The sequence below is a fragment of the Eretmochelys imbricata genome, chromosome 9, assembly GCF_965152235.1.
Source record: "Eretmochelys imbricata isolate rEreImb1 chromosome 9, rEreImb1.hap1, whole genome shotgun sequence".
Classification (NCBI taxonomy): Eukaryota; Metazoa; Chordata; order Testudines; family Cheloniidae; genus Eretmochelys; species Eretmochelys imbricata.
In genome coordinates this window covers 61,636,437-61,779,691 of record NC_135580.1, presented here as the reverse complement: position 1 = coordinate 61,779,691, position 143,255 = coordinate 61,636,437, and the positions used below count along the sequence as shown (strand labels likewise).

Below are 143,255 nucleotides of genomic sequence, written 5' to 3'. Positions count from 1 at the left end.
GCAATCTTGCTGAGGGTGCAATCCACACCATCCTCCAGATCATTTATGAAGATATTGAACAAAACCGGCCCCAGGACCGACCCTTCGGGCACTCCATTTGATACCAGCTGCCAACTAGAGTCTGGCTGTACAGTGTATTTTTGCTATGAAGTTTGTAAATAAGCATAGCAGAAATCCATGAGCCATATTCGGCTTTTAGTTACACTGTCAAACAGGATTAACTCATTTACTTCCATGGAGTTACTCTAGACACACAGCTGTGTACTGAGAGCAGAATCTAGTAATCTAAGAGCTGCTTCACTCTAGTTTATCTGGTAAACAGCGATGGGCCCAAAACTAATATCTGAATCCAAATAGCCCTGAAACTTGTGACATCTGGGTCCAAATCTGAATTCATCCTCTTCCTCTATAAAGGGCTGAGCCAGAATCCCAGTTCTGAACATTCCCAAATTTTGGAAAAATTCAATACACTGAATCCAGATCCCAACTTTGAAGCTTAAGCCCATCTCTACTAGGGTTTGCCTCCCCGTCTGTTCTCCATTAGGCACTTTCTTGCTATCCCAGAAAAACAGGAGTTATAGCCTCTCTGACCAGACATCTAGAATAAGTGTCAATAACAGAGGCTCTCTTTATATTTCCTCATTCAGTGCCAAGTCTAAGCTCTTGCAGTCTGTGGGGTAGTATAAATAGAATGTAAATACATTCCTGCTGGGTTAGTCACCTGGCTTCACCAAAAGTGATGTAACTCAAGAACTGAGCGTTCCAAAGTGTGTTGTCTTTCTTTTCTCCACCACTATAGCCTGATCTAGGATATACATCAAGGCAGGTTGTGAAGACTGAGAGATGTAACTAGTACTTGCTAATGCCACAGGTTCTCTCACATGTGTAGGTCAGAGCAGCAGGGAATTGAACAAAACAGGTTTTCAGGTACAGATCAGTTTATGAGAACCAGTGGGACTCAGTGTCATTATAGTTGATTTACACCAGTGTAAGTGAGAAGAAAATCATGGTCCTGGATACAAACTATTAAGAACTTGCTTAATGACTACAGGAAGGTTATTTTATACTATGCTAGTTGGGTCTAGAGCAGGGGGACTTCCCATCTTTATCCAACTCAGGGCTGTGAAGGTAACTCATCAAGCGTCTGAAATCTGCACCTAATAGGACAGGTTACACCTCTCCCTCCTCTTTAATATCCATGTATTAAACCCAGCAATGACACAAGTCCCAGCATGCAATTGTCCCTCATGCTCTGAGTATTAAGATAGTACATTGCATGCTGGAACCCACTGTCCCTGGGAAGTGTGGTGGCTGCAATGCAAGACTCAGCAGGTTGTGTTTGACTGCAGGGGTACCCTTTGCAGAGATTTTCACTCTTTACATTTTTCTTAAAACATCTTCCTCCTCTTGGTTTTCACAGGACAGGCCTCAAGAGAAGCCCATCTGCATCTTCATTTCAAACCTGGACCAGTTGCGAGCTGCTGCTCCCCCCTTCAGCCCTCTGCTTTGGGACTTTATGGAGAACGTTTACCCTGGAGGCATTGGCTGCATCATCAAGAAAGGAGAATGGCTGAAGAAGTTAGGTGAGTAAACTGGGCATCTTCTCTCTTATTGCTTCTTTCCTTTTCCAGGTCTCTGGCTTTGCATCTTCAAAGTTCAAATCTCTCCCTGGGCAATGACTTGAGAGCATTTCATCCAATGCAGCCCCTGGCAAAGTTAAGGCATTTCCAGCGCTGCTTTTATCCCTCTCCCTAAAAAGTTTAGCTGGAGCTTCACCACATGTAGGCAGAGTGGGCTGATGAGGGTCACGACATCAGGAGCCAAACCAGCCTCAGCATTGAGCTTTTTAGTAAGGTTCAGTGTACCTGCAGCTCTCACCCCACTGCTGTTGCTTACAGCTACTGACTGGTGTACTGCTTACAGCTACAAGACAATGGTTCCAATGTGTGGTTTGGAAATATAGAAGGACCAAGTGGACACTTATGGGGCATTTCATACTCCTGTTTTCCAACCCAACTCCTTTAGAGTTCCCAACGAGGTGCAACACTGAAGAGATTTTAAATCACATTTCTGTCAGCAGCATGATTCACAGTCTGAACTTGTTTAAAAGTGTTTCAGGGGATTATTTGAAATAAAGAATAACTATTTGGGGCCAGCTCCTCAGCTGCTGGAAGTTAGAACTACTGTGCTCAGTTCAGCTGAGCCACGCTAGCTTACAGCTGCTGAACATCTGGCTTTTTGTCTTATTTTTTATTTCACAAATTCTTTCCTCTTATTTACAAAGTCACCATTGGGCATTTCTTCTCTGTGTTGCTACTAATCCTCAGCAATCCACACTTGTTAACTTGAACAAAGATACCTGTAGTACTGGGGACTTGCAAACTTTGAGGAAGTAGATATGATGCATTGCATGATGATGCACAATGTACGGCACGAAACTCTTATTTGCAAACTCGGTCTGTTTCTCGGACAAGGGGTTGGAGCAGGCTATGACCGAGTGGGGACCAAAGACAGCATAATGATCAGAGTGCCTGACCAAACCATCACCGTCCATCTGATAGACATGACAGGCCCCTTGGCCATCACCTCTGCTAATCCCAGTGGAGAGACTGACAGCACCCACCACGACATGGTCATCTCGTGAGTATCCTGTCAATTAATCAAGTGCTACAATAGTAGCTGACATTTCAGGCAGCAAAGATGTAGGAAGTGCTTATAGCCATAGGCCTTAAGTGATGACTAGACCTTGAGTTGGCCCTGTGCAGAGGGGTGAATCTCACCCTAAGATGGTATGAATTTGTTTGTATTTTCTCTCTTTTCCCACCAGGCGTCTTGGCCACAAGCTAGAGGGGGTTCTCTGTGATGGGGAATCCAACGAGGTGGTGGCATCCACAGTGGTCAACTGCACAAAGATCGATGAAGGTGAGTTTTAGAGCCATCTCTTTTTTAATTCAGCTGCTGCCATTAGCCTCAACCACTCAGAAGAGTGTGCAGAGAGCAATGGCTCTCAAGCTCTGTACTTTCACCAGCCCGTCAAAGAGGGGAATGTCCTCTGGGATCACAGAGCAGGAGATGGAAAGTAGAAGCAATGGGCCACATGAAACTTAAGGCTTATAAAAGGAACAGTGTTTCAAGTATAGAGGTAGTTTTTCTGGGGCCGAGGAACACATCCCTTTCCAGGCCATTGGAGTAATGGCAGAACTTATAAGAGCTTCAGGCCACAAGGACATAGCACTCTGCTAGCTCTTAGAAGAGCTGGGCTGTGACAGTGCTAATGAAAAACTGAAGTCTAGATTGAAGGGGTGGTTCAGTGGGAGGTGCTGTGTCCCCTGACTAAAGGTTGACCCAATGTGTTTGTACGGTGTGAGGGGTTGCTGGTTTTCTAGAGGAGCCATCTTGCTCCTGGGTCAGCTTCAGATCCTCATAGGCTTTTCAATTATTTGACCTATTGGGGGGTCTTTGAGAAAACTTGGCCCTAATTGACCCTTGTGGTGCTGTCTCAAGCATGCTTTCCTGCATGGCCCATTTCCTTTCCCTGCTTCAGGGATCAGCAACTCGCCTAATTTTCTGGTGCTTCCTCCCCAGGTGGCATCACCATCCTGAGAGAAGGCTGCGTGCCAGCAGCCAAGGTGCGGCAGATATTTGAAAGGGTAAAGAATGGAGCAGTATGAAATTGAAAGAAAATCTCACTGAACAAAGGGCAAGATGCACTCTCCTAACTCCAAGGCTAAGGGGGCCAATCCTTGTTTGAAAGATCAGATTCAATTAGCCCACATTTGCTCCTACAATGTACAAGTGCATTGCATTGCTTCCAGATCCCACATTGAATCACTGACGGACCTTGGGAAAGTCACAGCTACTCTAATCATCCATTTACCTACTTGTGAAATAACAAATCTCATCCCCAGCATCTCACACAGATTACATGAGGTCTAATTCATAAAGTGGTTAAGCAACAAGAACAGCCCAATAGGACTTGCAGAGGTGAACGTACTGAAGCAGAGAGTCTTATCTGAGGAATTCAGGTGCAATTATGGTGCAATAGAGATCTGTTTAATTCACAAACGTAGGAGCCTTCATTGTATCTTTGTTTCTAGAGGTGATTATTTTCTACGGCCGCATGCCTTAGAGCTGGTTGGAAACCAAAGTTTCCATCCCACAGGAAATTCTGATATTTCAACATTTGTTTGATCCCAAAATGGGACAAAGTGTCGAAAATTTCCACAGAATGAAACATTCCAAGAAGAAATTCAGTTTCCAACTGTTGAAACACAAAAATAAAATTGACATTTCCAATAGGAATTATATGTTTCATTTATATATGTTACATAGGGACACTCTGAAAAGTTAATGCAAATTAACTAGAAGTATGAATTTAACATGTATAATTAACTACATTAAACACCTGTGTGGACATTCTTATTGGAATAAAAGTGGCCTTAATTCAGCTGAGCTTAATTCACTGGTTCTCTATTGCCCTGCACCTTGTGAGAGTAGTGACAATGGGGGGCAGGGATAGCTCAGTGGTTTGAGCATTGGCCTGCTAAACCTAGGGTTATGAGTTTAATCCTTAAAAAGAAAAGGAGTACTTGTGGCACCTTAGAGACTAACCAATTTATTTGAGCATAAGCTTTCGTGAGCTACAGCTCACTTCATCGGATGCATACTGTGGAAAGTGTAGATCTTTTTATATACACACAAAGCACAAAAAAATACCTCCTCCCACCCCACTCTCCTGCTGGTAATAGCTTATCTAAAGTGACCACTCTCCTTACAATGTGTATGATGGAAATGGCCCACCTTGATTATCATACACATTGTAAGGAGAGTGGTCACTTTAGATAAGCTATTACCAGCAGGAGACTGGGTTTGTGTGTGTGTGGGGTGGGGGGTGAGAAAACCTGGATTTGTGCTGGAAATGGCCGAACTTGATTATCATACACATTGTAAGGAGAGTGATCACTTTAGATAAGCTATTACCAGCAGGAGAGTGAGGTGGGAGGAGGTATTTTTTCATGCTTTGTGTGTATATAAAAAGATCTTCTACACTTTCCACAGTATGCATCCGATGAAGTGAGCTGTAGCTCACAAAAGCTTATGCTCAAATAAATTGGTTAGTCTCTAAGGTGCCACAAGTCCTCCTTTTCTTTTTGCAAATACAGACTAACACGGCTGTTACTCTGAAACCTGAGTTTAATCCTTGAGGGGGCCATTTAGGGCAAAAGTTGCAGATTGGTCCTGCTTTGAGCAGGGGGTTGGACCAGATGACCTTCTCCCTTCCAACCCTGATCTTCTATGAACGCAAAGCAGATATAAAATGCTACCAGATCAGAAAAGTAGTGTTTTGGACCCATTTTGCACTAGTGTAATTGATTGCAAATGTGCAATGGAGAATCAGGTTCTAGGTACAGTCCTTAAATGACAACACCTCCATCTCATAAGTATATTGGGTGCTTAGTTCAGATTTGCCTCCCTTGTTTTTAAGCCATCCATATTTTTATTCCAGTTTGTGCCATGGACTCTCTCTGCTCACCAGCTTGTCTTCATAGCGAAGGCTTCCTCTCTGCTCCATCACACAGTTTCCTTGCTGGTGGGATGAGAGCGTCGCCTTCTCTACAACTGTTGCCATCTAGAACAGGCCCCTGTTAGCTCTCTGACCCATCCCCTTTATTATTGCTATGACAATCGCACCTAGAGCCCCATTCAGGATCAGGGCCTCATTGGGGCAGACTCTGTATGAAGAAAGACAGTCACTGCCCAAAGAGCAGGCCATCAAAACTTCCCACCTGCCTTCACATTGATAGTGGGGTACCAGCTAGAGTCTTAAACAGATTAGAGCCCCCCTGCAATAGGCACTGCATACGTTTATTCTAATCTCACTTGGAAGCTTCTCTGTCTGCTACGCTCCTTAATGTCTCTCTTCCCCTGCTGTTATTTATTATTTTAACCTTTCAGTACCTGAAGGTGATGGGAATTCACATGCAGAGTGCCTGCAGGATCAGGCTCTATAGTTTTATTGTGTGCATTCCCAATACTGCCTGTATTGTGTATACCTTAGACTGTGTATTTCATGTATACTGCTGTACTTGTTTCCATAGCATTTTAAGCCTGTATTAAGACAACCAGATTCTGTTCAATAAAATCTATTGGAAATCTAAATCTAAATACAAATCTAAAGGAAATGTTATTTCAGTTTAATTGATCTTTACGGTGGGTTTTCATCTTTTAAAAGTCATATGATTCCCATGGCTAAAACTGGGAGCCAAGACAAGGAACAAGCAAATACATTCCTTGAAAAGGACTTATAGCAGATGATGTATTTGCACCCTGGGAAATTGAACAATGATTCCAGAAGGAGGTGAATTAATACCCAGAAGTGATCAAAGCCCTTGGCTTCAGGAACCTGATCCAAAGCCCACTGAAATGAATGGAAAGACATTGCCAAGCAGAGAGAGTATGGGAAGAACAGGTTCCACAGGGCTGCTACTCCTACTCTGTGCAGATTGTTGGGGAGTGGGAAGAGCGGAGTGGGGGACAGGGTCAGCCCCAAACCTCACCCCCAAGCACTGGCCAGCAAAGCTGATGCACCATTGAGCAGGATGTAATCTGTTCCTGGTTTGGGGTGACAGCCAATTAATTTCCACTGGAGCAAATGGCAACCAGGGAAGAGAATGGGACTCAGAGTCAAAAACTGCAGTATTGCCAACCCCCAAGCTTAAAAAAAAAAAAAAAGTCAGGTCTCCCCCAAAATCAAAATATTGGCTTAAAAATCTTTTTTCTATTTCCCTTCTGGCTTCTGAGCCTTCAGGGGTCCTTGTGTTCAAGCATTTTTCTGCATGCACAAAAGCTAGAAATGTACTTGTTAAAAAATAAACATTGAAATTCTCATCTCGTGACTCCAAGAACTGGGGCTTTTAGAAACCACTAAATATCACAAGACTCACAATAAATTTGCAAAACCTGATAGTGTGATTCCTTCCCTGTGGCTGGTCTTGGGATAATGGAGCTTATGCACTGCCATTAGCCTTCAGTAAAGGACTGGTGGCCAGGACCATTCTTGTACTTCTCTGTACAAACAAACATGAATGCAGAAACAAGCACCATTAAAAAAAAAAGTTTCTTTCCCCTGAAATAAGGCCCTAGATGGGCAATATTCCAACCTGGAGCAAAGCAACAGCTCATAAATCGAGTGCTGGAAATACAGTCTTTCCACAATGCAGGAGTTAGGAATCACACCTTTCTGAAGGGATATGCAGCCCTTGGTTCAGTTCCTGATATATCATTAGATGTTGGAGTACATGGCCCCATTATTACACAGAGGACTAGGGTGGGGCTGGTCACTTCCCCCACCCCAAGGGCTGGGCCCGTCTGCCCCACTTGTTTTCCTCCTCTTGTTCATTGCCACTCCCTTGAACCAGGGAGGGCTTGTCCATCAGGCACAAGAGCTTGTCCACACTACTTTTTCCTCCATTGGGCTTAGGTTCCTCCCTCATCTGCTGGCTTGAAAACCCCCGGGGGCTCCTTCTTCCCAGACCCTGCTCCCTCCCATTCCCCATCTCCCTTGTAGAGCTCCCGCACTGTAAAAGCTCCTGCATTGATGGGTTGATTTGCATCGTGGATTCCAAATGAAGAATTGGTCCCAGGCTTTGGGATACAAGGTGCTATAAAAATGTAAACACTTATTACTCCAGTTCTATTTGGCTCTAATGTTGTTGTCCAGATGAATTTCCTGTCTGCGATATAAGTATCCCAAGACTTGGCCCACAATTCTGTTTGCCCTTAAAAGGCACCATAAACAACAACATTCCCTCAGGCTCCAGGGGATGAGCCCTGGTTTTACTCAGGCAGCTACAAGACTGCTAGCTAAGATTAAACCTTGGTTTTGGTTTGCTCCTGGTGTTCCCCGCAGTCTGCAGGGAGCTGCTGTCTGCCCCCAGCCAGCCAGCAGCTTCCAGCTCACTTCGTTATTGCCAGCATTCAGAGGTGTTCACTGCTGCCTGGCACCCAAATCAGACATGGCAGGGAACTCCCAGCCACTCTGGGGTTTGCTGGTTCAAGCCAGCTCCAGTGGCTAAAATTAATATTTCCTGTTCATCCTCCCTCACCAGCCACAAGTAGACAAGCCAACCACACCCAAAAGGCCCTTTCCCCTCTCTGTTGCTTGTGTAAACGGGGGAATAGTCCCGCTATTGTGGGGAACTTTCCTGGCTTCTGCACTACCCCGGTGAAGTGGGCTAGCGAAAGGATCTCAGTCCTCGCTCCCACTTCCTTTACCCAGTGGCCTCCCTGCCCTTGAGGGCTCCCCTTCCACTCTCCTGTCTGGCAGAGTCCTCGTAACCCCAGTAAGGCTGGGTCTAAGATCCCTGGCTCGACCCCCAACCCTGCTGCAGTCACCTAGGACAGGGGCTAGAGTGTCTCCACTCCGGGGTACTCTCTCTGCACTGGGCACTTCTCTGACCCACTGACCATTACATACAAGTTAAAGCAAATGCAAGTTATTTAATGAACAATTAATTTTAAAAAGAATAAGGAAAAATGGGAAAAGTTAAAGGAAACACATCACCCCGCTCTGTGGCAGGGAACATCACAAACAGTGTCTCTGCAATGTCAGGGCACTTCACAGTCTGCTCCTTGTAAGCCTCAGGCTGCCTTCTCAGGCCCTGGCTGTGCTGCAGGGATGCTGTGGGTTGGACACTTGCTCTGGTGGTGGCCACACGCTCTCAAGCTCTAAGTGGTAGGACCCTTCTTCCCAGTGTCGCCCCCACCCTGTCGGGGTTACGATCCAAGCCTGGCCTGCAGAGCCTCTTGGCTGAGGCGTCTCCCTAGTGCTGAGCCTGCTGCCTAGGGTCCTCCTCGCTCTCCCTAGCTGCTCACCGCATCCAGCTCTAGACTGCTCCAGCCCGGTCTCCCCAGCTGCACCACTCTGTCTCTGCCCTGCTGCTGCTCTGCCTACAGCTCCCTGGGCTGCTTCTCTGGCCCATCTGGCTCTGGTTGCTACAGCTCTGCTCCCAGGAAGATGTCTGCTCTCTCTGGGCCATGCCTCTGGCTTTGGGGCTGCAGCTCTGCTCCCAGGACAGGTCTGCTCTCTCTGGGCCGTGCCTCTGGCTTTGGGGCTGCAGCTCTGCTGCCAGGACAGGATCTGCTCTCTCTGGATCTGGCACAGCTCTGCTCCCCAGCTCAGCTTGGGCCCCTGCTTTCTCCTTAGCTCAGCCCCACTCTGTCTGACCCCAAGCAAATCCAGCTCACACAGAGGACGGGACCTCCCTGGCCTCCTGACTCCCTGATTAGCCTGCCCACCCCGTCATTCAGGCTGACCTGGAGCATTGGCCTCTCCCCATTGTTCCTGGGGACTGTCAGTCTCAGGGTCCTGATTCCCCATCCACCCTTCCCCCTTTTCAGTACCGGGAGCTAGCAACTAAAACACCCCCACTGAATGTTAGTAAGGGGGCAATAGTCCCCTTACACTTCGGCTTTTCTGTCCACTCTTCTCTCAGGGCAGTGACCTCCTAGGGGATACGTGGGCCCAGCTTCCCTCCTGCTCCCAGGGGATTGTGAGCTGGTGGCTTATAACACAGCAAGTTATGAGCTCTTCTCCCCCATGCTGGTTTAGCTCTGCTAGCTGGCATGGTGGGACACAGTCAAAGAGCCATTCTTTCCCTGCCCACCTTGGCTGGGAGGGGTTCAAGCAGATGTGCACTGCCCCATAGCCCTGTGCACCTGAACCAGGTAGCCCATACAAAGCAGTAAAGGGGTTCCTTACTCCCCTGATCAGGTGCTTAGTCCATGCTCCATCTGTCCTGCTGGAATCAGACAGAAAGCAGAACTAGATTCTATGGAGTTAGGCAGCATAAAACCAGAGGGAGAGCAAGGAGAATCAGGCCCAATAGCAGCAGCATTGCCTCACCAGTTTCTAATCTGTTACCATAGTTCTCTGCCTTCCACATCTCCTCATCGCTCAGCCTGCTCACTTACAGTCTCACCCCGGCCAGGGTAAACCAAGTCCTACACATCTATAGCCCAGCAACAGACTTACATCATTCCCAGGGCTTCTCCACCACCTTTGTCCATGACCAGTGCGGGAGGGAACCCAGACCCTTCCTCTTCTCTGGCTTTCAGCCTAGCAAGCTTGTAATAAATAGCCAAAGCCTGTCTATCCAGACACACTGCTTCCCACCACAGCCAGCCTCTAGGCCTTTCCGGCAGCCCCTTCCCAGGCTCACTGCTCTACAGAACCCGAAAGGAAAAAGCCCATAGTCCTGGGAACAAAGTACCTGTAAGAGTCCCATGCCAAGCTTGGTGGAATTTTTCACACAAAAAAGGTCCTTTTTCAATGGAAATTTTTGTGCGTTCAATGAAAACCTAAAAATATTTGACAAAATAATTTAGCTGAAACTTTTTCACAGGAAAAAGATCATTTCCTGGCCAGCTGTAACTGTGTTGCATCAGGGCACTGAAGTATCATCTATGGAATGTATCTGTGATGCCCACCATCTTGGCTGATAGTAGGGCTTGAACTGGAGGCCTACAGAGCTAAAAGCATGAAATGTTACAGCCTGAGCTAAAGAGGTAGGCTCAAAGATAGTGGTTGGAAAAGACTCACATCCACAAGTTGTTCATGCTCAGCATGGACCAAGTAATATACTTACCAGCAGGGTAGGTTATTTATGCAGTAGGTTATATTTGCAGCATCTACTACAAAAATCATACTGCTTTGCAGGGAATGGTAAAGGAATTATCATTTATCATGTTTACAGTATGCAACAACTGTAATCCAAAATTGCAGCATTTTGCCTTTAACAGATGCGGTCATAAAATTTTTGGTTTAAATGCACAAATAAATTAGATAAATAGATTAGACAGACAAAGAGCCTTAACTATCACTAATAATTAAACAGAGCAGTGTGTCTTTAGTACAGTGAGTTCCTTTCAGAGGACCCAGTTTAGTAAAGCATTTAATCACAGGCTTAAATTCATTACTGTTCAGCAAAGCACTTAAGACCATGCTAAACTTTAAGCACATGTTTAGGTCCCACATGCTTAAACTTAAGCATGGGCTTAAGTACCTTCAAGAATACACCTGGACTGATGAATCAGGGCCGTAATGACTAGATATTCAAAAATTAACTGGGCCTTTCTAAGCATATTGTAACCATGAATTATTGGAGCAAAAGGAGTAACTGATAACATTTCCCTTCTCTGCTGATCACGTTGGTGGCTGTGTTCCTAACCTGGGGGAATTCCAGTCAGTTACACATCCATTCCCAAAGCCTGTTTGCAATGCTCAGTGTGATATAATACCACATAATACAAGTGCTTTGCTTGCTTCAGAACCTGAGGAATTCTACCATGCTTGATATAGCGTGACCTTGTCTCTAATGGGATCGCTGTGCACTGAGTCCAAAGGGGATATAGTAAATATGCAAACCAGCCTTTGGTTTCACACTTTTAATGTATTTATTTAACAAAACTTTTATTATTATTAATTATTGAATCATAGAAGATTAGGGTTGGAAGAGACCTCAGGAGGTCATCTAGTCCAATCCCCTGCTCAAAGCAGGACCAACCTCAACTAAATCATCCCAGCCAGGGCTTTGTCAAGCTTGGCCTTAAAAACCTCTAAGGATGGAGATTTCACCACCTCCCTAGGTAACCCATTCTAGTGCGTCACCACCCTCCTAGTGAAATAGTTTTTCCTAATATCCAACCTAGACCCAGACCTCCCACACTGCACCTTGAGACCATTGCTTCTTGTTCTGCCATCTGCCACCACTGAGAACAGCCTAGCTCATCCTCCTTGGAATCTCCCTTCAGGTAGTTGAAGGATGCTATTAAATCCCCCCCTCACTCTTCTCTTCCACAAACTAAATAAGCCCAGTTCCCTTAGCCTCTCCTCGTAAGTCATGTGCCCTAGTCCCCTAATCATTTTGGTTGCCCTCCGCTGGACTCTCTCCAATTTTCCACATCCTTTCTGTAGTGGGGGGCCCAAAACTGCATGCAATACTCCGGATGTGGCCTCACGAGTGCCAAACAGAGGGGAATAATCACTTCCCTCAATCTGCTGGCAGTGTTCCTACTAATGCAGCCCAATATGCCATTAGCCTTCTTGGCAACAAGGGCACACTCTTGGCTCATATCCAGCTTCTTGTCCACTGTAATCCTCAGGTCCTTTTCTTCAGAACTGCCGCTTAGCCAGTTGGTCCCTAACCTGAAGCAGTGCATAGGATTCTTTCATCCTAAGTGCACGACTCTGCACTTGTCCTTGTTGAACCTCATCAGATTTCCTTTGGCCCAATCCTCCAATTTGTCTAGGTCACTCTGGACCCTATCCCTACCCTCCAGCATATCTACCTCTCCCCACAGCTTAGTGTCATGCGCGAACTTGCTGAGGGTGCAATCCATCCCATCATCCAGATCATTAATGAAGATGTTGAACAAAATCGGCCCCAGGACTGACCCCCTGGGGCACTCCGCTTGATACCGGCTGCCAAGTAGACATCGAGCCATTGATCACTACCCATTGAGCCTATCCAGCTTTCTATCCACCTTATAGTCCATTCATCCAATCCTTTCTTTTTTTAACTTGCTGGCAAGAATATTGTGGGAGACCGTATCAAAAGCTTTGCTAAAGTCAAGATTATATTACGTCCATCGCTTTCACCATAGCCACAGAGCCAGATATCTCATCAAAGAAGGCAATCAGGTTGGTCAGGCATGACTTGCCCTTGGTGAATCCATGCTGACTGTTCCTAATCACCTTCCTCTCCTCCAAGTGCTTCAAAATGGATTCCTTGAGGACCTGCTCCGTGATTTTTCCAGGGACTCAGGTGAGGCTGATTGGTCTGTAGTTCCCCAGATACTCCTTCTTCCCTTTTTTAAAGATGGGCACTATGTTTGCCTTTTTCCAATTGTCTGGGACCTCCCACGATTGCCACGAGTTTTCAAAGATAATGGCCAATGGTTCTGCAATCACATCATCCAACTCCCTCAGCACCCTTGGATGCATTGCATCCAGCCCCATGGACTTGTGCATGTCCAGCTTTTCTAAATAGTCCTTAACCTGTTTTTTCACCACTGAGAGCTGTTCACTTCCTTCCCATATTGTGCTGCCCAGTGCAGCAGTCTGGGAGCTGATCTTCTCTAAGAAGACGGAGGCCAAAGAAGCATTGAGTACTTTAGCTTTTTCCACACCATCTGTCACTAGGTGGCCTACCCCTAGTAAGGGTCCCACACTTTTCCTGACCTTCTTCTTGTTGCTAACGTACCATTAGAAACTATTCTTGTTACCCTTCACATCCCTTGCTAGCTGCAACTCCAGTTGTGCTTTGGCCTTCCTGATTACAGCCCTGCATATTCGAGCAATATTAGTATACTCCTCCCTGGTTATCTATCCAAGTTTCTACTTCTTCTAAGCATCCTTTTTGTGTTTAAGCTCACCAAAGATTTCTCTGTGAAGCCAAGAGCTGGTCGCTTGCCATATTTGCTATTCTTTCTGCACATCAGGATGGTTTGTTCCTGCGCCCTCAATAAGGCTTCTTTAAAATACAGCCAGCTCTCCTGGACTCCTTTCCCCCTCATATTAGCTTCCCAGGAGATCCTGCCCATCAGTTCCCTGAGGGAGTCAAAGTCTGCAATTCTGAAGTCCAGGGTCAGTATTCTGCTGCTCTCGTTTCTTTCTTTTGTCAGGATCCTGAACTCAACCATCTCATGGCCATTGCTGCCCAGATTGCCACTCACTTCTACTTCCCCTACCAATTCTTCCCTGTTAGTGAGCAGCAGTCACGAGGAGCATGGCCCCTCATTAGTTCCTCCAGCACTTGCATCAGGAAGTTGTCTCCAACACTTCTCCAAAAACTTCCTGGATTAAATGAGGGCAGTAATACTTACCTGCCTCACAGAAGGTTTGTTAATTAGTATTTGTACAGTGCTTTTAAGATGCTCAGATGAAAGGCACTAGAGAAGAACACAGTATGCTCATGAATACTGGGACTGGGGAAGATATGCAAGAGGCCAAAGCAGTAGCTTGGCTATCACTAGGCACGTGTAAGACATGTGGTCTGAGCAGTACACTGGGTGGAAGTTGCAGTTTGAGCTATAGTTACAATTTTAAATGCCATAACTTGCCCTTTTCCCTCTGTGCCCTATCACACTGGTTAAGATCTGCAGGGGCTATCCTGCTGTTAACTCTTGGAATTGAATTGCCTGTGACTCGGGGACAAGGTGTTCTCAGTTGAACCCATTCACCAATGAGACTGTTCCATTTGATAGTCCATCAGGGCTGTGTACAAACATCACCTGTTTGTTCATGCCTTTTATTAAATGAGCCAGCCATTGCTAAAACAAGGGCGTTATGTTTAATTTTCCTGACTCATCCATTTGGGTAAGTCACATGTATTTGGTTTATTTTAGTCCTGAATGTGAGGCGTTCAGCTGTCATGTCAATGGGTGCTATACGCAATCAAATACACACAAATACAACTCTACGGAATATCCTCAATTATTCAAGATAAAAACATTTCTGTCCCTTCTATCTATGGTTCTGTGCTTATCATGAATCAAATTCACCCTGTGAGGCCACCCTAGAAGGCCAGGAAGACACCAGGGTATGTCTACATTGCAGTTGGGAGGATGCTTCTGTCACTAGGTTGCCTCCCCCATTCAGTAAGGGTCCCACACTTTCCCTGACCTTTTTCTTGTTACTAACGTACCTGTAGAAATCCTTCTTGTTACCCTTCACATCCGTTGCTAGCTGCAATTCCAGTTGTGTTTTGGCCTTCCTGATTATACCCCTGCATGCTCGAGCAATATTTTTATACTCCTCCCGAGACATCTGACCAAGTTTCTACTTCTTGTAAGCTTCCTTTTTGTGTTTAAGCTCACCAAAGATTTCTCTGTGAAGCCAAGCTGGTCGCCTGCCATATTTGCTATTCTTTCTGCACATCGATCCTTTGAGACCCTCAGCTGGAAAATGCTAGGAGTACAATATATTATAACAGACTCTCTTGATCACCGCTAAAAAGACCTGGCTCTCAGAGTGCAACATTGCACAGCGCGGGCCCATCAGACTTAAAAGGGTGAGGAGGTGTTTGGTTAATGCACTGACTGAGTCTTGGGAAATCAGGATTCAATTTGCCTATGGCCAGTTCTCCCAAGGGCTCTGTGCTGCACAGCTTCCATGGAGGCCCTTGAAAAAGCCTTCCACAATGGAGCACTTAAAAAATAAATAAACTCACCCAAACTTCTTTTGCATCAATAAAACCCTTTTGTTCCACCCTCAATGAAACTTTTAGTTTCTGTTTTATTTTAACCTTTAATTTTTTTTACACGAAATTGAAGTAAAATTCAAAACTAAAAGTTCTGCAAATTGAAAGATTAAAACATTTAGTTTTGATAGTGTAAAAACAAAATGTTTCGGCTTTTTCAGATTTTATTTGCGGGCAGGGGGGAAGAGGAGGAGGGAGAGAAACAATTGGACGAATTTGACATGAATTCGCATGAATCTGCATTTTTGTTGAAACAAAGTTGCATCTGAAAATTTTTTACCCAGTTCTGGAGGCATTCTGGGACAGAGCCTGTCTCTACCTCTTTGTTCATACAGCACCTGTACAACAGGCCCCAATCTCAGTTGGGGCCTTTAAGTGCCATTGTAAATATCAAAAAACAAGGACAATGGGACACCTGCTGCTTTATGCATAGGTGGGGTGGTTGGTGTTGGCATCCACACCCCAGGAGTTTGGAGATCCCTACGTTGCCTCCTTTCCCATCTCACCACACCACACCGGCCTCCAGCTGCTGGCTTTATGCAACAGAGCCATTCATAGAATCATAGAATATCAGGGTTGGAAGGGACCTCAGGAGGTCATCTAGTCCAACCCCCTGCTCAAAGCAGGACCAATCCCCAACTAAATCATCCCAGCCAGGGCTTTGTCAAGCCTGACCTTAAAAACTCTCTACTACCCCTGCATTGAGCGTGAAAGGAAATCAGACCTTGCTTCTCCTAATTTTGCTTTAAGCGGTGCTCAGTCTTTACAAGGGGCCTTCTAGCACCCTGGAAAAGTATTACCACCTTCATTTTACAAATGGGGAAACCGAGGCACGGGGGGAGTAGCAACTTGCCCAAGGTGACCCAGCAAAACTGAGGCAGAACTGAATCATAATGCAATCCTGCAGCTCAGAAATGTGCTCAACCTGCTTAGACTAATGCCGCCACAAGTTCAATGCGTAATATTTTCTAATGATGATCTGGCAAAGTCGGTATGAATGCAAGAGCTTGAACTCCAGCAGACCGTGAATTCCTTACCTGCGTCATCACCACCCAAAAATCCTTTGCTTCCCCTCCCTCCCCATGCCCCCATCCCAGCTTGCTTGGAGGATTCTTGCTTGGGGTGAAGAATTCAAATCAATGAGCTGTCTTGACAAAATGCAAAGAACCATCTGCTATGCAGCACTCCAGTATTGCCTGCCACAAGCTAAACATCAGGGAGATGATACAAAACAGGCCTGGTTCTTGGAAAACTTCAATACTGTAGGAAACTGGGATTGCCCTGGGAGAACTGAACTCCTCTGGCAAAGACCTGTGAGCAGGACAAGACTCAGATTCCAGAGCGATGAGTGCAGTAGAAATATCTCCAGTAAATTACATAAATCAATCTTTTCCTTTTACTCACTTTCTTTTCCCCGGGCAGTAAAGTGCTTTATAATGTTTGCATGGCAACACCTGCAGTAAACAACTTACACTGACACAGAGCCTTTCAGGCTGAAAGGCCAAAAAGGACTTTCCAGGATCACTGAACTGCAGCCACCTCTTGTAGCCTCTGAGCACCTGCCAACAGTTTGGGATGGCCCCTGAAGAATGCCTAGTCAGTTGAGACCACTGGATATAGATCAGTAGAATGCAACTGCCCAACTGGACTGTGACAAGGAGCCTAAGTTCCATTTTCACAGTGACATAGGCTCATAGGTTCATTTGGAACCATCAATGAGTAGCTGAAGTTATTCCCTGCCCTGTGCATCATTCACACTTACCTGCATATTTCACCTGCCCTCATACTGCCCTTTTCCTTAGCTTGGGGAGGTCGTCGAGTTCAAGACCAGAAGGAACAACCAGATCATCCAGGCTGACCTCCCGCATGTCCCAGTAGCCTTGAACTGAGCCCAGGAACCCAAGTGAAACTAAAGCATCCAGCCACGTTCTCCTGGCCCTGATCATTAAACGTTCTTTGTCTGCAGCATGCTGCAATTGCTCCATTGAACAAAATGGCAGCTGCCTGTACGACAGAGAACAAAGTCATCTAGTCCAGTACCCTGCATTCATGGCAGGATTAAGTATTATGTAGACCATCCCTGGCAGGTGTTTGTCTAACCTGCTCTTAAAAATCCCCAATGATGGAGATTCCACAACAGCCCTAAGCAATTTATTCCAGTGCTTAACCACCCTGACAGTTAGGAAGTTTTGTCTAATGTCCAACCTAAACCACCCTTTCTGCAATAAACCCGTTGCTTCTTGTCCTATCCTCAGAGGTTAAGAAGAACAATTTTTCTTTCTCCTTCTTGTAACAATCTTTAAGGTTGTTGTTGTGAGGAGGTGTGGACCATTCTGTTATATGTTTTATGCATGCTTGTTTTGTATGGAGGAGTTGGCCCACCTATCTAAGATTTCACTTCCTTTTACACTGTTTGAAATAAGTGCGTTTGTGCAAACAAAAAAACCCTCTTTTTCTAAAGTTAAGTTTGACCGATTAACTGTTTTATTAATTTATTTTCTCTAGGAGATTGTGTTTAGAAATGGAGTCAAGGAGCAGCTGTTTTTTCTTGTTTACTCTTCGTATGTTAATCAATCTCCTCCTTCAGCTTGGGATCTCAGCACCCTGGTTTCACTGATATATTTTTTTTTTTTGATAGAAGAAAAAATATGGACTAACTCCTTCCCTTTCTTTTGCATTTTCTGATTGCATACTTCCCTGGCTTCAGAACTCTTTCTTATCCTTGTAAACTGTCCCTAGGAGAAGACTGGTTATGGAGGTCTCCTACGAAGGTTGTGGACTTAGAGATAGTTATTTCTACCTCTACTTTTTTCCAAAAAAAGTCATATGATCAATATAATTCTTTTTAATTATTTCAGCTTCCAGGAAGTTAATTGTTAAGTTATGATTGACTAAACAAATTGTCTTTGTGAATATTTGGTGATGATGACACATTTGTTCCAGTTAAGGCAGTCCTCTCATATAACAATATTCATGCTGATATTGTATTTACTGAATGCAGTTTGCTGGGTCAGAGAGCAACCAGGAAGATATCACTAAATAACATTTGTAACTGAAAAGGTTAAATTTGTTTAGGGCTACAGGGAAGTATGGCCAGTTTCATGAACTATTTAGAGAACAATACAATTGATCCTAAGTTAAGCAATGACCATTATACGGGCTTTATTCTTACTTGATAAGATAGTCTTTTATTAATCTCAGACTATTTCTAATAAATGTGTGAACTGTGTCTATTTTCAGTCACTTGGCGTGTCTTAGAAATTGGCATGATATTGGCCAATGGATTCTGCTTTGGCCCAGTGACCTTAATGAGGAATGTACACCTTTACATGGACAAATAAAGCAAAAAGGGGAGCTGTTATTTTTTTCTAATCAAATAATCTTATTATTAGACCTCATTTTTAAGAGAATTTCTATTTGGGAGTGGGGATGAGTATCACACTCCAGGAAATCAGTTCTATTTCTCTGCCCAACTCTAACCCCCCACCTCTCTCCTACTCCCCTTCTCCACCACGGCCATCTCCCTTTCTCTGTCTTTGGCATGGCTGGAAAATTAAGTCAAGTGGAATTTAGGAAAAAATCTCCACCTGGGTGAATCTGTTAAATGTTGCAATCCCACTGTATCTATGACAGTGTCCATGTGTTACAGTGACATAAGCTACAGTATTGTGGGATAAGAGCTATCTGGGGGCGTTATAGCTGGGATTAGCTCTGTGATTCCCCTCCCCCGCCCAATTTGATGAGGAAACTTTTGTTAAATAGCTGTGGGGTTAGCAGTCCAAAAATAACAATGGGGGCCTCTTGTCTTTAACGTCCAGTTCTGTGCATAGGTATTGCCAGATGGGTTCAGACCTGAGGTCCATCTATTCCAGTAATCCTGTCCCCAACAGAAGCCAGTCAAAGTGGAAGCCAGTCAAAGTCAGAGGAAGGTGCAAGAAACAGGGCCGTACTTAGGATTTATGAGGCCCTACGCAGTATTATTAAACTCGTGCCCCTATGCCCAACTTGCTCTTAGCAACACAAACATAACCTTACAGTATTGGAAAACTTGCCACATGCACTTTATTAAAAACAGTTTAAGCAAATTAAGCACACTATAATGCTGATGGACTATACTTCCACTAAAGAAGTAGTGTTACAGGAAAAATTCTGACTTATTGACATAATTATGCAAATAATATAATTTTTTTAATTTGTCAACATTTTATTGGAAATTACTATGAAGAAGTATTGAAACAACACCAACTTTCGTATGCAGCAGACACTGCAGCAGCCTGGGCTCGCAGCCTGTGGGGGGGGGACGAGGCAGCAAAGGATACCAAGCAACCCAGCCCGCCTCACGCCTCACGCCTCACGGTGGCAGAGAGTCACAGTTCCCCACAGAGACCCCCGTAACCTTTTCCCTCACACAGAATATGGCCCCTTCCTAAGGAGACTGCAGTGCACGCTCGGTGTGCCGGAGCAGACCCGTTCTTACCTGTTGTCTCGGTAGTGCCCCAATTTTCGGGTGCCCTACACAGCCACATATGCTTCATATGCCTAAGGACGGCCCTGGCAAGAAACTCTGAAGTAGGCAAATGGGGGATAATCTGCCCACACCCCTTTAAAGTTTAATCCTAATCCCTAATAATTAGAGATGGGCAAAAATCCTGAAGCATGAAATTTTAGAGACTACCAAAATTTGTTAGCATTAACCATTAAAACTCTGGATATTCTTGTTAGCAATATAGATGTCCAATTCCTCACTGAAGCATGCTAAATTCAGGAGCCCGCCATTAAACCAATAGCTAATATTTATCACTCAGTGCTGCATTATGCTCCAGGAAATTCTGTTTATTCACAAAGGTTGAACCCCAGGGTAAACTGGTACAGTCTATGTATGGACGACATGGGTGGCCCTTAGCATGTGACTGAAGTGGAGAAAGCAAGGTGGGACTCGTACCCCATTTGTCCTTTCCTTTCTCCCCTAGGAGCACTTCTCCATGGTCTCTTGATAGCTGCTGCCTTCTCCTCTCTCCTGCGACGTCTCCCTCTATGCTCCCTTCCTCTGTCCTGTTTCAAGTGGCCCTCCCCCTTCTCGGTTGAAGTAATCTAAATCATTGCAATCCCTGCAAATATTAGCAAAGAGTCCTGTGGCACCTTATAGACTAACAGACGTATTGGAGCATGAGCTTTCATGGGTGAATACCCACTTTACGTCTGTTAGTCTATAAGGTGCCACAGGACTCTTTGCCACTTTTACAGATCCAGACTAACACGGCTACCCCTCTGAAGCCTGCAAATAGTGTAACTGGGACAGTTGCTCCAATGGATAGACGAATGTTGATGGAGGAAGCTCACACTTTCCAACAGATACCAGTAACAGTCTCTGACTTCAGAGGCAGCTCTATGTTCCTCGTGGCAGGAGAATGGGGCCTTATGTCAGCCACCCTCTCCATTTTCAGTTATGCAGTCAATGCAATTAGCACCAGGGCTCATTATCACCACCATCCAGCCTGTAGCTTCTTCCTTCCTGCTGCTCTTGGGGCAATGAGCATTTCACCTCACTTGGAGCTACCATCTCCAAGTAGAGTTGCCAGGCATCCAGTTTTTAACTGGAACACCTGGTCGAAAAGGGACCCTGGCGGCTCCCGTCGGCACCGCTGACAGGGCCGTTAAAAGTCCAGTCGGTGGTGCAGCAGGGCTAAGGCAGACTCGCTGCCTGCCCTGGCTCTGCGCAGCTCCCAGAAGCAGCGGCATGTCCTCCCTCAGGCTCCTACATTTAAGGGCAGCCAGGAGGCTCAGCACACTGCCCCTGCCCCAAGCCCTGGCTCTGCAGCTCCAATTGGCCGGGAACCTATGGGAGCTGCGGGGGTGGTGCCCACAGACATGACAGCATGCTGAGCCGCCTGGCTACGCCTCCACATAGGAGCAGTAGGGGGGACATGCCACTGCTTCTGGGAGCTGCTTGAGGTAAGCACCGCCCGGAGCCTGCACTCCTGACCTGCAACCCGCCCCCTGCCCTGATCCCCCTCCCGCTCTTTGAACCCCTCAATACCAGCCCAGAGCACCCTCCTGCACACCAAAACCCTCATCCCCAGCCCCACCCCAGAGTCTGCACCCCCAGCCAGAGACCTCACCCCCTCCCACATCCCAACCTACTGTCTCAGCCCGTAGTCCCCTCATGCACCATGAACTCCTCATTTATGGCCCGACCCTGGAGCCTGCACTCCCAGACGGAGCCCTCACCCCCTCCCACAACCCCAACCCCTGAGCCAGCCCAGTGAAAATGAGCGAGTGAGTGAGGGTGGAGAAAGCGAGCGAAAGAGGGAGGGGGGATGGAGTGAGTGGCAGCAGGGCCTCAGAGAAGGGGCAGGGCAGGGACGGGGCCTCGGAGATGGGGCAGGGCAAGGCAAGGGTGTTTGGTTTTGTGCAAGTAGAAAGTTGGCAACCCTATCTCCAAGACTACATGGTATGGCCGTAATCCTGCAAGTGAGCCTATGTGGGTGACTCCAGAACCCGCTCAGAAGCTAGCAGGGCTCCATGTGGGCACAAGGCCTGCATGGAATAACGCGAAGGATGGGGGCCTAAGCCACTCACAGGTGGAACAATAGTCCTTATGTGAGAGGGCTCATGTGCATTTGAACTTGGCCTTCAGAGAGAGGGGAAAAGCACAACACAGAGGGGGAAACTGGAACGAAGGATGGGAAAGGAAAGGAAATTTTAAACAACGGGAAAGCAAGTTCTTATTCTATGAATGGAAAATTACATGCAAAAAGTAGTGATAAAATTGAGTCTCTGTACAAATGCGACCAAGAAAGTAAACCCCAGACCCAGCTGGGTTTTCCCATTTACTAGCAATACAGTTCGGTTGCTGCTTGAGGAATTTGAGGGTCAAGGGCCTGATCCTAAATCAATGGGAGTCTTTCTGCCAGCTCCAGTGGGCATGGGATACAGCTCTTATTTAAAGAACAGTTTTTCTGTTGTTCTTCTCATGCACTTTTTCACTGAGAAAAGGTTAGTAGCAGTGTAATTACAAGGACATCTTACCACTTCTGGGAATATTTAGAGAATGAGGGTGTTCAAACAAACACTTTGGCAGTTTTTAAGATAAAATCATATCAACAAACATGATCAAAATCCAAAACTTCCTGGTACGTGACTTAATTTGTCTTTTACTACCCTCATACATAAGATATTTCCTTGGCATTGAACTCATCCTTTTACCTCATGACACGATGGGGATTGTGCAACTTACAGGAACCTGGTAGGGTCATATCTGTTTGAATGCACTTGTTATCAGACTGTATGTTTATGAGAATTCCATGTGGGAAAGGCTTGTCTATAGCCAAAAGTGACGTGTCTCTCTCTCTCAACCTACTGAGATTGTCCTCCTCAGTGTAATCTGGGGCGCATCATAGCTCAGTTAAGCCATCTAACTCTATTTTGGGGAGTCTGTTAGTCGAAAGTGTTGCAAAGTATAAAGATGTTATTTTAGGAGTTAAATGCAGTATGGAGGTAGTCTGAGAATCCCCTTTTCAGTTTGATGTGGGAACTGTCAGTAGTTTTCCTTCCAGAAATACCAAAATCTTTTCCTAGGGAAAACCCCCATTTTCTGACAGTAGAATGTTTTGTTTGAAATTTTTCCACCAGACAATTTATTGCAGCTCAGCCTAAGTCAATTAGGAGCCCATTTAAGATGAATTGAAATAAAGTCCTCTTAACCCGTAATAACCACATGCACAAGGGTTTGCATTTGTTTGACTAAACCAGTGCAACTTTCTTAGGTAGCCATGGCCTAAATCAGTTAGGAAGAGGTTAAGCTAAATCAATATAAGCCAGGATATCACACTGAGAGCTAATGGAATGAATGAATGCTATTTCCATTGGTACAACTAAATTGATTTTTCTTGTGATTTAAGTCAAACCTGTACAATTTGTGTATAGCCTGAGATTCCAAAAGACAGGATGGATCAAATAGCCTTCAAGCTGCTTGACATGTCTGTTGGTCTATCCCCAATCCACCCCTTTGAGTCAGGGAGCAGAAGGTTAGTTATACCTTTCCCTTTGATGCAATATTTGCTAGACACCTTCCCAAGACTATGGGTTACAAGACTAGTGCCCTAACAGGGAATGTACATCTTTACGGTGGAGAGTTAGATAAAACAGGAAGCTGTTAGCCTCGTCTCTATTTGGAAAGGTTTGTTATCAATCTGAACTATAGCTTGTCATAAAATGGGTATTTCCTTGCAGAAAATTCTGAGTGTTCATCAAAAAAAAAAAAAATCAAGATCTAGCTGAAAACTGAATTATTGCAGTTCTGAAATGCCACCATTGTGCCTTATAAGACTTGTAATTTGGGTGTCTCCTACTCCCATTTTGCTCAGCTGAGCTACTTATCCCACAGTGCACCATAGTGTCCCCCTTGGTGAGAGGAAGCAGTGCATTATGGAAGCTGCTGGGTCACAGTGCAGCATGGGAAAAAAGTCCAGCTGGGGAGTCCAGATCCTAGAGGAGAATGGGAACATGAGGCATCCAAACGTCAACTCTCATGAGGCACTGCAGTGGTATTTCAGAATCAAAAATATTTCAGATTTTGGCCAATCATTAAAACTTTTCAGGCATTCTGTTTTTCAGGGAAAATCTAAATTTTCCAGAGAAAGCAGACATGTTTTACAAAAGGAAAAAAATTGTTTGGTCAAAAAAATCCAGTTTTCCTTCAAAAGACAGTATAGACAGAAAATATTCGACCAGCCCTAATCTGGACTTTTAAGAGAGTTTGAGTTTGGGAGGTGGATATATATGACTGCAGTTATCAGGACGTGAGTTCTTGGTCTCTCTGTTTTGGCCTTGGGAAAAAGCTGAAACGAATGGAAGTATGTCCTGATTACAATCTGTCAAATATTTTTGTTCAACTCCACTTCTGACTGGGATTCAAAGCATTGCAAAGATATGTAGCAACCCATCACCTGATTTACCAATGCTATTTTTAGAGCTGGTCAAATTATTCATTGAGTAACTGTTATTGCGGACCTAGCCCAGTTCATGCTGAGACTGGTTTTCCGGGATGTCTTCAGCCAACTAAATTCATATGTGACACATAAGGTGGTGTAAGTTACAATGAGCTAATTCCCCCTTATATTTCATTAAACTCCCTTAGGCCTGATTACATCCACTGTTCTGGTGTGCAAGGGAGTCTGCATTGGTATAACTTACGTACTGAAGAGTTGGTAAAGGTCTGAGTTAAAGTAGCCCCAACTACTTTAATTTAAGTAGTTTGTAAGTTACACCAACATTGACTCCCTTCTGCATGGGCAAGGAGAGTATAAGTAGATCTGGGGGGAAGCAAATGGTACTATATTAGTGCACAGACATCTAACTTACTTCACCTTGTACATTACTTCTGAACTTGGCACATGAGCCCAGATCAATGGGAATTAGGTACCTAAATATCTTTGAGGATCTGGACCATTGCTTCTAACATCTCTCTGGATCATTTTTGTGAACAATTGTCATATTACTCTGTGTTCACAAACAGTTCAGTTGAACAAATAGCAATTTATTCATCATCTATGATTGGTCACCTAAATCACATGATCTCTATTGATCTTATTAAAGCTTTTTGAACAGGAGAATAAGAAAGATCTTTGTTGGTGCAGAAAGCCCCTTATCTGTATAAAGATACAGATATGTATGAGAACTTTAATTTCCCCAAGTATTTGTGTGAACAGAAACTTATTTTCACTAATATAGGTGGTCAACATTTTTCACACAAAAAGTTCTTCTATGGCTTTTTTCCCATAAACAAAACTTTTTGCAAAAATTGTCTACATCATAGAAGTTTTCTGCTTTTCAGGACATTTTCTGTATCTTTTTACCTGAAATTTTAATTGAAACTGTTAACAAAATCATTTTTGCAATTGTTCTCAATGTTTTTCATTTTCCAGAAACCTTATTTTTAAAGGCAACTAGGGATTTGTGAAATTAAAAAAGTTACTGTAAGGATTTAAAACAAGTTTGATAAAAAAAATTAAATGTTGATAAATTATTGTGGAAAATATTGTGAAAAGAAACAGAAAATGGGTCCCTTTCAAATGCTGGGAAGTGGAAGCATCTTTGAAATGTCAACATTTTATATTAAATCATTTCCCTGTTTTTCAGCTCCATTTGCAAATACTGAGTAATAAGGGGACATGAGTGAAGTCAGACTGAACTGAATAGTCATTCAGAATTCCAATGAATATTCACAGCGACCATTTCGCAATATTTGACCTGATTTACACATGACCTTCAGATATATGAATGAGTAAAGGAACGTAGATTCCACAAAAACCCAAGGAGGAAAATGTTCAAAGATTCTGCATAGTTATGCAGCAGGTTATCTCTGAATTATTTACAGAACAAAGGTGACACGTATATGCTTTTCCAGGAACTTCAGGATTAAACTCTAATTAAATAGATTGATATTATGCAAATCACCTGTTTTAACTGGACTTCTATTAAGCCCATAAATAAATTCTTTACAATAAATATTTGCTTTGTTACATTTCAGTTGGCTGACTATACACTATGCAGTAGATAGTTGTACATTATCATCTTTTGTTATAAGTGTACTGGCACGTAATTGCAGTAAGTGATGGCATAGAGGAACCATTGTCTAGTGGTTTGTGCACTAGCTGGGACTCAGGAGACTTGTCAATTATCTGCTCTGCCATGGACTCCCTGAGAGACCTTTGGCAGTTATTTAATCTCTCTGTGCCTCCGTTCCCATCTGTAGCTGGGGATAATCACATCTCCCAACACACAAGTGTATTTTGAGGATAAATACATTAAAGACTGTGAAGTGCTCAGCTACCATGGCAATGGGGGACCGATAAAGTACTTTAGGTAAATACTGCAATGGCATTATCAAGGCCAAAGCCCAAAAATTACCAATAGCTAGATCATACAAATCATAAGGTGCACTAGGCTTGCTTAATTCCTTTGTGAAGCTAGTTTCTGGAGGAATTCTCCTATCCTTTGGTAACTATGTCTTCTAATGGGGTCTGGCCAAGCAGGTTGATCTGATTACAGGTGGGGTCATTGCTGACCATGGGTTGACCCTCGAAGCCCTGTTTTCATCTCTTTCCAGGCAGAGGAGGCCCTTACCCCAGTAGTTCACACCTTAGTGACCTCTGGGCTTGAGGACTGTAACATTTGTTATTTGGAGGGCAAGCTGTGAAACCCATCAGACCACAGCTGTCCCAGAATATGGCTGTCTGGCTTGTCAATGTGCCTGTGCTGAAGAATCAGTGACAGCCACATCCAATTTCAGAATTATCTGCAAGCCAGTGTGTAGTGCATGCCAAAGTTTGCTGTAGGAACATAAGCCCACATTAGAGTTGGGTGAATTGTGGTTTTAAGCTGAGCTGGGATAGTAACATCATGAGCAATAGACCCCAGCATGTGACCAAAAGAATGAGATCATGAGAAAGTAGAGTTGTTGTGTTAAACTTGTAGAGGCCCTTCAAATAAGATAATGGTATTTTAAGGTTTGGGCTGAACTAATAGAAATAAAACACGGTTAACTGGGTAGCAGGTGCAGTAAATAATTAGCTACAAAAGAACTTGCTTTGTCTGGCTTTAGCTAAGGTCCAATAATTGGCAATGACATCACTTGTTTATTAAATGGTGTAAAAAAGTGAACTCTTGAAGGGTTCACTGCTAATACCTGCCTGACCAATATGGGGCTAAGCACCCCTGGGTTTAGCCCATTGCTAAGTACCTTGATCAAATGCTTATAAATGTTTTGTTACTCTTTGGATTTAGTAAATTGCTTGTTATTTAGGCATGTTTAGAGCATATAATATAAATACCAAATCGCCTTTGAATTTAATAGAAGAATGTATGGTTAAATTATGTCATGGTAATACCTTGCATAAGTCATAATAATGCCAACATTTGCATAGTATAGTATTTAACAGCCCTGAAATAATATGCTGCCAGACTCCCTGAGGCTGTCTTATGTCTTGTTATGGAAAATGAAAGCCTTAGGGCTGAGATTACTGACTGTCCTGAGATAGAACCATGAATGGCTTTTTTCCCCCACCAAGGGCCCACACTTCTGGAGCTCTCCTTTTGGGTACCTGCCGATGGATGGTCCATCCCAGGTATCCTTCGATAAGAGAGTGAAACATTCCCGTTTCCATGTTTATTCTGAGCTGAGTTGAGAATATTGGTATTACCTGATGTTCTGAGAGAGGGATTGGGGTTTCTTCTCCATCCTTGCACCAGCATCCGGCTGTGCTGTCCTGCTTTTTGTTGTTCTGTTTAGTTTATTGTTCCCACATGGTGCTCAGACATCCTCGTATCAGGGTGGTACTGCATCAGCATTAAGGATTTAACCTATTTTGGTGGTGAAAGACACCTGGGAAGTGTGAGCATTGAGCAACTGTCAGTGGGGATGGCACATTGAATTGTAGGGTGATTAGCAGGTACAGATTTCAAATAAGTTGGACAGCTGGCCTGGAAGGACATGGTCCTTAGCAGGGCTGGAGGTGGAAGAGTGTGGGGTGGGGAATTATGGGAGAATTATGCACCTAGGAGGGGGTCAGTCATTTTTCAGGGCTCTGAGGCATAAGCTGATTGAAAGCAGAAATCCTGCTCTCACTGGAGCCAATCGGAGTCTTGCCCTTCACGGCAAAGAGGACATGACTTGGTGTTGATCAATGAACAGTATTTATGAGTCCTTCAGTAATTTAGCAGATGAAATAGCTAGTGTCTGGAATGAACCAGCACTGAGGTGAAGAGGTGGACAGTTACTGCCTTATCTGGTACCAATCATTTGCATGTGAGAGAAGGAACGTAGGGCTGGCCATTTACTGTAGCTCATGAGAAACCTCTTGTTATGAAAGGCTTGAGTTATTTACTTCAGGGCAGACATTGTGGAGAATAAGGGTTCTGAGCATGAAGGTGCCTGATTTCAGATTTTGCCTCTAAATACAGGATCCAATCCTATAGACTCCATTCACCTGGGACATGTTAGCCATATCACCTTGAAAGAGCCAGTCCAGGTTATATCTCTGCCCAGTCAGCGATTCCATTCCCACTGATTTCAATTCTCATACCAGGATGCAGGACTGTGGGTCATCCTTTGGGGCCTTCTGGGGCTACTCATGTGGATACGTACCATTTCCAGACCACTGTATCATTCAGCAGAATTCTGAATTCTTCTAAACACACAAGATTTTTAGACAGAATCCACAAAGGGGCCAAGATACATAGACCTTCATTTGTCAAGAACAAATCGTGTCCAACCGACTGAATAGCTTTCTTTGACAGGGTGACAAGCCTTGCAGATGGCGGGGGTGGGCGGAGTAGTAGACGTGGTATATCTTGACTTTAGTAAGGCTTTTGATACTGTCTTGTGTGACCTTCTCATAAACAAACTAGGGAAATACAACCTAGATGGAGCTACTATAGGATGGATGCATAACTGGTTGGAAAAACCATTCCCACAGAGTAGTTATCAGTGGTTCACAGTCAAGCTGGAAGAACATATCAAGTGGGGTCCCACAGAGATCAGTTCTGTTGAATGTCTTCATTGATGATTTAGATAATGGCATGGAGAGAACACTTATAAAGTTTGTGGATGATACCAAGCTGGGAGGGGTTGCAAGTGCTTTGGAGGATAGGATTAAAGTTCAAAATGATCTGGAAAAACTAAAGAAATCATATGAAGTAAATAGGATAGAATTCAATAAGGACAAATGCAAAATACTCCACTTAGGAAGGAACAATCAACTGCACACATACAAAATGGGAAATGAAAGCCTAGGAAGGAGAACTGCGGAAAGGGATCTGGGGGTCACGGTGGACCACAAGCTAAATATGAGTCAACAGTGCAACACTGCTGAAAAAAAAAGCAAACGGCATTCTGGGATGTATTAGCAGGAGTGTTGTAAGAAAGACACAAGAAGTAATTCTTCCGCTCTACTCCATGCTGATTAGGCCTCAGCTGGAGTGTTGCATCCAGTTCTAGGCACCACATTTCAGGAAAGATGTGGACAAATTGGAGAAAGTCCAGAGAAGAGCAACAAAAATGATGAAAGGTCTAGAAAACAGACCTATGAGGGAAGATTGAAAAAACTGGCTTTGTTTAGTCTGGAGAAGAGAAGACTGAGAGGGAACATGGCAACAGTTTTCAAGTACATAAAAGGGTGTTACAAGGCGGAGGGAGTTAAATTGTTCTCCTTAACCTCTGAGGATAGGACAAGAAGCAATGGACTTAAATTGCAGCAAGGAATTTAGGTTGGACATTAGGAAAATCTTCCTAATTGTCAGGGTGGTTAAGCACTAGAATAAATGTGGAATCTCTGTCACTGGAAATTTTTAATAGCAGGTTAGACAAACACCTGTCAGGAATGGTCTAGATCAGGGGTCGGCAACCTATGGAACGCATGCCAAAGACGGCCCGCGGCCCGGCCCGCTCTTCTCTGCCCCCCGTCCACCGCTCTCTCCTTACAGAGCAGGCAAGCTTTCCCCTCCCCCCGCCTCTTCCCCCAGCGTGCTGGGTTCCTGCCCCTCCTTCTCTCCCTCCCTGCGGCCAACGGCCCTTGCTAGGGAGCAGGAGAGGGAAAAGCGGAGCCGCAGCGCACTCTCTACTCCGGGGACCTTGGGGAAGGGGGTGGAATCAGGGCATATCCCCTCCAGCCCCCTGCCATGAGCCGCTCAGGGCAGGGGGCTGGGACCACCCCCACGACCCCAGCCCACATCCCCAGCCCTCTGCCCTGACCCCTGCACCCCCCCACACCCCAGCCCTCTGCCCTGACCCCTCCTCACACACACCCAGTTGTCTGCCCTCACCCCTGCACCCCCCACACACCCCAGCCCCATGCCCCGACCCCTGCACCCCCTCCACAACCCCAGCCCTGACTCCGGCACCCCCCACACATACCCAGCCCCCCACACCCCATGCCCTGACTCTTGCAGCCCCCACATCCCCACCCCCACCCTGAGCACCAAACGGGAGCTCCTGCACACACACACCCACATTCCCACCTGCACCCCTCGCACCAAATGGGAGCTGCCCAGGTAAACACTCCACACACAAACCTCCTGCCCCAACCCTGAGCCCCCTCCCTCATTCTAGCTCCTGGCCAGACCCTGCACCCCAACCCCCAGCCTGCTCCTTCACCCCCAGCCCTGTTCTTAGCGCACTCCCATCCTCATCTCAGTGCAGAGAGAGGAAGAGAATGGCTAGAACCAGGGAGAAGGTAGGTACCCACTGTATGTGGACAGACCTAAAAAACATTAAAATGTATTATTGGGACACGAAACCTTAAATTAAAGTGAATAAATGAACACTCGGCACACCACTTCGAAAAGGTTGCCGACCCCTGGTCTAGATAATACTTAGTCCTGCTAGGAGTGCAGGGGACTGGATTAGATGACCTCTCAAGGTCCCTTCCAGTCCTACGGTTCTATGTCATTGCTGATGGCCAGGCTGGGAAACTGCCCAAGAGACTGAATCTATAAACATTTGTTAAGCTAATATTTGATCTAAATTAATTTTGTTCATTAAAAAGTTACTCTAAATGATTTCCTATTGTTCACAGAGCTTCCGCAGTGAATAATTTCAAGAGGTGCGGTGAATTGGAGCTTGGGAGCACACGGCAAAGGACAATTATGACAGTAAGTTATGGGGTTGCTTTTTGCTTTGCACGAGAAAGATACACGTAGGGCTCTAGTGCTATCCTCACCCAAGCATCTCTGTTCCGTTTTCTTCTGTGTGGACTGATCTTATCAGTAAACTCAACACCACAACTGTTCGAAAACCTCAGGGACTCTCAAAGTGCATGCAATGCACTCATTGTGTCAACCAACTCATGGCCAGACCTTGGGATGCACTTAACCCACTTGTGCAATTCCCCAAGCAGCTGATTAAATTGCTACAAGACGTTTACATTTTGTCCATTTCCAGTAGCTCTGTGTCATTGTGTAGGCAGGCGTAATGGAAGGATCCAGTAATGCCTTTCCCCCTGCAGGATAATGCACATCTCTCTAGCAGACAAATTTTGAGAGTTGATAAGATAAGCTTTCCCAGAATGAGGAGTTGGATTGACATTTGGCTCCATGTGGTTTACCCAATCCAGGAATTTGTTCCCCCTACCAGCTCCCTGAACTAGTCTTGAATATATTTTTTGGTCGGTTGGTTTTAACAAAAATTTTAGATGGGACCAAGGACACAAGTTCCATTAACTGCCCCGCTTTGGGTCACCCATGGTCACAAATTACCCTTTAAATGTTTCCCACACACACACCCTCCCATCCTGGAAAAATGAGGGTTAATTAATCTTCTTTCCTGCACCTTCTAAGCTTTGCCTTGGGTCTGCAGTCCAAGACATGAGAGCACCCAAGTTGCATGTCTTGACAAGATGTATGGCCCGTTGGCACAGTTTGACCTTTTGGCTGCCTTCTGTGGGTGTTAATAAAGAACTCCTATTTTAGTCTTCACAGAGCGTGGGTATTCACAGACTTCAAGGAGTGGGAGAGTGGCAGGGTCCATGAGACAGGTAGTTGACAGCACTGAACAATAATCACGTGTAATTATAGAGAGGGTGTTCACAGCAGGTCAGAAAGATAAGCCCAGGCTGCTGGTGCTATCTTCCTCCAAACATCTCTGTTCTCTGAGTCATGGATCATATTGACATTACATTGTCCCATACAAACAACTCACTGAAATTCACATGTGAGCTGGAGGGGCCAGAGCCCTTTATGCCCTGTGATAAGGGTGCCCAGAGCAGACGCAGGCTCAGGAGCTACCCATGCAGAAGGCTACTCCAAGAGTAAAGCACTGGTACCAGCCATATTTTAAATTCACACATCTCACAAATGGCTGGTGCCAAGCACCTCAAACTTTGCAAAATGAATGAATGAAAGAGAACAAATCTCCTCTGATAGGAGACAGTGCATGAAGAATTTCATGGAGCAAAGACCTTTTATTGTGGAACTAAGTAGGTGGCTCAAAAAATCAGCTGGAAAGATTTTCAGCCTTAACTGTGGCATCAGTACCACAGATTCTCATCTGTGATCAGCCTTGTAGTCCTGGCTTTATTCTTGGAGAACATAGGTTAATCAGGGCCATTTCTACTGTGGCCTCCCATCCAAGGACTATAAGCTACTGCAGGTCAGCCATAGACAAACTGATGGAGCACCCCCTTAACTACAATATTGAGCTGATGTAAACTGGAGTAGCTTCAATGGCGCTCTAAGGACCTTATTTTTCAGTGATGTATGTAACTAGACCACTCTGTCTTTTAGTTATCAGAAGTATCCTAGGCATTCAGGGTTCTCAGAGACTGGAGTACCACAAGGCATGCTGCAATTTGGCTTTTACAGTTATAACTAATGCCCTGCCAAGTTCATGGTTAAAGCCTATGTCCTGGCAAAGGCAAATACCCTGAAGGAATCGAGTAGAACTTTCTTCTTAGCTAGACGAGTAACTTGGGAGCATCTCCAGTGAAGTCAATGGAGTTACAACAGTGTAAAGCCGAGGAGAACCAGGATCATTAGGCCGGAATCTGTGTTACTTTGCACCTCGTTGAGTCATTTATGCCAGTCCAAAATGAATGCAAAGTAGGTGTGAAACATCGCCAAATCAGACTAGTGATAGCGTACACCCACTTTACACCAATGTAAGTGATGACATGCAGCACAAGGCAACAGGCAGTCTGGCCCATGCCTCTGATCCTGATCCTTGCCCTGAGGGAGCTTACACTGGCAGCATTCCTAACAAGTGACTTTAAGCCACTTTCTAATTGACAAATCTAACCAGCTAGTCTACCTTCACCCCAAAGTGATCCAACCTCATCTCACATTCTCGTGCCAGACCCCTATAACTGCCCCCCAAATGACTCAACTCTATCCCAGATGCCAAAGCCACCTGCAGTTCTCCCAAGAAAGTGCCCTGAGCTGAGGTCACCTCCTGGATCCGGATCCTGCTTACGATCACAAGCTTGCCAAGCCACAAGGCTACCCACTTCCAGTAAAGCATTAAGTAGTGTCACAGCCACATGTCACGCACTGTGTGTTCTCTCCTCCTCCCCCAAGGGGGAGATGTACATGCAATGGAGTGTTTTCTTCTGTTGCTATGTGGGACAGAGGGGACTCACTACAGGCGCCGCCTTGTGGCCGGGCGTGGCGTAGCAGCTCTTCCCTCATCTAGCCCCCACTGCTGACAGCTGCTCTGAGTCGTTATGGTGGTCTCTCTTCTCATGATTCAGCCCTCTGGCCAGGTCACTTTAAAGTCTCTCCCCTTCAGGGGTATCAATGTCCCCTGTGACACTAGTCATCAGTCTGAGCTCTTCTGCAGGGCCCCTCTTCTGTCCAACTCCTCCGTCAGACCAGGGGCCCCAGGCTTTAAACCAAACTCAAAAGCAAACCACAAACCACAACAAAAGCAACTTATGCCCCTCCCTCAGGGGCTCCTCCCCAGCTCTCTGTGCTTCTGCAGAATGCTGCCTCTTAGGGGTTACTTCCCTGGAGTCTTGCTCTGCTCCAGTCCACCGTTAAGGCCATCTGTCTCTGGGGTGGCTTCTCTCAGGCCCACGCCAGGAGTCTGCTTCACCCCGCCACTGTCCTCTTCCATCAGGGCCCATCCCAGGGTGTAAACTCCCTCCTGAAGCCTCTCTTCACTGGAACATCTCCATGGGTTTCTTCCCCAGTCCTACCCTTCTGTCAGGGCTCACCACTGGAGCATGTGACACCTGGGTGGCATCTCTGTATCTCTCCAGGTTCCCTTCCCTGCTAGTTACAGAGAGACTGGAGGCTTCTGCCATCTCACCCTGCACCCCTTTCTACTCTGAGCTTCCTCTTGTTATAGAAACTGTTAGGGGGCTTATTCCTTCACCCACTTACTTCCCTGGTCCTTCTCGCATGAACAGAGAGCAACAATACCCGAAGTCCAAAGGTGCAAACAATTCAATGTTTATTGGGGTGAACTTCCAACAAGCATAATTCCAGTTTCCTTCCTTAGTGTCCCCCTTCCCAGCTCTGACACCACAGAGCCTTACACCTGTGTCCCTGTTCCCATTCCTGCCCTTAGCCAAACATGATTCCAATTTCCCCACCCCCATTCCCTGTTCCCATTTCCCCCTTTAGCAAAACATGAGTCTAATTTCCCTACCCCCATTCCCTGTTCCCATTCCCCCCACACACACACCCACTTCCTGATTGACTCCAGATTATATAGTAAAACTTGAGTTCTGCTTAGCCATACCTTAACCAATCGTTTTCCTGAAATTTAACTAACCAATCCTAACATATTGTAACATGATTATGTAACCAATTATATCCCACCACCTTAATTAGTTTACACCCAGCAAAATTAATTATACAGCAGACTGGAACAATCACAGAACCAGATGGAGATTATACAGATAAACAATGGCAAAGTGGGAACTATAATGACAAAACAATACAGAAGTGAGGATTTCACATCCCAGCTATTGATAAGTGAGTTCTTGCCAGACAGGATGCTATCAGACTAAGTTTCCTTTTACAACTTCTAGGCACTTCCCTTTCTCTGGAGGTGATAGGCATTATCAGGACAGGATTGTATTCCTAACAGCCCAATAGCACCTTATTTCAATGTGACTAGTTTGGAATGTGAGGATGTGACCGTTCGCTTCCCAGCTTATGGCTGCCTCTGCTGCCTTGCCAAAGATCTTAGCCTAAGAACAGGGCCTCAGACTGTCGCAGTAAGAGAAGGACCTTACACTGGCAGACAGTGATTTTGATTCTTTCTTTTATACCTCTAACTAGCCAAGTGATAAGAATACACCTATATTCTTAGCGTATAGGCCTTTACTGACAGGCCTGAATATCTATATCCTAACAGAAACCAGCCAGCTGCTTCCCCAGCTGGGCTTCATCTTTAATGAGGCCTGGCTCACCCTCCAGATGCAGCCAGGTAGCATAACTGGCTTCTCTAGCTCCTGTTGACCCTTTTAGTGCCAGTATGAGGTACACACCCCATCTTCACACTACGTATTTATATTAGAGAAGGCCAGTCAGAGCCAAGCACCTTGCATTTGGAGCGGAAGGTTTTGAACTCTGTGATGGCCTTTAGTTCCTGGGGCAGTTCATTCCACAGCCTAGGGCCAGCCCCTGAGAAAGCTCTGTCTCTCACACAGATGAGCTTTACACTTACTGTAGAGAGCTCCAAGGTGCCAGAGGAGCTAAATTTTCACCCATGCTCTTCATCTCAGAGCTTTACAGGGTCTTTGAGATATCCTGGGCCCATGCCACAAAGCCCTTTGAAGATGGTGTGTGACAGGGCAGTGTTCTACACCCCCATCTCTTCCACCCACACAGATGACTCTGAGGCCTTGTTTGTGAACACCCCATGTAGGTTATTTAGTGTTTAATCCCTTCATCAGCACATATCAATGTCTCCATACCTTTACACTGTATCTCAGCTTTCTAACACCTTCCCCAAACAAGGGGGGAGGTAAGGTGTCTCTATGCAGAGGACCCCTTTGTCAGGCCCTCCTAGCCTTCTGTCTCCCTGTTTCTCTCCTTCTCTTCCCTGCTCAGCACTCCTTCTGTACAGCTTCTTTGATAATGAACTAATTGGCTCATTGATTCACTAGCCCGCTAATCAAATACATCTCTGTCCTTCTCCAGGAGAACCTAAATAGTATTAATAGTGACCAGATGATAGCTCTCTCCCTGTCACATGAGGACTGAGACCTAGAACTAAGGGAAACCTTCCAACAAATAAAAGAGAGCCCTTTCAAAGCTGGTGTGCTCTGAACTGCACTTCATCTGGGGTGGGTTCACTGGGACACAGAACTGTTCTCTGCTACTAGTCTCTAGCTGTTTGGTTTTTTCCAGGGAGATGAATTTGGGGTGTCTCCTCCGTTGGCTTGATCATTCCCTGAGCTGGAAAAGTCAAAGGCTACTTGCTGCCCTCTACAAGGATTGACAGTATTTGTATTTTGTCAGTGTGACTAGAGACCTTTGGGCTCAGGGATGATTTGATCAAATATGGTTTTGGTATGCAGGACTTCAACTCACCCTGTTCCCTTGCCCCTGTGTCCCTCCCCTCCTAGGACTGGTTCCCTGAAGAAGTGGATCTCATATCATGCTTTCCAGCTGAACTAGTCCATCTGGTACAGTGCTAGACTCAGTTGCAATGCCAACAGGCCCATTTTAAGATCTCATTGCTGTCGCCGGCACAGAGTGTCGAGGCAAGCAACAGCAGGGTTCTTTGCCCGGTGTGCGTCGCCCGGTGTGCGTCGCCCAATAATCACAACGGGGTGGAGAAGTGGAAAAGTTTATTTGAAGCATCAAGTGGTACAGGGAGACATTAATCTCAAATCCTGCACACAGAGAAGGAAGTTACACAGACTTTTATACATTTTTTTTTTAGCATATTTATTTAATAGCAAGCTGCCCTAAGTATCCATATAGCCAGCCAATCCGGTATACCAGCTAGTGCCCTTTTTCTTTGTACCATCTGTTAAACTATATATGGAGTTGTTTTGTTCAGCATTGTTTTGCCATATCTGCCCTGTCTGGCCTTGTTCAGTTTCAGACAGTCTGCGCTTGCAACATATTGTTGCAGAATGCTCAGCATGACTGCTGCGAGTGCCTCCAGGTGGGGGGGCCAAGGTCACTTGGGCCTAGTGCGAGGGGGCTTCATCGACCCTCATGGTCTTTGTCATAAATATAAAGGGAAGGGTAAACCCCTTTGAAATCCCTCCTGGCCAGGGGAAAGCTCCTCTCACCTGTAAAGGGTTAAGAAGCTAAAGGTAACCTCGCTGGCACCTGACCAAAATGACCAATAAGGAGACAAGATACTTTCAAAAGCTGGGAGGAGGGAGAGAAACAAAGGGTCTGTGTGTCTGTCTATAGTTTGTCTTTGTCGGGGATAGACCAGGAATGGAGTCTTAGAACTTTTAGTAAGTAATCTAGCTAGGTATGTGTTAGATTATGATTTCTTTAAATGGCTGAGAAAAGAATTGTGCTGAATAGAATAACTATTTCTGTCTGTGTATCTTTTTTGTAACTTAAGGTTTTGCCTAGAGGGGTTCTCTATGTTTTTGAATCTAATTACCCTGTAAGATATCTACCATCCTGATTTTACAGGGGGGATTTCTTTATTTCTATTTACTTCTATTTTTATTTAAAGTCTTCTTGTAAGAAAACTGAATGCTTTTTCATTGTTCTCAGATCCAAGGGTTTGGGTCTGTGGTCACCTATGCAAATTGGTGAGGCTTTTTATCCAACATTTCCCAGGAAAGGGGGGTGCAAGTGTTGGGAGGATTGTTCATTGTTCTTAAGATCCAAGGGTCTGGGTCTGTAGTCACCTAGGCAAATTGGTGAGGCTTTTTACCAAACCTTGTCCAGGAAGTGGGGTGCAAGGTTTTGGGAAGTATTTTGGGGGGAAGGACGCATCCAAACAGCTCTTCCCCAGTAACCAGTATTAGTTTGGTGGTGGTAGCGGCCAGTCCAAGGACAACGGGTGGAATATTTTGTACCTTGGGGAAGTTTTGACCTAAGCTGGTAAAGATAAGCTTAAGAGGTTTTTCATGCAGGTCCCCACATCTGTACCCTAGAGTTTAGAGTGGGGGAGGAACCTTGACAGTCTTCCATCCCCTCGAGTTACCTAGTGGCCATGCCCAGTGCCCCCAACAACTCCCTTCTCTGAGAACACTCAACAGTGTTAGCTCTGAGTTTTTTCACTTGGGCTACTTATTTTTTTATAATAGGACTTTGCATAAGCACTTTGTGATAGCCCTGAAGAGAATGACTTATTAACTTTTGCAAAAGGGTCTTGACACATGATACTGCACAGCATAATACCATTAATACAAGCAATACAGGAAAGAGACATTTCAATAACAGGCTAAATAAACCAGCAAGCCAAGACGACAAACCCCAGCCTGAAAACAAGATTTGCAACCAATCGCTCTCAGGGGCAGTATAGGCAACCTGTGCTCCCGCTCGGGCATGGGCCTTAGCCTGTACCACCTTGTCATAAATTTTATAACTGCTATTATTTATATATACACAACATAGGGGCCCGACGAGGGCACAAACCCCTCGTTGGGATGCCAAGAGATAGTCCAAAGCCAGCCTGTTTTGGAGGGAAAATATCCTGAGCTGCTGTACCTTTTTATTTAATGTTTTTACTGCTGACCTTAAATTTCTAATTGAGTCCTTTAACTGTAAGCCAACTTTTTAAAGTACCATTTGCAGCCTTACAGTATAGCGGCCTATGCATGCCATGGCTGGTCCTGTAAACAGTGGCGCTATTCCCAGTATAGAGCACCCTACAAGCTTTTCGGTTGTGAAGGGATTTTTTATATTGCCCTTCAGTGCTGCAGTTAGTCGCCGCAGGGTCTCTTCTTGTGACTCAACAGAGGTATCTTGGGCATTTCTAATTATTTTTTTTGGGCAGTGTGGTAGTTATTGACAGATGAGGAACTCCATGAGCTATATAACAGCTACGTGTCCAGTTGGCTGGCAGCACCTTGTAAGCCTTTCGGCCACATATGAAATAGTGACCCTGTAGGGCCCAGTAAGGACTGTTTCTTAAGGGGATTCCTGGGATATTTAAGGCTGCTTTTCCAAACAGTTTATATGCCCCTAAGGGGGCTTTTTATTCTTTGATTGGGTACAAGTGGGGGTGTTTCTAGTTGTGCCGTTTACAGTACACTTGCCATAGGGACCACTGCAAACCCACCATTGGCCTGCTACATTGGAGATATTAACTGAACGGCAAGTTATATTTCCAAACCCTTCTTTTGTGGTACGATTATTCGTAAGAGTTTTCCCAAAAGGGGAGGAACCATTATACCCACACTGCTGACCTCCCCTCTTGGTCTTTATCCAATACCCATCAGCCCACTGTGTAATAACACAGGAGCTCTTTCCCACAGGACGCCCATAGTGATCAGATTGGTTTCGGGTGAAACAAAATACTCCCTCAGTGAGTACTGCAATTGAATACTCCTGGTAGGTGGCTTGCTGTAAAGAGGTCTTGTTCCAGAATGGTGAGTTCGTTTTTTCCTGCTTTTTAGTGGCGGCTAATTCTGCTAGGTTTAAGGGCAGCATGTCAAGGGGCATTCCCGTTTTGGGGGACAGTGGAGTTGGAGCACATACCCAGCAATCAGTCTGGTTTGTTAAAGTAGCAACATGGTGCGCAAGTAAAACAAAGGAGTTATGCTCCCGATATGCACAGTTTGGAAATACCAATACAGAGAATAACAATATTATCCAATTAATTATTACCAGAGTTTTTTTAGACCAGGGTCTCCAGTACCTGGGTGGGCCCATTTTGGCATTAAGGTGCCCACTATTTGTGTCTTTTAAACAGTAGCTTTAGCCCGAGATCGTTACTAGATGAGGAGTCAGCAGGTTGGACGGTCCACTGTTCTGCTGACGAGGGGGCGGGTGCTGCCTTCAGACGACAGTGATGGATCCAGTTTTTGCGTCCCTCGACCTTTGCCGCCTTATGGAAGATGAGCAGGACGGTATAGGGTCCTTTTTACTTTTCCTGGAGAGGCTTGTCTTTCCAGGTACGAACAAGCACGGAGTCGCTGGGCTGTAAGGAGTGGACGGGAGAGTCCAAGGGGAGAGGCTGGGAATCCTTGGTATACCTGTGAAGAGAAAAGAGAACAGCAGACAGGGAACACATATACTGAGACAAAAAACCATTACCCAACTCCCATTCCCCTGACAGAACCAGGGTGCCATTCATAGGCCATGCCCTTTCAAACATAATTTCAAAGGGACTAAGCCCTAATTTACCTTTCGGGAGAGCGCGGACACGGAGCAGGATGAGGGGCAAAGCATCAGGCCACCGCAAGGAGGCCTCTTGGCACACTTTTGAGAGATGTCGTTGAAAGGTCTGATTGGTACGCTCCACTACCCCACTGGCTTGCAGTCTCCAGGGCATATGGAGTTTCCAGGGGATCTGTAAGGCATTTGAGATGCTTTGGATGATTTTTGATGTGAAGTGTGTCCCACTGTCAGATTCCATTCACTGTAGGAGTTCAAAGCGAGGAGTGATCTCCTTAACAAACTTGAGGGCCACTGTTCTGGCAGTGCAATTACAGCATGGGAAGGCTTCTGGCCATCCGGTGAACCGATCCACTAAGACAAGGAGATATTTGAAACCTTGGGTTCGGGGGAACTCATTAAAATCTATTTGCCACACCCGTTCGGGGCCCACAGTGGGTTTTAGGGCAGCTGGTGGCACAGGATGTCCCGATTGGGGGTTATTCTTTTGGCAGACTAAGCAGTCCACTTGTACCTGGGCAGCCAGGGGTCGGAGTCCGGATGTGATAAAGTATTTTCCCATTAGCTGGATAAGTGCTTCCCTGCCAGCGTGAGTGGTTTGATGTAATTTCTGCAACACCGGCCGGATCAGGCCCTTCGGTAGGAGGACCTTCCCTTCCGGGGAATGGAGCCATCCCTCCTTTTCCCAGAAACCGAGTTTGTCAGTTAGCTGTCTTTTCTCCCCAGAGTACTGAGGGGTTGGAAGCTCCCCTACTGATGGGATAAGGGCATGCATATGGGCGTTCTCAGTCTGAGGGGATGGCAGGGTGGCAGCATGCTTAGCCTCTCTATCTGCCCGGGCGTTACCTCTGGCCACATCTTGATTTTCTCTTTGATGGGCTTTACAGTGTACCACCGCCACTTTCGAGGGGAGTTGTACAGCTTCTAGGAGCTGGAGGATTTGGTGCCCGTACTTGACTGGGGAGCCTTGGGCTGTCAGCATTCCCCTTTGCTTCCATAGGCCAGCGTGAGCATGAGCACTCCAAAAGCATACTTTGAATCGGTAAAAATGTTGACCCGCTTTCCTTTTGACAGTTCGAGTGCACGGGTCAGGGCTACTAGTTCGGCCAGCTGGGCAGAGGTCCCTGCGGGCAAACCTTCGGCTTCCACAGTGTCATGGAGGGTCACAAAAGCATAACCTGCCCTGCTTTGCCCATCTATTACAGTACTGCTACCATTAGTGTACCACTCATAATTTGCATTTGGGAGGGGTACATCCTTTAAGTCCGGACGGCTGGAGTATTGGGCATCTATGATCTCTAAACAGTCGTGTTCCTGTTCCTCTGTTTCTGGCAAGAGGGTTAAGGGAGGGGCAAGGCTGACTTCAGGGTTCTCTAACAGCTTAGCCTGACACCGAGCAATCCAAGCCTGGGTGAGCCAGAGCCCACCCTTTGTGTCTAGCAGGGCTCGGACCATATGGGGAGTATAGATTTGCATAACCCCTTCCAATGTTAGCTTCTCGGCTTCCTCAAGCACTAGGGCAGCAGCTGCGACTGCCCGTAAACATGCCGGCCAACCCTTTGCAACCTGATCCAGTTGCTTAGAAAAATAAGCCACAGGACGTTTCCAGGTCCCCAACAACTGGGTTAGCACTCCCAGGGCCACCCCTTTTTGTTCGTGTATATACAATTGAAATGGCTTAGAGAGATCCGGCAGGCCCAGGGCTGGAGCTTTTATCAGCTTTCTTTTTAAGATTTTAAATGCCCTGTCGGCCTCTGGGGTCCAATAGAAGGGGTCATGATCTGCTCCTTTTACACAGTCGTACAGGGGTTTAGCCCATAGTCCAAACTCTGGGATCCATATCCTGCAAAAGTCTGCCATACCCAGTAAAGCTCTGAGCCGTTTACGAGTGCTTGGGGTAGGGACTTAACAGCTTCCTTTCTTTCACTTGAAAGGTGACGCTCCCCTTGCCTTAGCTGTAACCTGATTTCGCTCTACCTCAGACAACAGGGTTCTCAGGAGGATATTACAGTCGTCCCAATCCGGCTTGTGACTACTGAGGCACTCCTCAAAGACTGAAATAAACCAGCTTGGGTTCGTGGAGAATTCTCCAGCCTGTGTTGTAAAAGCTGCTAAGTCTATTGGATTGAATGGCATATGGGTGTAAACTTGCATGGTGGTAGCCTGATGTCCGTCTGCCCCTGGACAAGCCACTACAGTCTCGGTAATCAAAGGATAGAGTCCCACCAAGGGGGCAATCTCTGTAACCCGAGGCATCCTACCCTTATAAGGTGGGGGTGTGGGGGCCAAAGGGGACACTGGATCTGCCATTAGAGTGGGGGTGGGGGTCTGGGGACTAACAGTAGCTGCTACCAAACCAGTCGGAGTCAAATTACATTGCTGTAAAATACCTGTTCAAGTACATAAAGCCAGAAACAAATGTGCATACATATGTTCATTCCATTTTTTTGTTTGCTGACAGAACAGGAGTAACTGGAGGATCGTGTTGTAATTAATTGACCCTCCCTGTGGCCACCTCTCCTGGTCGTCTAGTTGATATTGAGGCCAGTCAACCATACAAAATTGTTTTAATTGACTCTTAGTCATTGGATCCGAACCAAATACCTTCCAGTTTGCTAGGATACACTCTAAGGGCGTACACTGTGCCCTACCTCGCGAGCTCTGTCCCTCTCTCATACCTACAGGGTAACTCTGGGCGTCCCCAGGTTCCCACAGAGCATACAATCCAGATTTCAAGAGGTTCCTACCTTATCCAAGAGACCGGTTCCCCACTGTCACCCGCAGCTGCTTCTCCACTATATGAGTGCGTTGCACCGTTGTGCCCTCCGGGGTCGATCAAATCGCATCTCCTCCGAGGTCCCCGATGAACTCACCGGTGTGCACTGGGCGTCGGTGGTTGCCGTAATCCTCGACCGCCGGGAGGGGTCCGGCCAAGGCTAAATAACAGCCTCGTCGCCCACTCAGGGACGCCAAAAGCTGTTGCTGGCACAGAGCGCCAGAGGCAAGCAACAGCAGGGTTCGTTGCCCAGTGTGAGTCGCCCAATAATCACAACGGGGTGGAGAAGCGGAAAAGTTTATTTGAAGCTTCAAGTGGTACAGGGAGACATTAATCTCAAATCCTGCACCCAGAGCAGGAAGTTACACAGGCTTTTATACATCCTTTTTTTTTAGCATACTTATTTAATAACAAGCTGCCCTAAGTATCCATATAGCCAGCCAATCCGGTATACCAGCTAGTGCCCTTTTTCTTTGTACCATCTGTTAAACTATATATGGAGTTGATTTGTTCAGCATTGTTTTGCCATATCTGCCCTATCTGGCCTTGTTCAGTTTCAGACAGTCTGCGCTTGCAACATATTGTTGCAGAATGCTCAGCATGACTGCTGCGAGTGCCTCCAGGCGGGGGGGCCAAGGTCACTTGGGCCTAGTGCGAGGGGGCTTCATCGACACTCGTGGTCTTCCATCCCCTCGAGTTACCTAGTGGCCATGCCCAGTACCCCCAACATTGCCAACAGATCAGATACGAGGGAGCAGATGGTGAAGCTGATCTTTCCTGAGAATGACAAATACTTGTTTGTGTTGGGATTTTTTTTTTCATTGTCATGGCTGCCTCTGCACTCCTGGGACTGCAAAGGTCAAAGTGCTGCTGGGAAGGCCCTTCTGGAACCCTAGCCAGGAAGAGGAAGTGTTGGAAATCTCATATGTGATTTGCAGCCAAAGTTTTCAGGCCCAAGATATTCAGAGATGGAACCAAAATGAACCTATGGACCTTCTAAACCTATGGACTTATGTGCTCATCACTGATGATGTCATGGTATACTTTAATCACCTCCCTCTGATGGAGTTCTGAGCTCCCTAACCATCCCCTTCATCCCCTACCTGGCCTGTGGCCCTGTGGTACACCGAACACCCTTCCCACTGAGCAGGGCTGGAAGGGAAGCCCTCTGGAGCTCATTAACACTCTTCTCTACAGAGCCAGAAGAGGACACTGTTGAGCAACATGAGGCAATTGTGAGTCTTTCCAGTTGGACTTAAGGGTTTAAAGGAGGCCAAGGACATAATTTAACATCATGGGGGTTGGCCACTTGGCCAATGGGAGCTGTCCTGAAGAGGAGGAAAGGATCCAGACTGCGTTTTTTGAGAGGGGCCAGAGTTTTCAACCCACTTTGAATTCACTGGTATAAATGACTATTCAAGGTGCATAACAACCATGAATCCAGAACCTCTCCATTGGGACTCCCTATTAGATGTCCTTGGGGAAGAGGTCTGTGATACTTAGGTACCTTTCTGGGTTAACCATCTTCAGAAACGCCTCACCTTGGACTTTATCTTCTTCAGAGATGCCTGCTTGTTATGTAACCTGGTGAAGGAATGGGGCCCACTTCATCCCAGGGGCATTATTATTAGCATACTATTAGCATATTATTAGCACCTAGTAGCCCTAGTCCTGGACCTGGACCCCATTGTGCTAGGTGCTGTACAAACACAGAACAAAAGGCCCCAAAGAGTTTACATTCAAAGTGCAATCCTATTGAAACCGTCCCACGGATGAATTTTGATGTTATCTATGACCTCTCTCCTATTTGAGACATGGGCAGCTCTTGTGGAAGGTATGAACAATTCCCTACATTCTTGAGGGGTATCTGGATAACAGATTAGGGCACTGTTGTGGAGGAAAAATTCAGTGGACCCAAGTAGTCCTAAACTTCCCAAGTAGGCCTAAAACTTTGGTCAAGCTAACTGTGTATATGAAGCATAAGAAAAAAGTGTGGAAAATTCCATTGTAAGGCAATTGCAGCAGCACAGCTTAAGAAATGTTAACCGCAAAAGAACACCTGTCAATAACAGGAAAAGCTTGTTTTCCTATATTCCAAATAAGGTAATTAAGTTGAAAGTCTGTGTAATTTGTCTGTGGTTTTAAGCTTTAAAAAGCTGTGTGTGCTTTGCATCGGGGGAGGGGGCAGCTACTTAGAGCTGTTACCCCCCTGCGCTTGTAATCAATAATGGAGCCTCAGGCGTGGTTCTGAGCCAAACACAACGCGTGGTTAATTTTTCCACCACACTGTGAAGTGTTTAAATTCATTTCAGAGCCATGGCTCCTGGTTTGCAGATGGTCTGATATCACCATGCATTGTAATGCTGTTCATTTTATTTATATTTTATTAGAAATGTTTTATTGGTTTTTTGAAAAATCAGTAAAAAAAAACAGTTACAGTGAGAAACTCTGCAAAATAAATTAACTAAGTCAATGATACAAATTCTGTCTTTGCCTCTCCTCAACAAGTCAAGAAGGCCTAATTGTGCTCTCAGTAGTGTAACAAAGTGGGAACTGTTGTAATATTTTTTATGAATCCTATGTGTGTCTCAGTTTCCCCATATGCCACATTGTTATCCAGTCGCAGGGAAGGGATTAAATTTGCTCTCAGAGCAGACTAAGCTACATAGGTGAGTGTCAACTCCCTGCCGGGAGGGGATGGAGAGTTGGAACTGGTTGAACCTGACCCAAATCAACAAGGGGGCCAGAGAGACAATGCAAGCTCCAATGATTCATGGATTTCCCTGTCTCTCAGCAGGGAAGCTGAGCAAAGCCCCCAGGTTAAGAACAAAAGCCTGAGAGGTGTGAGGTGGGGGATATGCGAAAATGGAGCCTCACTACAGCTTGGTTGGGCTCTGGGCTAACCAGAATGGACTCTGTTTTAACCTTTATTTCTCTGTGCTAACCTAAGGACTTCTTATGGTGTGTTCTAGTTTACTGATAAACTCGACTGTTTTGACAACACTGCCTGACTGTCACTGTAAACATTGGGTGAGGTGCACTAATCCCTGAGGCGTGTACAACTCTCTACCAGGAGTCTATTTCAGCAGTTGCACTTGCTGGACAGAGCTTAGGATGTGAAGCAGGAATGCTGGAGCCCCAGAGACTCAGTCTAAGGAGGCGGTGAAGCCACCTGGCCTACCACGATGGAAGAGTGAGACCCCTTGGGGGTCTGGCACATCAGATGTGTTCCTCCAAGAGACTTTTCCAAAGCTGCGGGTGTAGCACCGATCCTCTGGATTTGTGAAATGTATACTACTATAATTCCACAGACCTCACTGAATTTAACACCCAGTTCAAAGACCAATCAAACTCCCACTGAAGTCAGCAAGGTCCTTTCCATTGACATTAGCTGGAGTTTGATCAAGTCTTCACACCGATCAAAGTGAGATCAGAATCAGGCTCAAGAGTTGTTTGGCTGGAAAGAGGAAGGGCAGGTGAAGGCAACAATAACGGCTGAATTTCCATATCCAGCTAGGGTTCATCCTGTGAGCAATTTCTCATGTGAGTTTGAATCTCCTGTTCTCCTTCCCTAGCTCAGCATCCACTACTCCATATAGAACCTGCACCAGAGACATGAAACTTGCTGTACAAATGTGCATCATTACAGTATACAATGAAAGCCACAGATTTGGCTCAACAGAAACGTTTTGTGAATTCATGTTGAAAAAAACTAAAATGCTTGATTCTGACATTTTCAAAGTGAAACGTTTTGATTCTTCAGTTCGAAACAACTTTGCATTTCTAAATTTATCTCAGTTTTATTTTTAAAAGTTGAAACAAAACATTTCATTCTAAAAATTAAAATGTCCGTTTTGACCTGAAACATTTGTTTGGTTCGGCCAGCAAACTGAAAAATCAATACAAGGGTCTGGCTCTGCATTCTCAGGTTTAAGTGCATTTGATCCTTCAAAAATGTGCCTGCAGTGTAGACACTGTCAGCTCCCAGGGCGATATCATTCCCCCAGAAAGGAGAGTCTTTCCTGAAACTCCACTACTTCTGCAATCTTCATTTTGAGCCAAGTAGCTAAACTTTAGGTACCTGTCTTTCTTGGAAGAAGGTGCCAACATCCAGGGACATCTCCTATCAACCTTGATATTTACACTGCACTCATGACCCCTGGATTCAAGCCTCTGAAAAGATCTATTTTGGGGAGGGGGGCAGGGTTCACCACTTGTTTCATGTAGGGTTCCCTCCTAAACAAATCAATATAAGTAACATAAACAGAAAGACTTTCCCAAATCAGAGGCCATATGACCAGTCTTCAAATTGGGGTGAAGAATAAACCCTTGAAGAGGGACCTGGGGCCAGTAAATCACTCCAGTAAGACTGTTTGATCATAGATCGTATTTGGTGAAATCTGGTGGACTCCAAAGATGAAAACTAACAGTGTACGTTCCTGGGTTATAAATCACCCCCAGGCAGGGACAGTTTAGCAATATCCGTAGAAGGGTGGATTCACTGCACCTAAGACCGGGATCTCTCTTCCATCCTCTATTTTTATCTGCATGTCACTTACTGGAAAGCCCTTCCCTGGTGAATGTGTAACTGGGTTGCTCAGAGCTTTGCTCCCTCTTCATCAGCGCTGAACACACTGTTAGTGAATGATGTCAATGTGCTCTCTTCTGGGCTGGCAGCATGTATCCCATTGGAGATGGCATGGGAGAGGTGCTGCTGCTTCTTCTGGCCCGCCATTGCAATGCTGCCATTGGTATGGCCCTGCATGTGTTTCCTCTGCACTTGCTCCAGTATCTGTAGTACCTAGAGTTGACAAACAGGATTGGGACTTGGCTATTGAGTGGCAACAGCACTAACTTCTTTTGCCATCACAAGATACCATAGTGTTTTTAAAGCCACACTGGCTGGCCCCTCTCTCTTGCGAGTTGCACCCAGCCTTCACTTCAGCTCAAAGACTCTTGGATTGGCAGAAATGAAGAACATACACTTCAAAGTCCCAGCGGCTGACTGGCAATGGATTCCCCTCCATCTTTTCATATAATGGAATAAGGAAAACCCTTTGCACTAACGTATGAGGCACCTTTCAACCTTGGATCTCAAAGCACTTTACATAAATGTGCAAGTATCATAACCCCATGCTACAGATGGAGACGCTCTTGCACAGAGAGGGAAAGTGACTTGTCCAGGGTCACATCAGACTCAGGAACAGGACACGGGCATCCTAACTCTCAGTCCCTGGCTCTCCAGCTCTAGAGTGTTGGAGATGTCTTTGCCTCCTTGTGGATCTGGGTGCCTCCCTGTCCTTCCAGTACCCACTCAGTGGAGAAGGGAAAGAGAGAGAGAAGGGGAAGAGAAATACAGAAAAGAGATGGTTTACCTGGGATTTCGGAACAATGCCGACCCTGAAGAACCCTATGTTTCCACTCTCAATCTTGGTGCAGTCCACAACAGTGGAGGCAATGTTCTCTGGAGAAGGCCCATCGCATAGAACTGCATCCACCTTGATAGTAAGCAACACTCATATTACGGGACCCTTCTCAGGCAGTTGGTTAAAGGGGGGAGAGTTCCCCTTTCTCAATGGATTTAGCATTACCTACAGCCATGCTACAGATTCCCATCCCCTCCCTCTCCTTTCTCCACCTTGCATTGGCCAAAGTCACCAGAAATCCCTGGTGATTTCCAGAAGTCACCCAGTGATCTTGGGTGACTTTGACCAATGCAAAGTGGAATTAGTTCACTAATTAAAACTCAAGGGCCAGATCCTCAGCTGGTGTAGATCGGCACCATTCCATTTACTTTAACGGAGCTATGCTGGTTTACATCCGCTGAGCATCTCTAAGGTTGCCTTTGTATGCGTAGGATGTCAGAATGGTCAGATGTGAGAATGGTGAAAGAACAGTGGTCCCCCTTACTCTGAGCCTAAGTCATCCTCACATGAACTTGCCATTAACTTGTTGTCTCAAGTTCTGTATTTTCAGTGGGAAATATCCAGTACATTCATGGGATTACTTAAGGCATTAACTCTGCTTTCAGAGTTTAAAAACTGGAAAATACAAGGATCTGGTAATTTAATTGGCAGTGCTCATGGAAGAGGAGAGTCCCCTAAGATTCAGAACATTTTATAACTCCCAATGGTTCTAGTCTGTACAGCATTGCTCATAGACTTAGAAGTTTAGTTCTGAAAACTAAAACAAAAGACAACAAGGGTTCTAGAATCTTTGACATCCCCAAGGGTTCTGGAACATTAGAATGTCAGGGGCTTTAACACTTCTAGGTCCAGAAATTTCCTGGTGCAATTTCCTGGTGCAAGTGCTGGAGGAGCCAACTAGGAGGAGAGCTTTTCTTGACCTGCTGCTCACAAACCAGGAAGAATTAGTAGGGGAAGCAAAAGTGGATGGGAATCTGGGAGGTAGTGACCATGAGTTGGTCGAGTTCAGGATCCTGACACAGGGAAGAAAGGGAAGCAGCAGAATACGGACCCTGGACTTCAGGAAAGCAGACTTGGACTCCCTCAGGGAACTGATGGGTAGGATCCCCTGGGGGAATAACATGAGGGGGAAAGGAGTCCAGGAGAGCTGGCTGTATTTCAAAGAATCCCTATTGAGGTTACAGGGACAAACCATCCCAATGTGTCGAAAGAATAGTAAATATGGCAGGCGACCAGCTTGGCTTAACAGTGAAATCCTTGCGGATCTTAAACATAAAAAAGAAGCTTACAAGATGTGGAAGATTGGACAAATGACCAGGGAAGAGTATAAAAATGTTGCTCGGGCATGTAGGAATGAAATCAGGAGGGCCAAATCACACCTGGAGCTGCAGCTAGCAAGAGATGTTAAGAGTAACAAGAAGGGTTTCTTCAGGTATGTTGGCAACAAGAAGAAAGCCAAGGAAAGTGTGGGCCCCTTACTGAATGAGGGAGGCAACCTAGTGACGGAGGATGTGGAAAAAGCTAATGTACTCAATGCTTTTTTTGCCTCTGTCTTCACGAACAAGGTTAGCTCCCAGACTGCTGCACTGGGCAACACAGCATGGGGAGTAGGTTGCCAGCCCTCTGTGGAGAAAGAAGTGGTTAGGGACTATTTAGAAAAGCTGGACGTGCATAAGTCCATGGGGCCGGATGCGTTGCATCCGAGAGTGCTAAAGGAGTTGGAGGCTGTGATTGCAGAGCCATTGGCCATTATCTTTGAAAACTCATGGCGATCGGGGGAAGTCCCAGAAGATTGGAAAAAGGCTAATGTAGCGCCCATCTTTAAAAAACGGAAGAGGATGATCCTGGGAACTACAGGCCGGTCAGCCTCACCTCAGTCCCCGGAAAAATCATGGAGCAGGTCCTCAAGGAATCAATTCTGAAGCACTTAGACGAGAGGAAAGTGATCAGGAACAGTCAGCATGGATTCACCAAGGGAAAGTCATGCCTGACTAATCTAATTGCCTTCTATGATGAGATAACTGGTTCTGTGGATGAAGGGAAAGCAGTGGACTTGTTATTCCTCGACTTTAGCAAAGCTTTTGACACGGTCTCCCACAGTATTCTTGTCAGCAAGTTAAAGAAGTATGGGCTGGATGAATGCACTATAAGGTGGGTAGAAAGTTGGCTAGATTGTCGGGCTCAACGGGTAGTGATCAATGGCTCCATGTCTAGATGGCAGCCGGTATCAAGTGGAGTGCCCCAAGGGTCAGTCCTGGAGCCGGTTTTGTTCAATATCTTCATAAATGATCTGGAGGATGGTGTGGATTGCACTCTCAGCAAATTTGCGGATGATACTAAACTAGGAGGAGTGGTAGATACGGTGGCAGGTAGGGATAGGATACAGGGGGACCTAGACAAATTGGAGGATTGGGCCAAAAGAAATCTGATGAGGTTCAACAAGGATAAGTGCAGGGTTCTGCACTTAGGACGGAAGAATCCAATGCACAGCTACAGACTAGGGACCGAATGGCTAGGCAGCAGTTCTGCGGAAAAGGACCTAAGGGTAACAGCGGACGAGAAGCTGGATATGAGTCAACAGTGTGCCCTGGTTGCCAAGAAGGCCAATGGCATTTTGGGATGTATAAGTAGGGGCATAGCCAGCAGATCGAGGGACGTGATCGTTCCACTCTATTCGACATTGGTGAGGCCTCATCTGGAGTACTGTGTCCAGTTTTGGGCCCCACACTACAAGAAGGATGTGGAAAAATTGGAGAGAGTCCAGCAAAGGGCAACAAAAATGATTAGGGGTCTGGAACACATGATTTATGAGGCGAGGCTGAGGGAACTGGGATTGTTTAGTCTGCAGAAGAGAAGAATGAGGGGGGATTTCATAGCTGCTTTCAACTACCTGAGAGGTGGTTCCAAAGAGGATGGTTCAAGACTATTCTCAGAGGTAGAAGATTACAGGACAAGGAGTAATGGTCTCAAGTTGCAGTGTGGGAGGTTTAGGTTGGATATTAGGAAAAACTTTTTCACTAGAAGGGTGGTGAAACACTGGAATGCGTTACCTAGGGAGGTGGTAGAATCTCCTTCCTTAGAAGTTTTTAAGGTCAGGCTTGACAAAGCCCTGGCTGGGATAATTTAATTGGGGATTGGTCCTGCTTTGAGCAGGGGGTTGGACTAGATGACCTCCTGAGGTCCCTTCCAACCCTGATATTCTATGATTCTATGATTCTATGAAATGCTGTATGGCATTCACATCCTTATGGATCTGAAGAGAAACCAACTACAGTGGCGGGTCACAGACTGTGTCATGAAAAATAAAAATGTTTGTGTTTATTTTGATTCCTTATTTTTCCAGCCTTCTTTCTCTCCCTCCCTGGCCTTTCTGGGATAAGCCTCAATAAGCTTCTAATTTACAATCTATCCCTGGATTTTAGTTTTAACCACTGACTTGCCCGCTGGGAGCAAATCGATATCAACTTGCAATCACATCTCCCTCAGCTCCCATGATGAATGTGAAGAAGCACACGGTGATTACCTTGTCTCCCAGTTTGGCGTACACCTGATTGTGGTGAGTGGTGTCTGCTTCTCCAGTTGGATTGGCTGATGTGACTGCAATGGGGCCAACCTGGTAATTGAGAGCAAAATGAGAAAGTGGGTTTTGAACAGAGCTTCCAGCACAGAAACAATAATGCTCAGGGATTCATTTCACTTTATACTTTGTTTGTTGAAACCCATTTTAACTGAAGGAGGGTGCCAGAGTGTGAGTGTGAGGACAACAGTACAGTGAGGAAGATATGAAAAATTAGGCTCAATTGAGGAGGTCTTATCGATTCTAAGGCCAGAAGAGACCCTTGTAATCAACTAGTCTGACCTCTTGGATTACACAGGCCAGAGAACTGCCCCAAAATAATTCCTGGAGCACACTTCCTCAGGAAGGAATGAAACATTTTAATTTCCTGGGACAGTAAATTACACTGGAACCCCAATGTAAATATGGGCAGCAAGCAAATTATCAAAGGAGCAGGCAGGGTGTCATGGTTTCTTCAGCAAAGGCCCACAGACACAGCAGTGGGGAAGGGGTCTGATTTGTGGAAGGTCAGGATCAGGTTCCAAATAAATTGCCTTAGTACAGGAACACCAGCCATCACACTGTTCTGGGCGATCAATGTGGCCCCACTTGGAGCTGTATCAATGGGGCATAGGTGCAAAGGTCAGCATTGCTGTAGGAAGTTTCCCACGTGCAGCGCTCTGTACACTGGGCCTGGCCACTAGGTAACTCGAGGGGATGGAAGACCATGAGTGTCGATGAAGCCGCCTCACACTAGGCCCAAGTGTCCTTGGCCCACCCCCCCGCCTGGAGGCACTCATAGCAGTTATGCTGAGGATCTGCAATATGTTGCAAAGTCAGACTGCCTGAAACTAAACAAGGCCAAACAGGGCAGATATGGAAGAACAATGCTGAATAAAGCAGCTTTATATATGGTTTAACAGATGGTACAGAGAACAAGGGAACTAGCTGGTAACTGGATTGGCTTGCTATATGGATACTTAGGGCAGCTTGCTATTGGATAAGTATGCTGAAAAAAGGATGTATAAAAGCCTGTGTAACTTCCTGCTCTGGGTGCAGGATTTGAGATTCTATTCTCCCTGTACCTTGTTTGCAGCTGCAAATAAACTTTTCTGCTTCTCCACCCCGTTGTGATTATTGGGTGACGCACACCGGGCAATGAACCTTGCCGTTGTTTGCCTCTGGCACTGGGTGCCAGCAACAGCTTTTGGCGTCCCTGGGTGGGCGACGAGGCCTCTATTTAGCCTTGCCCGGACCCCTCCTGGAGGTCGAGGATTGCGGCGAGAACCGACGCCCAGTGCGCACCGGTGAGTTCATCGGGGGCCTCGGAGGAGACGCGATTTGATCGCCCCTGGAGGGCACAACAGTGCAACGCACTCATATAGTGGAGAAGCAGCTGTGGGTGACGGTGAGGAACCGGTCCCTAGGACATAGGGGAGGAGCAGCTGCGGGCAATGGTGGGGAACCGGTCCCTTGGATAAGGTAGGAACCTTTTGAAATCCAGATTGTATGCTCTATTGGAACCTGGGGACGCCAAGAGTTACCCTGTAGGTATGGGACAGGGACAGAGCTCGGGGGTTAGGGCACAGTGTACGCCCCTAGAATGCATTCTAGCAAACTGGAAAGTGTTTGGATCAGATCCAATGACAAAAAGCAAATTGAAAAGGTTTTGTACAGTAGACTCGCCTCAATATCGGCTAGAGGACCAGGAATGGTGGCCACCGGGAGGGTCAATTAATTATAATATGATCCTCCAATTAGTTTTGTTTTGTCAGTGAATGGGTAAATGGAATGAACATCTGTATGCATAAGCGTTTATGGCTTTAAGAGATAGAACAGAGCTGTAATTCTGCAGAGCTGTAATTTGACTCCGACTGGTTCGGTAGCAGCTAATGTTAGTCCCCAGACCTCCACCCCCACTGTAATGGCAGATCCGGAGTCCCCTTTGGCCCCCACGATCCCACCTTATAAGAGTAGGATGCCTTGGGTTACAGAGATTGCCCCCTCGGTGGGACTCTATCCTTTGATTACCAAGACTGTTGTGGCTTGCCCAGGGGCAGACGGACATCAGGCTACCACCATGCAAGTTTACACCCATGTGCCATTCAATCCAATAGACTTAGCAGCTTTTAAAACACAGGCTGGGGAATTCTCCACGAACCCAAGCTGGTTTATTTCAGTCTTTGAGGGGTGTGTCAGTAGTCACAAGCCGGATTGGAACAATTGTAATATCCTCCTGAGAACTCTGTTGTCTGAGGTGGAGCGGAATCAGGTTACAGCTGAGGCAAGAGGAGCATCAGCTTTCAAGCAAAAGAAAGGAAGCTATCTGTCAAGTCCCTACCCAAGCACTCGTAAACGGCTCAGAGCTTTTCTGGGTATGGCAGGCTTTTGCAGGATATGGATCCCAGAGTTTGGACTATGGGCTAAAGTCCTGTACGACTGTGTAAAAGGGAACGGATCACGATCTCTTTCACTGGTCCCCAGAAGCCGACAGGGCATTTAAAATCTTGAAAAGGAAGTTGATGGAAGCCCCGGCTCTGGGCCTGCCGGATCTCTCTAAGCTGTTTCAGTTGTATGTACATGAACGAAAGGGGGTGGCCCTAGGAGTGCTCAAACAGCTATTAGGAGCATGGGGACGTCCCGTGGCTTATTTTTCTAAGCAACTGGATCAGGTTGCAAAGGGTTGGCCGGCATGTTTACGGGTGGTCGCAGCTACTGCCCTAGTGCTTAAGAAAGCTGAGAAGCTAACATTGGGAGGGGATATGTAAATCTATACTCCCCATATGGTCCGAGCCCTGCTAGACACAAAGGGTGGGCTCTGGCTCACCCAGGCTCGGAATGCTCGGTATCAGGCTAAGCTGTTAGAGAGCTCTGAAGTCACCTTACAGCCTTGCCCCTCCCTTAACCCAGCCATCCTCTTGCCAGAAACAGAGGAACAGGAACATGACTGTTTAGAGATCATAGATGCCCAGTACTCCAGCCTCTGGATTTAAAGGATGTACCCCTCCCAAATGCAGATTATGAGTGGTACACTGATGGTACCAGTACCGTAATAGATGGGCAAAGGAGGGCGGGTTATGCTGTTGTGACCCTCCATGACACTGTGGAAGCTGAAGGTTTGCCCGCTGGGACCTCTGCCCAGCTTGCCGAACTAATAGCCCTGACCCGTGCACTTGAACTGTCAAAGGGAAAGCGGGTCAACATTTTTACCGATTCAAAGTATGCTTTTGGAGTCCTACATGCTCACGCTGGCCTATGGAAGCAAAGGGGAATGCTGACAGCCCAAGGCTCCCTAGTCAAGTACGGGCACCAAATCCTCCGGCTCCTAGAAGCTGTACAACTTCCCACAGAAGTGGCGGTGGTACACTGTAAAGCCCATCAAAGAGAAAATCAAGATGTGGCCAGCGGTAATGCTAGGGCAGATAGAGAGGCTAAGCATGCTGCCACCCTGCCATCCCCTCAGACTGAGAACGCTCGTATGCATGCCCTTATCCCATCAGTAGGGGAGCTTCCAACCCCTCAGTACTCTGGGGAGGAGAATCAGCTAACTAACAAACTTGGTCTCCAGGAAAAGGAGGGATGGCTCCATTCCCCGGAAAGGAAGAACCTTCTACCAAAGGGCATGATCCGGCCAGTATTGCAGAAACTGCACCAAACCACTCGTGCTGGCAGGGAAGCACTTATCCAACTAATGGGAAAATATTTTATCACATCCAGACTCCGACCCCTGGCTGCCCAGGTACAAGCGGGCTGCTTAGTCTGCCAAAAGAATAACCCCCGACCAGGACATCCTATGCCACCAGCTGCCCTAGAACTCACTCCGGGCCCCGGATGGGTGTGGCAAATAGATTTTACTGAGTTTCCCCGGACCCAAGTGTTCAAATATCTCCTTGTCTTAGTGGATCGGTTCAACGGATGGCCAGAAGCCTTCCCATGCCGTAACTGCACTGCCAGAACAGTGGCCCTCAAGTTTGTTAAGGAGATCATTCCTCGCTTTGGACTCCCCCAGTGAATGGAATCTGACAACGGGACACACTTCACGTCAAAAATCATCCAAAGCATCTCAAATGCCTTACAGATCCCCTGGAAACGCTATACACCCTGGAGACCACAAGCCAGTGGGGTAGTGGAGACTAACAATCAGACCCTTAAATGACGTCTCTCAAAAGTGTGCCAAGAAGCCTCACTGCAATGGCCTGATGCTTTGCCCCTCGTCCTACTGCGTTCTCCCAAAGGGTAGATTAGGGCTTAGTCCCTTTGAAATTATGTTTGGAAGGGCATGGCCTATGAATGGCACCCCGGTTCTGTCAGGGGAATGGGAGTTGGGTAATTGTTTTTTGTCATAGTATATGTGTTCCCTGTCTGCTGTTCTCTTGTCTCTTCACAGGTATACCAAGGATTCCCAGCCTCTCCCCTTGGAGTCTCCTGTCCACTCCTTACAGCCCAGTGACTCGGTGCTTGTTCGTACCTGGAAAGACGAGCCACTCCAGGAAAAGTGGAAAGGACCCTATACCATCCTGCCGATCTCCCATACAACGGCAAAGATTGAGGGACACAAGAACTGGATCCATCACCCTCATCTGAAGGCAGTACCCGCCCCCTCGTCAGCAGAACAGTGGACCATCCAACCTGCTGACTCCTCATCTAGTGATGATCTCGGGCTAAAGCTACTGTTTAAGAGACAAAAATAGCAGGCACCTTAACGCCAAAATGGGCCCACCCAGATACTGGAGACCCTGGGTTGGGAAGACTCTGATAATAATTAATTGGGTAACATTGTTATTCTCTGTATTGTTATTTCCAAACTGTGCATATCGGGAGCATAACTCCTTTGTTTCGCTTGAGCACCATGTTGCTACTTTAACAAACCAGACTGATTGCTGGGTATGTGCTCCAACCCCACTGTCCCCCAAAACGGGAATGCCCCTTGACATGCTGCCCCTGACCTTAGCAGAATTAGCCACCACCAAAGAGCAGGAAAGAATGGACTTGCCGTTCTGGAACAAGACCTCTTTACAGCAGGCCACCTATCAGGACCAGAAGTATTCAGTTGCAGTACTCACTGAGGGAGTGTTATGTTTTACCTGAAACCAATCTGATCACTATGGGTGTCCTGTGGGAAAGAGCTCCTGTGTTATTACACAGTGGGCTGATGGGTATTGGATAAAGACCAAAAGGGGAGGCCAGCAGTGTGGATGTAATGGTTCCTCCCCTTTTAGGGAAACTTTTACGAATAATCTTACTACAAAAGAAGGGTTTGGAAATATAACTAGCCGTCCAGTTAATATCTCCAATGTAGCAAGCCAATGGTGGGTTTGTAGTGGTCCCTATGGCGAGTGTAACTTGAACAGCACAATTAGAAACACTCCCACTTGTACCCAATCAGGAGGATGGGATGCCCCCTTAGGGGCATATGAACTGTTTGGAACAGCAGCCAAAGCAGCCTTAAATATCCCAGGAATCCCCTTAAGAAACAGTCCTTACTGTGCCCTACAGTGTCACTATTTTGTATGTGGGCGAAAGGCTTACAAGGTGCTGCCAGCCAACTGGACGGGTAGCTGTTATATAGCTCATGGAGTTCCTCATCTGTCAATAACTGCCACACTGCCTAGAAAAAAAGATTAAAAATGCCCGAAATACCTCTGTTAAGTCCCGAGAAAAGACTCTGCGGGGACTGACTACGGCATTGGAAGACAATATAAAGAGTCCCCTCACACAACCGAGAAGTTTGTAGGGTGCTCTGTACTGGGAATAGCGCCACTGTTTACCGGGCCATCCATGGCATGCATAGGCCGCTATACTGTAAGGCTGCAAATGGTACTTGACAAAGTGGCCTTAGAGTTAGAGGACTCGGTTAGTGATTTAGGGTCAGCAGTAAAAACATTAAATAAAGAGGTACAGCAGCTCAGGACGTTTTCCCTCCAAAACAGGCTGGCTTTGGACTATCTCTTGGCATCCCAAGGAGGGGCTTGTGCCCTCGTCGGGCCCCGATGTTGTGTATATGTAAATGATAGCAGTTATGAGATCTATGAAAAGGTGGTACAGGCTGAGGCCCATGCCCGAGCCGGAGCACAGGTTGCCCATTCTGCCCCCGAGAGCGATTGGTTGCAAACCTTGTTTTCAGGCTGGGGTTTGTCGTTTTGGCTTGGTGGTTTATTTAGCCTGTTATTGAAACTTCTCTTTCCTGTATTGCTTGTATTAATGGTATTATGCTGTGCAGTATCATGTGTCAGGACCCTTTTGCAAAAATTAATAAGTCATTCTCTTCAAGGCTATCACAAAGTGCTTATGCAAAGTCCTATTGTAAAGAAATAAGTAGCCCAAGTGAGAAAACTCAGAGCCAAGCCTGTTGAGTGTTCTCAAAGGAGGGAGTTGTTGGGGACACTGGACATGGCCACTAGGTAACTCGAGGGGATGGAAGACCACAAGTGTCGATGAAGCCCGCTCGCACTAGGCCCAAGTGTTCTTGCCCCCCCCACCCCCACCCCCCCCGTCTGGAGGCACTCACAGCAGTTATGCGTACTAGGCCCAAGTGTCCTTGCCCCCCCGCCAGCCTGGAGGCACTCACAGCAGTTATGCTGAGGATCTGCAACAATATGTTGCAAAGTCAGACTGCCTGAAACTAAATAAGGCCAAACAGGGCAGATATGGAAGAACAATGCTGAATAAAGCAGCTTTGTGTATGATTTAACAGCTGGTACAGAGAACAAGGGAACTAGCTGGTAACTGGATTGGCTGGCTATATGGATACTTAGGGCAGCTTGCTATTGGATAAGTATGCTGAAGAAAGGATGTATAAAAGCCTGTGTAACTTCCTGCTCTGGGTGCAGGATTTGAGATTCTATTCTCCCTGTACCTTGTTTGCAGCTGCAAATAAACTTTTCTGCTTCTCCACCCCATTGTGATTATTGGGTGATGCATACCGGGCAACGAACCTTGCTGTTGTTCGCCTCTGGCACTGGATGCTGGCAACACCACTGAATTACACCCAACCACACCTTCATTTGCTGCTGCCACCAAGAGTTCATACAGAAGACAGCAGGAGAAGTGCTCAGCACCAAGCAGGAAAGGGCAAAAGCTTTTCTACCCAGCAAAGGCCAGAGTAAATGGCCTTAAGGATGTATCAAATGGGAAAACAAAGAGCTTTCAGCATGTGGCATTGTGACATTAGAGAGAGGAGTTGCCTTGAGATGGAAGCTATGTGGATCACATCCTTGGACTGAGCTGTTTCTGTGACTTGGTACGGTAAATACAGCTGTCCACTTCTGCATTACACTAACACAGGCACATTTGGGCAGCGATGTTGTCACCCCACGTACCACTGCTGGGGGTAATTTATGGAGCAATGGCATTGGTTCCATAATTTAGGTTGAATAAGCATCATTTGTTCCACGGTCCAAAAAAGGATCATATTGCATTCAAAATATGAGGTTAGATGTAAGATGGCGGTAGAACTTTTCTAGTAAATATACAGTGAATCGGACAAGAGGGGTGAGAATTATGCATTTTCTAGGTTTCTAACATTTGGATTGTTGGGTTTTTTGAAACATTCTTGTAAGCAACTGTGCAACCAAACAACTGCTTTGTGTGCCTGCAACCGTAACCTTAATGAAGTTTTTTGTGCCAGTAATAATAATACTCATCACTTTTCTTCCCCAGAACTTTACAAAAGTGAGTATCACCTCGAGCTGGGCTGGAAAGGATTGTACAATCCCGTGAAAAATGTTGAGATTTTGACCATTTCCCCCCCATCCTGAATTGGAATGAAATGTCAAAATCTCCAAAACTTTCAGGAACCAAAAATCTAAAAAAACTGTTGGTTTGGGTCAGTCAAAACATTTTGTTTCAATTTTGACCTTTTACGATTATTTACTCAGCTTCAATCTCAAAACAAAAAGTCATTCAGAACAGGAAAACTGGCATTTCTTGTTTTGAAAATATCGAAACAGGAGCTTTTGACACTTCCAAAACTTTTTTTTCCAGATCTTTTCCACTGAATGTTTTGGTTTTGACAAATCGGCAATTTCCTATCAACAAATTCCTGACTGGCTTTAGTATCGTCTCATTTTACATCAGGAGTAACAGCGAGGTGAAGTGACTTGCCCAAGATTAGACAGTGACAAAGCTGGGAGAAGTACCTAGGTCTCCTGACACCCGTTCCTAGACATTGCACCATGTGCTGACTGCTAGTTGTTGACACCAAACCTGTCCACTGTGGTCCACGTGATCATTAGACCTGTCACTTTTCTTGCTGCTTGACCTTAGCAAGCCGAGAGAGATGTGCGTTGGTCACTCACCAGATCAATGAGATGTGTGGTGACGGAGCAGTCGGGGATACGGATGGCGATGCTCTGAGAGGTACCGACATATTTAGCAGAGTCTTTCATCCCCAGGAAGTCCACCCATTTTCCTGTAAGGGGAAGAGCCACACAATACTTGCTGATGTGGGTTGAGTCTACAAACAGTGGTGGTACCATGTACCTAAGCAAGGAACGGCCCAGCATCAGTGCACAACGTTGCTGTGTTTTGGCTCAGCACTACTCTCCACCTTGGGGAAAGCTTGACAGCAACAATATTCTCTCACCTCTGGGAACCACCAGACTAATGGGAGATGGCCAGGCAGCCGCCATGAATTCCCACAGCATGGGGTTGAACAAATGCTTCGTAGGTTCCAGCTGCTTCAGACTAGAAATCCAAAGTGACATGGGGCGATCCTGAGCCTGGCGCTTAGTCCTGTAAAGAAGACAAAAGAAAGGAATGCTCTTTAGCCACCACGTTTTGTTCTTTGTACAATCTTGTGATGTCCCAGCCAATTGGTTCCATCAGCTGGCAGGAGCCAGGAATGTTCCAGAGATAATTACCCGCTAGTTGTTCCCTCTTCTAACCCTGATCTTCACCCGCAGGCTTACTGCTCTTATGAGGGCTGAATCATGGCCCTTGCACCTTCAGACCTGTTGCAGCAGACACTGCCCAACAGCAGCTGTCAGTTGCCACTTACAGCCTGTGACTAGAGTCTCCACTAGACTATTAGAAGAAGCCCTGGCCTGGGCCTGTAGTAAAAACACTTACTTGTAAGCTTTCTCTACGGCATCAGGTCGATTGCAGGCTGCCACCAGAACATACACTGTGTCGGTGGGGATGCCACAAGCTCCTCCATTCTTCATGATCTCTAAGAACAGGAAACAACCCAGATAACTGCTGAGTCATAAACTCACAGAAGAGATATAGATGGACAAGACAAACTACGGGCCCTTGGCTTCATCCCCTGGCTGCTAAAGGGTTGCCCACTACAGTATATTTTCCAGTGTTCATTAAAGGAGAGTTATAGGTTATATCCAGGCAGGCAAGTAGGCATCCCACTATCCAGAGAGTAACCCTCCCCCTCTATCCCCTGAAATATCCCAGCAAGGATTCCCAGAAGCTGTGTCATGTTGCAGTGCCAGCCTGTGGGATTTGTATGAAGTAGATGGGATGGCCAGCCAGGGACAGAAACCAGGAGATATTGAACCACATAAGTGGGTGCAATGCCATTGACTTCAATGGAATTTCTCCCACTTACACCAGGAGAGCATTTGACCCCTACTTCCCACTCTCCTGCTCTAACCATTTGACCATACTGCCTTGGTCAAAATGCCATAGTATAATCAAAGTTTGTAGATTCAGATGGGGAAAAAAATGTAGCTCTTCTTCTATCATGACTTCTCTTCAAAATGAAACCCCTCAGTTAACCCCTACCCCTGTTCTCTCCACTATACATTTTCCTTACCTGCAATTTGCTTGACTGAGGAAGCTTTCCTGGCAGGCAAGTGAAGGCATTTGGTGCTTCCTCCCCCAGTACCACTGAGTTTCATAATAGGCCTACCCACAGGAAAGTGGGAACCTTCAAAGGTACTGTTGAAAAGAGCAGACAGGAAGCAGTAGAAGCTGGCCAGCCCAAAGATGATGGTGACAGCAATATCATAGCCAGCTGGGATGGCGTTGACTGCATCCAGCAAGAAGCTGATGAGTATGAGTAAGAAGGTGAGGGAGTAAATGAACCAGGAAATGCTTAGGAAGAGAGTGCAGAAGACAATGAAGCAATTGACAAGCATGAGGGCAATGATGCCTACAGCTACTTGGAAGCCCCTGCTAGTGCCATAGAGACCACCATATCTGGCTAAGCCCCAGATGATCCACATGACCCCATAGAGAATGAAGGCACTGCTCTCCAAGGTCTTACCACGGGCAAAGGCCACTGAACCACATAAAAGCTTAAGGATGCCTCCGGCTACCACCACCCAGGGTATGACAATGGTAGCAAGTGGTGCCCTTGGGTCCACTGTCATCGTGATAGCAAAGGAAGCAAGGACGCTGCATGCAAAGCCAAGCACCTCGGCATCGGCATACTTGGAATAGCCAAGGTAGGGAGCATGAAGGTCTTTCCCTTCACGAAGTTTGAGATGACTGCTGCGGGAGAGCAAGGCCTGGACCGTTCCCTCCCCTGTAGGGATTTTGGCACTTGCCTTCATGTTGTACTGGTAAATGAGAGCCATAAGGGCTGAGGCCACAAAGATGGCCACATCCACACCTTGGGGACCACCTTCAAAAAAACCATGAGGGCGACAGGCTAGGGCGATGCAGTAGGCCACATAAAAGAGCAAATACAGGCCATCCACCAGGCTTTTAACGGTGATGAAAAGACCCAAGACAGCAAAGAGGATAGCAAAAACCACCAAGAAAGGGACGGGGAAAACCGGCTCATCCTGCTGCCAGATCCGGTACAGGAGAGAATAGCCTCCAGCAAATTTCAACACCGAGGTGAAACCAAAGAATGTGGCAGCCAATGTATCCAGGGCCCGGTAAGAGAAAATGCAGACCCCAATCTGGTAAATCCCAGCTGCCCAAAGCCAAGGTACTTGGCCCACAAATAGATTGCTGGTCACTCCCAGGAGCCTGCAGCCAAAGACACTGGCAGACAGCATGTTCAAGATCAGACCAATGACTGCCAAGTCATTTGTGTTGGCACCATTGGCCTGGACCTGCTCATTGGTCTTGCTCTTGGCCAGATCTGTGCCAGGAAGGGTGATTTTCTCCTTGCTGAGGAAATAAAGACCCCTCCCCACAGCAAAATAGCCCACAATGAAGCAGACAATCATATAATTGCAAGCCACTGCCGAGGAACCAAAAGCTGTGTTATAAAGCATGGCAATTTCATGGGCACAGGCAAGCGAAATGCAAGAAGCAACCATGGCAAGGATGAGCTCTCTTTGAAGGATGCCCACCACCCCAATGATGAGGAGCCCCAAAGTAAATGTTGCCAGGCCAGGCACAACGGCATTGCGGAAATCATCAATGCCATTCAGGACCCCTTGCCCTGCCAGGATGTGGATGACTCCATAGCTGCACCACAGCACTGAGATGGTCAGACACAGCGACTTGAACAAGGGGGCACTTCTCAGGCTCTTCTGAACTCCTATGAGGGAAATAAACAAAGGAAGCAGGGATGCCACCAGCTTGTAGAGACACCACCGGGACAACAGGCTGTTTGTCAGTGCGCCAGAGTGACACCTCCCAGCGCCACATTTTGACGTAAATTGTATCACTTCTTAATGATAATGAACTTACACGTGTTCCCACAACAAACTCTCTGCCATTTTCCACACCTCCAACCCTTGTTCATGGACCATCCTTCCCAGTCTGTGTCCCCCAAGCCATTATCGTCTCTTCATCAAATTCCATTATGTCCATACGAAGAAAGTCAATAATAATTGTCGTAATAGACTAGTACAATTAAAGTGCTGGTGATCCCTCCTCTGGGTTTCCCGGTGCATCCTGTCCGCTCCATTTCTGTCTAGTTTAGATTGTCAGCCCTTTGGGGCAGAGCCTGTGTGTATTACATGTCATGTACAGCACAGAGCAACTTGTTGGCACTTAATACATAACCAGTCATTCATAAAGAAGCATAGGAACTGCCAGACCTGATCAGACCCAAGATCAATCTAGTACAGTGCCCTGTCTCTGAAAGTGGACAGAGAACTTGATTAGAGAGACTTAAAGTTAAATGTGAGTTTGAATGGAATTCCGCTATCACCCCAAAAGCAGTATTACAACTTTACAAACATGCTACATGCCCTCTTCGCTTCCTATATTAGACCACCACCTTCCATGGTGCCTCAGGATTTCCACGATCACATTACTAACCCCTAGTGTTGTGAAGTTTATCCCTAGGCTGGGAGATGCTCATTCTGGGCTGGAACTTAGCACCCAAGAATTTCCCCATTTCCATTTCCGTTCCGTTATGGCCTTGTGAACCAGCTCCATGTTGGGAGCGGGGGCTAGAGCAAGGCATTGTGGCATTGTGCCTGTGCAGTGGAGGAACAGCTATGACTCAAGGGGGCTGGGGTGCAGTAACCTTAGAAACAGCAGTCGTTACATCTGCTCTGCCCTGACATACTTCCCCCGGAGACTGCAGTACTGACTGACCTCTCCTTTAGTGCTCCCGTGTAGCTAGCAGCCCATTCATGGCTGCTGCTGCACAAGTGTGTTGGGGGTAAGAAGCGCTCCACACTTATATCAGTGCAGGGTGGCCATAATTTAACCCTTTGCGTTTATGCCCCCAAACTACTGGGCTAAGTAATAATTAGGCAATTCACCTCTAAGGGTACAAGAGCTCTCAAGCCTTCATGTGCGGGTATTCTAGGGTTACCAACTTTCTAATTGCACAAAACCAAACACCCTTGCTCTGCCCTGCCCCTGCCCTGCCCCTTCCCTGAGGCCCCTCCCTTGTCCCTCCCCTTCTTTGAGGCCCCACCCCCACTCACTCCAGCCACGCTCCCTCCGTCGCTCACTCTCCCCCACCCTCACTCACTTTCACTGGGCTGGGGCAGAGAGTTGGGGTGTGGGAGGGGGTGAGGGCTCCACCTGGGGGTGTGGGCTCTGGAGTGGGACCAGAAAGTAGGCGTTCAGGGTGTGGGAGGGGGCACTAGGCTTGGGCAGGGTTGGGGTGTGGGGGAGGGTGAGGGCTGGGGTGAAGGCTCTGGGGTGGGGCTGGGGATGAGGAGTTTGAGGTGCAGGAGGGGGCTTCAGCTGAGCCCAAGGGGTTTGGAGCGCGGGAGCAGGCTCAGGGCTGGGGAAGGGGGTTGAGGTGCGGGAGGGAGTGAGGGTGAGGGCTGGGGGTGCAGGCTCTGGGGAGGGGCTGGGGGTGAGGAGTTTGGAGTGCAGAAGGGAGCTCCGGCTGGGGCAGGAAGTTGGAGTGGTGGAGAGAGTGCGGGCTCCAGCAGGGGGCTCAGGGCTGGGGTAAGGGGTTGAGGTGCAGGAGGGGGTGCAAGGTGTGGGCTCCGGGAGGGGGCTCAGGGCTGGGTTAGAGGGTTGGGATGTGGGAGTGGGGGCAGGCTCTGGGAGGGAGTTTGGGTGTGGGAGGGGGTTCCAACTTGGGGTAGGGGGTTTGGGGTGTGGGCTCTGGCCAGGCAGCACTTACCTCAGGTGGCTCCCGGTCAGTGGCACAGTGGGGCTAAGGCAGGATCCTGCCTGCCCTGGCTCCATGCTGCTCCCAGAAGCGGCCAGCATGTCCGACCCCTAGGCAGAGGCATGGTTAGGCAGCTCTGCGCAGTGTGTGCCGCCTGTGCCCGCAGGAGCCACCCCCGCAGCTCCCATTGGCCATGGTTCCGAACCAATGGGAGCTGCAGAGCTGGCACTGGGGGCGGAGGCAGCACACGGAGTTTCCCTTATTGCCCCTGCACCTAGTTGCCGGACATGCCAGCCACTTCCGGGAGCTGTGCAGAGCTAGGGCAGGCAGGGAGCCTGCTTTAGCCCCACTGCACCGCCGACCGGAATTTTAACAGCCCGATCAGCGGTTTTGACCGGAGCCACCAGAGTCCCTTTTCAGCCGGACATTCTGGTCAAAAACTGGGTGCCTGGCAACCCTAGGATGTTCACTGGCCTCTGTCATGATTGACCACGGCCTGACGTGAAGACAGCACCTGCCCACTGAACCAAGGCTACCAACCCATTTCACGAGGGCCTTCAAAACGCTGCTCCATGCTAAGGGCCTGATCCCAAACCAGTGAGGCCCGTTGATAGATTCCCATTGACTTCAGTGGACTCTAGATCAGGCTTTAGGGCAGCTTTGTGCCAGCACTGGCTGAGAGTAGATCTGAACCCAGTACTTAGAGGTTAAAAGCTTTGTTACCCATGACCACTCCCCTCTGGTTAGCATTTTGTTTAATATCTAGCAAAATGCCAGGACCAACACAAGGCAATTCCATTAATGCCTCCCTTAAAATAAATGTACTGAAACCTAAGCATCAGTCTCTTCATTCCCCCTGGTGGGGAGACATGAGTAATTCTCCAGTCAGTCAAAATAGTTTGAAACTTTTTATAACCTGGGATTTCCCCCTAAAATGATTATGACCTTGGCAAACTACTTACTAACACACAGTTTAATTCACTGCCTTCCCTTAAACTACCACTCTTACAGAGCTTCGAAATTGTTTTTATAATGAGCAAACTTCCAGTGCAGTGAGCCTAACTCAGTAAATGATTCATTTAGAACTGATGTTTCTTTCTCAAGTCCCTCTGCACATTGACAAAACTGGTGCCCTGGCATATCATTTCAGGTGAGAGAATCAGTGATCTGGCAAGGTTATCGGCTGGCAAAATAGAGGTCAGTACAAAAATATGTATATAAGCTGCAGAAAGGGCTGTTAGCTGCCAGTGCTCCTGGTCTTACCTGCATATGCCAAGAGAGCTGATATAACAAACAAAAGGACGCCCAGAGTCGTGCTGGGGATCAGAGGGGCTGGGCTGGTGAAGCTGTAGGAGTACACAGCTAGCAAGAGGGATCCTGCATGGAACACAGGGGGAAAGAAACGTCTTAAAAGCTTTCCAGGAAAAAGGGAGACAGAGGGAGATGAAGAAGGAACAGAAAAATGCAAAGAAAGAAGGAATCAAGAAAGAGGAATGGAAATAGAGAGCAATCAGGGAAAAGAGGAATCCACGGAAGAGAGACAGAAGGAGAAAAGAAAGAGGAAAGTGAATCTCAGTAAAGAATTATGTTAGAAACTACACTGTATTGGAAAGTTTAGGTTTGACTCCCAACCAGAACCGGCCAAATGGAAAAGTTCAGCTCAGTGTTTGAAAGGCAAGACAAACATGTTATTGACTGCTTTATGCAGATTGGTTTATAGATCTAAGGGTTTTATCCAAGCCAGGAAGATTCAGAGAACCCATTGCTGGGAAGAACTCTTTCTTTCATAACAGAATCTAGTTAGTCCCCATTTAAAATGTGTAACCTCATTGGACAAGAACGTCAATTCCACCACCAGCCTCCCTTGCCAGGTAAACTTGGTTCCTACCTGAAGCAATGCCCAGGAGCCCTATGGAGTAATGAAGTGACTGGACCCGTCCTTCTGCCATGGCCAAGTTTGCTGAAGACTCAAAGGCAGGCTGAAATGCTGTCTTTCTCCCTTTTCCTACCACTTTATAGTCAAACCTACTCCACTGGCTGCTGTTCCTCCCAGCACTCCACCCCTTTCCCTAACAGCCACAGCTTCAGTTATATTTCCCTTGTGAGTAGCAGAGAAGGAAATGCAAGTGGGCTGTTAACCGTAATAAACTTCAGTCTGTGACTCAGCCTGTGCTTCTCCAAGCTTTCCCTGAAGGCCTGTTAATTTTACTCTTGATTAATTCTTGCTAAAAGGACACCTTATAAATGATTGGCAGAGGTTATTTTCACGCTCCCCTGTTGCCAATGGGACAGTTTGGGTACTGAGGAAAATAGTTCTAAAAAAATCCATCTGCTGGTGCTAACAAGCACACCCTCACTCTCTGAGCAGCCCTGGGTTCCGTCATGTCTCCTGATTCCTCTTAATTCCTAACACATTTAGAGATGCCAACACTGGCTGGTGTGTGCATTGCTGTAGTTAGCTGGATGGAATCAGGCCTGCTCAAGGGTATGTGATTATGCCGCCCCCTGCAGGCTGCCCTCCAAAGAGGACATGATTCCATCCAGCCTGGATGTCCTATGTCTTTTTCTCCCACAATAAGAATGTCTTCATTGCCCCACTGCCTTTAAACTGAAACAGCAGGTACTGGAGCCCTGGCCTATGATGGGGTTTAACCCTTGTAACTCTGAGCCCTGTCAAGTGAACTCCAGTCTTACCTGCACTCCTGTGTTGACATGGGGTTAGCGGAGAACTAAATCTTAGCCAACATGAAGCCAGTCCAAAAGGGAACCTGGCAGAGAACTGGAGAAGATGGTTGTTACCCTTCCAAATGTTCCTCAAAGCACGTGGCACTGCAGAAAAATGGGAGAGGGTGAAGTCCTGTATACGGATACTCATGGGATGGCCAGATGTGTGGGACAGCTATCCTAAATTCCAGTGGGAGTATGAAGGGGGCTATGAACTGCTCAGCAAAGGCATTTTAAATGCCAAGAATAGCTGCGATCTGCATTAGAACGTCACATTTTCTTTACAAGAAAGTAGCTGCCAGGTCAGACCATTGTCCATTATGTGACAGTCTGTCTTATAAAAGCAATGTCATGTTAGTCTGAGAAGTTAACAGATAGGATAGTCTCAGAGACACATTTACTGAGGAGTCACTTGATGAATACAGCCTGCAAGAGAAGCGAGGGGGCTATGGCAGAACAAGTAACAGCCACAAAAGGCAAAGACGCTCAGACAGACCAGAACCAAACAGCAATTCAGGTGCTCACAGTGTATCATGTGTCTATTGGATCAAATCCAGATATGGCCTTAAGTGGTGATGTTAGTTACACATCAAGTGGAAGTTGGTCAGAAAACAGTGATAAGCAGGGGCCTTAATAGAGCTTTGTGGAAAAATTTCTACTGCATTGGCCAGCAGTTAAACACTCCCTCCCACCGATTTGCATCTACATAATTACTAACATAGGGCCCAATCCTGTGAGGAACTGAGCTCCTGCTGAATCTTCATTGACTTTAGTTAGATTGGGGGCACTCAGCACTTCTCAGGATTGAGGTCATGATAACAGCTGAGTATGACCAAATGTTAGTGTTTTTAAAGGCTCCGAGTTCTGTGCTGTGCTTCATCCCAGAATCTCCCCTCTAGAGCAGTTTAATTCCCCATTACTGCTCCCAAATTGGTTTTCATTAAACGCCTGAGGCAATGATTACATTTAATTATACTCACCCCTCTTTGACAGCATAATGCCCTTTCGAGTCAGTGGGATACCTTTGGGCTTGTTTACACTTGAAAGTTAATTCAGATTAACGAAGAGTGTGAATTTAAAGTGCCATAGCTATTCCTGATAACTCCATGTGTAGACACTCTTACCCAAAGTGGATTAAAATAATCTTGAGTAAGGCACTCTTAACCAAGAGTAGTTATTCTGGAATACATGAATAGCTATTCTGGAGTCACTCCATCTGTAGACAAGCCCATTCTTAATTGACTTTAACAGGGTTTGGCTCAGGCCCTAATATACGATAAACAGGTATGCAGTGGCATCAGCACCATTTAGCATGGGGAGGTATTGTAAAATGGGAGACAGCTCGGCCAGTTTGTAACATACGCAAATGGATTATGTTTGCAGTGTGCACTAGATTTGTTTGGATCTGCCACCTTTCCCATGCTATATCTACTCAGTAATATGACTCCATCTAACTGTCTGAAGGAAGAAGAACTAATTATTTTTTCAACTACAGCATGACTTGGCAGTTTTGTATCTAAACCAGGAAGGAGTGCATTTGCACACTATTTGCATCCATAGATACCAGCTGGGTTTTTCCACACCCATCGTGCAGGTTGCCTGCATTGGGACTAGTAAAAGCAGCGTAGGGACCAAATGTGCATTGGGATTAAATGGACCTTAATTGGACTTTTCTCCCTCTGTAATGTTTACGCTGCTTATTCTGGTTTATAAATGGAATAGCCATGAACACATAGTGCCTGGTGTCATTGTTTTTTAAAGTATGCCAGTAATAACTGCAGGCACAGATGCTGTGGTGATGGGCACCCTGTACATACTTGTAGTAGATAATTAGCACCCCAAACTGTATTTTTGTTAAGGAAAGGCTATATCACAATAGAGACCCAAACAAGAGGTATTTCATAAATAATCTCAGGAGACTATCTAACAAGTACTCCTTTTCTTTTTGCGAATACAGACTAACATGGCTGCTACTCTGAAACCTATCTAACATTATTTAGGGATGCTGCACGAGACTTACCTGCCTTTAAGGAATGGAAATGTAGGCACCTCCTCATGCTGAGAGCATCCCTGTAAAGTGAAAGAATGGTGGGTGTATCATAATGATGATTGCTTAGGTTGATGGATTTTTCCTGGCCCTTGCCTCTATAACACCACTTTTACTGCAGTCAGAGGAGTTACATTAGCGTAAAGCTAGTGTGAAGGTGCAGAGAACCGAGCCCCTTGTGTCTAAATTCATGGCCCAAAGGCCAGAGAATTAACGTGTCGGTCTGTAGAAAGCCTGCTGTGTGGAGACTGAGCTTAGAGACGGAGGACATTTAACAATGGAAAGGGAACACTGCCTGTGCGGCAAAAAAAATTAAAAAGTACATCCCTGGTGTCCCTGCACTGACTGGAGTGGATTTAAACGACGGGTGCACTTGGCTGAGTGCATGGCTCTGTTACATGCCATTATACGTATAAAAGTCTCTGTGCATTAGTCTGCAACACAATTGATAATCAATTGAGAAAGGAAAGATGAGCACGGGTAACCAACAAACAGCTCCGGCTAGCTGGGAATTCCCCTTGTGCCAATGCACAAGGACAGCTAACAAGGAGCTGCTGATTGCACAACATTTATGTACACATCAAAGCCTGCTTTGGAGAAATAGAAAACTTCCTACCAGTAAAGGGCTCTGTCCAGCCCATACGGCCCCATCTTGTCCTGGGGCGGGATCTCCTGCTATAAAAGGCTCAGGGCAGTGAACAGAGAGACACAGCAACTCCAGCCTCCCAGAGAATCCACCTACTCTGAGTCTGAACATGTGCAAGAAGGTAGCCATTGTTCTGTCCGGCTGCGGGGTGTATGACGGCAGTGAAATCCATGAGTCTTCTGCCGTGCTGGTGCATCTCAGCAGAGAGGGGGCACAGGTAAGAAGCACTCTGGCTCTGGGGCCCAGGTCTATCTTGGCTATATATCCTTTTGCCCTGGGCTGCTCTTTACCATCTCCTCCACTGCAGGAATTATTTTTGGAATCATTGGAGCAGTAAGTCATAGTTTCCTTAGGTGTTATTTCCAGCTGCTGCTGAGATAATCAAATTGCCCTAGTGATCAGGTGGTGGGTGCAGTACAAAAATCTAGATAAGAGACTGTCTATCTATCAAGATTTGTGTACTTGTACCCAGATTTGTGTACTTGTACTTGTATTTGTGTACCCAGAAACTTGATCACTATGGGAATGTGATTAGAAAACTTCTAGGTAGTCTCTTATTTCTATACCTTTCTTCTTCTATCCAGAGCTCACCACTTTAGCACCCAGAACTCTTGCAGTAGAATTTGGACTGACTGGACTCGATTGTATACAAATCTCTTTGTATACAAATTGTATACAAAATCTAAATCTCTTTAAGCAATTTCCCTAATATGTCCTCCTCTGCTATGCTGCAGTTCTAGTGCTCTTTTCAGCCTAGACATTTGCTCACTTCTGCAGTTGTCTCTCTGTTTCTTTAAGTGGCCAGCTGTCACACCTGCTTTTTAAATTCCTTTTTGAAGCAGCAAATAAAAACAGAAGCCATTGAAAGGGCTCTTGCCAGTTAGTCTGAAACAGAAAATCATAGCAGGCAGCAAGAAGCTGGTAATACAGAATTAGTAACTGTAGCCAAATTGTCTGAGTGCAAGAACACTGCCTGAGATCACCCTTTGCTCCCAGCAGGGGACAAATCTGGGCCCAATCCTCAGCTTCTATAAGTGATTGTTGCTCCATTAAAGTCAATGGAACAATGCTCTTTTACATCAGCTAAGGATCTAACAAAGATTTCAAGGTTCACGTTCTCAATTCCTGTTTACAAAAAAAAGGTGTCTGTCTCTCTCTTTCTTCAACTGTATTTTCTCCTCTTGTTTTTTTCCTCCTGTATTTTTCACTTTCCCTCTTACACAAAACTGAAAGACTATTCAGAGTGCTGCCGGTCCCTTCTTCATCCCTTAACCTAAGGAGCCCTCTGATGGAGGAAACTGGTATAACTTTTCCTTCATAAAGGTTAGGACTATTTTTCCCTTTACTGGTAGGGAGCTAGTGTACTGTAATGAACTTTTACCCAGGGTGATACAGGGGAACTGAAGCTCCAGCTCTCTTTTGACCCTCCTTTAGAAAGAAGAAAACCTTTCTAACTGAAAGAAAATCCAGCATCTAACAAATTGTAACAATCTTGCTGGAAGAGGATTCCAGCCTCTGTTGTTCTTGGTTTTTGGGGAGAAGGGCATTGCTGCTCAGTCTTTTTCCCTCCCAGCCTAAGCAGTGTGGCCACATTCTGCTCTGTTACCCTAGTGAAAATCTGGAGTAACCCCTTTAAGTTGTGTGAAACTATTCCAGATGTGTAGAGGTATAGCTCCACTGAAGTCAATGGGTCTGATTTTTCCACGGTATTACATCAGTTTTGGACTAGGGTAATTTCAGCAGTTATACTGGATTTGCATTGGTGTAACTGAGAGCAGAATTTGGTCACTATTTTAGTTGTGTCGTGTGGGAGCTTTTATGGGAGTAGTGAAACAATGAGCCCATTTAGCATTGGCCATTTCCAGACTCCAGTCTTACCTAGGACAGCCTCAGGTGATACTTGTTTGCAGTGTTGTTGTAACTTGTAGCCATGTGTGTCCCAGGCTAGTAGAGGGACAAGGTGGGTGAGGTAATCTCTTTTATTGGACCAACTTCTGAAGAAGAGCTCTGTGTAAGTGTGTCTCTTTCACCAGCAGAGTTGGTCCAATGAAAGAGATTACCTCATCCACCTGGTCTCTTGGGTGATGCTTATTTCAAAGGCATGAACAGGCTGGGGGCAGTCCTATCTCTTTGTCTGACACTAGCTCAGATTAGCGCTGAGAGAATAACAGGCTTTTTGGTTCACTGGCAATTTCAAAAAGCCCCCCAAAAATATTATTTTGGGTAAGAACAAGAAATATTTTTTTAGGGCTGTCAAGTGATTAAAAAATTAATCACAACTAATTGTGTGATTTAAAAAATTAATCATGCTGTTAAACAATAATAGAATACCATTTATTTAAATATTTTTTTATTTTTTTACATTTTCAAATATATTGATTTCAATTACAACACAGAATACAAAGTGTACAGTGCTCACTTTATATTTATTTTTATTACAAATATTTGCACTGTAAAAAACAAAAGCAATAGTATTTTTCAATTCACCTAATACAAGTTTTCTAGTGCAATCTCTTTAACATCATGAAAGTTGAACTTACAAATGTAGAATTATGTACAAAAAATAACTGTATTCAAAAATAAAACAATGTAAAACTTTACAGCCTACAAGTCCACTCAGTCCTACTTCAGCTAATCGCTCAGACAAACAAGTTTGTTTACATTTGCAGGAGGTAATGCTGCCGGCTTCTTGTTCACAATATCACCTGAAAGTGAGAACAGGTGTTCTCATGGCACTGTTGTTGCCGGCATCACAAGATATTTACGTGCCAGATGCACTAAAGATTCATATGTCCCTTCATGCTTCAACCACCGTTCTAGAGAACATGCGTCCATGTTGATGACGGGTTCTGCTCAATAACGATCCAAAGCAGAGTCAGATGCCACAAGCAGAAGGCTGATTTTTTTTGGTGGTTCAGGTTCTGTAGTTTCCGCATCTGAGTGTTGTTTTTTAAGACTTCTGAAAGCATGCTCCACACATTGTCCCTCTCAGAATTTGGACAGCACTTCAGATTCTTAAACCTTGGGTCAAGTGCTGTAGTTATTTTTAGAAATCTCACATTGGTACCTTCTTTGTGTACTTCTGCTGTGAAAGTGTTCTTAAAACGAACATGTGCTGAGTCATCATCCGAGGCCACTGTAACATGGCAGAATGCGGGTAAAACAGAGCAGGAGACATACAATTCTCCCTCAAGGAGCTCAGTCACAAATTTAATTAATGAGTGTTTTTTTAAACGAGCATCATCAGCATGGAAGCATGTCCTCTGGCATGGTGGCCAAAGCATGAAGGGGCATACGAATGTTTAGCATGTCTGGCATGTAAATACCTTGCAACACTAGCTACAAAAGTGCCATGTGAACGCCTGTTCTTAATTTCAGGTGACATTGTAAATAAGAAGCAGGCAGCAGTATCTCCCGTAAATATAAACAAACTTGTTTGTCTTAGCAATTGGCTGAACAAGAAGTAGGACTGAGTGGACTTGTAGGCTCTAAAGTTTTACATTGTTTTGTTTTTGAGTGCAGTTATGTAACAAAACAAATCTACATTTGTAAGTTACACTTTCACGATAGATTGCACTACAATACCTGTATGAGGTTAATTGAAAAATACTATTTCTTTTGTTTATCATTTTTACAGGGCAAATATTTGTAATCAAAATTAATAATATAAAGTGAGCACTATACACTTTGTATTCTGTGCTGTAATAGAAATCAATATATTTGAAAATGTAGAAAAACATCCAAAAATATTTAATACATTTCTATTGGTATTCTACTGTTTAACAGTGCGATTGATCGTGATTAACTTTTTTGAGTTAATTGCGTGAGTTAACTGCAATTAATCGACAGCCCTAATTTTTTTTTAATTGTTGGCAAATCAAAAAGTTGAAATTTTCATTTCAGGTCAAACAAGATGATGTTTTTTGACAAAACTGATATGTTTTGTTTCAGCTTCAAATATTTTAACGCATTTTTAAATTATTTAAAAAATAAAATCAAAGGAAATTTTGAAATTAAAAGTCATTTCAAACCAGAAACTTGAAATGTTATATTTTGAAAACACTGAAACAATTTGACAGTCAACATGAATTCACACAATGTTTCAAGGTCACCAAATCTGCATTTTCACTGAAAAAAATGTCCACCCAATGCCCAAGAAGTTAAAAAAAAAATCTTATTGTGATAATCATATCAATCATCTTATCAAAAAATCTTATTGTGACTATCATATCAATAGCCTGGTCACTGGTCGGCATTTGAGCTCAGAGGGTTGCTCAGCTCTACTGGCATATTGCTGTTGTGGTTTGTTGTCAAATTCCCTCTAACTCAGCAACCAAACCACCCTCATTCACTACACAAAGTCTGATACTGCTTTTAGGAACCATACCCAGCTGTTAGTCTTAAGATAACAGACCTTTCCATCTCTTCTGTCCCAGGGGGAGTTCTTTGCTCCAGATGTAGAGCAGATGCATGTGGTGGACCACGTGAAAGGGCAGCCAACTCAAGAGAAACGCAACGTGCTGGTCGAGAGTGCCAGAATCGCCAGAGGCAACATCAAGGACCTAGCCACGCTGAACGTCAAGGAACTGGATGCCCTGATCATACCAGGTAGGGCTGATTGCGGACTCCCAGCATGGGTAAGCAGACAAGCACTAGCTCTCCTCATCCTAGTGGATTAAAAATAGCAGTGTGGCCAGGGCAGCACAGGCTAGTTGCATGGGTCTGTACCCAGAGGGTTGGGCAGGATTGTACTCGAGTGGCTAGCATGAACCGCCAAGACCACACGCTATTTTTAGCATACTAGCTCAAGCAGAGCTAGAGTGCGTCTGCCTACCTATCCTGAGAAACACCCTCTCAGCTGATGCGTAGACATCTCCTTAAAGATCCCATGGAAGGGAGCAGCTCTCCATTGGCATAAACTGGAGAGGCCCCACCATGAGTCACCAGGAAGAGGAGTTTTTTTGTTGGTGGTGGTTTTTGGAGGGTGGGAGAAAAAGGATTTGTTACCCTAAAGAAAAGGAGCAGCACACTAGGAGAGCTGCACTAATAGACTGCTTGGCATAGAAGTGATTTGATGTGACTTCTCTTTTAACTGGATGTAGAAGTGAAGGTACTTATTAGGGAGAAGAGGAGGAAATAATTATACCCAGTTCTCATCTAGAGTTTTTCACTGGTAGATCTCAAGTGCTTTACAGAGAGCATCAGTATCATTATCCCCATTTTACAGATGGGGAAACTGAGGCACAGAGAGGTGAAGGGACTCGCTCTAAGTCACCCAACAGACCAATGGTAGAGCCAGAACTACAGCCCAGACCTCCTGAGTTTCACTTCATAAGAACATAACATAAGAATGGCCATACTGGGTCAGACCAAATGTCCATCCAGCCCAGTATCCTGTCTACCAACAGTGGCCAATGCCAGGTGCACCAGAGGGAGTGAACCTAGCATGTAATGATCTAGTGATCTCTCTCCTGCCATCCTTCTCCACCCTCTGACAAACAAAGGCTAGGGACACCGTTCCTTATGTTAGCCGACGGCCAAGGATGTTTGGTGAGGTGCCAGCTATGCCCGTTTATACCATCCGTGACTTTAACCGCTAGGACGCACTGTCCCTTCGCGGCGGGCAGCCCAGGCTAGGCTGACGGATGCCCCAAGGTCCTAACCACCCGTGACTTTAACTGCTAGAGCTCAGAGCTCCTTCGCAGCGGGCAGTCAATACTGACTGACAGGTGCCCCAATGGCAGCACTAAGAGCCTCTCCACACCCGTGACTTTAACTGCTAGAGCTCACAGCTCCTTCGCAGCGGGCAGCCAGGATTGACTGACAGGTGCCCCAAGAGTTTGCCCCGTGGAGGCGGCACAACTCAATGCTAGGCTCTTAGTACTCTCACCTAATGGCCAGGCTTTAGAGCCAAAACGGCTGAGGTTCTTTAATTGTGTTGGCTGCTTTACAGTAAACCAGAGAAAACAAGTCAGGCTTATGCACAAATGGTTACCAAAATTTATTAAGCTAGATTCTAATCATGTGGTTACAAAATTGCTAGTGCCTACTTATTTAAATGTAGAGATGTTACACACACAAACAAGTTACAAAACTGAAGCCACAATCCCAAAGAAAAAAAACAAAGTATAGAGCTCTATTTCAAAATATGTGTACACTAAAGATAGGAGATCAGGTGTGGGTGCTTCTTACCCTCCTTGCATCTCTCGATTCCAGCGGTGCCAAGCCAGGATCGGTCACTCAATTCCGCGGAAAGACGAATAAGGGACAAGGCTTAGGGACCCTCTTAGCTGCAGAAGCCTTGGGAGGCTGTCACTTATCTGACCAGCAGATAGATAGTGAAAAGCACTCAAAAATCATGGTGCTGTAGGTCCCCTACTTATACCTCTGTACTCCTTTATTCTCTTTCTCCTTTCTTATGCCAAATTGAGGCTGGTCTGTCTGGGTGACGCCAGCTTTCGCAAGAGTAGTTTACACTTGCAAGGGAGAGAAACAATAAGTGTTGACTACTGGACATTTCTTTTATCAGGGTAAATATTTTCCCACCTAGGATGTTGGTGTGTGTGCATCACGCTATTTAGTAGGGGCTAAGAGCCATGTCTGTCACAGGGCCTCTGCCTGCTGTGAGCTTAATCGTTGTATATGTTCCCAGAGGCACATTGTAGCAGCACACCTGTGCTTTCACAGCTTCAAAGGCTGTGCTGGAATATATGTTAAGTGCCCTGTTCCGGCTTCCTCCTGTGTTTCCAGCAATGCTGGTCTGAGAGTGGGGGGGAGGGGCTGGCTGTCTGGCTACACCTTACCCATCCTGGCTAATAGCCATTCATGGACTTAACCTCCATGAATTTATCTAGTTCTCTTTTAAATCCTGTTATAGTCCTAGCTTTCACAACCTCCTCAGGCAAGGAGTTCCACAGGTTGACTGTGCACTGAGTGGAGAAGAACTTCCTTTTATTTGTTTTAAACCTGCTGCCCATTAATTTAATTTGGTGGCCCCTAGTTCTTATATTATGGGAACAAGTAAATAACTTTTCCTTATTCACTTTCTCCACACCACTCATCATTTTAGATACCTCTATCATATCCCTCCTTAGTCTCCTCTTTTCCAAGCTGAAAAGTCCTAGTCTCTTTAATCTCTCCTCATATGGGACCAGTTCCAAACCCGTAATCATTTTAGTTGTTCTTTTCTGAACCTTTTCTAATGCCAGTATATCTTTTTTGAGATGAAGGGACCACACCTGTACACAGTATTCAAGATGTGGGCGTACCATGGATTTATATAAGGGCAATGAGATATTCTCCGTCTTATTCTCTATCCCTTTTTTAATGATTCCTAACATCCCGTTTGCTTTTTTGACTGTCTGCCGCTGCACACTGCATGGACGTCTTCAGAGAATCCACGATGACTCCAAGATCTTTCTCCTGATTAGTTGTAGCTAAATTAGCCCCCATCATATTGTATGTATAGTTGGGGTTATTTTTTCCAATGTGGATTACTTTACATTTATCCACATTAAATTTCATTTGCCATTTTGTTGCTCAGTCACTTAGTTTTGTGAGATCTTTTTGAAGTTCTTCACAGTCTGCTTTGGTCTTGACTATCTTGAGCAGTTTAGTATCATCTGCAAACTTTGTCACCTCACTGTTTACCCCTTTCTCCAGATCATTTATGAATAGGATTGCTCCTAGGACTGGCTCTTGGGGTACACGACTAGTTACCCCTCTCTATTCTGAAAATTTACCATTTATTCCTACCCTTTGTTCCCTGTCTTTTAACCAGTTCTCCATCCATGAAAGGATCATCCCTCTTGTCCCCTGACAACTTAATTTATGTAAGAGTCTTTGGTGAGGGACCTTGTCAAAGGCTTTCTGGAAATCTAAGTACACTATTTCCAATGGATCCCCCTTGTCCACATGTTTGCTGACCCCCTCAGTGCTCTAGTCAGTGGGCCACACTACTTCTGGGCCACCACAGTACCTGCCATGCTTCTCTTTCCTTGACTTTCGTAGACAATATCATCAAGATGTACCTGGTACAGCCATTAGCACAGACAGGAGAATCACAGAGGGGTAATGGAAGAGCAAATGACAAAAAGCTCAATCACTCCTGAACCTGTTGTAACTAATGGAAGTGTGGCTATTGACTTCAGTGAGCACAGGATCAGACCTTAGATGAGGATTTAATTAGGAGAACTATTTTGGCAACATGTTGCACCATAAGTTTAGAAAAATAAGAGAATGGGTTGGTGAATAAAGCACTAATACATCTCCAGATGAACTCTGTTTAGAGACCACGAGGATTCTTTGCAGTTTCTATTGGCCGGTAATTGGCAGGTAAGGCTTACAGCCTTGTTTGTACTAGTTTGCCAGTATGGCTACACCAGTCGAGCTATATCAGCAAACCCATGTAGCAGTGATGCAGTTTATACTGGCAAAAGAGTTCTGGTGCCAGGACAGCTTACACCCGTTGCCTGAATTAAATAAGCGATACTGAATAAGGTACTCGTCAGCTGGTGGAACTGTCTCTGCTTTGCTTTGCTTTGCTTTTTTTTGCCGGCATTGTTATATCTGTCAGGAGTGTGATTTTTTTTTCCAATACTCCTAACTGACTTAGCTATGCCAGGCCTAAGAGGGAGCTGCAGGTATTCAGAGGATGTGGTGGCTTGCTGAGGTTTTACTGAAATATGTTTGGACCATGGATAAATGCCACACTGCACTAAGTCCACTTAAGCATTTTAGTGAAATAGCTGAGTTGGCAAAAAAAAAATCCTATATTCAAACAATCACCTATTTTTAACCTGTTTCCCTATTCTGAGGTGGTTTTGGAGTGGCTAAGAACCTCAGTACTTGGGCAACACAGGGGAAGAACTGCACGGTCTCTAAAGTTGTGGAGGACACTTTGAAGGCATTCCATGCTGCCAAGAAACCCATTGGCATGTGCTGCATCTCCCCAGTCCTGGCAGCCAAAATCTTCCCAGGATGCGAGCTGACAGTTGGACAGGACAAAGAATGTGAGAAGTAAGTGTCGCAGAGCCCTAGTGCAAAATCTGATCCTGAAGGATCAACGCAGCACACCAGTCCACCTCTCTCACAACCCAAGGGTAGGAAAGACACCAGGCTATTGATTCACAATGCTCATTGTGTCATTTATGGTACATACTGCCGCGATACCTCTTCTCCTCTGCTAATCAGGCTGAGAACATAGCAGTAAAGGGCCTCAAAGCTGGGGCTGAATTATCCCAGTGGCAGGAAATCTATTGTGCTATCTGCTGTTTGAGGGAGAGTTAACTTGTTTGAGAAGAGTTGGTCAATAACCCAGTACAGGTACATGGCGGGAGGTGGGCTTCCTGTAGCTTTACCACGGGACGCTAAAGTCTTAATGTTTAAATTTACTGAGACTTTTTGATTACTTTAGTGAGGAAGAGGGAGCATATAAAGTTTGCTTAATTCCTTGACTTCTGAGGAATTTCTCTGCCACAGTACACACTGTCTTTCACACAGTAGTCTCTTACCTGAGGGGTATTTATTTAGCAATGGCAGACTCCTAGCTACTGCTGTGGGGCACCTAATGAGAAAGGATCCTTTCCATCTAAGGCCTTGGCAGCATCTCTCTGTGTCAGGATCACCTACACGCACCTGGTTTTTTCTCACTTCTTCCTTTAGGTGGCCCTATGCAAAGACTGCAGAGGCCATGAAGGAACTTGGCTGCAAACACGTGAACAAACACGTAGGTGAGATTCATGTGGATGTGAACAACAAGCTGGTGACAACCAGTGCCTTCATGTGCAACGCCCCAGTCCATGAGGTCTATGATGGTATTGGAAAGATGATCAAAGAAGTGCTGAAACTTGCCTGAACGCCTGAATACAGAACATGTTGGAAAATTATGGGAATCCAAGTCTTCTGAAATAAACTTCAGATACATATCGATGGAGAGCAGCCACTGAGAGTGGGCCACTGCTCTTCTTCTCCCTACACCCTTGAGCCGCAAAGCTTATTTCTAATATCACTAGGCCCTTTCCCATTGGACCGCTGCTAGCTACCAAGGAGGGAGAAATCTAGACCAGGGGTTCTCACAACAAAAATTTTGGTGGCCTCAGAGTGCGGCCACCAACTCTCACTGGTGGCTGCACGGACACTTTTTTCATAAAATACTAAATTAACTTTAGGAAAAACAATTAAATATGCACAGATCCACATCCAAATCATTATAATGTGTATTTGTAGGGTTTTTTGGCAGACTCAATAACAAAAACAATGCTGTCTCCCCCTTTAACCCCTCCCCCCCACCTTCCATCCACGGCTTAGTGGGTCCTGGGGCTTGCTGTGAAAAGTGATATTCGTATATTTGTTAATATCACAGCATACTTAGTAGCTACCTGGGAGGCTATGAAAAGTGATAAGTGATATTAACAAACATGGAAGTATTACTTTTCACAGATAGCTAGTAAGTCTGCTGGCAGAAGTGATACTTCCATGTTTGTTAATATCACTTTTCTCAGAAAGCCCCAGGACCCATTAAGCCCTAGTTGGGGAGGCGATGGTGGGATGGATGCGGGGCCAGGGGAGGCAGCAGGGGCCTGGGGCGATGGGGGTGGGTGATGAGCCCCACTGTTGCATGGCCAGAGCCAGGGCCTGGTGTCTGCTGCCTTGCAGCCAGGGCTGGGGCTCAGTGCCCGTGGCCAGAACGCAGAGCTATGGACAGGAACTGCATGGCTGGAACCAGGGATCGGAGCCCGCTGCCATGCAGTCAGAACTGTCATTCAGCGCCCATGGCTAGTGCCTGCCGCTGCACAGCGAGAGACCAGAGTTGGATGCTGGAGCCCAGGAATGCATGGCTGGAGCCAGGAATCAGTGCGCACCCTGCATGGCTGAAGCCAGCACTCACTGCTGCACAGCCAGGGCCAGGGGTTAGCACCTGGGGCCAGCTCCTGCCACCATGTGGCCGGAGCCCTGGAACAGAGCTGTGGGTCAGCGCCTGCTACTGTGCAGCTGGGGCAGGGGATCAGTGCCAGGGGCTAAAGCCACATGGCTGGAGCCCGGGGCCAGCACCTGCCACCGCACAGCAGGAAATAGGGGCCAGAGGGCAACTGAAGCTCCATGGCCAGAGCTGGGGGTCAGCACCTGCTACCCTGTGGCCAGAGCCAGGGGTTGGCACCCAAAGCCCCATGGTTGGAACCCACTGCTGTGCAGCTGGGGCTGGGGATCGGTGGCTGTGGCCAGCGCCTGCCATGGCACGGATGGAACCCGGGACTGGAGCTGGGGGCCGGCGCCTGCTGCTTCTAGTGGCCTGACACGTAGCAATTGTCATTAGGTTGCTATATGGCAGAGGAGTTTTCTGGGTTGTTCCAGACTCCGAGGGATTGACCTGAAATTTCCATCAGTTTATCTAAAGTCCTAGAATTTTGATACTAATGGGCTTTTTTCCCTTCTGAGATATGATGCATCTTTGCCAACATATAAAGGGGTGTCACACACAAACATAATGCTTCAGTCCCTCGGAAACGGGATGGAATGTAAGCTTTGAAAGTTTCTTAGACATGCGGACATAGACAGTAAAACCTCTAAGGAGGGAGCTATTTCCTATCAAAACTTCATTTTTGACTTTTTCTGTGGAACTTGGAAGCCAACCCAAGAAAATGTGTGCACAAAGCTCCATCCTCAGAGTCCATCATTCTCCTCCTCATCCAGGCAAAGTTAGACTTCCCTAGTCTAAATCCCTTTCAGTCATCTATGGTTGGGAAAGAGTATTTAATTTTTAGATGACTTAGATTCCCTCGAAAGACACTGCGGGGCTTGTATTCCCAAGAGACCCTAACAACACTGATAACTAGAGATGAGCTGGTATTCATTATTCATTATTCAAAAACGTGTCATTTCTACTGAATAAAATTACAAACATCTTATATATGCTGGCCTCTGTTTGATTGAACACCAGAATTTATTTTTGTATTTCACATTATATTAATGAATACTGTGCATTGCATTGCTTCGCCTTTGCTCCAGCAGAATGGGGATGGAGGGAACTACCAGTTACATGCCCTGTGAAAACAATCAAGGCAAGAAGCTTAACCGGTGACCTGATTACAGTCTATAGCAATGGGCCTGCACCATTGTTAGAATTTCTTTTGTGCTACAGGAGACAAACCTAGTATAGACACACACACGATTCATAGAAACAAATTCAAATAATACAACCACAAACTGGCCTCCCAGAATGTGGTCAAACATACACCCCCACTTAGCTAGCACTTCTAGGGGTATCTTAATTTCTTTAGCCAACTGGTGAATGGACAGCCACAGTTAGAGAGGTCCTGACTTAGCAGATCCAAAATGATCCCCCATAAATCTGGTCTTGAGAAGTGCTGCACATGATATAAAACCATAGATAAGCTTCTGGAATTTTGGTTGCTTTCTGCTAACTAAATATTTTCCACTTATATAGCAATCTGCATTCCAAAGGATCCTGGAGTGCTTTGCAAACTAGATACATATGGCACCCTCTGAAATGCAACCATCTCTGGGGAAGAGGATGACCCAACCTGCAAACAAGACACAGCACCACAGTGGAGATGAAGGGAGATTTTGGCCAAAGATCACAGGGCCAAACCTCTGCTCTCATTTAAACTGCCTTTAATATCCATACAGACCAGACAGGACCTCAATGTCGTAACGTGGTGCAGCCCTCCTCCCTGGACAGACACTAGTCTGTTGTGACTGGACCCAACCTCTGATTCCTACGTGCTCTTAAGCCAAATGGGTCTGATCTGACCTTGGTCGCTGTTCCTAGCTCTGAGTCTTTAAGGCACATTCCCAGGCACAGGCCTCATGTCTGAATCCCTTCCTTGGGATGTGGGACTCTGCAGCCCGACACTTTATCCCTGAAACCAGTGTCTCGGCCCTCCTGAGCCCACAGTTGTTTATACACATTAGATATGAGTTCCACCATTCTGAGCCTGATTAACCCTTTCAGGGGCTAGATGGCAGGCAAGCAAGGAGCACAGGCTTAGCAAATGAATTTCTTATCTACAGATGCTTTTAACCTTGAAAGCACTAGAGAATTACAGATTTTTGGGAAAAAAGAAATGAGTCCTAAATGCACACCCTGAGTCTGATCTCACCCTTCCTGCGAATCCTAGGTTTGGCCAGAATCCATAGGCTAGACAGTCCTTCCTGCCTTTCCTCTCCTTAGCCTGGTCATCTGGCATGCGGTAGTGGTCTGGCCCCTGGCTCGAAAGCACCCATCTTTGCCCCCTTTTTGCCCATGTGTTTCATCTAGAGGAATTCCAGGCTCCAGCTCCACAAGAGGCTTCTGGGTAGACAGTCATTCAAAGTCAATGGCGCTACTGATAGAAAACCCATTGTTCCACTAGGAAGTAAAGAGTCATTCAACTTTGATGGCCCTTAATGGCTCTCTCATTGTTAGCCCTCCTTGAAGTGTCCTACAGCCCAGCGTGAACAGGACAGCATCTAGAACAGATAGTCTTGTCAGGGCCAGGTTGGGTTTCAGCACAAAGTGGGTGCCTTAATCCAATATGGAGGTTACAAGTAAAGGGAAGCCCACAATGAAGGTTACAATCAGAAATGGTGTTCACAAAACAAAAGGGAGTTCACAGTTTGACACAGACGTATGCCCAATATGTCACACTCCACGTTTAAGGCCTCATGCAAAAACCCTAGTATTAAATACCATGACGCTATGCATGGATCTCAAGGGAACTGCCAGTGGCCAGAGTGAGCTGTATGGAGACCCTGTGCCTCTACAGTCTTTGCTCTCCAAGTTACTCTCTAGCATACAGAAAGCAGGAGTCCTCTCCCACTAGCCCCGGAATCACTCTCTGTGGGGTGCAGGAGATCCACAATGCAGTAGGCTTGGGTACCAAAGTTCATCCATGAAATTATAAAATTATAAAAGGGAAACATTTATGTGGAATATCATGCTATGGATGAAAAGTCCAAAGCAGTGAAAAGAACTAATCCATGAAGAGAAAAAGTTATAAACAAGTTTTATTGGGATACAGAAAATAATTAGCGCCAATGGATATAACAAATAAACACAGTATTTCCCAAAACAGAGTGCAAAATCAGGCCAGAGGATAAAATACTGATAACAAATCAGTGTGTACTTCAGGAAGGGTGATGACAGAGTTCACCATCTGCAATGCATCTTCTATACCAATTCACTGCACTGGGACTCTCCCATTGCTAAAGTGAAACACCTCAAATTCCCACACTGGGCTAAATCAAAATTAACTTAAAAAGTCTCAGATACATGCATCTCACTTTCTAGGTGTATGCTACAGACAAATAAGAACCCATTCTGCAATTGGCTCTGAATGGATGTACCCTGCATGAAGCCCCTTTGAAGTCAATGGGTCTCTGCATGGGCACAGGGTCCACCAGCATGGATCTGATTGCAGGATCAGAGCCTAAGTATGTGCCAGGAACAGATTTGGATCTGGGTTTCTGGGATCAGTCTCTGGGATTGGCTCCTTCTTAAAAAGTACATTTTAAAAAATATTTCCTGTTATTCATGAAAGTCTATTCCCCTGCCTTTTTGGAAGCAATTAAAAGGGGAATGAAGTTATCACATTGGAACATGAAAACAATCAACAAACAAGTCAATATTTATCCTACACCCAGAATGCTACCTGAGATCATTTAAAAATTCTGCAATGGAATCAAACATTAGGATATAGACAGCTAAAAATCAGTCTTTCAGTCCCACTGCAACCATGATTCTGAAAAATTCTGATGGTGGTCCCCCATTTTTCACCCCAGGAGAATGAAGAGGGGCTGGAGAAAAAACAGGTGTACCTACCAACTGTATTTAAAAATTTGAGTAAAAAGAAAAGAAAATCTTCTAGCTACATGCTGTTCATCCTTATAATCCGCAGGAACTCCTGTTCATTCACTTCCCCATCTCCATCCACATCTGCTTCATCAATCATTTCCTGCAGAACAGTAAGGATTCAGAGACCAGATTAGGTGGGCTCAGAGAAGAAGGAATTCATCCCTTCTCAGAGTTTCAGCACAAGGTCTATGCAACACACACTCAAAATAGGGCTTATATGGGACCTAAGCAGTGCATAGCTCTTGTGCTGGATCTCTACAAAGGGGCAAACTGCACCCAGAAGTACATTAAAGCAGATTAGGGGAGAGGAATGGAAAGCAAACAGGATTTTATTCAAGCAGCTTTCACATCCGAAGTATTCAAAGCACTTACCCTATTTCAAGCTATGCATTGGGTAACATAGTGCTGGGGAAGAAGTTCCTGCTGTATTGCAACAGTGTAAATCCAGAGCACTGCAACTCCACTAAGCCACTGGTGAGGACACAGTGAAGAGTTGGAGTTTAAAAGCTGTAAGAAGTGGCTGCAATAGCGTATGGGCTACTGTGCTCGCCCAGAAAAGGGATGTAAATGTCAGACTAAGAAGGAAAAAAAAGATTGCCAGTGGGATTTTTCCTTATCCATTTTGTTATTAAGCACAGATTTCTTGTAATCGTTTTATCAACAAGACCCTCTATGGTCAGAAAATATGTTACTGGTTCTGCTACTGTCCAGGCATGTTGCTCTGAATTCCTGGAGTTTGATCAATTGTAAAATTCCATCTGCTCTGTCTTTACAATGCATTGCTGACCTGTGATGATTTTTATATAAATATATACAGTTGAGAAGCACTATGTCAATCTAAGTGGTGCAAAAAAGGAGAATTGCAAAGCCAAATGAGAGTAGCCACATATCACAAATGAAACAATGCTCTCATCAGATGAGATGTAACCATGACTGGCCATGATAAATCATACATCACTTTGCATTGCCCATTCATTGCATAGGAACTAAAAAAAGCGAATGATCCTTTTAGGTATATGGAAATGGGAGAGTTCCAGGAAAGACTCCTAAAGCAAAGAGAAAGGTAAGAAAGGAATGTTCCAGTCTTGTTATCTATTAAGGGAATGATTATTGCTTATCTGCACTAAGTAACAAATAATTTGTCAAAGCAGATCCTCTGTGTCAAATCCAATATCCTCCCTCCCTCTCTGGCTAATATTTGATGTTTCAGATGAAGGCAGAAATCCCCTCTCATAATCCCCTCTCCCCACTTATAACCCACACACCTGCCAGGTGTGGTGTTCTGTCCCATTCTAGTAGCACTGAGACCACTTAGGCCTTGTCTACCCTAACAGCTTTTAGCAACATGGCTGTGTCGCCACAGCCGTCCCGCTAAAATGCGTGCCGTTTAGCCGCTGTTTGTCAGCTCTCCTGCCAACAAAAACCTTGCACCCAGAACGAGCAGTGTTTGCGTTGTCAGCAGGAGAGCGCTCCTGAAGTCAATGCGCTGCTCACGCTGGCACTTGTCGGGACAAAATTGTTTCGTTCAATTGCCAGTGTAGACATAGCCCGAGAGAGAGAGAGAGAGATTAATGCAGGGGTGGGCAAACTTTTTGGTCCGAGGGCCACATCTGGGTATAGAAATTGTATAGCGGGCCATGAATGCTCACGAAATTGGGGTTGGGGAGCGGGAAGGGGTGAAGGCTCTGGCTGGGGGTGCGGGCTGCAGGGTGGGGCCAAAAATGAAGAGTTCAGGGTACAGGAAGGGGCTCTGGGCTGGGGTGGAGAGAAGGTACCAGGGGGTGAGGTCTCCGGCTGTGGGTGCGGGGTTTGGGGTGCAGGAAGTTGCACCGGGCTGGGATCGAAGTGTTTGGAGGGCGAGAGAGGCTCAGGGCTGGGGCAGGGAGTTGGGACATGGGAGAGTGGCTCAGGGGTGCAGGCTCGGGGCAGCGCTTACCTCAAGCAGCTCCCTAAAGCAGCAACATGATGCCACTCCGGCTCCTACGCGGAAGCACAGCCAGGCGGTTCTGCTGCGCACTGCCCTGTCTTCAGGTGCTGCCCCTGCAGCTCCCATTGGCCATGGTTCCCAGTCAATGGGATCTATGGGAGCGGCACTTGGGGCAGGGGACAGCATGCGGAGCCCCCTGGTTGCCCCTAGGAGCCGGAGAGGAGACATGCAGCTGCTTTGGGAGCCGCACGGAGCGGCCCCCAACCCTGCTCCCCAGCTGGAGCGGGGCAAACCCCAGACCTCGCTCCCCAGCAGAAGCTTGAGGGCTGGATTAAAATGGCTGGTGGGCTGGATGTGAACCACGGGCCATAGTTTGCCCACCCCTGGACTAATGAGTCTGCTCTAAATCCTTAGCTAATAGCCATATGGCTTTTAGCTCATGTGATAGAGGCTCATCCAGTAAGCTCCAGAAGCTCCAGGTTCGATCCCGCCCACCGACGACGGGGGTCTATCAGTGTTACAAGGGGGAGCTCGTCCGGGATTTGAACTGGGAAGTCTCTGAAGCTCGGGACACATTTCCTCAACTAGGGGAAGTATGTAACCCACACACCTCCTGGGTATGGTGTTCTGTCCCATCTAGTGGCACTGAGACCACTTAGAGCAGTGGTCACCAACCTGTCGATCCTAGGGACTCTCCCAGTTGATCGCGATCTCTGGCGGTGTAGCAAGGCTGCCGCTAAGGCAGGCTCCCTGCCTGCCGTGACCCCATGCCACTCCCAGAAGCGGCCAGCATGCCCCCACAGCCCCAGGGAAGGGAGGGGTGACAGGGGTCTCTGTGCGCTGCTGTTCCTGCCTGCAAGCACCACCCCCACAGCTTCCATTGGCCAGGAATGGGGAACAGTGGCCAGTGGGAGCTTTGGGGGCGGTGCCTGTAGAGAGGCAGTGTGCAGAGCCACGTGCCCCCGCTTCCCCTCCCAGGGGCCGCAGAGGCATGTTGGCCCCTTCCCGGAGCGGTGTGGGGCCGGGGCAGGCAGGAAGCCTGCCTTAGCCTCGCTGTGCCGCCGACAGGGAGCCGCCTGTGGTAAGTGCCACCCTGCGGGAGGCCGCACCCCAACCCCCAGCCCTGAGCCCCCTCCCAGAGCCAGCACCCCAAACCCCCTGCCCCAGCCCTGAACCTCCTCCCAGAGCCAGCACCCTGAACCCCCTCCCTAACCTCAACCCTCTGCCCCAGCCCGGTGAAAGTGAGTGAGGGTGGGGGATAGCAAGCGATGGAGAGAGGTGGGGATGGAGTGAGCAGGGCAGGGCTTTGGGGAAGGGGCGGGGCCTCGGGGAAGGGGCGGGATAGATCCTGGGTTGCCCTTAAATTCAAAAAGTGATCTTGGGCATAAAAAGGTTGGAGACCACTGACAGAGAGAGAGATTGATTAATGAGTCTGCTCTACAGCCTTAGCTAATAGCCATATAGCTTTTAGCTCATTCGGCTCATGCACTAAGCTCCAGAGGCCCCAGGTTTGATCCTGCCCGCCAGTGACCGGGGTCTGTCGGTGTTACACACTCACAAACTAGAGTAGCAACGAGAAGATGCCACTAGGAAGGTAAGACGGATTCAGAACATTGCACAGTTTCCCTAATAGCTAAATTAATCTTCCATGAAACAAAGACTCATGTCAACATTGTGCGAAGGCAAAGAGATGTACATTACAAACCTGCAGCTCCTCATCTGTGAGGTTTTCCCCAATCTCACCAGCCACACGTTTGAGATTTTGGAAAGAGATTTTGCCAGTTCCATTGTCATCAAAGAGCTTGAAGGCTTTCAGAATGTCCTCTCTGGATTCTGGCTCAGACTTAACAAAGAAGCGCAGAACAATGATACGCAAATGTGAAGGGGAACCACCAGCATTCTAATATCCCTTCTCATGCATATTACTAAGAATCTAAGCTAAGAGGATATCTTGGATGGCACCTGGCCACTGCAGAGTTCATTTGTTGCCACTATTTAACATTTGCCATTCTCTTTTATTACTTAAGGAAAAGCCATGAACAAAGTTGCAAGAAGAGTATGAGGGACCAGGACTGGAATATCCTAGTAGTGGGCCAATTTAGGACTGAGGTGGATTAGATCTACTGAGGGAAAGGGCAGATGTCAGAGATGGCACGACAGGTAGGACTGAAGTGTTTCAGTGGGTCTTGCATAAGGATTTCTCTATGGATGCTAAATTGTTCTTGTTTGTTTGATTTATCGCTTGTTTGTTCATGATTGTCTTTAGCAGCCAACCTGGCTTCTCCCCCCGCCCCCTCTTTCTAATATTATTGAATTCTGGTTAGTATTGAATGGGAAATGCTGGACTCTCTTGGGTCTTAAGTTTTCTAAATTCCCATCAAAGCCCTTCATGTTAAGGATGCCCAGGACCTTTGTGGCTAACCCGATTTACATACCATTTTCTGAGTCATCGCATACAAAAAGGAATCAAAGTTGATCTTCCCTGACCCTTCCTTATCAACTTCTGATATAATTTTCTTCAACTCTTCTTTCTTGGGTTCATACCCAAGGGCCCTTATGGACACCTGCAAACATGGAAAATAGGCTGGCAATGCAAACAGAAGCGAAGAGGGGGAGACAATTGAAACCACATCACACACTATGAAAAAAAATGGGGATGGAACCACAAGGTGCTACAGCAAGTCAAATAATAAATGCTAGCAAGGCAACGGACATGACAAAGAGCAGGTGTCGCAGATGGCCTGCACTGCATGTGAAGCAGTTATTCTGGACAAGACCCTGATGTCTTTGACCTTATAAATTTGCTTTTTGGCATTTAGAGTTAAAGCATCCAGTTCACAGCACCAATGAATGATACTATACTACACCAAGACCTGAGTCTCTCTACTAATTTTTGAAGTTGCACAATACTCCCCCCTCCCCCTCCACACACACACACACACACACACACAGAGTTTAAAATGCTTTTCTCTCCTTTGCTTCTGTGTGACAGTCCCAAATACACTCAGGGGAAACTGATTTACCAGAAAGAGGAAACAGTGAAACTGACTCTTCCCAAATTGTTGTCAGAAGTAAACAAATAGAGGGGGGCAGGAATAGAAGAAAATGTTTTTCCTTCTCTAATCTGTTCAATTAGGTCAGACAGAAATGTGACTTTTAAGTGGATAGTGTCCTTTAAATAGTGTATGAGACAGAATTTAGTGTTGGTTAAACATGCCAGATCAACAGCCCTGAAGGCTGAATCTGTTTATCTGGAACATAGAAACAGATACAGAATGGACTGCAGCAGTGCAGGCTTCCATCACCCTGCCTTTCCAATGTGCCTCAAACTTTCCCTGGAGGGACTACCGCTAAGAGGTCTGAGCATGTTCAGTCTGAAAGGTCCATTCAAACTGGCACCTCTGCTGAGATGCCAACAAGATCAATGAATGCCACTTATGGTGTGGTTTTCTCCTGTGATTGGGATACCAGGACTGAGACTCTACAAAATTTATTACACTCTACAAAATGTATGCCATCAAATGGCAATGCCTTTCAGTCACTATTGCCTTGGGTTGGATTTGACCCAGCAATCCGGAAGCGAAACGCACTACATCCCATTCCCAAGCCTTTGAAACATCTAATCTCCTCAAACACCTACCAATTATAGATGATTTGGGAAATATTTATTGCACCAGTACGGGTTACATACATAGACGGAGATAAAGAATGTGTGTTTCATTTTTACTGCAGTATTATCCCTTAGTTGTAATGAATCACACAAAGTGTATTATGCAGTAGTACCTGGTTTCTGGAAATCTCAGAATAAAGTTCCTACTATATAGATTATGTTATCTTAGTGCAGCAAATGTGAATGCAACAGAAAAGATCTTTACTTTGGATATGAAATAAAGTGGTTTGCATGACAGTGGAAGATTTCTTAGACTCTTACCCACAACCACAAAACTGAGTCTCTGGATCCATGTCCCTGATTTGTCTGGTCAGCTATACCCCAAAGACTGATGTTGGAGAAGAAGGGGGCAGCTGGCAGGGGACCCAGCAGTCAGGTGAGAAGTATGGAGCTGGAGGAAAGCCCCTCTTACCAAAACCCCTGAGTTTTCTTGAAATCACAAATTTTAGCATTGAAAGCTACCGCACTAGACCTGTTTTACTGTCTGCTGCTCTAGGCCTTTTTGCAACAAGCACACAGTGTATTTGTGATTTCTTGCTTGCCTTCAAGTCCTTTACGTCGACTGTACCGGTGCCATCGGTGTCAAGCAAATCAAAGGCCTCTCGCAACTGCTGTTTCTGTTCTTCAGTGAGTACCAGCTTGGGTGCCACCTTCTTCTTCTGGGTCGCTGCCCCTTCCATCACTTTCTTCGAGCTAGAAGCCTTGGAAACATTTGTACAACAAGTTTCAGAGTAGCAGCCGTGTTAGTCTGTATCCGCAAAAAGAAAAGGAGTACTTGTGGCACCTTAGAGGCTAACCAATTTATTTGAGCATAAGCTTTTGTGAGCTACAGCTCACTTCATCCGATGAAGTGAGCTGTAGCTCACGAAAGCTTATGCTCAAATAAACTGGTTAGTCTCTAAGGTGCCACTAGTACTCCTTTTCTATTTGTACAACAAGAGACCAGGTGGATGACTAGCATCAGGGACCCAGACTGCCTGCCCCATCCCATCTCACAAAGGGCACCTCCCAGGGTATGTCTACACTGCATTATAAAACCTGGGTCTGTGGGACCCAAGCCTGTGGACTCAGTGTTTCCAAGTCTACACTTGAGCGTCCACACTGAACTGTAAACTGGGCTTAGAATTGCTGGACCCTGGTCTCACAGCCATGCTAATGCATCCATACTGCACTACACAGACCATCCGACTCGGATCTGTCTCTTGAGTTGCATCCACACTGTGAAATGGCAGGGCCTGGACCCATGTCTCAGGGAGACTTTGGCCATGACCCACCCCCACTAGCAGGGCCTAGGACCCAGGTCTAGAGTGCGCTCTTCTTCTTAGCATATGTGCAACATACCTCAGGCATGTGGCCAGGATTCATCACCGAATCTGGTCCACTGGTTGGATCATTAGCTTCCCCCCAGCTTGGGCTGGGTACTGATGGGGAGCACGAGGTGAACGCTGATCCGTGCCCCCCAGAGCACTCACTAACGACAGTGACCGTACGTCCTGTTTTGGCTGGGACTGTCCGCTTTTTAAGCCCTGTCCCGGACATCCTAATTTTTTTGGCAAAACTGGGCATTTGTCCCACTTGCTCTTGCCAAGTGATGATCAGTTGGAAAGGGCAAGCGGGACAAATGCCTATTTTTGCCAAAAACATGGGGAATGCCCCCATAATAAGGTGTGGAAGAATGTTCAGGGGGGAAGCGAGCGGCAACGCCAGCCCTACACAGTGGGGCTTGGGTGAGCAGTGATGCCAGGCATCTTGGGCCAGCCCCACACGGGGCCATGGGGACCGCTTAAGGCCAACCCCACGCATGGGAGGGAAGACCTCCTAGACACCGCATGGTGTCCTGATTTCTCTTTGGGAAATATGGTCACCCTCCTCCTATCACTGACCTGAGTCACAACAATGTGTGTGTGGAGGGCTGGGGCTCCAACCCAAGAGGCAGGCTCAGTGACAGATTACCACATGGGCCATGGGGCCCCCTTGCCAATTTGGCGCACCCAGAAAAATCTCCTTCCACTAGGGTTGCGAACTTTCCAATGGCACAAAACCGAACACTGCTGCCCCACTCCCAGCCCTGCCTCTGCTCCGCCCCTTCCCCAAGACTCCGCTCCTGCTCGCTCCATCCCCCTCCTTCCGTCGCTCACTCTGCCCCACCCTCATTCAATTTCACCAGGCTGGGGCAGGAGGTTGCGGTGCAGAAGGTATGGTCTCTGGGTTGGGGGTGTGGGCTCCAGGTGGGGCCAGAAATTAGGGGTTCAGGGTGCAGGAGAGGGCTCTAGGCTGGGGCAGGGGGTTGGGGTGCAGGAGGAGGTGAGGGCTCTGGCTGGGGATGTGGGCTCTAGGCTGGGGCTGGGGAGGAGGAGTTTGGGGGGCAGGAGGGGGCTCTGGGCTGGGGCAGGAGAATGGAAGGGAGTGCAAGCTCTGGCTGGGGTCTATGAGCTGGGGTCTATGAGCTGGGACTGAGGATGAGGGGTTTGGGATGCAGGAGGGGACTCAGGGCTGGGGCAGGGGATTGAGGTGTTGAGGGGGTGCAAGGTGCAGACTCCGAGAGGCAGTTTGGATGCGGGAGGGGACTCTGGGCGGGGTAGGAGGTTGGGGTGCAGGGCAGGGGGGGTGAGGGCTCTGTCTGGGTGTAGGGCCAGGATGAGGAGTTTGGGGTGCAGGAGCGGGCTCCGGGCTGGGCCAGGGGGTTGGGGTGCAGGGTCCTGGTAGCACTTACCACAGCTCCCAGGAAAAGGGCACGAGGTCCTTGCAGCCCCTAGGCACATGGGTGGCCAGGAAGGCTCTGCGTGCTGCCCTTGCGCTTGCAGGCGCCATCCCCCCCAGCTCCCATTGGTCATGGTTCCTAGCCAATGGGAGCTGTGGAGCCAGCACTAAGGGTGGGAGCAGCAGATGGAGCCTTCCTCGCCACACCTATGTCTAGGGGCCGCACGGACCTGGCAGCTGCTTCTGGGAGTCGCACGGAGCTAAAGCGGGCTCCCTGCCTGCCCTAGCGCCGGGCTCCCATTGTGCCACCGACTGGACTTTTAACGGCCGGAGCTGCCAGGGTCCCTTTTCGACCAGGTGTTCCAGTCAAAAACTGAATGCCCGGCAACCCTACCTTCCGCTGTGGCCCCGGGCTGGAGGAGCTCTCGCTCTCCACCATGGCCCAGGGGCTGCGGCGGGGGTACAGAGCTTCTCGGGGCCACGGGCGGGTCGGTGGAACGGAGCAAGTGGGGATGAGGCCACGGGGAAGGGGCAGAATGGGGCGGGGCCGTGGGGGAAGGGGCGGGGCTATGGGTGGAATGGGGCGGGGCCGTGGGGAATGGGGCGGGGCGGGGCCCTGGCCGAGGCAGCTGGTCTAAGCGGCGGCAGGGGAGCGCGGGCCCAGGGTTCCCTTGCCGCGGCCCCCACTAGCTCCGGCCCAGGGCCTCAGGCGACCTCTCTCCGCCTCTGGACAGGCTCACCGAGCAGTGTGGACGCGCCCCAGGGACCCGCGGCAGGGTCCCGTATCTCCCCATCCCTACTCACCATCCCGCCCGCTCCCGGCAGGGGCAACAGGCCGACAACAATCCCACCCCACCCCATTGGCTAATCCCGTCCCTGCCGGTACTATGGCAACGAAAGGCGGAGACCACTCTGCATGGCGATTGGCCGAGGTACGGAGTGGGCGGGGCGCCAGGAGCGGCGCTGACTGGCTGAAGCGGCGGTGACGCACGTTAGGGAAGCCCCTGGAGCTCGCGGGAGAGTCCAGCGGTCCGGGAGCTAGTGGTGGCGGGGCTGCGAGACCCGGGAAGCGCCGATCGGCCTGGGCCGGGGGTCGGCCGAGGTGTCCCCTGTGCCTGCGCAGCTCGTTCTGGGAACAGCATCGCCGTGCTCTGGGGCCGTCTCCTTCCCCGCCCCCCATCCCGGGGGGCCGCGAGCGGGGCGCTCCGCGGGCCGCCCAGCCCGGGTCTCTCTGTGGGTTTCGCTGTTTCAGGGTTGCTTCCGTCAGGGCATGGAGAGAAACTCAGGTACAAGAAGGTGAATGAAATAAACGGAAGTCTGCTTCATTGCAGCAGAAATCCTATTGCTGCATTCTGTGGGCAGGGCATGCAGGCGGAAGGACAGCCACCCAGGGAAGCTGCGCTCTCTCCCCTTCCCTGCCGTGCGAGCAGCGTCTTTCCTGCCTGTGCCCCCTGCCACCACCCTTTTAACAGACGGATCGCCAGAGAGGCCAGGGGGACTCCTTCCAGAGAGGCGAGTACCCAGAGCAGTGTCTGACAGTGACCCTGCCTCTAGTAATTCCACAGAAGACAAGCTGAGGACTAATTAGAAGGATAAACCGTGCCTTTGTGATGGGCCTGCTCACAGCTTTGTGTGAGCGCTGGTTTCCCCTGCACTTCTCACCCAATAAGAGGTAAATTTGATGGAAGTAAACTCTAACAAGTGAGGTTTACTGGAGGACTACAGCAAAATATACAGGAAACCTCTCTGGGAAGTAGAGGCCGCTCTTCAGTTACCTGACAGGAATGTGAGCTTTGTACCCGAAGTTCTGTATTCTTTTTTCTTTAAAGAGGCAGGGCTGGAGCTGCTATGTTTAAACTTGAATTTAAACCAGCTGTGTTTTGGTTGTTAGGATGTGCATGCATCTTGTGCTGTGTCAACACTATTGGTGTGAATAGGCAGCATAGCAAGATGTACTGGAATCATGCCATCTGTAAGCTTCAGAGATTGTGATACTTTTCTAACTGCAAAAACAATGAAGAGTCCTTGTGGCACCTTACCAAGTGGAGGGTCAGTGCTACCCCTCTTGGTAAGGCAACTCCCATCTTTTCATGTGCTGTATATTTATTCCTACCTACTGTTTTTTTCGCTCCATGCATTTGATGAAGTGTGTTGTAGCCCACAAAAGCTTATGCCCAAATACATTTGTTAGTCTCTAAGGTGCCACAAGGACCCCCCATTGTTTTTGCTGATACAGACTAACACAGCTACCCGCCTGAAACCTTTTCTAACAGTGCAGCTGATGGAGAGAGTACAAGATGAACTTTTAGAAACTCAGCATGCTGCATTACTTGTATTGCAGAGGAGATGGAATTTCATAGGTGTTGCAGCCTTGTATAGGGGAATGTGAATAGAGGTTACAGGATAGAGGATGTATGGGGCAAATTCCGCACTGACTTACACCCTCTGCAGGAGTGGGTCTGGCTGAAGTACACGCCTGGCCGCTGGTACCTGCTTCCTCTCGAGATCCATCTGTATGATTGTGCCATTTAATAATGGGATGAGGGCTTAAAAACTGAAGTCCTGCCTTTGCTGCATAGACATTTGAAATCCCATGGCACTTTCTGTAAGAGTAGATGCATTTCTGAATAAGAACAGGTTTCAGAGTAGCAGCCGTGTTAGTCTGTATCTGCAAAAAGAAAAGGAGGACTTGTGGCACCTTAGAGACTAACAAATTTATTTGAGCATAAACTTTTGTGAGCTGCAGCTCACTTCATCGGATGCATGATGAAGTGAGCTATAGCTCATGAAAGTTTATGCTCAAATAAATTTGTTAGTCTCTAAGGTGCCACAAGTCCTCCTTTTCTTTTTTCTGAATAAGAGTGAGGGAAGGCTGAGGGAGAGGTCAGCAGTACAGATGGTGCATGCAGAAGCATTAAATACTGGGTGATCAAATCTTTTTCATGTGTAACTTATTTACATAAGTCTCCTTATGTATTTATAAGTGCTTCTCACATTTAACTGAAAATGGGTTTACTTTTTAAGCACTCATGTAATTAGGCTCTTTTGCCACTTGAGAGCACCAGAATACGTTATTATGTTTCTCCTAATTCTGGCAACACACACACTGCTCCAGCCTCATACAGGCAGACAGGAAGATTTCTTTAAGGTTTTTAAATCAAATTAAACTTGAAAATGAACACAATCATTTCAGTATGCCTTGTATGATTCATTTTTATTTCCACACTGTCAACTCTTGGCAGGATGGAAGTTAACAGTTTAGCAGCTGCATAGGGAAAAGTTGATTATACACTACTGATTCCTGGGGAAGGTGTGGGGATAGGGTAGGCTTTGGGCAGTGAAGAAGCAGTTCAAGCTTTTGGCAGGATGGGAATGAATCTCCCCTTGTAGATGTGGTGGAGGCAACTTTATTTGGGGAGGAAGGGAGACTTGGGTTCCCATGCTAAGGCTAGGCCTGAGGCCCATTGGGTGGTAGAGTTGGTGTTGGCAGGCAGCTCCTGAGGTTGCTGGTGCAGTGGGACAACGTTACGGGGTTGGCAGGCTGCAGTTAATGTGACTTGCCCTAGGGGCCTCGGGCCACTAGGGATTCCTTGCCTAAAATTGGGGTTCTAAGGATAGGGATCCCCAGTCTAGAATTACACCTGTGTCAGCAGAGATCCTCAAGATAGGGTCAGGGTTACTAATGGTAGTCCTCTCTAGGCCAAGGTCATATCTGGCAACAATACAGCTGCCAGAGCTAGGATTAGGGCTCCCTTGGCTCAGGTTAGGGTTACCAAGGATAGGGGTCCCTAGGCTGTGGCCAGTAGGGTTTGTGGTGCTATGGTTAGGTTTACTAAGGATAGGACACCCTGGACTAGGGTTAGAGTTACTTATCATAGGTCCCTAGGAGCTAGATTTAGGCCTCAAGCCAGTAGGGCTTCCCCGATTAGTATTATAGTTATTAAGGCTAGGGATCACCAGGCTAAGAGTAGGACTGTAGCCAGTAGTGACACTCAAGCTAGGGTTAGGCTTACTAATGGTAGGCCTCTCTAGAGTAGGGTTACACCTGGGGTCTGTATAACTCTCCAGGCTAGAGTTAGTCTTACCAAGGGTAATGGTCCCCTTCTTAGGGTTACGAAGGGTAGGGGTCCCTGGCCTATGGTTAGGTCTGGGCCGAGTAGGGCTTCTGGCACTAGAGTTAGGGTTACTAAGTGTAGGACCCCACTGGCCAGGATTAGGCCTGTGGCCAAGAGGGATCCTTAGGCTAAGGTTAGTGTTACTAAAGGCAGGCCTCTGTGGGTTAGGGCTATGCCTGAGGTCACTAAGCCTCCCCGGGCTAGGGTTAGCATCACCAAGGGTAAAGGTTCCCATCTTATGTTTAGGCCTTGAGCTTGAAGGGATCCCTGGACTAGAGTTAGGGTGACTAAGGGCAGGGTTCCCTGAGCCAAGGTTAGGGTGATAAAGGGTATGGGTCTCTGGGCTAGGATTAGGCCTCAAGTCAGTAGGGCTTCCCACCCTAGGGTTTGGGTAACTATGAGTAGGATTCTCCTGTTAGGATATAGATATTCAGGCCTGTCTGTAAAGGCCTATACTCTAAGAATTTAGGTGTATTCTTATCACTTGGCTAGTGATAGAGGTATAAAAGAAAGAATCTAAACCACTGTCTGCCGGTGTAAGGGCCTTCTCTTACTGTGACAGTTTGTGGCCCTGTGCTTAGGCTCAGGCCTTTGGCTAAGCAGCAGAGGCAGCCATAAGCTGGGAAGCGAACAGTCACATCCTCACATTCCAAACTAGTCACATTGAAATAAGGTGCTGTTGGGCTGTTAGGCACTATCAGGACAGGATTGTATTCCTATCACCTCCAGAGAAAGGGAAGTGCCTAGAAAATGTAAAAGGAAACTTAGTTTGATAGCATCCTGTCTGGCAAGAACTCACTTATCAATAGCTGGGATGTGAAATCCTCACTTCTGTATTGTTTTGTCATTATAGTTCCCACTTTGCTGTTGTTTGTCTGTATAATCTCTGTCTGGTTCTGTGATTGTTCCTGTCTGCTGTATAATTAATTTTGCTGGGTGTAAACTAATTGAGGTGGTGGGATATAATTGGTTACATAATCATGTTACAATATGTTAGGATTGGTTAGTTAAATTTCAGGAAAATGATTGGTTAAGGTATAGCTAAGCAGAACTCAAGTTTTACTATATAATCTGTAGTCAATGAGGAAGTGACTGGGTGTGGGTGGGGGTAGGCATGTGGGTGTGTGAGATGGGAACAGGGAATGGGGGTAAGAAAATTGGAATCATGTTTTGCTAAAGGGGGAAATGGAAACAGGGAATGGGAGTAAGGAAGTTGGAATCATGTTTGGCTAAGGGTAGGAATGGGAACAGGGACACAGGTGTAAGGCTCTGTGGTGTCAGAGCTGGGAAGGAGGATACTAAGGAAGGAAACTGGAATCATGCTTGCTGGAAGTTCACCCCAATAAACATCGAATTGTTTGCACCTTTGGACTTCGGGTATTGTTGCTCTCTGTTCATGCGAGAAGGACCAGGGAAGTAAGTGGGTGAAGGAATAAGCTCCCTAACATCTCCTGGCTAGGATTGGGTTTATGATGGATAGGGGTCCTTGTGCTAGAGTTAGGCCTGGAGCCAGCTGGGTTCCCCAGGTTAGGATTACAATTACTTAGGGTAGAGGCCCTATGGTAGGGCTCCCTGGGCTAGGATTATGGTTACTAAGAATAGGCATTGGGTCAGTAGGGATTCCCAACCCAGGGTTAGGCTTACTAAAGATTGGGCTCTGCAGGCTGGGTTTAGATCTGGGGTCAGTAGGACTTCCCAGGCTAGGGTTAGAGACCCAAGGGTAGGGATTCTTAGGCTGGGATTAGGCCTGTGGCCAGTAGAGTTTCCCAGGCTAGAATTAAGCTTGGGGCCAGTAGGGCTCTCAATATAGAGTGAGGGTTACTAGGAATAGGTGTCTCTGGGCTAGGGCTATGCTTGGGGTCACTAGACCTTGCCAGGCTAGGGTTAGGATGACTAAAGATAGAGATCCCTGGCCTAGGATGAGGCTTGTGGCCAGTACGGATCCTCAAGATAGGGAAAGGGTTACTAATGGTAGGCCTCTCTAAGATAGGGTTACACCTGGAGTCAGTAGGGCTCCCCAACCTAGAGTTAGGGTTACTAAGGGTAGGCTTCTGTGGGCTAGGTTTAGGCCTGGGACTATAACAGCTTCCTGGGCTAGGTTTAAGAGTCCTAATTGTAGCAATTCCCTAACAAAATGACAGACTTTATGTGAGCTTGTGCAGGAGAGGGTGCGGGTAGAACAAGATGCACATTTTGGGGAAAAGTCTGGGACAGGGCATGTGCAGGGGTCACCCTGTAGAATAATTCATGCAGGTAAAAACTTGAGTGTGACCGGCAGGTCGCAAGTGCACACAGACATAACTGGGAGTGCTAGGTACTGGAGGCTGCTTGTGAGCCATCCAGACTGGAGGCTACAGCAACAAAGCAATATAAAGGGCACCCCAGGTAAGAGGACTGGGGTGACGCAGCTATTCACCAGTCTAGATTGCTGCCCCCAGGGACCCCTTGTGACATACCCAGGGTACAGAGGATGCAGGATGGGGTGGTTATACTGTATTATGGATGGTATGAGGTGGCAGAAGATAAGGGATTGGGGACTGGGATGGGTGGGTTTTTTTGTTTGTTTTTTAAATATGGAGGAGGGATAGCTCAGTGGTTTGAGCATTGGCCTGCTAAACCCTGGGTTGTGAGTTCAGTCCTTGAGGGGGCCATTTAGGGATCAGGGCAAAAATTGGGGATTGGTCCTACTTTGAGCAGGGGGTTGGACTAGATGACCTCCTGACATTCCTTCCAACCCTGATATTCTATGCCCATACTATATAATGGGTGTTAGGAGCAGGAGACTGTTAGGATATGTATGGGTTAAGTAGAGACCTGGGAAACTGCTAATGTGCTGACATGGCCTTAGGGGACAAAGGCATAAGAAGGCTGTAGTTCTTTGTTTAATAAATAAGTTGCCATATTTTGCCCTTCCCTGTTGCTTATAAGAATTGATAAGTGTTGCAGCTGCATAAGGAATGTGAGGATCTAAAGGATACCTTTTGGGTAAAGCAGTGTTATCTCCTCCTCCCTTCCTTTCCCAGCTACATAAACAAGCCCTGGCTCATGGCCTCTTCCTCCCTCCCCTGAGAATTGCTGACCAGGGAGATTTGTGGCTACCAATTGTTACAAAGAAATATATTTTCAAGGTAAAATGCCTGTGTAATATGTAGGGTGGGTTTACTACCAAAATGGGTGTTTTTATTACTTAATAAGGGTTTTTGGGGTGTTAGTATGTACGTGCCTACATCCATTACAACAAACAAAAAGAATCTGTTGTAATCAATTCAGTGCTTATTGGGTCCAGGGGAACAAGTATAACAATAAAGAAGCCCGTACTCATATCCGTCTCTGGGTCAACCTGCTCTTTCTTCCGACAGAGATGACAAGGGATGATAACCAGGCTGACTATATTGCATAATAGATGTTATGGGGCAGAGGAGGGGGAAGAAGACATGGACAAGGTGGCTATTCTGTATAATAGATGGGACAGCTATACTGTATAATGAGTCCTAGGGGGTGGTAGAGGGCAGGGGTTGCTATACTGTATAATGGACACTTGTGTGCTGCAGAGTGTGAGGGATGGCACAATTATACTGCACAGTGGACAGTAGGGGGCAGCAGAGGACAAGGGGCAGGGTAGCTATACTGTATAATGTGTGCTAGGGGGCAGCCAAGGGTGAAGGAGAGATGCTGGGGCAGCTAAACTGTACGAGCACTAGAGGGCAGCAGAGGGCAAGGGACCAGAGGATGGAGCAGCTATGGGTGCTAGAAGATGAGTGACAAGGATGGCTATCCTGCACAGTGGGTGATAGGGAGCACCAGAGGGTGAGTGTAAAGGGGTTTACTCATCACAGGGGATGTCTCCTTGTGACTGGGTCTAACAATCTAATGCCCCTTCCATCACTCGCTTCCCCCGCTTGCTCTCCAGTATTCAACTTGCTGTCTCTTTGTGACAAATCACCTATAACCCATCTCAGGGAGTCTTCAGAGCAACTTCCACATCTATATCACTTTCCCAGTGGTCAGTATGGGGACCTAGGCCTTCCCCCTACTCCAGGTTCCGGCTGAGGGACACTATGCAACTGTAGTCTGCTCAAGCTCTGACCCTGTTGCTGTTTCCCTCGGCTCTTTCATACCTCTCTTCTCCGTAGTCTCAGAGTAGCTATGAGCCTCCATACTGCAGCCTCTTCTACTCACATTTCCTGCTTTGATACAAGCCCCTGCTTACTCCTGCCCAGATGGGCTCCATCTTCAATTAGTCCTTGTCAGTCAAGCCTAAATCTTCCTCCAGGTGTAGCCTACCAGGTTAATTAGTCCCTGCTGAGCCACGTTAACCCCTTCAGGGCTGATGTGTGGTGAACATTCCATCATTTGCTTTCCCCTCAAGACTGCAGCCCTCAGGAGCACGGATGCCTCCTACCCTGCATTTGCCAGAGCTGGGCCTGCAGGTCATCTCACTCCTGCTCTAGTTCCCTCATCAAGAGCAATGCTTCTCTTCCATGGTGTTCCAGTACTTCTCCCAGCATGGTTGTGAGGCCTGGGTTCCCACTGCAGTGTGGATGCTCAAGCTTGGGCTTGGAACTATGAGTCCATTAGCTTGAGCCCCTCAGATCTGGGCTTAGTGTCCAGTATAGACATACCCATAGAGGGCAACCCTGGTAACCCCCCCCCCCCCCCCAGGCACATTCCAGCTCCATACACAACAACAGCTGCTCCACATAACCTGTGGTTCTGGTCCCATTGCCAACAAAAGAGCCAAGAGGCAAGGTCCTCTTGACTAGTGGCAGCTTGACTTTCATGACAAGCAGAGCTCTTAAGTGTACTACATTTCAGCTGAAGCGGGCTCCCACTTTAGAGGACAAGGAGACACCCTCATGGAAATGTCCTTTCTCTCAGGGGAAGGTTCACTGGGTCCACAGTCACAGCTCAACCACTCCACGTCCCAGGGCTTGTTACTCAGCAAAAACATCGTACATCTCCCTTAGGTGGCAATCAAGTATTAGCCACCTCATTTTACAAATAAGATAACTGAGAAATTGAACAAGTTCATTTCTAGCAGAGCTAAGAATAAAGCCGAGCCAGTTTGCGTCCATCCTGCCCCTTACACAGAATCTGAATATGCTGCCTGTAACTGTTGCTCTTACTACTACATCCCACTCCTCTCCCTCCCAGAGCTGGGAATACAGGCCAGAATGTCTGACTCCTATTCCTGCTTGAACCACAAGACCACAGCCCTCTCAGACAGCTGAGAATTAAACAGAGTCCTTAGTTCAAGGAGTCTACAGAGGTGTGTGTGTGAGACTTCCCTGTCCAGTGGCGTGCATGTGTGTGTGTGAGAGAGAGAGAGAGTGGTCTCGGAGAGTGTGTGTGTGTCTCTCTCTTTCTCCTCTAGTAGCTGCTCAAAGAAGGTTACTATAGCTCAAGTAGTAACACTCTTGCTGAGACTATAGAAGTGCAGTGTTCAAATGGTGCTGAGGAGCTGGGGTGGTGCCTGGTGGTGACACATGGTAAAACTCCTGTTTTAAAAAGGAGTTTGTATGAATTAAACAGAGAGAATGTCCTTAAACGTTTTATAGTATCAAACCATCATAATCTGCAAATTATGGCACAGTGAACAAACACAAGTGTTCCCAATTTCAGATATTTCATATGTTCTGTCACACGTTGGCAAGTCTGAAAATTGAGAAGTATGATAGCAAAGTCTTTAATAAAATGATGGCCACTTTTCTTGAGCACAGTTCCAGTCAGCTTCAGTTCTATTGTTAAAAATGGAAATGGTGACCATCTTTACTAGGGGCACTGTCCTTCTGTCTCACCTCACTCCCCCCGCCCCTTGAAGTAGTAAGCACCCTTACTGAGGGCATGTGCAATTTTAATGCTTCAGTCCCGCGGTAAGTTATGGAAAATGGCACCTAGTCTGAGTAAAGGAAAATGTGACTATAAGGAAAATAGAACAAAAATGTTACCTTTTATTCCAGCCTAATTACTATAAATATAAATTTGAGGATAACTGGCAATGAGTTTTAATTAGATGGAAATTGTGAATGACCCAAACCAGCCATTTGTTAGCAAAAGGGTTATGAAAAAAGAGCAGAGTCTGAAAAACATCTCAAAGTTTCAATTTTAATTATTATTAATTCATAATGAACGCATAAACAGATATAGTTGAAAATGCTCAGAAAATTCAGTCTTTCCCACAATTCATGAGGTGTAAATTGTGGGGAGATACATTGCATTCTCCATACAAAACGAAGAGGTTGAAATCTTGCTTCAAATGAAAAACTGGATCTAATCTTAACACAGAGGTGCTATTATGCCTTTATAAAATGTTAAAGTTACTCTTTTTGGTTTGCATATATACTTATTTATTTTGACTTAAAAGAAAATCCAGCCCAAAGAGCTCCCATCCAAAGCTCTGGAGATACTTACCACACATTTACAAACACAATAACCTGGGAGTTACAAAGCACCATCCAGAGCAGCACCACTTCTCCTTCCTGATCTTGTCTAAGCCCCCCATGTCGTGTGACCTGTCTAGCTGAAAATCCCAGTGCACTTTCCTCCTAGACAAACCTGGCTTTAGCTGCCTCTACTTACCCCTGTGCCCATCCCATCCGATGAGCTTTGCAACATGCCTTGAAAGGTCAACAGGTTGGGACTACTGGGGACCTTGTCAGCGAGTGATTTGAAAGAAAGGGGCCCTAGCAGAGAGTGCTCTCCTTTTATAAGGGTCCAGCTCAAGGGCCTCTGCTAGTGGCAACACAGCATGGGCAGAGAGGCCTTTCAGGTAGGCAGCTCCAAGCAGGTCAGGGCTTTGTAGGCCAAAACCAACACCTTAAGGTCCACCCAGAACCCAACAGGCAGATCCCGGAGCGCAAGAAACATGAGCTGCCACTAGATGCACCGCTTACGTTAGCAAGCAGGCGCCATATTCTGCACCAACTTAGGTTTCTCGATAGATGAAAATGCAGCCCCAGGGCTTTTTAGGCTTGATACCAGCAACAGGCACACACTGCCATCATGCCTCACAGACACACAAACTGTGCTTTCCCTGCCATTGCACGCACTTTGCCTCCTGAACACACACGCACACAGAACTTTGTGATATGCTAACTCTCCAGCAGACTTTAACAAACAAGAATTTTACAGACGACCCTTTAAATAACTCTACATGTTCTGTACGTTCTTGCTAATCACTGGCAAGGCGAGGCAGGAATTCAGCGGAATGTATCCTCAGGCCTTGTCTACATTGGCAGAAATCAGAATGTAATTCCCTGGGGCAGCAATAGTGAGAGTACTTATGTAGACAGGGCTCCTACATGTTTAGCACTATCTGGTCTAGCTCTGCTATATGGCAGTGAAACATCTGGACAGTTTATACTAGTGCCTCCCACCTGGGGAGCTGCACTGATATGAATTAGAAGGCTGATAACTTTGAATGGAGAAGTCCCCTCAGAGATTTATGTTTCCCAAGATGTCCCCACTCTTTCCTGGGTGACCAAGTCTCTCTTTTTGTGGTGGACAAGATGCCCAGTTTGGTATGTATTAAAAGTGAGGGTGGAGCTTCGGCTGCCCTGGGTCTGCTTATTCTCAATATGCAGATTTAGGAATGAGACGTGGCTGTACAGATGCGAGGAAACCTGATCACTTGCCAGCATGCAGGTTTGGCTGGTCAGTAGGGAGCGAGGATGTTTCTCTGTAGATGTATCACTGTCTGTGCTTCTAGGAGAAAAGAGAAACTGCTGGTGACCTTTCAAACCACTCTGACCTTCAGAGCAAGTTTCTGAAAGGCTATCAGGAGTGGCTCCAAGCAGTGGGCTGTCTCCTTCCACTGGGCAGGCCCAATCAGATGGCACAGCTCGTACGGGGCACTGGCAAAGCTTGCTGCTACCCCTTACTGGCTAGCCTGCTTGACTGCTTTGATCTTTGCTGTTGTGGTGCTAGTCAGCACCTTTTGGAGCACTGAACTTTCCCACTCCATCCCACCACGGTCCAGGGGTCGGGTTCACCCACCAAGCACCTCCCCCCTTTAACCAGCAGGGTGGCAGCGATGACTTCAGACAAATGCACCTAAAGACATACGCACACACAAACACAGAGCCCGATGTGCGCATGCAGTGCTGACGTGTGTGTGCACACACTGACAGGCAGACACAGGCCTAGGCAAACACACAGGCCCCGCTGCATGCACACTGCAAGGAGAATAGCTTGTATGGGCGCTCAGACTTTATATAAAACACAAACGTATTTCAAATGGATTTCATCTCGATGAGCTATACTTGTTTCTGCCAATATATAGATTTCAGATGACAAGCTGTTTGACCTAGAGACCAGTTCCAAAATAGACCCTTTCCTGTTTGCAAGAGGAATCAGAGCATTTGTCTGGTTTTTAGAATAACAGAGAAGAAACTGTAGATGACTAAATTTATCTTAAATATGAATGTATTTTCATTTTGCTGATGAATTAATTTATTGTTCAGCGACTGGTTCTGTTGCTAGGGTTTTTCCTGTTAGCTATTTTTATAAATGTTTGTATATTGAACTTTCACTCGATAAAACCAAAAGTTGTCTCATCTGTCTGAATTTTCAGTATTTCGGGAGGGTCAGAGACCAACAGTCTCTGTGATAAGCAACCACCGGATATTTTTTAGATAGCCGGCTAAGTTGGACTTTCCCAATTGATGCTCGCTAATGCTGTCCTAATTCAAACCTGACTAGACCAGCTCACATGGTGTCAAAGTGGGCCTTGCTTCCGGTTTGTCTGAAGACCAGAATGGGAGGTGCAGCAAGTGGAATTCAAACACCAGAAGAACCAAGGGAAGTCCAAGAAGCATTGCCTTTCCAGTCAACAAGCTCCCTGAAGGCAGGCTAACCATGATTGGCCTCCTTGGCGGGGAGAACTTAAGTCTAAAAACGAATCCTTGTAATTGGCTCTGAAGTTGTGGTTTCGACATTAGATAATTTGGTTTCAGTATTAAGAGGTTGAACCAGCTTTAAGTTATAGATTTGATTGACACTGATGAAATTCTTTAGTTGGAATTTATAACCGAGTGGACAGCCACCTCTCAGATTCTTTTGTCGAATTCATAAGGATTGATTGTTTTTGTTATTAGTGTGATGATTTAACTAATTTGATGCTTGCACACCAATCCAATATAGAGACTAACTTGTTTGGGTTGTTGATTTGATCATGATTTGATAGCTGCTTTATTTTTAAGTTAATTTAATATTTATTAATAATAGTTTAGGTTCGGTGATACATTTTCTTGGTCTGATTTTAGTTTAAGCGTTTTAATAAAGTGTATAAAATTGATACTGTCACATTTCTTTCAGTAAGCCACATGGGTTGAGAATCTTTGAGACCCAGGGTGGATAGCAGCCCAGCAACCTAAAAATACCTGAGCTAAATGGCCTATGAGTCTTACAACGCATAGACACAAGCAAACACAGGCACTGGTGCATGGGTAAATGGGAAGAGCTGGGTAATTATAGGCCTGTCAGCCTGATAGCGATCCCAGGCAAGATAACGGAGCGGCTGATGTGGGACTTGATTAATAAAGAATTCAAGGAGGGTAATATAATTAATGCCAATCAACATGGATTTATGGAAAATAGATCCTGTCAAACTAACCTGATATCTTTTTTTGATGAAAATTACAAATGTGGTTGGTAAAGGTAATAGTTAATATACTTAGACTTCTGTAAGGGATTTGATTTGGTACCACATGACATTTTGATTAAAAAACTAAAACAATATCAAATTAACTCGACACAAATTAAATGGATAAAACCTAGCTAACTGATAGGTCTCACACTGTAATTGTAAACTAGGAATCGTCATCGAGCGGGTGTGTTACAGGTAGGGTCCTGCCGAGATCAGTTCCTGGCCCTACGCTATTTAACATTGTTATTAATGCTCTGGAAGATAACATAAAATCATCCCTGATCAAATGTCCAGATGGCACAAAGATTGGGGTGGGTGATAAATAACGAAGAGGACAGGTCGCTGACACAGAGTGATCTGGATCACTTAGTAAGATGGGCAGAAGCAAACAATGTGTGTTCTAATACAGCTAAATGTAAGTTTATCTATCTAGGAACAAAGATTGTAGGTCATCTCTACGTGATGGGGGATTCTAGCCTGGGAAGCAGTGACTCTGAAAAAGATTTGGGGGGTTGTGGTGCATAATCAGCTGAACATGAGCTCCTACTGCTACGCTATGGCCAAAAGAGCAAATTTGATCCTAGGATGCATAAACAGGGGAATCCTGAGTAGGAGTGGAGAGGTTATTTTACCTCCTATTTGACAATGGTGCGACCACTGCTGGAACCCTGTGTCCAGTTCTGGTATTGACAATTCAAGATGGATGTTGATAAATTGGACAGGGGTCAGAGAAAGGCCACAAGAATGATTAAGCAAATGTACCTTATGGTAATTGTCTCAAGGAGTTCAATCTATTTAGTTTAACAAAGAGAAGATTAAAGAGTGACTTGATCACAGTCTATAAGTATTTACACAGGGAACAAATATTTAATAATGAGCTGTCCAATCTAGTGCAGAGCGGTACAACACAATCCAATGCCTGGAAGTTGAAGTTAGACAAAGTCAGACTGGAAATAAAGCATACATTTTGAATGGCAAGAGAAATTAAGCATTGAAACAATTTAACAATGGCCATGGTCGATTCTCTATAACTGGCAATTCTTAAATCAAGTTTGGATGCTTTTCTCGGAATGATTTGGGAGAAGTTCTCTGGTCTGTGTTATATAGGAGGTCAGACTAGATGAACACAATGGTCCCTTCTGGCCTTGGGATCTAGAAACCTAGGAATGTCTACACAGAGGCACAGGTGCCCGCACATACACAAATACAGGCACAGGTGCAAACACACAAACACAGTCTACGTACGCTACACAGCCAAACTCACAGCACAAGCATGCTTCACACAGGTGCACACAGACACTGTCAGGTGCACACGTACGCAGGCATAGGCAGACAGTTACAGGTGCATGCGTGGAGGCACAGGCAACATCCAGGAAGGTAGTTTGGAATGGGTTTGTGAAAGGAGTAGGAGAGGGAGAGGGTACCTGAGCCCGGGCTCCAGCCCAAGCTCAGACATCTATACTGCAATTTTATAGGACCGCAGCCCAAGCTCCACAAGCCTGAGTCAGGTATTTTAGTGCAGTGTAGACGTACCCGGAGAGGTTGAGAGGAATGAAGTCAGGAGGGCACTGTAGTGCATGCCTCAGAGAGACGACGGGAGCAGAGGTATATTGGTGAGGGAGAGGAAACAGAAGACGGGAGGAATTTTTGTGAGGGGATGAAGAGGGCAGCTTTTAGGGCAGGAAGGAGGGAATGGAGGGGGAATGTGCTGTTTGAGGGAGACAGGAAGCAGTGGGGGTAGGGAATGTTTTGGAGAGAAGGAGGGACCTGGGGGACAAAAGACTGGGAATTCAGAGGGAGGAGACAGAAGGGGCTGTTGGGGAGGAGGGAGAGAGTGAGGGAGGCAGGAAAGAACAGAAGGAATAATTCGCAAAATTGTTGCTGACGTGCATTTGCTGCCATTTTGCAAAAAGCTCGGTTTCTGCAAAGCTAATGGCCCAGGCACCCCGGCACCACCACTTCGAATTCTTTCTTGACAAGGACTTACAGAGTGGTGTTGAACTTCCTGCGTAAGAGATAGTCAATGACATCAGGCTCTCTCTGAAACAGCCTCCTTAGGATGTCATGCTGCACCTCTGGAGACACCTGCAAGAGTCACAGAGACCGGTAAATATGGCACCTGCTCCTCTCAGAGGAAAAACAAGCAGAAACAACTAAGCCAAACACACCAGGGTTTGATGCAAGGCCTAAAGACTTGTGCTGTTTACCCACAAACACAATGCACTGACTTTAAATGGATATATTACTTCACACTTTTCCTAGCGAGTCTGAGCAGAGTTGGGCACAAGGCTGCATTGTCAGACTGGGAGATTACTCTGCAGGGATTCCTAGCCAATGGGTAAAGTGTCCGGTAAAGAACTGATCACTGAACTAGTAGGACTGACCAGTGTGGTCCCGGAGCACCATGGGTCCAAACTAATTCTACTGTTGTGGTTGCACTTTCCAGCACATTTTCCTGAAGCCATGGCTTCTGGGAGATTTCGAAAGGCCTTCTTGTTGCCCGTTTGGAATTGTGGGAGAAGATGTCAAACTCCCATAAGTCCATAGGATACTCCCATAAGGCCCTAACAATAGGTATAATTTCCCAGTCTTTGTCTCAAAATAAAGGCCAGGAAGATGGCTCAACTTGCATGCCTTGTCACCCAGAGAGATTTCTGCTGGGGCTTCGAAAGTTGTCGCCAGGTATATGTGGTTCTGCAGCATGGTGGCGGAGGAGGTTGCTGCAGGACTTGTGGAGAGCCAGAGCATGAGACCAGCAGTGAAGGGAGTTATTGTTGCAACACCACCCCCACGCCTCCCCATGGAGCAGTTTATTTTGTACGGCACTCCAGGATGGTAGTCACTGAGTGGAGCTCTGCTTAGGGATCTGCCCCTTGACCACAACTGGAGGGACTGAGCTGTGGAAGCTAGCTTCCCCAGACAGGTCCTCCTGGGTGCTACTGTCATGGAAATTTGCATTTAGAGTTGGATGGAGGCTAGTAAATTCAGATCGAATTCAGCAAATAGTTTTGGGCAGTAAAACAATGGAAAACATTTTTTAAAAAGTCAAACATTTCAGTTCAGCCATTTTGAAATGAAACGTTTGGACTTACAATGTCAAAATGACATTTTGTTTAGAAATTTAACGAATTTATTTTGTAAAAACAAAAACCTGAAGAAAAAATTGTTAGCGGTCAAACAAAATAGTTTTGTTTAAACTGAAATGATTTTTTTCCCCAGTTTTCTCATTTCAGTGAGAGAAACCAAAAATAAATGCAGGTTTTGTTTGAACCAAACTGAAATATTTTCAGGATTGTTTGGTTTGGCCTCCTAAGCCAAAAAAAATATCAATTTGCTCAGCTCTAGTTGCATGGCATTACATAGAAGTAGCACAAAATCATGACATCAAGGGAGGCCAATAAAAATCTTGGAGGGGTTTAAATAACTGGGCTTCCCAATCTGTATTGCACTAGAGACTGAACTCATGTGCCCTTTCTGTGCCTGCAAAGAGACAAGACCAGGAGTACATGATGAAGATGGGTACTATGTAGTGACACAGGCCTCAATGAATCATCACAGCAGGTTCCTGAACGTGTACATAGAGTACGAAACAAAGTGCATGAGACTAGAATTATTAAAAATGGGCTGAGACTGGAACTGTTTTCCCACAGCACAACATTAATGGGTTCTTCATCGCTGCTTCCGCCATGGCCCATGAAGCCATCCCCAGATTACGTACCTTGTGGCGCTGCAGATTCACTTATATGCACAGCTGGTGTGGGATGCTCAGTCAAGTGGAGACAGCTGAGCTGTAACAGTTCAGGGACTCATGTGGTGATTGATACATCTTCCTATTGCATCATATGTGTTAAAACAAAGGTGAGTTGGAGTCAGGGGCCAACCACACTTGATGCAGTTGATGTGCAGCAAAAAGACAAGCCATGTCCCCTAAGACTTATTTCTAACTGGCAGAGCCTGCGTTTGGCATGCAGCCCAATTAGAAACACTGTGTGCACTCGGGAACTGGGAATGGAGCATACTGATCACTGAGGTACGGGCACAAGTTACCTCCAGTTGCTATTACAGCTCATTGCTTGTTCTGTTGTTGCTGGGTTTTTTCTTATGTATTAGATGCAACCTTTTTTACATTTCCCCCTTGATTTGATGTTAAGGGGAGGAAACAGATGGGTGGGCTCATACTTTTACTATGTAGATACCTTTCCCCTGCCCAGCCTGGGCATGTTCCTGCATACCATGTTTCATCGTCTAGTCAGTGGCCGGCCTTTAGGTTGAACTGACCTTGGTTGTGCTTGGATTATTTTCTTTGGCATCCTTTCATTTGTTTGTCTTCTGCAATGTCCTCACCCTCATAATCTTGTCAATTGTAGCCAGTCCCATACCTTGATTTCACTTCCTACTCTCCTTCTAACTTCTTCATTTGTCTTAAAATTGTTCCACTTTACACCTGCCATCTTTCAGAGAACGCATCTCGACTGCCTCCAGCTTTCTGAGGTCTGTTTTATTTAATGAAGCTCCTTTCAGACCAGTGAGTAACCCTGTTAGCACACTAGGTTGATACATTTTTACTTTGGCACTCAACAGAATGTTTTCATCAATCCATAAGTTTCATCAATTCAGCACATGTAGCTAAGGCACATTGCCTTTTAACTTCATTCTTGATGGAACCCTCGGCGCAGTGACCAAGCTTCCTCAATACACATAACATTCTGCTGGTTCTGTGACATCACCACTGCTACCTTTCAACACTTTATTATCCCTTTTCCCAGATACAACCACTTCACCTTCTTGGCATTTATTGTACATCCACAAGGACTACAACAATTTTCCAAGGGAGCAAAGAGTATTATCATGAATTCAAATGTGTCTGCCAGTTGTACAATGTCATCTGAATAAGCCAAGGAGCTTAATTCTAGATCAGTGGTTCTCAAGCTTTTGTACTGGTGACCCCTTTCACATAGCAAGCCACTCAGTGCGACCCCCACATCTAAATTAAAAACACTTTTTTATATATTTAACACTATTATAAATGCTGGAGGTGAAGCAAGGTTTGGGGTGGAGGCTGACAGCTCCCCACCCCCCATGTAATAACCTCACAACCCCCTCAGGGGTCCCGACCCCCAGTTTGAGAACCCCTGTCCTAAATCCTCCAGTGTCACACCCTCCAACTCATCTAACATTCTTACTGTGCAGTTAAAGAACACGATAAAAAGCAGTGGTGAATCCTTGCCCCCTTGTTTTACACCAAACTTTGACTTGAACCAGCTTCTTAATTCTTACAGCACTACAGGACTCTTTATACTTAACGTTTATAATTGCAATTATCTTATCTGGAACCCCATATGAATTTGCTACTTTCCATAATGCTTCCCTCCAAACCAAGTCAAATGCCTTCATATGATTGCTGTCCTCTTCACACAGAGAGATATGTTCTGAATAGACTTTATTATACAAACCCAAACACATAGGGCTGCATGTTTTGGAGATGCCAGTTGTTTTCCCTGTCTATGTGCAGAAGTGGAATGCCTTTGGAATAGGTGTGAGTAAGCTAGAGAGCAGGAAACAGTTCTGCATGTATTATTGACCTGCATCACTGGGCGGGTGATACAAGCACATTTGCAGAAGCTAGTTGCTACAAGAGTTGTGTTGTCGTCTCCTTTTGAGCCTTTAGGTAGTTTCCGCTGACCCTGTCTGTCCTCATGGATCAGCTCTTTCTTGTTCCTGAAATAGTCCATTGTAAGCTCTTTCTTTGTGCCTGAACCTGTCCCGTCTTTCAAAAGCAGTCCTGGTTTTCTCACTGCAGAGCCTGGAAATGATCTTCGCCGATTTTCGTAGTTTTCGAAGAATTTAAGTCCAGAAAGGACCATTGGATCATCTAGTCTGCCTTCCTATATATCACAGGCCATCAAATTTCACCCAAATGTGAGAGATGCCCAGGTGATCCCAGTAGGCGATTCGCACCCCATATTGCAAAGGAAGGTGGGAAAAAAACCAAGGTCCCTGTCTCTTTGACCTGGGGGGAAATTTCTTCCCAAATAGAAACCTGGCCATCAGTTTGACGCTGCGCATGCGAGCAAGGCACACCAGCCAAACACTTAGAAAGAGAATTCTCTGTACCACCCTGTCTGGTGTTCCATCTGCAGCTGTGGAGAATGTTTGATGCTTTAGAGGAAGGTAAAAAACCCAAATCCCAGAACAGATCTGGCCAATTGTGCAGGAGGGAGGGGTGTATGGAGAGAAATTCTGGGATGATTCTCTGGCCTGTGCCTGCAGGAGCTCAGACTAATGACCATAAGGGTCCCTTCTGGCCTATCTGTGAATGAGGATAGTGCAGGTCCCTCTCCCAGGGAGCTGGCACTGCTTGGCAGGGCAGTGCAATGGGGCTGAACCCTTGGCTCTGCCACTCCTCTCCCCCATCCAGGTGACTTGCTCTCAAGAAGCTGGCAAGAGGCGAGCAGTTCCTGGTCACAGGGCCTGCTCTGTGATTGGCCTTTGCATGGGCTGCAGAAGCTGAGAGGGGAGGGGAAAGAGGGAGAGGGTTCCTTGCACGACCTTCTGCCCTGCATTCCCCTGCCAGAGCCAATCACGATGTGACCCAGAATGAATCTCTACCACACAACTCATATCAACACAAGGAACAAATCAGGTCTCTGCAGGCCAGTTACAAAGCTTCTTACTAAGAAGGCAGGCTGTGGCTGCTGCCCCACTCCACTGCCATGACAGGGAGACTGCAAAGAGGAGGGGAAGATTTGGAAATGTGTTCACTGTAAATGCCTCCTTCCCTACCATGAACAAGGCTTCATAGTTCTCAATTAAACTCTGGAGCACAAGGATGATAGAAGCGCTGTTTTCCATTTCCATGGCCTGGGCACTGGGGTCTCTCTCCAGAAGCTTCTCTCTTTGCAGGAGGTTGGGGCCAAAAATTGTAGCCAAATTTGAGGCTGTCATTTTATTTCCAGGAATCTAACAACCAAACACAGAAATTAGTGTCAGATACCAACCCAGTAACACAACTCGCTCCAGGTGCTCTCCCTTGCCCCATGGCTGAGGCGAAAGGAAAACTGCTGAGTACCACTTCCCAGGAGAAGAACCGGGCTGCTTCATGGCGCAGTGAGACTCTCCTTCTCCACCCTAGTCTCCACTACCCTGTGAGCAAAGACTCTATCTGCCATTGTGCTTCCACTAGATCAGCAAGCAGGCCCAGGAGAATTTTTTGAGCTGGCTTGCAGTGTCTGAAAGCTCCTTCCCTCCCACCTTCTATAAGCATCAGTCCAACCTTTGTACCTGTCCCCCATGATGGGCTCAGTTGCACAGCTCAAATAATAAAGTAACAAATAACATTTCCATAGCCCATTCCATCCCACGACACTCTACAGACTATATACAAGAACAACTTCACCTGCCATTTCTGAGGTGGAACATGACAGTTGTTAAACAATACACAAGAACAGTATAGAACAGTTCAGGGCAGGGACGTAGACAATGTCATATAACATGCATTATGCTCAGTTGTAGCTGCACAAACAATTTAAGGATGCTGCAAGTAATTCATCTTGCCTACAGCCTCTAAATGGAAAATTACCTAGGATACCAGGGATACTTTCCCAGTTCTTGCATGGGATCTTTAAATGACCACAAATGCTCAGGACTTCAGTTGTGTATCTCATCTGGCACAAAGCACCTCCTGCAGCTACCTCAATGCTGTGCTGACAAGTGGCTCTGTGCTGACGCAGCAGGAAGGGTGCTCCTGCCTAGTCAACACCACCAAATGCTACTTTGGGTAGGTTTTTCTGGGAATTCTTAACCCAACCTCATTTAGCTTTCTAGATCTGCCAGGCTCATAGCACAAGGTGGTATGGCTGGAGGTACACTGAGGAGCTGGGATGGCTCAGGTTGTTTTCAGTATGAGGGAGTCCAGATTTCCATGTTTAGCTTAGAACTATCCCTGAAACTGGCTGTTTTCAAACCTCCTAGTCCTTCAGCAATGTGAACAGGACTCATGCAGAAGGACTGCAGAGTTCTGGGTGCAGAATAATTAACCAGAGTATATTATATATTACATAACAGAGTATATTGACATATATTGCCACCCAGTATATAGTGCAGGAAACCAGAGGCATCGTAGTACAAGAGTAATGCCTTTTGAGGTCATGGCATAATGTGCTAAGGATGCAGCTTACATGGGATCCAATCACAACACAAAGCCACTACTCAGAAAACATGGGAAATCCTTTTAGAACACTGTACTCTGATGCTGCAAAAACTGGAAAAGTAAGGAGGCACAGATCACTGGCAAGCAACTGCCATTGTCCTTCCTATGTCACCACCCCTACAGAAGATACATATCAGTGCAAAGCCTTATGGGTGCATGAGCATCTGAAGCCAGTACCTCTGGTCTCTCTGGACCTGTGGAATCCTGGGCATGCTGTGCCACCTTGTTCAGGAACTGCAATAGCTGGTACAGGGTGTCACTGTTACAGGGAGGCAGGAGGTACACCAGCAGCTGCAGCATGGAGAGCTGGGCCATGCATTCCATGACTATTCAGAGAAAAATGAGCAATTCAAGTTAGACCAGCAACTGACAAGACAGCCTGAATGTTCCAGACATTTCACTCTCACGTCAGATTTCCTAAGCAGACAAACAAGCAGCATATCCGTTGTTTACCAATTTGGTAACAGGAACCCAGGCTTTCCCATAGACAGGTGATCCCATAACTGCCCCCTACAGGTTTTCTTGCAGCTTCCTGTTAGGGACAGGAGACTGGGCTGGATCCAGTCTGTCAATTTCTCTCTTCTTCTCTGCCTAAGAAAGCAGTCTGGGGGTGAGAATCCTGAAGTTCTGAGGACCCTGTTCTCATCAGGACGATTCCTACAACACTGATTGTTAAAACTCACAGGAAGGGACAGCCGTAAGATAACTGAAAACTCATACTGACAGTGTAGTCCCTTATTGCCTCCACTAAGATTAATATGAACTGTACCATATTGTGAGCTCCCCTTTCCCCTCCACACAGCTTCAGTATCTGTGCCAGTAACAAGCATTTTTAACACCAGAAATAACCTGTCTCTCCAACTTCCCACCCATCCCTTCTATACGCCCACTTCAGCTGTGCTCCAGCCACCTCATGGCCAAGCAGCCATAGCTCCTAACGTTCTGATTGATCAAGTGGGCTCATTTAAACAATCTGCATTTTAATACAGTCAAATTTCAGGCCATACAGCTAGGCACAATGTAGGTCACATGTACAGGAGGAGGGACTGTGTCCTGGAAAGTGGCGACTCTGAAAATGACTTGGGGATCATGGTGGAGAACCAACTCACCATGAGCTCCAGTGCAATGCATTGGCTAAGAGGGCTAGTGTGAATCTTAGCTTTATAAACATGGGTGTGTCAAACAGGAGTAGCTCTATATGCAGCACTGGTGAGACCAATTCTGGATACTGGGTCCAGTTCTGGTATCCACCCTTCAGAGAGGATGTTGAAAAATTGGAAAGGGTTCAGAAAAGGACCACAAAAAAGATTTGAGATCTGGACAAGCCTCATAGCAAAAAACTAAAGAACCTCAATCTGTTTGGCTTATCATAGCAAAAAGTCCAGAGGCAACTTGATCATTGTCTATAAATAGTTACAATGAGAGAAGATTTCTAACAGAAGAGAGCTCTTCAAGCTAGCAGACAAAGGCAGATCCAACAGCTGGAAGCTGAAACTAGATAAATTCAGGCGAGATAAATTATTTTAACAGTTATGGCAATTAACCACTGGAACAACTTCCCTAGGGATGTGGTGTATTCTCCATCCCTTGGAGTCTTTAAATAAAGATTCATTGTCTCCTTCTAAAAAATATACTCTAGCTCAACTACCAGATATGGGCTTGATGTAGGAATCACTGGATGAATTGATTTGGCCTATGTTATGCAGGAAGTCAGACTAGATGATTGCGATGGTCCCTTTGGGCCTAAAATGTATGCATTGATGATGTCAGTGACGTTACTTACATGCTTAAAGTTACGCATATGGTTAAAATTGTTCCTTTCTTTTTTGTTCTCTCAGCGACGCATTGTTTTGCCTTTTGCAGCTTTTTTGGTCAATAATTTTTTTCTTTTCCAGCCTTTCATCCATGCCTGCGATGGTGTCTGCCTGCTCATTCCAGCCAGCTGCTGGCCTGGTGACTCAGTCTGCTTATTCTTCTACAACACTTCAAAGATTTTTAATGATGGCTTGAATTTCACCTTTTATAGACCTTAGCTCCAATAAGTGTCTTTTGCATCTTCTTTGATTTACAGGCTGTTTACTCAGGGCTAAACTCAATACTGGAGAAGACAGATACATCTTCTTGCTGCTTATTTTATCTGACATTTAAGAAGAACCTGTTGCCTTCTTTTGCCTTTTTTTCCCCTCCTCTTTTTTAAGAGGAAACATTATGCCTTATGCTGTTCTGTTGCACTTCTGATCTGGAGATCAATACTCCTCTGTTCCATTTATTCTTGAATGTAACATCTTTGTAAATAACATAGCAAGACGGGAGAAACTGCTCTCTGTCTCTTTACAGGGCTGCCCAGTGTCACAGGATACTCATGCCTCTCCAGATCTGTCATTTACCACAGAAAATGCCATGTTTTTTTGAGCGACAGTCATCTTTTCTTCCTCCTGCTCCTTCCCAGGAGCTCTGGGGAAGGTGTACTGAGCTGCAAACCCAAAGACTATGAGTTTTAGTCTCTGCTGTGCCACTGATTGTTAGGATTTCTGTGCATTTCACAATCCTCATTAATCAAGGCTTCATGCCCCTACCTTCATTGTGCAGTTATGCATTTTACATTTATTCAATAATCTGATCTTACTGAAAATCGTCTAAACCAAAAAGATTAAAAAGCTAACAAGATATTAAGATACAGAAGGGATGAGACAGTGAGTAATAAGCAGAATATTAGAATGCCTCTATATAGGGTGGCCTCATCTGGATATTGCATGCACTATCGGGTCAGCCTATGTCCAAAAGAAGCTTGCAGAATTAAGATCAAGTGTCTTCAAAAATTCTCAGTTGAAGAGAGGCTGAAAAGATTTGGATTATTACCTTAGAAAGGAAACAAATCAAAGGGTGCATGAGAAAAGTATATAAAATAGTGACTGGTCTAGATACAGCAGGTTAGGAAATTTGCCTGTGTCACAAAACCAGACCAAGAGGACACTAATGAAAATGAAGGATGGAAAATTAAAAACCACTAAAAGGACAGACTTTTTCACACATGTGATTAAACTGCAGAACTTGCTACCACCGGAAGTCACTGAAGCCAAAATTTAACATGATTTTAAAAGGATTGAATATTTATATGGACAACAAGAATATCAAGAGTTGGCATAATTAACGTCAACGAGTTTTGGAATGAAAATTAAACCTCATGCTTCAGAGTTTACACCAATCTCTTACTATTAGGGATCAAAATGAGAGTTCAATGGGGCAGATTATCTCATATCTGCCTACTCTAGGGTCCTTACACCTTCCTCTGTAGCAGCAGGTGGTTGGCCTCTGTCAGAGACAGGATACTGGACAAGATGGATCCTAGGTCTGATCCAGTCAGGCAGTACCTATGTTGCTAAAGTAGGTAAGTTTCTAGCCTTTGTGGCTGCAAAGAAAACCTGGAAAATGTGACCTGAATGTAGCCAAAAGGCTCAGAGACCAGAAGGAAAAGAAAAACCAATAGTCAGTAATGTTGAGAAATCTCCTGATTTTTAAGCCAATCTCGTGATTTTTGAGTGCTTGGGGTTGGTGATTCAGTGGAGCTGCAGGTGTCAGAGTCTGTCCAAATGGGCCCAGTATAGTCAGAGGGCCTTTATCGCCCCAATAGCTAGGGCCCTATCTAATTCATGGTCCACTTTGGTCAATTTCACAGCCACAGGATTTTAAAAATCATAAATTTCATGATTTCAGCTATTTAAATCTGAAATTTCACGGTGTTGTAACTGTAGGGGTCCTGACCCATAAAGGAGTTGTAGGGGCTGCAAGGTTATTGTAGGTGGGGGGTTGCGGTACTGCCACGCTTACTTCTGCGCTTCTGCTGGCGGTGACGCTGCCTTCAGAGCTGGGCAGCTGGAGAGCGGCGGCTGCTGGCCGGGAGCCCAGCTCTGAAGGCAGAGCCGTCGCCAGCAGAAGCGCAGAAGTAAGGGTGGCCTGGTGTGGTATTGCCGCCCGTACTTCTGCATGGCTGCCTGCAGAGCTGGGCCCTCAGTCAGCAGCCGCCGCTCTCCAGCCCCCCAGCTCTGAAGGCAGCAGCGCAGGAGTCTAGTATTGCCCCCCTTACCTCTGCGCTGCTGCTGGCTGCGCTGCCTTCAGAGCTGGGCACCCGGCCAACAGCCACCACTCTCCGGCCACCCAGATGTAAGGGTGACAATACTGCGACCCCCCTAAAATAATCTTCTGACCTCCCCCTGCAACTCCTTTTTGGGTCAGGACCCCCAATCTGAGAAACGCTGGTCTCTCCCCTGTGAAATCTATATAGTATAGGGTAAAAGCACACAAAAGACTAGATTTCATGGGGGGAGACCAGATTTCACAATCCGTGACGTGTTTTTCATGGCTGTGAATTTGGTAGGGCCCTACCAATAGCCCAAATCACATAGCTAAAGAAGGAGTCATTGCTCCACACGCTGATAACTGCAACAAAGGTTGTCTGTGGCAGGGCGGTATGGAGAAGGGACAGGATCATCCATGCTCCTGCTAAGGGTATGTCTACCTTTGCACTGGGCGGTGTGATTCCCAGCTTGCATAGACGTACCCCCGCTAGTTCTGCTCAAGGTAGCAACTAAAAATAGTGTATCCACGGCGGCATGGGCAGTCGCTAGGGCTAGCCACCCTGCGTACAATCACACCTGACCACCTGGGTATGTACTTGGGCAGCTAGCCCAAGTTGTTGCCCGTCCCACCCCAACACTGTGAACGTATCCCATATCCAAGCTCCATGTATATGTACCCTGAGTCTTCAGCTTCTATCTGCAGGGGAGTTAGCAATGATTTCCCCCCTTTTTGCTTCCTCAGTTGGAGCATATCCTCATACCGGGGCTAGTTTTACTGGCCAAGAACTTAACAAGATTATATCCCAAATACAGGGGAAAGAGGCACTTCTTTTACCACTGTAGGGAACCCCACTAAGCAGGGTCATAAGGTCATGATGTCACCAGATACCCCCTTATATGATTGTTGTGCTAATGTGCTGCCATTATAGACCCTGGTTGAATTTACACCAAAGAAACACCTGAGCAGCCAAATAGGTGTTAGGGGTAGGGGGGAAGTACTGAAACCAACAATCCCACCCACCCTCCCACACTTTGGAAACCATACAGGAGTCCTGGAGCTGGAAGCATCGCTGCAGCTGTCTGAGCCAGGCCCCACACCATCACAGAAGCAGGCCCCCGGGGTACAGGCTCCTGACATCTGTTACCACCCCCTCTAGACACATGTAGAGGGTCTCTCTCCCATGTGGAAGCCCCTGTGTACTCCCAGAAGGTCATGGCAGCTTTATTAGTGAGGCAGCCTGGAGAATCCCATCCCATGGAGCAAGGAATCTAGAAGCCCCAGCTGAAGTTCCCAGGGGCTTTTAGTGCTTCTAGGTTCTCCACTCCATGGCAGGGAGCCTGGAAGTGCTGGGGGCCCGAGTACAAGATAGGGAGTCCTGCAGCCAGATGCCTGGAAGCCTTGGCAACCCTGGGAGCTCAAGCTGGGACTCTCAGGACTTCTAGGTTCCCTGCTCCATGGCAGGGGACTCTTCAGGCTGCCCCCCACTCCAAGGGGTCTTAGGTGGTCCGCAACTCCCTAGGGGCAGACCAGGGCATCTCCCAGAGTTGTGGCAACCAGATGCTGAATTTTGTTTGGAATCATTTAAATGAAACATTTTGGGTTTTTCAGAACATATCTTCCAGGAATTTCTGTTCCCCAGGAAACGTAGAAATTTCTAGTTTTTGTTCTAATTTGGAACAAAAGCCATTTTGAAATGTAGAATTTCCCACGGAATGGAAATTCTGAGTTCTACCAGCTCAAATCAACATTCCCTTTACCTCAGCTCTCTCTGGGGCACACATTGCAGACAACCTGCCCCCTATAACAGGGAACCATGATCCCTATTTCCCTACAAACACACACCCCAGTTCTGGGCACCTGCCCTATTGCTCCTCTCCCATTGCTCTGCATGGGACTGAAGCATCCGGCTGGCAGGGCACAGCAACTGGGCATCTGGGGGTAGAAGTACTCGCACACTGATTCTCAGCTCATACTGTCACCCCGCCCTGCAGGTGAAGGATGCTGTGCACTGATCAGAGCCTTTCCTCACCTTTAGTGCTGCACACAGCCTACTGCTGCGGCTACCGCAGCAAAATGGTTTTGCTTACTGCTCTGGTGACATTTCGCTCCAAGTTCAGTCATTCTTTCTTCCCTGGAAGGTTATAACCTGGCTGCAGTTACTGTCAGCCGCGTGTCTCTGGTTGCTGGGGCATTCCTCCAGCTCTGCTGCTGCACACGTACCTTCACTTCAAGCCGTCCACATGGGGGCATGACTCTTGCGCCTCCTAAAGCCTCGCCATTCAATTTTGGCAGTACAAGACATTGCCTTCTTCACACCGAGGATGCTCCCCAAGCCCTTCTCCCAGCCCCCAGCACAGGATGGGGACTAGGCCAATGTCAGGGTGTGACCACAGTGCTCTGTGCTACTAGTACTCTCTGCTTCCTAGAGCCCGGAAGCAGGCCACAGGAAGCAAAGTGGTAACTACAGCAGACCTGAGGCTCCTCTAAATTACACTGGGAGTCAGGCAGGGGCTGCGGAATATGGTGTCTAAAAGTCTCCCTGTGACTGTAAGAACCTCCCTCTGCCAGAAGGCAAGGGACTCCCTGCAGCTGGCCTGACCTGCTCAGTGTACCCCAATTCACTACTGCTATAACCTGTTTCTAAAATACCATCTACATCATGCCAACAAGTCTCTAAAAGGTGTCATGTAACATGACATTGGAAAACTAATCACTTCCGGATCATTAATGTTCTTGTGGGATGTATGTATGGTCAACCCACAACAGATTACACAGCTGTGCTGCAATTAATGACTCAAATGTGTTTAAAGCAGGCAGGTCACCTGTTGATAAACAGGTTCTTTCCAGACCAAGGAATGGGGGTCCTGCTTGTATGTTTCAGAGTAGCAGCCGTGTTAGTCTGAATCCGCAAAAAGAAAAGGAGGACTTGTGGCACCTTAGAGACTAACAAATATATTTGAGCATAAGCTTTCATGAGCTACAGCTCACTTCATCGGATGCATGCAGTGGAAAATACAGTGGGGAGATTTATATACAGAGAGAACATGAAACAATGGGTGTTAACATACACACTGTAACAAGAGTGATCAGGTAAGGTGAGCTAGCTATTATGCTTGTATGTGTCTCCCATGGAAATTGAGCAAGGTGGGACAAAAGACAAAGGAAAGCACATGTTCATTTCAGGCAAACAAAGCCAACAGGAGAGCAAGTGAAAGAAAGGCATCACTTAAGGAACTCAGTGGGGGATTGGGACTGCACCCCCAAGAAGCCTGCCTGCCTCTGGAAGCAGGATCAATGAACTTGGAGAAAGAGACTTCTCAAAGGTTTATTGGGCTCTACCGAGAGAGGCAGAGAACGCTTATGTTATCCTCCACCCGAGGAAACAAGGAAAACCAGCACTCTGGGCAGCCTAAGAACCACTCAGCCATGGCTGAAAAGGGAAGACTGGTGAGGAAACCACCTGGAACAAAGACTGTAGCTTGCTATGCTGGGACTGAGCAATTAGAAAGCGTATTTTTACTTCTGTTTGTTTGTAAGTCTTTTGATCTTTATCCCCCATACTTGATCTCACTTAAATCCACTCTCTTTTTAATTGAATAAATGTTTGACTTCTTACAAAGACAAGCCAGTGCTTTGATTGAACTGAAGTGACAGACATGATAACAAGCTCCTGTTTCTGTCTCATCAAAGGAGCAGCAAACCTAATTACTTCCAGGAGAGGCCTGGACACTGCAGGGAGACTCTCTGGGGGAAATCTGAGAGTGGGGGATGTTGCAGTCACTCTGCAAACAGGAAGTGGGCAGAGGCAGTGTGACCTGTATGCATGTACACTAGCTGTTGGTATCCAAGCTGTGAGCTACTGCAGCATAGCGTTTAAAGCAGCCAGAATTGCAGGACAGGGTGACAACGTCATTGCTCTGGGTTGGACCCAAAAACATCACACCCCCTTTCTATTCATATGCTCCCTGCCTCAAGTGCAGGGACAAATTGAGAATCAAGCCCTGTGTCCTCTTAAATGCTTCTCTATTTGTACCTGTGTTTCTGCACTCCTGAATTCACCCATGCACTGCTTTCTCAGGCAACTCATCTCAGATCACATTATCCTGGTCTAGAGCCAGCTCCCCAGTTCCTGCACAGCCCCACAGTGCTGGAGTAAAGTTCACAAAGGTTTCTCCAGATAATCGTTATCTGCTGCTGAAATGGGATGTGCTTTGGGGGTGTAATGAAATGTCCTGGAAGCATCATTACTGTTTCCTTGACACAACTGAACGAGAGGTCTGAAAGCTTTTCTCCAGGCTTCCTGCACTTTCTGCAATGCAGCAGTTGTCAGATATAGCTCACAGGCTATCAGCCAATGGGAAGAGGTTTTTGGTAACTCGTTTTCCTGGCAACATTGCTACAGTAGGACATGGAGGAAGGGGATTGGAAAAGCCCCACCTCCCCACATTCATCACTTTCATCAATATCATGCAGGTAACATCCGTACTGTATGTTTACTGCACAAAAATGCTTGGTTCCTTCAGCCATCAAAAGAGTCATGTTCATTTACCTTGCAGCCAGCACGTTACAGTTGAGATTTCCAAAGTCAGAGAGGGAAGGTGGCTGCCAAAGCCCCATTACTTCTAATGGGAAGTGGTCACCCAAATACCGTAGGTAGCTGCTGACATCTCTTTAGCTTATTCTACAGGACACCAGCAGATGTCAAGAAGCCACTGTAAGATTGCAGATCTGGTTGTGTACAAGCTGTATAGAGAGGGACTCTCACCTCCCTGCTTATAGAATCATAGAATCATAGAATATCAGAGTTGGAAGGGACCTCTGGAGGTCATCTAGTCCAACCCCCTGCCCAGAGCAGGACCAATCCCCAACTAAATCATCCCAGCCAGGGCTTTGTCAAGCCTGACCTTAAAAACTTCTAAGGAAGGGGATTCCACCACCTCCCTAGGTAACGCATTCCAGTGTTTCACCACCCTCCTAGTGAAAAAGTTTTTCCTAATATCCAACCTAAATCTCCCCCACTGCAACTTGAGACCATCACTCCTTGTCCTGGCATCTGCTATCACTGAGAATAGTCTAGATCCATCCTCTTTGGATCCACCTTTCAGGTAGTTAAAAGCAGCTATCAAATCCCCCCCTCATTCTTCTCTTCCCTAGACTAAACAATCCCAGTTCCCTCAGCCTTTCCTCATAAGTCATGTGTTCCAGACCCCTAATAATTTTTGTTGCCCTTCGCTGGACTCTCTCCAATTTCTCCACATCCTTCTTGTAGTGTGGGGCCCAAAACTGGACACAGTACTCCAGATGAGGCCTCACCAATGTCGAATAGAGGGGAACGATCACATCCCTCAATCTGCTGGCAATGCCCCTACTTACGCACCCCAAAATGCCATTGGCCTTCTTGGCTTCTCGAGGAGGTGTCTCTGCTTGGGTGCCCCCAAATTAAAATGATCTTTAGAAATGTCATACCACACTGCAAAACCATGTCTAATTTCCCACGCCTTGGTCGCATACAGCACCAGTGAATAACAGGGGGTGCTGCTAGTCAGCATTGAGGTGCATTGGCAAAGCCATATGGGAGTGGGAGGGCTGGAATGGCAGGATGGGGAAGGGCATGGGGGTTCCAGGACTAAAATAACATGTTCTGGGGAGAGCTGTGGCTGTGAACTGAGGTGCCAGTGACAGAGCTGTGTGCGGGAATTTGCACAAGTGCTGTCTGAATTACAGGTGCACATGACATTATTTGTCAAGTTATGGAGTTTAAAGCCAGAAGGGACCATGAGATTGTCTAACCCAGTAGTTCTCAAGCTATTTACCATTGTGGGCCGCATATGCAGCTCTCTGTGTTATGTGGACCACATTCACACAATGTATACGCTACCTGAGTATGGCCCTGAGGCTGTCACATGGGCTGCCGCTGTGTGCTGATTGGGCCACAAGTGGCCCATGGGCGATGGGTTGAGAACCACTGATCTAGTCTGACCTGCTCCAGCTTCTCCTGTTTTGAGCCCAGTAACTAGCCCATCACTTTAATAAGCACTACACTGCTTTACAGATTTGTTCTTTACAAAAGAAAAATTCAAGTGCAGCCCTTTGTCCCCAGGCGAGTGAAGTGGGTCCTGGGGTGCTGGGATTCTGGCTACTTACAGGCTGTACTGACAAAGGCTGAGTAGAGTTCCCTGGGAATCAGGGAATCAGGCATGTCCCGGAAAAACTCTTTGAGCAGAGCTGCCACATCGTGGACGCAATGACTATCATCCAAGAAAACATCAAATCCCTGGTCGAATTCTTCCCGCAGCTTAAATAATGTGAAAAAGAAGAAAAAGGCAAGCAGCAATGAGTCACTCCTCCATCTAGCAGTCTGGGGCCCATCCCCTTGAAGGCTGGGGCACGCTTTTCCCACTGAAGTGAAGGGGAGTGGAGTGTGTTCAGCTCACAGAACGATTAATAGATTTTAAGGTAAGAAGGGACCTTTATGATCATCTAGTTTGACTTCCTGCATAATTCAGGCCACAGCTGCTAGTTGGACTAGAGAATACTTTTTGGAAAGACACCCATTGTGATTTGAAGATGACAAGTGATGGAGAATCAACCACATCTCTACGGAAATTGCTCCAGTGGTTAATTACCCCATTTAAAAATGGGCACTTTTTTCTAGTCTGAATCTAATTGGCTCAATTGAATCTTGATCTGCTTTTGTCTACTATTATTAAAGAGCCCTTTGCTGTTAGAATCTTCTCCCCATGCAGATACTTCTACACTAAGATCAAGTCAGCTTTTAACCTTCTCTTTGATACACTAAATAGATTGATCATTTTAAGTCGCTTGCTCTAAGGCAGGTTATCCAGCCAGCAAATTATTTCTGGCTCTTTTCAGAACCCTTTCCAATTTTTTCAATGTCTTTTTTTTAAACTGTGGATACAAGAACCAGGTGGTATGTCAGTGATGATCTTACAGATGCCACATACAGAGGTAAAATCACCTCCCTGCTTCTAGTTGACATTGACTTGCTTATATATCCAAGGATCACGTTCAGCCTCTTAAGCACAAAATTGCACTGGGAAATCATGTTCAGCTGATTATCCACCAAGACCACCAAGTCCTTTCTGAGACACTGCTTTCCAGGATGTAAGCCCCCATTCTGTAAGTATGATGCACGTTCTTTGGCACTAAATGTATGACCTTGCATTTGGCTGTATTAAAACACATATTGTTCAAATGAGCCCAGTTTACCAAGCCATCCAGATCAGTCTGTACAACTGCCCTGTACCCATTTTTACCACTCCACCAATTTCTGTGTCACCTGCTAAATTTATCAGCAACGATTTTATGTTTTCTTCCAGATCACTGATAAAGATATTAAATAGTATCAGGCAGAGAACAGATCCTTGCAGGACCCCACTAGTAACACCCCCACTGAATGCTGATTCCCATTTACAATTACTTTCAGAGATCAGTTAACCAGTTTTTAACCTACTTAACATGGGCTGCAATGATTTTGTAGGGTACTGGGGTTTTTTTAAAACATAATTTGTGGGGCACTAAGTTAAATGCCTTACTGAAGTCTAAGTATATTGTGTGAACGCAGTTTCCCTTATCAACCAAATTTGCCATCTCATCAAAGCACAATGTCAAGTTCACTTGACAAGATCTATTTTCACAGAATCATGTTGATTGCTAAAATGACAATGCTACCATTCTTTAATTCTTTACTGGTGGCATCCTGTCTCAGCCATTCCACTGGGTTGCCCAGGCTAACCAGCTGATAGTTGTACTGGGGTCCCCAATATTCCAAGATTTGTTAATTATCAACATTATGGCTCAAACAACTCCCCAGCCAATTATTTTAAAACTCTTAGGTAAGATATCTGATTCTGCAGATTTAAAAATGTTTATGTTCAGTAGTAGCTGTTTAACCTCCTGTTTAGTTAATGTTGGAATAGAAAATATTTGTATGTATCTGACTATAAATACAGAACAGAAATATCTATTGAATACTTCCTTTTCCGCATCATTATTGACAATCTTACCTTCCCTATGTATAACATTACTAGGATTTCTTTTTTTCCCCGGAAGTATTTAAAGAATTCCTTTTTAATTGTCATTTATTCTACTGGCCAGACATTTTTCACTTGTGATAGTCGGGGGTGGGGGGGTCTATGTAGCAAAGGCAGAACAAATTCTAATGGCTTGAAGTTGAAGCTAGACAAATTCACAGTAAGGAACATACTTTTAATAATGAAGATAATTAACCTCTGAAACATCTTATGCAGGGATCTGGTGGCTGCGCTATCACTTGAAATCTGTAAGGGTTGGATGTCTTTCTAAAAGATAGGCTCTACCTCAACTAACAGCTATAGGCTTGATGCAGGAATCACTGGGTAAAATTCTCTGGGCTGTGTTATGCAGAAAGTCAGGCTACATGATCAGAGTGGTCCCTTCTAGCCTTAATATCTAGGAATCAGTTCCAATACAATAAAGCGAGAGGTGGGCAAACATAGTAGGGGTGATGTCTTTGGCCCCAATACATCACCTTTGGGCCACATATCAGAAGAAAGACTAGCTGGGGTTCACCTGGCATAGGGGAATTGCCAGCTGGCATGGAGCCAGCTATACCAACCCTTCACAGTCCCACCCAGAGTGGAGGCATGGCCACAGCACATTGCAATCCAGTTGTGACCAGCCAAAGTAAGTTAGAGTAGCTCCAAGGCAGTTCTAAGTTATGGCAAGAGCCAAATCAGCCTCCAGTTGCCTCCAGGATAGTTCAGCTGGACCCAAGGATCTAGGCCTGTATTTCCCTATGAGTCCTTGTCTCTGGTTTCCTAGGTCCAGCCTCTGCACTGTGTTTTCTGCTCCTGCAGGACTATGTCAATGTAATTTTAGACTCAGGAATACCAAGCCCTACTTTATTTATTCTCTACCCCTCACATATACTCTGGCTTCCTTCTCCTCAGCTTTCCGATCTTCTCAAGTGTCTAAGCTTTAGTCTCGTCTCCTCCCTTCATTGTCTTGTACTCATCCCTCCTTCGCTGGGCCATACACCCCTTTCTTCCTCTCTCCTTCCCAAGCTCTCGTCCTTACCCCATTCTCTCTCCCCCCACTCCTCAGCTCCATTCTCTCTTCCTTCTCAACATAGTTCTCCTGGGCACAGGGCACAGAGACTGCAGGGGCAGCTGCCCTGCACACACAGGAGACAGACTCACTTCAGTCTCTTGCTCTGTTTCCTATATTGTGTTTTCTTTTCTCTCCTTGCCTGCCTCTTCCCAACTGCCTCCCAGCAATGCTCTCTGTACAGCACCATCCCTACTGATTTTTAACTTGACTGTGTGACATAGAAGAGATACAATACAACCGGCTCAGAGAAGCATGTTCTAGCACTGGCAGATCCTTCAGGGGGATTCCTGATCCTGCCACACTGGGAGATCATTTTTTTGCTGTGCATACACGCCAGAATAAATTGTGTTACAGAACATGGGGCTCACAGCCCTGGATGCAGCCACATTTAAATCTGGTTCTTATTGTAGAGTAGGCAAATCTGTGTTCCCATCTCCCATTCTCCTTCTATGTCCCTGCGTGGCACCTGTCACCTATACAGATGGTTTGGTGAGTTGGGCACTCTACCTGCTGAACTCTTTTCTTAGAGCTTCCGACGCGGAAAATGCCCACGGTCTGGAGTCCTGAAAGAAAAATAGGTTTGTAAACAGCTCTGTATTCAAATGAATTTCTTTACTTGTCCACAGCCCTGACTGCTCTGTGCCATGTGGAACACTGGGCTCTTTACCTTTAGCTACAAGGGAAGACATTGCTTCACTCTGTTAACTCACAAAGACTCAGTAAATGAAAGGCTTCTCCCTGTGCTGTCCTACAATCTGCCACCTCCATGCAACCCCATCCTTCATCCCCAGGGTATCATCTGCAATTAATTAACCACCCCCTGAATCTCCTGCGTCCCTGGCCTCCAGCCTGTGCTACTTCCTCTATTATCTGAGTGCCAAGAGGGCACTGCCCAGACTCAAATTGAGTTTGGGGACAAAGGTTGGTTTTGAAAGTAGCTCTAGAGTTGTCTTCGGCTGGTGGAACTGAAGCTATGTCTACATTACAGGCGTTAAAGCTGCAGAGATACAGCGCTGCAGCTGTGCTACTGTAGCACAATAGTGTAGATGCTTCCTAAGGTGACAGAAGAGGGTTTTCCATCAGTATAAGTAATCCACCTCTCTGAGCAGCAGTAGCCAGGTTGACCTGGCTGCAACTACACCAGAGGCTAGGTTGGCTTAACTACAGAGCTCAGGGGTGTGACATTTTCACACCCCTGAGCAGATCTAACTAGGTTGATGTAATTTTTAACACCTGAGCTGTGTTGCAAAGGTGACTTGACAGAGCTTTGAAAATTGGGGGTTAGTGACTCAGTTTCTCTTGGCTATGCAAGTGAGAGACCAAATGTACCCCTGTATTCACACCTACACACTACTGTAATAATGTTTGTATAAGGTATGCCTTGTATGGTATCATTTGAGAACCCATAATTTGCTGGTCTGTATTTTTCTGCTAAAGTATATGTGGCAAAATTGTATGTAAAGTTAAACAATTCCCCTGTATGGTGATATTGACACAAGTTCCAAACCCCACAGCCCTGCCTAAACAGAAATTGGCAAACAGGTCTGTCCTAAACAAAGGAATGTGTGCTCTGCTTAAGTTGCATTTAAGCCATAAACAGAACCATCAAGCAGCAAGGAAAGACAAAGGAAGTTCAAACAGGTGAAAAAAGCAGCAGGGAACATCCTTCCACATCAACTCTTTGACTCCTGGTTTTCAGCTGGGAAATGTTTGTCAAGAGAGGAACTGAAACTATAAATGGTAGAGACAAACACCACAAGACACCCCCTCCCTGCACTGAAGCAACAAAGGAAGCAGCTGTTGGACTCTGAGGGAGGGGTCCTGACCTAGAGAGTTTGGTCAGTAAGACTGCTGAAAGCATGTGGTGAGAAAACTTTGCTTTGATTCTAAAGTAGTTAAGTTAGGTATTAATAAATGTCTTATCTTTATTTTTCTTGTAGCCATTTCTGACTTTTATGCCTCATTACCTGTACTCACTTAAAATCTCTCTCTTTGAGTTAATAAACTTGTTTTATTGTTTTATCTAATCCACTGTCTTTAAACTTAAGTGTCTGGGCATCTCCACTTGCGGTGACAAGTTGTGTGTTTATTATTCTTTTAAAAGAATAACGGATTTAATATAACTTGTCATGTCCAAGAGACGGTTGGGCAGTACAGGACATACATTTCCGTGGGGAAAAAATCTAAGACTGGGGGTGTGTTGGGGTCACCCTGCAATGTAACCAAGGCTGGTGAGAGCCAGAGTGTAACCCAAGTGTGGCTGGCAGGCTGCCGTTACCCACAGATACTCAGGTGGGGCTTGCATGCTGGAGGCTGTATGTGAGTGACCCAGATGGGAGCTACTTCAGCAAGACATTGTAAGGCACCCATGGTTGCAGGGCAGGGGTGACACAGCTGCTCATAGTCTGGATTGTACCTTGGAATGTCACAAAGTGTTCCTTGTTGATCAATGAATTCAGAAACCTTGGGAGCTGGAGAAACCTCCAACAGCATCAGAGACTCGGGAAAGGTCTTGGTTTGGATCCAACAAAGGGGTGAAGATTTGTTGGATCCAACAAAGGGGAGCCAGTTTGTCCATCCCTAAGGGAGGTTTTTATGGGCCTTGGAGTCGGAGAGGCTCTGTCTCCTCCCCACTTCTAGCAGGGGGATGGAGAGATGGATTTAAATGGGAGGAAAGTGAGATTTTTAAGAATAAAAAGGTGGAATCCTCACCAAACCTTGTCTAGGATTCTCTGCAGGCCTGAGCTGCATCCACCTCGAGAGGCCAAGAGGAAGGCTAGCCCACAGGATAGAGCTTTTTGGCTATAAGCAAGCGAACCAAAGCTCAGAAGGTAAGGACCGGGCCTGTTCCCCGAGCTCACTGGGGGTTTGTCACTGATTTCAGGGGGCCTGACGTAACACCATTTCATTATTTTCGAGGAATGCCTTTGGTTAGAATGAAAAAGCTTCTTTACCGTATGCCTCAATGTGCTGGCAACATCTGTCCACAACACGCGGGACCTGCCTGTAGATGGGATTGAGGCTCAACGTCTTGTTCCTCTCCAAGGTTCTCCTGAGATCCAGCTCATTGGGATGTGACAGCTGCAGAGCTTCCAGCAGCCTGGAGGTGTTGTCACCCAAATCAGCGATGGAGTCCACAGACACTCCCCCCTGAAATCAGACACAGAGGTGACTTGGGAGAGCAAGGTGCCCAGAGCCCTCAGTTCATAAGCCCCCCTTCCCCCCCCAAATCCCAGAACCTCAGCACTAAAATGAACCCCACAAGACTCCATATCCTGGCCAACAAAATACAGAGGCCTGGTATGGGCCACCCCAGGGCGAGCGAGGGAAGTGAGACGCTAGAGTGAGCTCTCTCATCCCAGGCACTCTGAGTACAGCCCCGGGGTACACACTTGGGTGGCTAGCTGGTGCTGCTGCAGCCACACTGCTATTTTCAGTATGCTAGCTTGAACACAGCTAGCATGTGTCCATCAATCCACACTGGGAAGCACGCTGCCAGTGGCTGTGTAGACAAACCCTTGTTTATACACACTGCCACTACTGGAAATCTCCCTTCTATACACACCCCTACTGCTGCCAGAGCTGCTAGTGCCTTGGTCTAAATTCCAAGCAAACTCCAGCAAAACTCTTGTTCAGAGTGAAATTTCCCATGGAACCAAGAGTCACTTCCCTGTTACCCTACCCCTGCTCTGTCTTTCCCGCTTGGCTGGAGTGTCTTCTGGAGAGGCTCAGTGGCCTGGAGTCATAGAATCATAGAATATCAGGGTTGGAAGGGACCTCAGGAGGTCATCTAGTCCAACCCCCTGCTCAAAGCAGGACCAATCCCCAATTAAATCATCCCAGCCAGGGCTTTGTCAAGCCTGACCTTAAAAACTTCTAAGGAAGGAGATTCTACCACCTCCCTAGGTAACGCATTCCAGTGTTTCACCACCCTCCTAGTGAAAAAGTTTTTCCTAATATCCAACCTAAATCTCCCCCACTGCAACTTGAGATCATTACTCCTTGTCCTGTCCTCTTCTACCACTGAGAATAGTCTAGAACCATCCTCTCTGGAACCACCTCTCAGGTAGCTGAAAGCAGCTATCATATCCCCCCTCATTCTTCTCTTCTGCAGACTAAACAATCCCAGTTCCCTCAGCCTCTCCTCATAAGTCATGTGTTCCAGACCCCTAATCATTTTTGTTGCCCTTCGCTGGGCTCTCTCCAATTTATCCACATCCTTCTTGTAGTGTGGGGCCCAAAACTGGACACAGTACTCCAGATGAGGCCTCACCAATGTCCAATAGAGGGGGACGATCATGTCCCTCGATCTCCTCGCTATGCCCCTACTTATACATCCCAAAATGCCATTGGCCTTCTTGGCAACAAGAACACACTGCTGACTCATATCCAGCTTCTCGTCCACTGTCACCCCTAGGTCCTTTTCAGCAGAACTGCTGCCTAGCCATTCGGTCCCTAGTCTGTAGCTGTGCATTGGGTTCTTCCGTCCTAAGTGCAGGACCCTGCACTTATCCTTATTGAACCTCATCAGATTTCTTTTGGCCCAATCCTCCAATTTGTCTAGGTCCCTCTGTATCCTATCCCTGCCCTCCAGCGTATCTACCACTCCTCCCAGTTTAGTATCATCCGCAAATTTGCTGAGAGTGCAATCCACACCATCCTCCAGATCATTTATGAAGATATTGAACAAAACCGGCCCCAGGACCGACCCCTGGGGCACTCCACTTGACACCGGCTGCCAACTAGACATGGAGCCATTGATCACTACCCGTTGAGCCCGACAATCTAGCCACCTTCTACCCACCTTATAGTGCATTCATCCTTCTGGGGCTGCTGGATGATGCTGGTTCCCATATCCCCCCATTTTAATTTTCCAGGGTGCCAACAAGGTAATAGTTGCTCCCTCTGCCCCAGACCCACAGAAGCCCTGACAGGACAGTGGACTGTCTGCCTGCCCTTGCCCACCCACGCAGCAGCAGCAGGATCAGAAAATACCCTTGTAGGCTGGGTGGTGCCCGCGGAGGCCCATCTCCATCGTCTTGGGCTTGAGGCACCAGCCAACGCGGTGACACACGCTTCATCGGGAGCGGGGACAGCAGGAAAGTGGCTAGTTACCAGATTCGTCCGATATGGTGGTACAATGTGCTGGATTTAGTTATTCACATTACAGTAGTGCCTAGAGAGCCTGACCAGGATCAGGCCAGGGTCCAGGATCTGCAGCTCTGGAGCAGGCAAACATACGAATGGTCCCGGGGCTCCATTTACTTTTGCAGAGAATTTCAAAATATTTGGTTTTGGCTCCCAGTCAGAACAAAACCGAAGATATCAGCATCCTGCATGGAACAGAATACGCTTCCCCTGCCCTGCTGTACTCCCCTGTCTCAGCCCAGCAGAGGGGGCAGAAAAGCTTGCACCTCCACAACAGGCAGAGTGAATCCTCGTCCTTCTCAGCCTGGTGACCACCACTGACCAGGCTCTTCTGATTGAAATCTCATCTTCCCTTGGCTTGCAGGGCTCTGTGCTCTCATGTGGCCCCTCCAGACTCTCCAATCACTTCTCACCATGTTGCTCAGGGGACGCTCATCACAGCCCTCAGAGCTTGGGTCCCCTGCTCTTCTCCTTCTACATTTTATCTCTGGGTAATCTCATCAGCAAACACTAATTCAGCTACCATCTCTGTACTGATGGTGCACAGATCTGCCTCTGTACTCCAGACCTGTCTGTATCTGTCCAAACTGCAATCTCAGCCTGTTTCTCTGACACCTCCTCATAAACATCCAGCCATCGGTACAAGCTCAGCTGATCAGAACAGATCTCATAATCTTGCCCTCTGAGTCCTTCCCTGTTGCTCCTCTCCCAATACCACCATCCTTTTTGTCACTCAGGCCCATACCCTGTATGTCATTTTTGACTTGGCCCCCTCTCAAGATCCTCGCATCCAAGCTATAGCTAAAACTTTCCAGTTCTTTCTGCAATTCTCAGAGCCGCCTTTCTTCTCCATCCACAGCTAAAACCCCTGTCCAGACCTTCATCATCTTGTGTCTCAACCATTGAAACATCCTCTTCTCTGGCTTCCGTAAATCCTATCTTGCCCTCCTCGTGTCCATTCAGAATGCTACTGCAAAGACCTGGCTCGTCACTTTACCATGTCACCCCTCTCTTTGCATGGCCTACACTCACCCGCCTGTCTTTGCTCAGATCTGACCAAGAGGTTGACTCCCCCCTATCACTGGCCCATGATGCCAGATTCTATCGCCCTCATGTTACATTTTCAAAGAAGCACCTTCATGTATTCTCCCTTGCTGAACAGGTTTGTGCCAATTTCCTTCTCCTCCCTCATCTGTCCAGTGTTGTCTCTTGTCTTATTCTTACTGCGCAAGCTGCTTAGAGCAGGGACTGCTTTATATTCTGCGCAGTAGCCCACAGGACTTGATGCCCCTCAGTTTCCCCAACAGATGCCAGCACAACCCAAGGCTGAAAGCAGCCAGAGGGCCAAACTAGCACAGCTTGACCTTGTAACTAGGGCCCCTGGGAAACAGCCTCAGTAGTTGGGGTGCCATGGCCCCCCTCCTGCCCAGCTTGATGGCAGCTTGCTTCCAGCATACAGTTTAGAATATCAGGGTTGGAAGGGACCTCAGGAGATCATCTAGTCCAACCAAATCCACAATTTTCAACCCAGATCTCTAAATGGCCCCCTCAGGGATTGAACTCACAACCCTGGGTTTAGCAGGCCAATGCTCAAACCACTGAGCTATGTCTGTCTGCCCCCGCCCCAGCCCCAGCCCCACTCAACCTGTTTTGCAGCCATACCCTTCGGTGGCTCCGGGACACGTTGTCCAGGAAAGTAGGAGAGAGTGGCTCATCTGCAAACTCTCCGCCGGGCCCCAGCACGCAGCCTCTGCCGAAAGGGGATTTCTTCTGAATCTGAGCTCGAAATTTAGTCACAGTCGCTTCCACCTCCAGGCAGTCTCTGCGGCTGCCTTTCACTGCTTCCTGCATTTGCTTGTGTGTCCAGTCATTGGCAATGACCTGGGAGAGCGGGATCCCAAAGACCTGGGGACAACAGTCTGTAAAAACTTGAGACAGTTAGGGACTGTGACCTGCAGTCAGGCAGAAACGAGACAGAGACATAGCAGCAATCCCTCCCTCCAGCCAGGAACCTGCGCACTCTGCCGCACAGCAGAGCTACACTCTGCAACAACAAAAGCAGAGTCAGGCAATCTGGGGCCCTTGGCAACCCCCCATCTGGGGTTCCCATTGCCCCACCCCCATTCAAGGGGCAGTGGCAAGAACCAGACACAAAAGACCCATCAGCTGAGCTGCGGGCTGCTCACCACCGCTCCTCTTTAGACACCCAGGGGTCTCCCCCAGCTCCAGGCCACAGCTCCCTGCCTGCAGGTGAGTCAGGCTCTTTCCTGAAGGAACAAGGGTTCAGCTCCTACCCACAAAGCAGAGGGCTGTGGGGAGGGAATCCTACCAACACAGAAGAGCCACAATAGGGTGAGCCCACCTACCGTGCCCTCTGCTGGGACAGTGGCGATGGGAGCATCCTCCAGTCAGATGGGCTCAGAGTTAACACCCCATGGGAATGCAATGGGGCAACTCCCCGCTCAGAGCAACTGATTCAGGCAGGCGTTGCTACATCAGTAACACCGTGGCCATGTGTTCAAGATTTTTCTTGTCCTCATGAGGCCCAGAAACATTTTCTTTAGATAAACTTTGAGAGTCTAGTACCATGATAGGCCAGATTTCCAAGAGAGGTCAGTGCATCAGTTGCACACTGCGTACTGGGCACATCGTAAAATCTGACTTCAGTTCTGGGTACTGAGCACCTGACCTCTTGACATCTTCAAATCCAGACTGGATGCGTTTCTGGGACACAGTGCAACACAAATTACTTGGGCTCAGTACAGGGTTAACTGGATGAAATGTAAAGGCTTCTGCTATACAGGAGGTCAGACTAGACCATCTAATGGCCCCTTTTGGCCTTAACGCAACATTAAGGTTGATGACTCATGCTCTTCTGAATGTCGAGTTCAGCAAAACTGAGTTAAGGTGAATGCCCATAGAGGCTTAACTCTTCCCCTCCCCCCCGAGCTGGCAATAGCCACTGGGAAGTATCTAAATCCACTGCAGCTGTATTCAGTGTGCTGGGTGTTGTGGTACTGAATGATGGAGGAATAAACTGGAGCAGCTTAGGAGAGCTGTGACTGTGACATGAGGAGATCAGGGTCTGAGACCGCCCCATGTGTGTGATCAAAGGAAGGAGCTGCACATAGACCTTGAGGTTCCAGTCTGCACCATTTCAATTGAGATTGTGTCCGGAGCAGGGCACTGGGGTGGTCTTGCCCTGGGAAATGTCAGTCGTGAGGTTGGATATGAGAGCAGGCTGGGTTTAATGATGGGTATGGGACAGTACAGGTTTAGGAGCTATCCTGTGTGAAGGGGCTGTTAAATTTTACAAGTGTGGTATTGTTTCAGGGAACAGACTCAGTGTTTGAGTGCAGAGCAAGTGTAGGTAGCGTCTGTCCATTACAGTGACAAGGCAGAGCGAAAGTGTGTGTTATGGGCATACTAGGGCATCATACAAAGAGGCAGAGTTATGGTTGTGTGGGCATTTCCCTTAACTCTGCATTTCCTGGGTGTTAGAAGTTAGAGTTTTGCTGAGCTCAATGTTCTGGAAGGGCGTGAGGTATCACTGGATAACCTTCACTCTGGGTTAACAAAGTTTTTTGCCATTTACTTGCCCAGTTTTTTAAACAGAGACAGAAAGGTTTTTCAGTAGGAGTTAGTGATTATTTAGACCATTGTCATTCTCTCCTAGGTTTTCAGTTGATATGCTACTGTAGCTAAGTAATAATCCAAAGACACCATTTCATATAGTGCTTTTCACCAGTAGGTCTCAAAGAACTTTTACATAATGATCCCCATTTTACAGATGGGAAACAGACACAGAGAGGTTGAGTGACTTGCCCAAGGTCACCCGCTAAACCCCCAACTTCCTCCGCTACCCCTCATAGTCTCCAAGCCCCTCTGTCTTCTCCCTCTCCCCCAACCCCTCCCGTCTCCCTTACCTGTGCCCCAAAAACTCTTTGCCCTCCACAGCTATCCGTTCCAATTATACATCAATCACTAAGCAGACCCAAGCTCCCTTCCCACCTACTTTTGCACCTCTAATTGCCCTCCCCTCCTAGTGACCATTCACATGTGTCATTTTCTTTTCCAAAACAGTTCCAGCACTTTCTGAGTAGGCTGCTGTACTCAGATTACATTTCTTTAAAAAAAAAAAAAAAAAAAAAAAAACTTGATGGAGCATTTTCCCCCACAAACATTCACAGTTCATTCTCCGATTTCTTCCCCGGGTGGGTTTCAAACTAACTTGCTAGAATCTGTGAATTTAATGAAATGCTGGTGTTTTTATATTTGTTTGGGTTTTGTGTGATTTTATTTTTTTCTGAGGGCTGTATCTCAGGAACTCCCTATTCAAATGACCCCACATTTGGATCACTAACCCTGCCCTACACTCCCATCAGGCATAGCAAATTTCAAGACAATCATTTTAAGTATGCAGATTTCAGAGCACTTGAAAGAGCTCTCTTTTAAACAGGAATCTGGTCTAACCCTTTAAAAAAGCTCCAACAGATGAGGAAAAAGCAGCAGGGGACAGCCTTCCCTACAGACTCTGTCTCCTGAATCTCAGCTGGAAATGTTTTCCAAGAGGGGGACTGGCTCTATAACAAGGCCAGCTACCAGGCTGTGTGTGGAGACAGATGGGCAGGCTGCTCAAAACCAGAAGGGAGCTCTGTTGTAGAGTTTGCCAGGGTCTGGCTGCCCTATGGCACAGCAGCTGTTGCTGAGGGTGTGAGGTGAGATGTTGGGGTCAGAGCCATTGGAGCTGGGGCCATGGGGTGACTCAGCAGTGTGTGCAGGGAGGGGCTGGTTGTCAGGGAGGGTGGGGTTTCCGCACATTGGGAGCAAGAACCAAGAAAATTTGGGGAAGGGGCTCTGCAAATCCCCATCCCCTGCTCTTGGGAAAAAGGAGAGTTCAGAAGCCATTCCCCCCATGCTGAGTCCAATGTGCAGTAGGAACCTTGGGGCTTTCCTGTCATCCCAGTGCTGCTTCCAGCTGCCAGCTGAACACCTCACAACCAGTCAATTGTCCCCTCCAACTCATTGAGGGCCTGGAGGGACCGGGCACGGCTTGTACTTGAGGAACACTCAGGAAGCCCCCTCCCCAAACACCTCTCAGTCATGCCATCCTCACTACGGCACTTTCTCAGAATCCAAGGGAAATTTCATGTGCAAAACCCACAGATAAGCTGGCATGCAGATTTCAGGTGATTCACTTTATCCTGCTCCCTGAGCCCTTTCAGAATGGGAGTGTTGAATTCCCAAACACAAATGCTGCAAAGCCAGGACATACGCAATTAAGAACACATTTCCCACCCGCACAGCCATGCAACTTTAATTCTGTCCCTGTGGTCCCTGTCTTAAGGAGCTCCTCAGGGAGAGATCATAGTTCCTTCACCTCCCTGAGCCTTTTTGTTCAGTGTGCTCTCTGCCCCCAGCCTGGATCCATGGTGCTACCTGGAACACAGAGGAGATCTGTTGGCACATACAAGTAGCAGTCCTGATCTGAAGTTATGCTGGGCACAGAGAAAAATGGCATGTTTGGTTGGGGAGCGCTCAGGTAACTGTATTCCTAGTTCCTCGTGCCATCCCCACAAGGGAAAAATTAAGGTCTTGTGCATATGTTGTGTAGGAAGAGCCTCCTTATCTCTGTTCCTAGTTTTCCAATATCTATGATTTGTTTAGTCTTGATAATCTTGAAGGGGATTCCACATTTTCTGGCTTTTGCAACATTTAAGTGTTGGCAATGAACTCTTGCCTTGTGGCAGGGCAAGAAGAGCACAGGGCAGTGCTGAGAATACAAAGCTTTTTATATGTCAGTAGGGAACCTGGAAATACTGTATTTATGACTCTGCCCATGGAGGATACCCATTTATTGACACCTTCCAGAAAACAGTTTGGGGCAGGAGGAATCTTTGATTTCCAGGTGATTCCTATAAGAATTCCTGTAAGAATGGTCTGTCTTTTTATTCACACACAAAAATAAAATAAACAAACATCCCTCAAAGGCAAAACCCATAAAAAGACAAGCACAAACCAAAGACCAAAACCCCGTCCCAAGCAGAGCCGCTCCACCAACCCTGAAAAAGGAGATGTGCCAGAAACTCTATGGAGTCCCTTGGGCCCTGCGCCACTGCTGTTGATTTTCCAAGGGAAGCGCTCATATACTAGAGTGATGGGTGTACGCGTCAGTGTGCATGCAGTGGTAAGCAAGCTTGGGTGGAGGCAGGATAAGGAGCCAGTGCCTGAAGTGACAGAAGGAATGTTTAGGTGATAGTTCTTAACAGCTGGAGCACCTGAATTGTAGAACAGTCTCCTCAAGGGGAATCCATTGCAGGAGAGACTCAAGAACAGGCTCCCTGGGAAGTAACACGTTCACATACCAACACTGCCCCATACCCACACATATGCACCTGTGACCGTATACTTATACATGCACGTGCATACACTGGGGGAGAGGCGGGAATAACATGCCACAAAGGAGAAATTCACAATGGAATCCAGGTAGATAGGATGCCTTGGCTTAGCTTATTTTTAAAGACCATGATGGCTTTGAGGAGCACAATGCCAGACTGAAATGTGGAATTCACTCACCTTTCTTCTCCTTGGAGGAGTTCTCCAGTTTCCTTCGGATGAATTTGTTGCGTTTGGGTCCAGCTGGTGGGGGGAAGAGGTGAGAAAAGACTGCATGTCATTAGGTCATCTTCAATACACGGCCTATCCAAACCTATCCACAACCCTTCTACCCCCGTGCTATCCACTCTCGCAGCATCAAGCCATCGCACTCGGCAAAAGGGTGCTACAGGTTTCTTTTCAAGTGTCCAAATATAAGAGGAGGAGGGGTTGCATTTCACCAAGACGTACCAGAATATCCTCTGTAATAATACCCATCCCACCCTTCCCTGCAGCCTGTGGCCACTCTTCATTATTGTCTCTTTTTGTTATAAACACAAGTGTCTTAACTATAAGCCCTGTGATAGAGAGCTCCCTGCCACATCTGATGGTGAACAGGAGAAAGAGCAGCTGCAGAGAGAGGCCAGTTCCATAAGCTTTCTACCTACACTTCCTCCAAATGATACGTTGAGGATTTACCAGAACTGAACACTAACTCTGAGCTGAGTGGTGTGACAAGGTGGGAATTTTTATAATATTCTTATGAATCTTCTGTGTACCTCCGTTTCCCTCTGTACTTTGCATTGCTATCCAGTGCGGGGGAAGGGTTAAATCTGCTTTTGGGGCAACACAGGAGACGTGTGTGGTGACTTGCTCTTTAAGGGTGCAACAAATGAGTTGTTAAGGAACTGGCTGGAACCTGTTGAAAACAACCTGTATCAATGCTGAATCCAAAAGAGACAATGGGAGGACCCAGTGACCAGATCATTTACACCTAGGAATCAGTGACCAAGAGGAAAGATTTCCCCCTTCGCCTCCCAGCAGGGCAGCTGAGCAAAGACCAGCTTGAGAACAAAGGGCTAAGAGTTGACAGCAGGGGATAAGAATGAGCTTCCAGAAGAAGCTCTCAGCAGGAACTGATGAAGGGTTGGAGCAGTGGTTCCCTACCTGCGGCCCATGGGCAGCTTGTAGGTCAATCAGCACACAGCTGTGACCCATGTGACATCCTCAGGGCCATACAGGTAGAATTGGATGTGGTCCACAATGGTAAATAGGTTGAGAACCACTGGGTCAGAGAGAGACAGAGCTTGAAATTGAATTCATTACCTCTTGGCTGGTGGATTTCTCTGGCCTGGTCAGATGGCCTGGCTTAAACTTAATTTCTCTGTGGTAGCCTAAGGATTTCCGAGGCTCTGTTCCAGATCACTAATACACCTACTGGTCTGAAAAGGCTGCCTGGTGTCACTGCAAATACGTGCTGAGGTGCATTAGTCCCTGAAGAGCGTACACGGCTCTGACCAGGAGTCTATCTCAGCTGGACTCACTGAGCCGAGCTCCTGGGGTGAAGCAGGAGGACTGAAGCCCAGAGGCTCAGTCGTGGAGGTGGTGAGGCTGTGAGGCCTACCCTGAAGGAAGAGCAAGACCCCTTGCGGGGTCTGCATTACTGAAGGGTTTTCCCAAAAGGCTGTGTAAAAGCCAGCACATAGCTCCGATCCTGCAGATCCGTGCCTGGGGGACAGTGGGACTGAAATCAGAGAGTGAGCGAAGGAAAAGAAAGAAGTGCAGCAGCAGTTGAGCAGAAAGACCTCCAGTGGGGGACCCCCTGCTCAGCACCACTAAACCTGAAATCGCTCTAGTTGGGTTCAGGGATGGAGTGGCTGCAGAAAGACACTGCTGCACTGTGAACACACTACCACTGCCATTCCCACCAGGGGTGGGGAGCTGAGTGGCAGGACAATGGCCAAGGTGACATGTGAGTGTTTTACATATACAGATCTATTTTTGCTGTTTCCCGGGTTGACGTTGTGTCTCTTTGTCCCCTAATAAAGCCTGTCCTTGATTTGCACCAGACTCCACGCTTGCACGTGAAGAGGTGCTGCCTGTTCAGAGTCCTCTAAAGGGGGGGGTATTGAGTTTTTCCCAGATTTCTCTGGGGGTGCTTGAGTCTGTGATGTGTGTTAGATTTTAAGAGGAACTCCTAGACATTTGAACCCAGCTCAAAGCGGGAGGTAGAATGCTATTCATACTCCATTCACCACATCCCCTCCAACCCAACCTGCTCTAGGGTGACCAGACAGCAAATGTGAAAAATCGGGACAAGGGGTGGGGGTAATAGAAGCCTATATAAGAAAAAGACCCAAAAATCGGGACTGTCCCTATAAAATCAGGACATCTGGTCACCCTAATCTGCTCCTCCCTCTGGGGCCAGCCTCCTGGTTCTCCAAACTTCTCTGGCTTCCCTCTATCCTGCACCTCCTTGTGTCAATAAAGGGGGAGTGACTGGGGCTCAGTTAGAGAAAAAACCCTGGTTTATTGTTACAACATGAACAGCCAGGTTTGGAGCTTTGCATCCAGTTATTGCTGGTGTGTCCCACTGTTAATCTTTTATTATGCACACAGCCAAAGGAGTGTCTGCAACTTCCCAAGTCAAGGCTCCAAGTCTAACACTTCCCCTTATTTTCTTCCTTTAGCAGTACAGAGTTGTTTAGATGGGAAGTTTCTTGTTTTACTCTTCTGTAGATGATATGACAGATCAGGGCCAGATTTAGGGGCA

The 143,255-nt window shown here is 46.6% G+C and overlaps 4 protein-coding genes across 4 annotated transcripts; 1 reads left to right on the top strand and 3 right to left on the bottom strand.

Moving 5' to 3' along the window:
• Positions 1-47,404: 47,404 nt before the first annotated feature.
• On the bottom strand, positions 47,405-70,014 carry LOC144269751 (uncharacterized). Its single transcript, XM_077825549.1, has 10 exons — positions 69,978-70,014; positions 67,122-67,193; positions 66,497-66,610; positions 61,556-63,241; positions 60,859-60,958; positions 60,374-60,522; positions 60,087-60,199; positions 51,757-51,846; positions 48,183-48,305; positions 47,405-47,608 (listed from the first exon to the last, which is right to left on the bottom strand). The coding sequence occupies exons 1-10, from the start codon at positions 70,012-70,014 to the stop codon at positions 47,405-47,407; spliced, it is 2,688 nt and encodes an 895-aa protein (XP_077681675.1).
• Positions 70,015-70,759: 745 nt separating this feature from the next.
• LOC144270398 (glutamine amidotransferase-like class 1 domain-containing protein 3, mitochondrial) lies at positions 70,760-80,506 on the top strand. The gene is made up of 4 exons (XM_077826860.1): positions 70,760-70,867; positions 75,087-75,258; positions 79,467-79,668; positions 80,314-80,506. The coding sequence occupies exons 1-4, from the start codon at positions 70,760-70,762 to the stop codon at positions 80,504-80,506; spliced, it is 675 nt and encodes a 224-aa protein (XP_077682986.1).
• A 4,907-nt stretch (positions 80,507-85,413) lies between these two features.
• Positions 85,414-93,868, bottom strand: LOC144270007 (centrin-2-like). Its single transcript, XM_077826168.1, has 5 exons — positions 93,815-93,868; positions 91,644-91,802; positions 89,867-89,995; positions 89,137-89,274; positions 85,414-85,604 (listed from the first exon to the last, which is right to left on the bottom strand). Exons 2-5 carry the CDS (start codon positions 91,779-91,781, stop codon positions 85,518-85,520), a joined length of 492 nt encoding a protein of 163 aa, XP_077682294.1. The 5' UTR covers positions 91,782-91,802; positions 93,815-93,868; the 3' UTR covers positions 85,414-85,517.
• A 15,677-nt stretch (positions 93,869-109,545) lies between these two features.
• Positions 109,546-141,700, bottom strand: ARHGAP36 (Rho GTPase activating protein 36). Its single transcript, XM_077825548.1, has 9 exons — positions 141,650-141,700; positions 136,748-136,831; positions 135,770-136,012; positions 131,914-132,109; positions 129,467-129,522; positions 125,993-126,143; positions 115,949-116,097; positions 114,346-114,522; positions 109,546-109,647 (listed from the first exon to the last, which is right to left on the bottom strand). Exons 1-9 carry the CDS (start codon positions 141,698-141,700, stop codon positions 109,546-109,548), a joined length of 1,209 nt encoding a protein of 402 aa, XP_077681674.1.
• Between the last annotated feature and the right edge of the window lie 1,555 nt (positions 141,701-143,255).

Excerpts from the sequence above, each read along its gene's own strand:
- LOC144270007 (XM_077826168.1), bottom strand. The coding sequence starts at position 91,781 with ATGGAAGGGGCAGCGACCCAGAAGAAGAAGGTGGCACCCAAGCTGGTA. Across the intron at positions 89,996-91,643 it reads TCGACGTAAAGGACTTGAAG|GTGTCCATAAGGGCCCTTGG; the intron begins GCAAGCAAGAAA and ends CCATGTTTGCAG. Across the intron at positions 89,275-89,866 it reads ATGCGATGACTCAGAAAATG|TCTGAGCCAGAATCCAGAGA; the intron begins GTATGTAAATCG and ends TTCTTTGTTAAG.
- ARHGAP36 (XM_077825548.1), bottom strand. The coding sequence starts at position 141,700 with ATGGGTCACAGCTGTGTGCTGATTGACCTACAAGCTGCCCATGGGCCG. Across the intron at positions 136,013-136,747 it reads CAGATTTTACGATGTGCCCA|GTCTTTGGGATCCCGCTCTC; the intron begins GTACGCAGTGTG and ends TGTTGTCCCCAG. Across the intron at positions 114,523-115,948 it reads CAGGTCCAGAGAGACCAGAG|ATTCCTGGAAATAAAATGAC; the intron begins GTACTGGCTTCA and ends TTTGGTTGTTAG.
- LOC144269751 (XM_077825549.1), bottom strand. The coding sequence starts at position 70,014 with ATGAGGAGGTGCCTACATTTCCATTCCTTAAAGGCAG. Across the intron at positions 67,194-69,977 it reads TTTCCATTCCTTAAAGGCAG|CAAACTTGGCCATGGCAGAA; the intron begins GTAAGTCTCGTG and ends TTGAGTCTTCAG. Across the intron at positions 60,523-60,858 it reads GCCGTAGAGAAAGCTTACAA|GACTAAGCGCCAGGCTCAGG; the intron begins GTAAGTGTTTTT and ends TCTTCTTTACAG.
- LOC144270398 (XM_077826860.1), top strand. The coding sequence starts at position 70,760 with ATGTGCAAGAAGGTAGCCATTGTTCTGTCCGGCTGCGGGGTGTATGAC. Across the intron at positions 70,868-75,086 it reads TCAGCAGAGAGGGGGCACAG|GGGGAGTTCTTTGCTCCAGA; the intron begins GTAAGAAGCACT and ends CTTCTGTCCCAG. Across the intron at positions 75,259-79,466 it reads GGATGCCCTGATCATACCAG|GTGGTTTTGGAGTGGCTAAG; the intron begins GTAGGGCTGATT and ends CCCTATTCTGAG.